The sequence below is a fragment of the Ranitomeya imitator genome, chromosome 7 (assembly GCF_032444005.1).
Source record: "Ranitomeya imitator isolate aRanImi1 chromosome 7, aRanImi1.pri, whole genome shotgun sequence".
In the NCBI taxonomy this organism is placed as follows: Eukaryota; Metazoa; Chordata; class Amphibia; order Anura; family Dendrobatidae; genus Ranitomeya; species Ranitomeya imitator.
In genome coordinates, this window is record NC_091288.1 from 108201571 (window position 1) to 108345749 (window position 144179).

The 144179-nt window shown below is 45.5% G+C and overlaps 1 protein-coding gene across 1 annotated transcript; it reads right to left on the reverse strand.

The window, feature by feature from the left end:
- Nucleotides 1-113233: 113233 nt before the first annotated feature.
- LOC138644857 (gamma-crystallin-3-like) lies at nt 113234-116224 on the reverse strand. Its single transcript, XM_069733742.1, has 3 exons — nt 116161-116224; nt 114907-115149; nt 113234-113561 (listed from the first exon to the last, which is right to left on the reverse strand). Exons 1-3 carry the CDS (start codon nt 116167-116169, stop codon nt 113286-113288), a joined length of 528 nt encoding a protein of 175 aa, XP_069589843.1. The 5' UTR covers nt 116170-116224; the 3' UTR covers nt 113234-113285.
- Between the last annotated feature and the right edge of the window lie 27955 nt (nt 116225-144179).

Here is a 144179-nt window from a genome sequence, read left to right on the forward strand (position 1 = left end):
AGTTGGAATATGAGGTTGAGAAAATTTTGGATTCTCGTTTTTCAAGGAGGAGGCTTCAGTATCTTGTCAAGTGGAAGGGTTATGGCCAGGAGTATAATTCTTGGGTTGTTGCCTCCGATGTCCATTCCACCGATTTGGTTCGTGCTTTTCACTTGGCTCGTCCTGATCGGCCTGGTGGCTCTGGTGAGGGTTCGGTGACCCCTCCTCAAGGGGGGGGTACTGTTGTGAATTCCGCTTATGGGCTCCCTCCGGTGGTTGTAAGTGGCACTTTTGTGAGTTCTGCTCTTGGGCTCCCTCCGGTGGTTTTAAGTGGAATGGATGCTCCTAGGATTTAGCTGTCAGCAGCTGCTTCCACTGATTGTCTATTCTGCTCGACTATTTAGCCTGGCTCTTTCCTTCAGCTTGTGCCACTTGTCAATGGTTCCTGGTTGGATTCACATCTCTTTGGATTTCCCTTTTATCTTGACCAGTTCAGCAAAGCTAAGTCCTTGCTTGCTCTTTTCTGTCCACAGGTTTTGGACTTATCCGTTCTGTGCTTTCTATGTTTGTCCAGCTTGTCAGTATGAATTAATTCAGTTAAGCTGGAAGCTCTGGGAAGCAGATTTAACCTCCATACCTTTAGTCAGGTGTGGAGATTTTTGTAAACTCTGTGTGGATTTTTTGTAGTGTTTTATACTGACCGCACAGTATTCCATCCTGTCCTATCTATCTAGCTAGACTGGCCTCCTGTGCTCATCCTGGTTTCATTCTGTGTATGTCTTTTCCCTCTCCACTCACAATCATTACTTGTGGGGGGCTATCTATCCTTTGGGGATTTTCTCTGAGGCAAGATAGTTTTCCTGTTTCTATCTTTAGGGGTAGTTAGTTCTCAGGCTGTGACGAGGTGCCTAGGGAGTGTTAGGAGCATCCCACGGCTACTTCTAGTGTTGTGTTGAGCTTAGGGACTGCGGTCAGTACAGGTACCACTTCCTTCAGAGCTCGTCCCATGTTGCTCCTAAACCACCAGATCATAACAGCTGATACCCCATATTTAGGTGCATGGCAGAGCTCGGAAGGCAAGGAGAGCAGTTTGACTTTTCAATGCAAAATTGACTGGAATTGAGATAGAATGCCATGTAGCGTTTGTAAAGCCCCTGATGTGCCTAAACATTGAAGCCACCCATAAGTGAAACCATTTTGGAAAGTAGACCCCCTAAGGACCCACAAAGTGCTTCACAGAACTTGATAATGTAGAGCCGTAAAAATAAAAAATCATCATATTTTTTCACAAAAATTATCTTTTCCGGTTTGATGGGAAGGTCTGCAGGCGTCACATTGGGTTTGCAGAGCCCCTGATGTATCTAAACAGTAGAAACCCCCAAGTGACCCCATATTGGAAACTGGACCCCCAAGGAACTTAGCTAGATGTGTTTTGAGAACTTTAAACCCCCAAGTGTTTCACTACAGTTTATAACGCAGAGCCGTGAAAATAAAAAATCTTTTTTTTCCACAAAAATTATTTTTGAGCCCCCAATTTTCTATTTTCCCAAGGGTAACAAGAGAAATTGGACCACAAAAGTTGTTGTCCAATTTGTCCTGAGTATGCTGATACCCCATACAGTTAGGTCCATATATATTTGGACAGAGACAACATTTTTCTAATTTTGGTTATAGACATTACAGCAATGAATTTTAAACAAAACAATTCAGATTCAGTTGAAGTTCAGACTTTCAGCTTTCATTTGAGGGTATCCACATTAAAATTGGATGAAGGGTTTAGGAGTTTCAGCTCCTTAACACGTGCCACCCTGTTTTTAAAGGGACCAAAAGTAATTGGACAATTGACTCCAAGGCTATTTCATGGAAAGGTGTGGCCAATCGCTTTCTTATGTCATTCTCAATTAAGCAGATAAAAGGCCTGGAGTTGATTTGAGGTGTGGTGCTTGCATTTGGAAGGTTTTGCTGTGAAGTAAACATGCAGTCAGAGGAGCTCTCCATGCAGGTGAAACAAGTCATCCTTAAGCTGCGAAAACAGAAAAAAACCATCTGAGAAATTGCTACAATATTAGGAGTGGCAAAATCTACAGTTTGGTACATCCTGAGAAAGAAAGAAAGCACTGGTGAACTCATCAATGCAAAAAGACCTGGGCGCCACGGAAGATAACAGTGGTGGATGATCGCAGAATAATCTCCATGGTGAAGAGAAACCCCTTCACAACAGCCAACCAAGTGAACAACACTCTCCAGGAGGTCGGCGTATCAATATCCAAATGTACCATAAAGAGAAGACTGCATGAAAGTAAATACAGAGGGTTCACTGCACGGTGCAAGCCACTCATAAGCATCAAGAATAAAAAGGCGAGACTGGACTTTACTAAAAAACATCTAAAAAAGCCAGCACAGTTCTGGAATAACATTCTTTGGACAGATGAAACCAAGATCAACCTCTACCAGAATGATGGAAAGAGAAAAGTATGGTGAAGGCGTGGTACAGCTCATGATCCAAAGCATGCCCCATCATCTGTAAAACACGGCGGAGGCAGTGTGATGGCTTGGACATCCATGGCTGCCAGTGGCACTGCGTCACTAGTGTTTATTGATGATGTGACACAGGACAGAAGCAGCCGAATGAATTCTGAGGTATTCAGAGACATACTGTATGCTCAGATCCAGCCAAATGCAGCCAAACTGATTGTCCATTTGTAGTATGAAACGACGACCAATGACCAAAAACTGAAAGCCAAAGCAACCCAGGAGTTTATTAAAGCAAAGAAGTGGAATATTCTTGAATGGCCAAGTCAGTCACATGATCTCAACCCAATTGAGCATGCATTTCACTTGTTAAAGACTAAACTTCAGACAGAAAGGCCCACAAACAAACAGCAACTGAAAACCACCGCAGTGAAGGCCTGGCAGAACATCAAAAAGGAGGAAACACAGCGTCTGGTGATGTCCATGAGTTCAAGACTTCAGGCAGTTATTGCCAACAAAGGGTTTTCAACCAAGTACTAAAAATGAACATTTTATTTAAAATTATTGAATATGTCCAATTACTTTTGGCCCCTTTAAAAACAGGTTGGCACATGATAAGGAGCTGAAACTTCTAAACCCTTCATCTAATTTTAATGTGGATACCCTCAAATGAAAGCTGAAAGTCTGAACTTCAACTGCATCTGAATTGTTTTGCTTAAAATTTATTGTGGTAAGGACTATAACCAAAATTAGAAAAATGATGTCTCTGTCCAAATATATATGGACCTAACTGTATGTGGGGGGAACCACTGTTTGGGTGCATGGCAGAGCTCGGAAGGGAAGGAGCGCCGTTTGGAATGCAGACTTAGATGGATTGATCTGCAGGCGTCACTCTGCATTTGCATAGCCCCTGATGTACCTAAACAGTAGAAACCCCCACAATTGACCACATATTGGAAACTAGACCCCCAAGGAACTTATCTATATGTGTTGTGAGAACTTTGAACCCCCAAGTGTTTCACTACAGTTTATAATGCAGAGCCATGAAAATAAAAAATATTTTTTTCCCACAGAAATGATTTTTTAGCCCCCAAATTTTTATTTTCTAAAGGGTAACAAGAGAAATTAATCCCCAAAAGTGGTTGTCCAATTTGTCCAGAGTAGGCTAATACCCCATATGTTGGGGTAAACCCCTGTTTGGGCGCACGGGTGAGCTCGGAAGCAGCACAGTTTTATTTTTTCAATGCAGAATTGGCTGGAATTGAGATCGGATGCCATGTCACGTTTGGAGAGCCCCTGATGTGCCTTAACAGTGGAAATCCCCCAATTCTAACTGAAACCCTAACCCAAGCACACCCCTAACCCTAATACCAACCCTAACCATAACCCTAACCATAACCCTAACCACACTCCTAACCTGAACACGCCGCTAAACCTAATCCCAACCACACCCGTAACCCCAAGACACCCCTAACACTAATCCCCACCCTAACCACACCCCTAACTCCAACACACACCTAACCCTAATTCCAACCATAACCCTATCCACACCCCTAACCCTGACACACCCCTAACACTAATCCCAACTGTAAATGTAATCCAAACCCTAACCCTATCTTTAGTTTAGCCCCAACCCTAACTGCAGCCCTAACCCTAACTTTAGCCCCAACCCTAACCCTAACCCTAATGGGGTGATGAAGGGGGATTTAATTTACTATTTACAGCTGGGTTTTTTAGCGGATTTTTATGATTGGCAGATGTCACACACTAAAAGACTCTTTTTATTGCAAAAAATAGTTTTTTTCATATCCAGATTTTGAAAGCTATAATTTTTCCATATTTTGGTCCACAGAGTCATATGAGGTCTTGTTTTTTGCGGGACGAGTTGACATTTTTATTTGGTACCATTTTCGGGAAAGTGACATTTTTTGATCGCTTTTTATTCTGATTTTTGGGAGGCAGAATCGCTTTATTCTGAAGGCTATAACGTTTTTATTTTTTCGTTGATGACGCTGTCTGGTGGCTCGTTTTTTGCATGACAAGATGACATTTTCAGCTGTACCATGTTTATTTACATCTGTCTTTTTGATCTTATGTTATTTCACTTTTTGTTCAGCGGTATGATAATAAATAGTGATGAGCAAATATTCTCGTTACTCGAGATTTCCCGAGCACGCTCGGGTGTCCTCCACGTATTTTTTAGTGCTCGGAGATTTAATTTTCATCGCCACAGCTGAATGATTTACATCTCTTAGCCAGCTTGATTACATGTGGGGATTCCCTAGAAACCAGGCAACCCCCACATGTACTTATGCTGGCTAACAGATGTAAATCGTTCAGCTGCGGCAATAAAAAATAAATCTCCAAGCACTAAAAATACTTGGACGACACCCGAATGTGCTCGGGAAATCTCAAGTAACGAGTATATTTGCTCATCACTAATGATAAAGTGTTGTTTTTTGCCTCGTTTTCTTTTTTTTTACGGTGTTCACTGAAGGGGTTAACTAGTGGGACAGTTTTATAGGTCAGGTTGTTACAGATGCGGTGATACTAAATATGTGTACTTTTATTGTTTTTTTCTTTTTACAAATATATATATACATATATGTATATATATATACAGTTAGGGCCAGAAATATTTGGACAGTGACACAAGTTTTGTTATTTTAGCTGTTTACAAAAACATGTTCAGAAATACAATTATATATATATAATATGGGCTGAAAGTGCACACTCCCAGCTGCAATATGATAGTTTCCACATCCAAATCGGAGAATGGGTTTAGGAATCATAGCTCTGTAATGCATAGCGTCCTCTTTTTCAAGGGACCAAAAGTAATTGGACAATGGACTCTAAGGGCTGCAATTAACTCTGAAGGCGTCTCCCTCGTTAACCTGTAATCAATGAAGTAGTTAAAAGGTCAGGGGTGGATTCCAGGTGTGTGGTTTTGCATTTGGAAGCTGTTGCTGTGAGCAGACAACATGCGGTCAAAGGAACTCTCAATTGAGGTGAAGCAGAACATCCTGAGGCTGAAAAAAAAGAAAAAATCCATCAGAGAGATAGCAGACATGCTTGGAGTAGCAAAATCAACAGTTGGGTACATTCTGAGAAAAAAGGAATTGACTGGTGAGCTTGGGAACTCAAAAAGGCCTGGGCGTCCACGGATGACAACAGTGGTGGATGATCGCCGCATACTTAATTTGGTGAAGAAGAACCCGTTCACAACATCAACTGAAGTCCAGAACACTCTCAGTGAAGTAGGTGTATCTGTCTCTAAGTCAACAGTAAAGAGAAGACTCCATGACAGTAAATACAAAGGGTTCACATCTAGATGCAAAACATTCATCAATACCAAAAATAGACAGGCCAGAGTTAAATTTGCAGAAAAACACCTCAAGAAGCCAGCTCAGTTTTGGAAAAGTATTCTATGGACAGATGAGACAAAGATCAACCTGTACCAGAATGATGGGAAGAAAAAAGTTTGGAGAAGAAAGGGAACGGCACATGATCCAAGGCACACCACATCCTCTGTAAAACATGGTGGAGGCAACGTGATGGCATGGGCATGCATGGCTTTCAATGGCACTGGGTCACTTGTGTTTATTGATGACATAAGAGCAGACAAGAGTAGCCGGATGAATTCTCAAGTGTACCGGGATATACTTTCATCCCAGATTCAGCCAAATGCTGCAAAGTTGATTGGACGGCGCTTCATAGTACAGATGGACAATGACCCCAAGCATACATCCAAAGCTACCCAGGAGTTCATGAGTGCCAAAAAGTGGAACATTCTGCAATGGCCAAGTTAATCTCCAGATCTAAACCCAATTGAGCATGCATTTCACTTGCTCAAATCCAGACTTAAGACGGAAATACCCACAAACAAGCAAGACCTGAAGGCTGCGGCTGTAAAGGCCTGGCAAAGCATTAAGAAGGAGGAAACCCAGCGTTTGGTGATGTCCATGGGTTCCAGACTTAAGGCACTGATTGCCTCCAAAGGATTTGCAACAAAATATTGAAAATAAAAATATTTTGTTTGGGTTATGTTTATTTGTCCAATTACTTTTGACCTCCTAAAATGTGGAGTGTTTGTAAAGAAATGTGTACAATTCCTACATTTTCTATCAGATATTTTTGTTCAACCCTTCAAATTAAACGTTACAATCTGCACTTGAATTCTGTTGTAGAGGTTTCATTTCAAATCCAATGTGGTGGCATGCAGAGCCCAACTCACGAAAATTGTGTCACTGTCCAAATATTTCTGGCCCTAACTGTATATATATTTATTTAGGATTTTTTTTTTTTTTTACACATGATAATATTTTTGTTTTTTACTTTGTCCCAGGGCGTGACATCATGTTATAGTGTCAGATCAGCACTGTCCGGCACCTCCCATCTTCTTATGATCACGGCCCTCTTGCTTGCTTCTTGTGGATGACGTGACACTGCATAATCCCCACAGGCAGCCAGCATTGTGCTCCTACACAGGAGTACTTCTCTGCCTTGTTGAAGGCAGAGCAAAGTACTGCAGTGCGCAGGTGCCGGGGCTCTTTGACCTTTTCTGGCACCTGCCTATTTCAGGACTTCGCATCATCCACAAAAAGCAAGCAGGAAGGCAACGATCAAAAGAAGATGGGATGTGCCGGACCAAGAACAGCGACACCCATTGGATCGGACCACCGCCCAGGTGAGTATAATAAAACTTAATTTTCAGTTTTTCCAAGTGGGTTTTGGGGCAGATATAAAGTGTTATAGAATGCTATATTTAAGCCTTGAAAGGTGATGGCAGTAACTTATATCTGCCAAAACTGCTGACAGGTTCCCTTTAACATCTGAGCCTTGCTGTGCACCCAAACAGTAGTTTTCTTCCACATTTGGGACATTTGGGGTATCAGCATACTCAGAAGAAATTGCACAACAAATTGTATGGTGCAATTTTTCCCGTTACCCATGTGAAAATGAAAAAGTCAGTCACAGTTCGGTAAATCATTGCATTTCCACTAATGCTTTTTTTGTTGATTTAGCTAGCATTGTGCTGCTGTATGATGAGCGGTGGAGGCAGGGGGGCGAGTTTGATGAGGGAAGTGTTGTGAATTCTGTTGTTAAGCTCCCTCCTGTGGTCACGAATGGTACTTCGGCTGGTTCTGTCCATGGGCTTCCTCTGGTGGTTGTGAGTGGGGCTGCGGCTTCTGAGGTTCCTTCCACAGGTGACGAGGTTAATTCGTTAGCTGGCTGCTCTATTTAACTCCACCTAGATCATTGCTCCATGCCAACTGTCAATGTTCCAGTATTGGTCTAGTTCGCTCCTGGATCGTTCTTGTGACCTGTCTTCCCAGCAGAAGCTAAGCTCCTGCTTGTTTTTCTCTGTTTGCTATTTTTTTCTGTCCAGCTTGCTATTTTGATTTTTGTCTTGCTTGCTGGAAGCTCTGGGACGCAGAGGGAGCGCCTCCGCACCGTGAGTCGGTGCGGAGGGTCTTTTTGCGCCCTCTGCATGGTCTTTTTGTAGTTTTTTGTGCTGACCGCAAAGTTACCTTTCCTATCCTCTGTCTGTTCAGTAAGTCGGGCCTCACTTTGCTAAATCTATTTCATCTCTGTGTTTGTAATTTTCATCTTAACTCACAGTCATTATATGTGGGGGGCTGCCTGTTCCTTTGGGGAATTTCTCTGAGGCAAGGTAGGCTTTATTTTTCTATCTTTAGGGCTAGCTTGTTCCTTAGGCTTTGACGAGTTGCATAGGGAGCGTTAGAAGCAATCCACGGCTATTTCTAGTGTGTGTGATAGGATTAGGGGTCAGCAGAGTTCCCACGTCTCAGAGCTTGTCCTGTATTATTAGTAACTATCAGGTCATTCCGTGTGCTCTTAACCACCAGGTCCATTATTGTCCTCACCACCAGGTCATAACAGTACAGGTGGCCAAAAGTATTAATGCATCTCAATAGAGGGATAAGAGAAGTTCTGAGACCTTTTTTTTTCTTCTTTGCAGTGTGTTTTGTCTCTCTTTTCCCCTTTACCTCTGGGTGGTTCAGGATACAGGTGTAGATATGGACATTCAAGGTCTGTCCTCTTGTATGGATAATCTCACTGCAAGGGTACAAAACATTCAATATTTTGTGGTTCAGAATCCGATGTTAGAGCCTAGGATTCCAATTCCTGATTTGTTTTTTGGGGATCGATCTAAGTTTCTGAATTTCAAAAATAATTGTAAATTGTTTCTTGCTTTGAAACCTCGCTCCTCAGGTGACCCTGTTCAACAAGTGAAAATCATTATTTCTTTGTTACGTGGCGACCCTCAAGACTGGGCATTTTCCCTTGCGCCAGGGGATCCGGCATTGCGTGATGTTGATGCGTTTTTTCTGGCGCTTGGATTGCTTTATGATGAACCAAATTCAGTGGATCAGGCAGAGAAAATCTTGCTGGCTCTGTGTCAGGCTCAGGATAAGGTAGAGATATATTGTCAGAAGTTTAGGAAGTGGTCTGTACTCACTCAGTGGAATGAATGTGCGCTGGCAGCAATTTTCAGAAAGGGTCTCTCTGAAGCCCTTAAGGATGTCATGGTGGGATTTTGCATGCCTGCTGGTCTGAATGAGTCTATGTCTTTGGCCATTCAGATCGATCGACGCTTGCGTGAGCGTAAAGTTGTGCACCATTTGGCGGTATTATCTGAGCATAGACCTGAGCCTATGCAATGTGATAGGACTTTGACCAGAGCTGAACGGCAAGAACACAGACGTCGGAATGGGCTGTGTTTTTACTGTGGTGATTCCACTAAGCGTTTCGCTAGGTCTGCCACCATTGGTACGGTACAGTCGAAATTTGTCCGTTACTCTGATTTGCTCTTTGTCATCATATTCTGTTATGGCATTTGTGGATTCAGGCGCTGCCCTGAATTTGATGGACTTGGAGTTTGCTAGGCGCTGTGTTTTTTTCTTGGAGCCCTTGCAGTATCCTATTCCATTGAGAGGAATTGATGCTACGCCTTTGGCCAAGAATAAGCCCCAGTACTGGACCCAATTGACCATGTGCATGGCTCCTGCACATCAGGAGGATATTCGCTTTTTGGTATTGCATAATCTGCATGATGTGGTCGTTTTGGCGTTGCCATGGCTACAGGTCCATAATCCTGTATTGGATTGGAAATCTATGTCTGTGTCCAGCTGGGGTTGTCAGGGGGTACATGGTGATGTTCCATTTTTGTCTATTTCGTCATCCACCCCTTCTGAAGTCCCGGAGTTTTTGTCGGATTACCGGGATGTATTTGATGAGCCCAAATCCAGTGCCCTACCTCCTCATAGGGATTGCGATTGTGCTATCAATTTGATTCCTGGTAGTAAGTTTCCTAAGGGCCGACTGTTCAATTTATCTGTGCCAGAACACGCCGCTATGCGGAGTTATATAAAGGAATCCTTGGAGAAGGGTCATATTCGCCCGTCGTCGTCACCATTGGGAGCAGGGATCTTTTTTGTGGCCAAGAAGGATGGTTCTTTGAGACCTTGTATTGATTACCGCCTTCTTAATAAGATCACAGTCAAATTTCAGTACCCTTTGCCGCTGCTGTCTGATTTATTTGCTCGGATTAAGGGGGCTAGTTGGTTCACCAAGATAGATCTTCATGGTGCGTATAATCTTGTGCGTATTAAACAGGGGGATGAATGGAAAACAGCATTTAATACGCCCGAGGGCCATTTTGAGTACCTGGTTATGCCATTCGGGCTTTCCAATGCTCCATCGGTATTTCAGTCCTTAATGCATGACATCTTCCGAGAGTACCTGGATAAATTCCTGATTGTATATTTGGATGATATTTTGGTCTTCTCGGATGATTGGAAGTCTCACGTGAAGCAGGTCAGAATGGTGTTCCAGGTCCTTCGTGCAAATTCTTTGTTTGTGAAGGGGTCAAAGTGTCTCTTTGGAGTTCAGAAGGTTTCATTTTTGGGTTTCATTTTTTCCCCTTCTACTATCGAGATGGACCCTGTTAAAGTCCAGGCCATTTATGATTGGACTCAGCCGACATCTCTGAAGAGTCTGCAAAAGTTCCTGGGCTTTGCTAATTTTTATCGTCGCTTCATCAGTAATTTTTCTAGTGTTGCTAAACCGTTGACTGATTTGACCAAGAAGGGTGCTGATGTGGTCAATTGGTCTTCTGCGGCTGTGGAAGCTTTTCAGGAGTTGAAGCGTCGTTTTTCTTCTGCCCCTGTGTTGTGCCAGCCAGATGTTTCGCTCCCGTTTCAGGTCGAGGTTGATGCCTCTGAGATTGGAGCAGGAGCTGTTTTGTTGCAAAGAAGTTCTGATGGCTCGGTGATGAAACCATGTGCCTTCTTTTCTAGAAAGTTTTCGCCTGCTGAGCGCAATTATGATGTTGGCAATCGAGAGTTGTTGGCCATGAAGTGGGCATTCGAGGAGTGGCGTCATTGGCTTGAAGGAGCCAAGCATCGCGTGGTGGTCTTGACGGATCACAAGAATTTGACTTATCTCGAGTCTGCCAAGCGGTTGAATTCTAGACAGGCTCATTGGTCGCTATTTTTCTCCCGTTTTGATTTTGTGGTTTTGTACCTTCCGGGCTCTAAGAATGTGAAGGCTGATGCCCTGTCAAGGAGTTTTGTTCCCGACTCTCCGGGTGTTCCTGAGCCGGCGGGTATTCTCAAAGAGGGGGTAATTTTGTCTGCCATCTCCCCTGATTTGTGACGGGTGCTGCAAAAATTTCAGGCTGATAGACCTGACCGTTGCCCAGCGGAGAAACTGTTTGTCCCTGATAAATGGACTAGTAGAGTTATCTCTGAGGTTCATTGTTTGGTGTTGGCTGGTCATCCTGGAATCTTTGGTACCAGAGATTTGGTGGCTAGATCCTTTTGGTGGCCGTCTTTGTCGCGGGATGTGCGTTCTTTTGTGCAGTCCTGTGGGACTTGTGCTCGGTCTAAGCCCTGCTGTTCTCGTGCCAGTGGGTTGCTTTTGCCCTTGCCGGTCCCGAAGAGGCCCTGGACGCATATTTCTATGGATTTTATTTCGGATCTCCCTGTCTCTCAAAAGATGTCGGTCATTTGGGTGGTTTGTGATCGCTTCTCTAAGATGGTCCATTTGGTACCCTTGTCTAAATTGCCTTCCTCCTCTGATTTGGTGCCGTTATTTTTCCAGCATGTGGTTCGTTTACATGGCATTCCGGAGAACATCGTTTCGGACAGAGGTTCCCAGTTTGTCTCGAGGTTTTGGCAATCCTTTTGTGCTAGGATGGGCATTGATTTGTCTTTTTCCTCGGCTTTCCATCCTCAGACAAATGGCCAAACCGAACGTACTAATCAGACTTTGGAAACATATCTGAAATGCTTTGTTTCTGCTGATCAGGATGATTGGGTGTCCTTTTTGCCTTTGGCTGAGTTCGCCCTTAATAAACGGGCCAGCTCGGCTACTTTGGTTTCGCCGTTTTTCTGCAATTCTGGTTTCCATCCTCGTTTCTCTTCAGGGCAGGTTGAGTCTTCGGACTGTCCTGGTGTAGATACTGTGGTGGATAGGTTGCAGCAGATTTGGACTCATGTGGTGGACAATTTGACATTGTCCCAGGAGAATGCTCAACGTTTCGCTAACCGCCGGTGCTGTGTGGGTCCCCGACTTCGTGTTGGGGATTTGGTTTGGTTGTCGTCTCGTTATGTTCCTATGAAGGTTTCCTCTCCTAAGTTTAAGCCTCGTTTCATTGGTCCGTATAAGATTTCTGAGGTTCTCAATCCTGTGTCATTTTATTTGACCCTTCCAGCTTCTTTGCCATCCATAATGTATTCCATAGGTCGTTGTTGCAGAGATACATGTCGCCTGTGGTTCCATCCGTTGATCCTCCTGCCCCGGTGTTGGTTGAGGGGGAGTTGGAGTATGTGGTGGAGAAGATTTTGGATTCTCGTACTTCGAGACGGAAACTCCAGTACCTGGTCAAGTGGAAGGGTTATGGTCAGGAAGATAATTCCTGGGTCTTTGCCTCTGATATTCATGCTGCCTATCTGGTTCGTGCCTTTCATTTGGCTCGTCCTGGTCGGCCTGGGGGCTCTGGTGAGGGTCCGGTGACCCCTCCTCAAGGGGGGGGGGGTACTGTTGTGAATTCTGTTGTTAAGCTCCCTCCTGTGGTCATGAATGGTACTTCGGCTGGTTCTGTCCATGGGCTTCCTCTGGTGGTTGTGAGTGGGGCTGCGGCTTCTGAGGTTCCTTCCACAGGTGACGAGGTTAATTCGTTAGCTGGCTGCTCTATTTAACTCCACCTAGATCATTGCTCCATGCCACCTGTCAATGTTCCAGTATTGGTCTAGTTCGCTCCTGGATCATTCTTGTGACCTGTCTTTCCAGCAGAAGCTAAGTTCCTGCTTGTTTTTCTCTGTTTGCTATTTTTTTCTGTCCAGCTTGCTATTTTGATTTTTGTCTTGCTTGCTGGAAGCTCTGGGACGCAGAGGGAGCGCCTCCACACTGTGAGTCGGTGCGGAGGGTCTTTTTGTGCCCTCTGCGTGGTCTTTTTGTAGTTTTTTGTGCTGACCGCAAAGTTACCTTTCCTATCCTCTGTCTATTCAATAAGTCGGGCCTCAGTTTGCTAAATCTATTTCATCTTTGTGTTTGTAATTTTCATCTTAACTCACAGTCATTATATGTGGGGGGCTGCCTGTTCCTTTGGGGAATTTCTCTGAGGCAAGGTAGGCTTTATTTTTCTATCTTTAGGGCTAGCTAGTTCCTTAGGCTTTGACGAGTTGCATAGGGAGCGTTAGGAGCAATCCACGGCTATTTCTAGTGTGTCTGATAGGATTAGGGATTGCGGTCAGCAGAGTTCCCACGTCTCAGAGCTTGTCCTGTATTATTAGTAACTATCAGGTCATTCCGTGTGCTCTTAACCACCAGGTCCATTATTGTCGTCACCACCAGGTCATAACAGGGAAGGTGATGTGTCTAGGTCAGATGAGCATGTGGAGAGGTTACAGCAGCAGCGTATGCCTTTTTTCTCTTTACCTTAACTTTTTTGTGTTGATTCCGGCAACCAGTAAGGGCACAGAAACCATCTACAACTTCATAATACAAGGTCTTCTGTGATTGGTTGTTGAAGTCACATGTCCCTGACCATAGCTTAAAAGTGAACTTCTTGTTTTGCTGGCACCATTTGCTCAGTGTCACAGTACAGGTACGTTGCTCCTGCGCTAGTGCTACTGCTGAAAAAGAACTTATCCTGTTGGAAATTGATCTTCCAGAATCAAAGTAGACTGAGCAAAAAATATGTGGCAGTCTTTGGAAGCCACATTAGCTACTACAAATCATTTGTGCTAACACTGTGTTTCAGTGGCAAATCAGAAGGCCATATTTCCACTTAAAAATTGCTAGGCCTAATATAGTGGTGCAGCCATGAGGCCCAAATAGCTAATCAAAAATGCTTGGGCTACAACTGTGTTTCAGTGAAAAATCAGAAGGTCAGATTTCCACTTAAAAATTGTTAGGTATAATGTAATGGTGCAGCTACTAGGCGCAATTAGCTACTCTAAATCGTTTGTGCGAAAACTGTGTTTCAGTGGCAAAATCAGAAGGCTTTATTGCCACTTAAAATTGTTAGGCATAACAGTGTTGTTCAGGCACACTATCTAAGAAAATAAACTGTAATTGTCCATTTAGTGACATGTGACTGACAGCTGTGGGCCTAAGGTTGTGAACATACGCTATCCATTCTGACAAGCAGTGGACTCCACGTCTTTTACTGGACACTCTCACCCTAAAGTACGGATCTCCCTCTATCCGACTAGATGGACACTTAACTTTGAGTATTCAGATTACGTGGTTACAGTATTTCTATCGACTACGTTAGTGCGTAACTGATAAAGGTCCCTGTCGACTGAAACAATTATTGGTACTACGAATAAATTAAGTGCATCATACACTTAAAGGGAACCTGTCACCTCAAATTGGTGGGATATGTAAATGTTTTTTTCCGGTCCGATGGGCGGCGTTTCGTCTTCATTTTTCCACCCCATCTGTCCCTGTTGTCCGCAATATGTTCTAGAATTAGGGTACTTTTCCTTCATAGTTTCCACGTGTGTAATGCAAGCTTCGCGCAGTATGCTTTGCCCAACTGCGGGCAATGCCGAAAAGCATTACTGCACATGCGCCCGCTGTTGTGAATTCTGTGGTCAAGCTCCCTCCTGTGGTCATGAGTGGTACTTCGGCTGGTTCTGTCTATGAGCTTCCTCTGGTGGATGTGAGTGGGGCTGCGGCTTCTGGGTTACCTTCCTCAGGTGACAAGGTTAAGTCGTTAGGTGCTGCTCTATTTAACTCCACCTAGTTCTTTGTTCCTTGCCTCCAGTCAATGTTCCAGTATTGGTCTTGCTCTCTCTCCTGGATCGTTCTTGTGGCCTGTCTGCCCTGCATAAGCTAAGTTCTGCTTGTGTTACTTTTGTTTGCTATTTTTTCTGTCCAGCTTGCTATATTGGTTTGTCTTGCTTGCTGGTAGCTCTGGGACGCAGAGGGAGCACCTCTGTACCGTTAGTCGGTGCGGAGGGTCTTTTTGCGCCCTCTGCGTGGTTGTTTGTAGGTTTTTGTGCTGACCACAAACCTATCTTTCCTATCCTCGGTCTATTCAGTAAGTCGGGCCTCACTTTGCTAAATTCTATTTCATCTCTGTGTTTGTATTTTCATCTTTACTCACAGTCATTATATGTGGGGGCTGCCTTTTCCTTTGGGGAATTTCTCTGAGGCAAGGTAGGCTTATTTTTCTATCTTCAGGGCTAGCTAGTTTCTCAGGCTGTGCCCGAGGCGCCTAGGTCTGGTCAGGAGCGCTCCACGGCTACCTCTAGTGTGGTGTGATAGGATTAGGGATTGCGGTCAGCAGAGTTCCCACGTCTCAGAGCTCGTCCTATGTTATTAGTAACTATCAGGTCACTTTGTTTGCTCTTAACCACCAGGTCCATTGTGGTTCTGAATCACCAGTTCATAACAGTACTGGAGGCCCAAAGTCCTAATGCTTCTCAATAGAGGGAAAAGAGAAGTTCTGAGACCATTTTTTTTTCTTTGCACTGTGTTTTGTGTTTCTTTTCCCCTTTACATCTGGGTGGTTCAGAACACAGGTGTAGACATGGACATTCAAGGTCTGTCCTCTTTGATGGATAATCTCACTATAAGTGTACAGAACATTCAAGATTTAGTGGTTCAGAATCCTATGTTAGAACCTAAAATTCCTATTCCTGAGTTATTTTCTGGAGATAGAGCTAAGTTTCTGAATTTTAAAAATAATTGTAAACTATTTCTGGCTTTGAAACCCCGCTCCTCTGGTGACCCAGTTCAACAAGTTAAGATCATTATTTCTTTATTACGTGGCGACCCTCAAGACTGGGCATTTTCCCTTGCGCCAGGAGATCCTGCATTATGTGATATTTATGCGTTTTTTCTGGCGCTCGGATTGCTTTATGATGAACCTAATTCAGTGGATCAGGCAGAGAAAAATTTGCTGGCTCTGTGTCAGGGTCAGGATGAGGTAGAGATATATTGTCAGAAGTTTAGGAAGTGGTCTGTGCTCACTCAATGGAATGAATGTGCGCTGGCAGCAATTTTCAGAAAGGGTCTCTCTGAAGCCCTTAAGGATGTCATAGTAGGATTTCCTATGCCTGCTGGTCTGAATGAATCTATGTCTTTGGCCATTCAGATCGATCGACGCTTACGTGAGCGTAAAACTGTGCACCATTTGGCGGTATTATCTGAGCATAAACCTGAGCCTATGCAATGTGATAGGACTTTGACCAGAGCTGAACGGCAAGAACACAGACATCGGAATGGGCTGTGTTTTTACTGTGGTGATTCCACTCATGCTATCTCTGATTGTCCTAAGCGCACCAGGCTTTTCGCTAGGTCTGCCACCATTGGTACGGTACAGTCGAAATTTCTTTTGTCCGTTACTTCGATCTGCTCTTTGTCATCCTATTCTGTCATGGCATTTGTGGATTCAGGCGCTGCCCTGAATTTGATGGACTTGGACTTTGCTAGGCGCTGTGGGTTTTTCTTGGAGCCCTTGCAGTAGCCTATTCCATTGAGAGGAATTGATGCTTCGCCTATGGCCAAGAATAAGCCTCAGTACTGGACCCAACTGACCATGTGCATGGCTCCTGCGCATCAGGAGGATATTCGCTTTTTGGTGTTGCATAATCTGCATAATGTGGTCGTGTTGGGGTTGCCATGGCTACAAGTCCATAACCCAGTATTGGATTGGAAATCTATGTCTGTGTCCAGCTGGGGTTGTCAGGGGGTACATGGTGATGTTCCAGTTCTGTCTATTTCATCATCCACCCCTTCTGAGGTCCCAGAGTTCTTGTCGGATTACCGGGATGTATTTGATGAGCCCAAGTCCAGTGCCCTACCTCCGCATAGGGATTGCGATTGTGCTATCGATTTGATTCCTGGTAGTAAGTTTCCTAAAGGTCGACTGTTTAATTTGTCTGTGCCTGAGCACGCCGCTATGCGGAGTTACGTAAAGGAATCCTTGGAGAAGGGTCATATTCGCCCGTCGTTGTCGCCATTGGGAGCAGGGTTCTTTTTTGTGGCCAAGAAGGATGGTTCGTTGAGACCTTGTATTGATTACCGCCTTCTAAATAAAATCACAGTCAAATTTCAGTACCCCTTGCCGATGCTGTCTGATTTGTTTGCTCGGATCAAGGGGGCTAGTTGGTTCACCAAGATAGATCTTCGTCGTGCCTATAATCTTGTGCGTATTAAACAGGGCGATGAATGGAAAACAGCATTTAATACGCCTGAGGGCCATTTTGAGTACCTGGTTATGCCATTCGGGCTTTCCAATGCTCCATCAGTATTTCAGTCCTTTATGCATGACATCTTCCGAGAGTACCTGGATAAATTCCTGATTGTATACTTGGATGATATTTTGGTCTTCTCGGATGATTGGGAGTCTCACGTGAAGCAGGTTAGAATGGTGTTCCAGGTCCTGCGTGCTAATTCTTTGTTTGTGAAGGGGTCAAATTGTCTCTTTGGTGTTCAGAAGGTTTCATTTTTGGGTTTCATTTTTTCCCCTTCTACTATCGAGATGGACCCTGTTAAAGTTCAGGCCATATATGAGTGGACTCAGCCTACATCTCTGAAGAGTCTGCAAAAGTTCCTGGGCTTTGCTAATTTTTATCGTCGCTTCATCAATAATTTTTCTAGTATTGCTAAACCGTTGACTGATTTAACCAAGAAGGGTGCTGATGTGGTCAATTGGTCTTCTGCTGCTGTAGAAGCTTTTCAGGAGTTGAAGCTTCGTTTTTCTTCTACCCCTGTGTTGTGCCAGCCAGATGTTTCGCTCCCGTTCCAGGTCGAGGTTGATGCTTCTGAGATTGGAGCAGGGGCTGTTTTGTCGCAAAGAAGTTCCGATGGCTCGGTGACGAAACCATGTGCCTTCTTTTCCAGGAAGTTTTCGCCTGCTGAACGTAATTATGATGTTGGCAATCGAGAGTTGTTGGCCATGAAGTGGGCATTCGAGGAGTGGCGTCATTGGCTTGAAGGAGCTAAGCATCGCGTGGTGGTCTTGACTGATCACAAGAACTTGACTTATCTCAAGTCTGCCAAACGGTTGAATCCTAGACAGGCTCGTTGATCGCTGTTTTTCTTCCGTTTTGACTTTGTGGTTTCGTACCTTCCGGGCTCTAAGAATGTGAAGGCGGATGTCCTGTCTAGGAGATTTGTGCCCGACTCTCCGGGTTTGCCTGAGCCGGCGGGTATTCTCAAAGAGGGGGTAATTTTGTCTGCCATTTCCCCTGATTTGCGGCGGGTGCTGCAAAAATTTCAGGCTAATAGACCTGACCGTTGCCCAGCGGAGAAACTGTTTGTCCCTGATAAATGGACGAGTAGAGTTATCTCTGAGGTTCATGGTTCGGTGTTGGCTGGTCATCCTGGAATCTTTGGTACCAGAGATTTGGTGGCTAGATCCTTTTGGTGGCCGTCTCTGTCGCGGGATGTGCGTTCGTTTGTGCTGTCCTGTGGGATATGTGCTCGGGCTAAGCCCTGCTGTTCTCGTGCCAGTGGGTTGCTTTTGCCCTTGCTGGTCCCGAAGAGGCACTGGACACATAGCTCTATGGATTTTATTTCGGATCTCCCCGTCTCTCAAAAGATGTCGGTCATTTGGGTGGTTTGTGATCGCTTCTCTAAGATGGTCCATTTGGTACCCTTGTCTAAATTGCCTTCCTCCTCTGATTTGGTGCCGTTATTTTTCCAGCATGTGGTTCGATTACATGGCATTCCGGAGAACATCGTTTTGGACAGAGGTTCCCAGTTTGTCTCCAGGTTTTGGCGATCCTTTTGTGCTAGGATGGGCATTGATTTGTCTTTTTCCTCGGCTTTCCATCCTCAGACAAATGGCCAAACTGAACGAACCAATCAGACCTTGGAAACATATCTGAGATGTTTTGTTTCTGCTGATCAGGATGATTGGGTGTCCTTTTTGCCTTTGGCTGAGTTCGCCCTTAATAATCGGGCCAGCTCGGCTACTTTGTTTTCACCGTTTTTCTGCAATTCTGGTTTCCATCCTCGTTTCTCTTCAGGGCAGGTTGAGTCTTCGGACTGTCCTGGTGTGGATACTGTGGTGGATAGGTTGCAGCAGATTTGGACTCATGTAGTGGACAATTTGGCATTGTCCCAGGAGAAGGCTCAGCGTTTCGCTAATCGCAGGCGCTGTGTGGGTCCCCGACTTCATGTTGGGGATTTGTTTTGTTTGTCGTCTCGTTATATTCCTATGAAAGTTTCCTCTCCTAAGTTTAAGCCTCGTTTCATTGGTCCGTATAGGATTTCTGAGGTTCTTAATCCTGTGTCTTTTTGTTTGACCCTTCCAGCTTCTTTTTCCATCCATAATGTATTCCATAAGTCATTGTTGCGGAGATACGTGGCACCTGTGGTTCCATCCGTTGATCCTCCTGCCCCGGTTTTGGTTGAGGGGGAGTTGGAGTATATAGTGGAGAAGATTTTGGATTCTCGTATTTCGAGACGGAAACTCCAGTACCTGGTTAAGTGGAAGGGTTATGGTCAGGAAGATAATTCCTGGGTCTTTGCCTCTGATGTTCATGCTGCCGATCTGGTTCGTGCCTTTCATTTGGCTCATCCTGGTCGGCCTGGGGGCTCTGGTGAGGGTTCGGTGACCCCTCCTCAAGGGGGGGTACTGTTGTGAATTCTGTGGTCAAGCTCCCTCCTGTGGTCATGAGTGGTACTTCAGCTGGTTCTGTCTATGAGCTTCCTCTGGTGGATGTGAGTGGGGCTGCGGCTTCTGGGTTTCCTTCCTCAGGTGACGAGGTTAAGTCGTTAGGTGCTGCTCTATTTAACTCCACCTAGTTCTTTGTTCCTTGCCTCCAGTCAATGTTCCAGTATTGGTCTTGCTCTCTCTCCTGGATCGTTCTTGTGGCCTGTCTGCCCTGCATAAGCTAAGTTCTGCTTGTGTTACTTTTGTTTGCTATTTTTTCTGTCCAGCTTGCTATATTGGTTTGTCTTGCTTGCTGGAAGCTCTGTAATGCAGAGGGAGCACCTCCGTACCGTTAGTCGGTGCGGAGGGTCTTTTTGCGCCCTCTGCGTGGTTGTTTGTAGGTTGACTGACCATGTGCATGGCTCCTGCGCATCAGGAGGATATTCGCTTTTTGGTGTTGCATAATCTGCATGATGTGGTCGTGTTGGGGTTGCCATGGCTACAAGTCCATAATCCAGTATTGGATTGGAAATCTATGTCTGTGTCCAGCTGGGGTTGTCAGGGGGTACATGGTGATGTTCCAGTTCTGTCTATTTCATCATCCACCCCTTCTGAGGTCCCAGAGTTCTTGTCGGATTACCGGGATGTATTTGATGAGCCCAAGTCCAATGCCCTACCTCCGCATAGGGATTGCGATTGTGCTATCGATTTGATTCCTGGTAGTAAGTTTCCTAAAGGTCGACTGTTTAATTTGTCTGTGCCTGAGCACGCCGCTATGCGGAGTTACGTAAAGGAATCCTTGGAGAAGGGTCATATTCGCCCGTCGTTGTCGCCATTGGGAGCAGGGTTCTTTTTTGTGGCCAAGAAGGATGGTTCGTTGAGACCTTGTATTGATTACCGCCTTCTAAATAAAATCACAGTCAAATTTCAGTACCCCTTGCCGCTGCTGTCTGATTTGTTTGCTCGGATCAAGGGGGCTAGTTGGTTCACCAAGATAGATCTTCGTCGTGCCTATAATCTTGTGCGTATTAAACAGGGCGATGAATGGAAAACAGCATTTAATACGCCTGAGGGCCATTTTGAGTACCTGGTTATGCCATTCGGGCTTTCCAATGCTCCATCAGTATTTCAGTCCTTTATGCATGACATCTTCCGAGAGTACCTGGATAAATTCCTGATTGTATACTTGGATGATATTTTGGTCTTCTCGGATGATTGGGAGTCTCACGTGAAGCAGGTTAGAATGGTGTTCCAGGTCCTGCGTGCTAATTCTTTGTTTGTGAAGGGGTCAAATTGTCTCTTTGGTGTTCAGAAGGTTTCATTTTTGGGTTTCATTTTTTCCCCTTCTACTATCGAGATGGACCCTGTTAAAGTTCAGGCCATATATGAGTGGACTCAGCCTACATCTCTGAAGAGTCTGCAAAAGTTCCTGGGCTTTGCTAATTTTTATCGTCGCTTCATCAATAATTTTTCTAGTATTGCTAAACCGTTGACTGATTTAACCAAGAAGGGTGCTGATGTGGTCAATTGGTCTTCTGCTGCTGTAGAAGCTTTTCAGGAGTTGAAGCTTCGTTTTTCTTCTGCCCCTGTGTTGTGCCAGCCAGATGTTTCGCTCCCGTTCCAGGTCGAGGTTGATGCTTCTGAGATTGGAGCAGGGGCTGTTTTGTCGCAAAGAAGTTCCGATGGCTCGGTGACGAAACCATGTGCCTTCTTTTCCAGGAAGTTTTCGCCTGCTGAGCGTAATTATGATGTTGGCAATCGAGAGTTGTTGGCCATGAAGTGGGCATTCGAGGAGTGGCGTCATTGGCTTGAAGGAGCTAAGCATCGCGTGGTGGTCTTGACTGATCACAAGAACTTGACTTATCTCAAGTCTGCCAAACGGTTGAATCCTAGACAGGCTCGTTGATCGCTGTTTTTCTCCTGTTTTGACTTTGTGGTTTCGTACCTTCCGGGCTCTAAGAATGTGAAGGCGGATGTCCTGTCTAGGAGATTTGTGCCCGACTCTCCGGGTTTGCCTGAGCTGGCGGGTATTCTCAAAGAGGGGGTAATTTTGTCTGCCATTTCCCCTGATTTGCGGCGGGTGCTGCAAAAATTTCAGGCTAATAGACCTGACCGTTGCCCAGCGGAGAAACTGTTTGTCCCTGATAAATGGACGAGTAGAGTTATCTCTGAGGTTCATGGTTCGGTGTTGGCTGGTCATCCTGGAATCTTTGGTACCAGAGATTTGGTGGCTAGATCCTTTTGGTGGCCGTCTCTGTCGCGGGATGTGCGTTCGTTTGTGCAGTCCTGTGGGATATGTGCTCGGGCTAAGCCCTGCTGTTCTCGTGCCAGTGGGTTGCTTTTGCCCTTGCTGGTCCCGAAGAGGCACTGGACACATAGCTCTATGGATTTTATTTCGGATCTCCCCGTCTCTCAAAAGATGTCGGTCATTTGGGTGGTTTGTGATCGCTTCTCTAAGATGGTCCATTTGGTACCCTTGTCTAAATTGCCTTCCTCCTCTGATTTGGTGCCGTTATTTTTCCAGCATGTGGTTCGATTACATGGCATTCCGGAGAACATCGTTTTGGACAGAGGTTCCCAGTTTGTCTCCAGGTTTTGGCGATCCTTTTGTGCTAGGATGGGCATTGATTTGTCTTTTTCCTCGGCTTTCCATCCTCAGACAAATGGCCAAACTGAACGAACCAATCAGACCTTGGAAACATATCTGAGATGTTTTGTTTCTGCTGATCAGGATGATTGGGTGTCCTTTTTGCCTTTGGCTGAGTTCGCCCTTAATAATCGGGCCAGCTCGGCTACTTTGTTTTCACCGTTTTTCTGCAATTTTGGTTTCCATCCTCGTTTCTCTTCAGGGCAGGTTGAGTCTTCGGACTGTCCTGGTGTGGATACTGTGGTGGATAGGTTGCAGCAGATTTGGACTCATGTAGTGGACAATTTGGCATTGTCCCAGGAGAAGGCTCAGCGTTTCGCTAACCGCAGGCGCTGTGTGGGTCCCCGACTTCATGTTGGGGATTTGGTTTGGTTGTCGTCTCGTTATATTCCTATGAAAGTTTCCTCTCCTAAGTTTAAGCCTCGTTTCATTGGTCCATATAGGATTTCTGAGGTTCTTAATCCTGTGTCTTTTTGTTTGACCCTTCCAGCTTCTTTTTCCATCCATAATGTATTCCATAGGTCATTGTTGCGGAGATACGTGGCACCTGTGGTTCCATCCGTTGATCCTCCTGCCCCGGTTTTGGTTGAGGGGGAGTTGGAGTATATAGTGGAGAAGATTTTGGATTCTCGTATTTCGAGACGGAAACTCCAGTACCTGGTTAAGTGGAAGGGTTATGGTCAGGAAGATAATTCCTGGGTCTTTGCCTCTGATGTTCATGCTGCCGATCTGGTTCGTGCCTTTCATTTGGCTCATCCTGGTCGGCCTGGGGGCTCTGGTGAGGGTTCGGTGACCCCTCCTCAAGGGGGGGTACTGTTGTGAATTCTGTGGTCAAGCTCCCTCCTGTGGTCATGAGTGGTACTTCAGCTGGTTCTGTCTATGAGCTTCCTCTGGTGGATGTGAGTGGGGCTGCGGCTTCTGGGTTTCCTTCCTCAGGTGACGAGGTTAAGTCGTTAGGTGCTGCTCTATTTAACTCCACCTAGTTCTTTGTTCCTTGCCTCCAGTCAATGTTCCAGTATTGGTCTTGCTCTCTCTCCTGGATCGTTCTTGTGGCCTGTCTGCCCTGCATAAGCTAAGTTCTGCTTGTGTTACTTTTGTTTGCTATTTTTTCTGTCCAGCTTGCTATATTGGTTTGTCTTGCTTGCTGGAAGCTCTGTAACGCAGAGGGAGCACCTCCGTACCGTTAGTCGGTGCGGAGGGTCTTTTTGCGCCCTCTGCGTGGTTGTTTGTAGGTTTTTGTGCTGACCGCAAAGCTATCTTTCCTATCCTCGGTCTATTCAGTAAGTCGGGCCTCACTTTGCTAAAATCTATTTCATCTCTGTGTTTGTATTTTCATCTTTACTCACAGTCATTATATGTGGGGGGCTGCCTTTTCCTTTGGGGAATTTCTCTGAGGCAAGGTAGGCTTATTTTTCTATCTTCAGGGCTAGCTAGTTTCTCAGGCTGTGCCCGAGGCACCTAGGTCTGGTCAGGAGCGCTCCACGGCTACCTCTAGTGTGGTGTGATAGGATTAGGGATTGCGGTCAGCAGAGTTCCCACGTCTCAGAGCTCGTCCTATGTTATTAGTAACTATCAGGTCACTTTGTGTGCTCTTAACCACCAGGTCCATTGTGGTTCTGAATCACCAGTTCATAACAGCCCGCGCACTATGTCCAAGAACACAGCAAAATACTTCTGGGATATAGTGCGTGGGCTCATGCGCAGTAATGCTTTTTGGCTTTAACCGCAGCTGGGCAAAGCATACTGCGCGTGCGCGAGCGAAGATTGCATTGCACACGCGCAAACTATGGAGGACAAGTACTCTAATTCTCGAACATATTGCGGACAACAGGGAAGGATGGGATGGAGAAATGAAGACTAGAGTTGAGCGACCTTGACCTTTTTAGAGTCGAGCCGGGTTTCGCGAAACCCGACTATCTCAAAAGTCGGGTCGAGTGAAATCGGCCGATTATGACGTAAAGTCGGGATCGACCGAAACACGAAACCCAATGCAAGTCAATGGGGCAGCATAGTCGGCAGTGAGTGGGGGCCAGGAAAACACCTAGAGTGCCCATTTTAATGTCAAAACCATCCATTCTTCTTAATGAAGCTTGTCAAGCGTAATTTACCTTATAATAATTGGAAGGCATTTGAAATTGGGGGTCATTTGGCTAAAGTTGTGGTGGGTAGGGCTGGTTCAAGTAATTAGTGGGCCCAGGAAATCTGGACCACGTCACGGCAGTGGAGCAGGGAGAGGTAAGTATTTCAACTTTGCAAGTGCTGTGAACCTGAGCAAGCAGGGGGGGCCCACTCGTTGGCATTGGCACTGGCACAGGGCCCCTCAAAGTACAGCGGTGTGTTTGCACGGTGGGGGCGCCTCCCACCGGCAGCAACACTTTTGCGTACCATGAGAGGCCCTGTGCCAGTGACGTCGCCAACTAGTATTCCTCCCCCCACCTGATGAAGGAACCTGCACTTTCATCTGCACCTTCCTGTTTGTCCCCGTGTAAGGTGGTATGGTATGCGGGAAGGGGGACCTGACTTTCAGCAGGGTCACAATCTTGCAGTGTAGCGTGCACGGGAAATGTTGCGTTATGGGTCAATGTACCAGCAGACTCATCTATCACTGGCTGGGCAATGGGCAGGATGAGGAGGAAACACAGATATAGGCCCAAAGAATAAAGTGGGCTAAATGCAGTTCAAAATTGGTAACACAGGACTAATCAGGGGGCATTGCAGTGGAGGACAACTGGAATGAGAGGCTGACACAGAGAGTAGGCCCAAATCAGTAAGTAGTCGAAATGCAGTTCAAAATTGGCAACAGTAGTAAACAGGCGGCACAGCTTTGTTCAGTGGAGGAGAACAGCAAGGAGTGGCAGACACCGATAGTAGGCCCCAACCCAACTAGTAGGCCAAATGCAGTCTAACATTAACAACTACTTAACGAGCGCCTGAAAACGGAATTTCAGGACAGGAAACCAGGAGAACAGCAAGGAGCGGCAGACACCGATAGTAGGTCCCAAACCAACTAGTACGCCAAATGCAGTTGTTCCGTTTAACCACAATTTAATGAGAGCCTGAAGATAGAAGTTCAGGAAAGGCAACCTGGAGAACACCTAATGCAGCGTAGTTTCCAACAACTACTAAACGAGAGCATGATGATCGAAGCATTGGCGAGGAAACCTGGGGAACACCTTGGAGTGGAACACACCATCTCTCTACACCCCATACCCAATTTGTAGGCCTAATGCAGCGTAGTTTCCAACAACTACTAAACGAGAGCCGGAAGATCGAAGCAATGGAGAGGAAACCTGGGGAACACCTTGGAGTGTAACACACCATCTCTCTACACCCCATACCCAATTTGTAGGCCTAATGCAGCGTAGTTTCCAACAACTACTAAACGAGAGCCGGAAGATCGAAGCAATGGAGAGGAAACCTGGGGAACACCTTGGAGTGTAACACACCATCTCTCTACACCCCATACCCAATTTGTAGGCCTAATGCAGCGTAGTTTCCAACAACTACTAAACGAGAGCATGATGATCGAAGCATTGGCGAGGAAACCTGGGGAACACCTTGGAGTGGAACACACCATCTCTCTACAGTGGAACACACCATCTCTCTACACCCCATACCCAATTTGTAGGCCTAATGCAGCGTAGTTTCCAACAACTACTAAACGAGAGCCGGAAGATCGAAGCAATGGAGAGGAAACCTGGGGAACACCTTGGAGTGGAACACACCATCTCTCTACACCCCATACCCAATTTGTAGGCCTAATGCAGCGTAGTTTCCAACAACTACTAAACGAGAGCCGGAAGATCGAAGCAATGGAGAGGAAACCTGGGGAACACCTTGGAGTGTAACACACCATCTCTCTACACCCCATACCCAATTTGTAGGCCTAATGCAGTGTAGTTTCCAACAACTACTAAACGAGAGCCGGAAGATCGAAGCAATGGAGAAGAAACCTGGGGAACACCTTGGAGTGTAACACACCATCTCTCTACACCCCATACCCAATTTGTAGGCCTAATGCAGCGTAGTTTCCAACAACTACTAAACGAGAGCATGATGATCGAAGCATTGGCGAGGAAACCTGGGGAACACCTTGGAGTGGAACACACCATCTCTCTACAGTGGAACACACCATCTCTCTACACCCCATACCCAATTTGTAGGCCTAATGCAGCGTAGTTTCCAACAACTACTAAACGAGAGCCGGAAGATCGAAGCTCAGGAAAGGCAACCTGGGGAACACCTTGGAGTGTAACACACCATCTCTCTACACCCCATACCCAATTTGTAGGCCTAATGCAGCGTAGTTTCCAACAACTACTAAACGAGAGCCGGAAGATCGAAGCTCAGGAAAGGCAACCTGGGGAACACCTTGGAGTGTAACAAACCCTCTCTCTACACCACGGAAGGGCTGATTCTTAGGAAGGAAGGCTGTCGGAAAGAAGCAGGGCGCGTCCGAGGGTGATTATATTCTTATTAGGTATATACTCACCCTCGGACGCGCCCTGCTTCTTTATTTGTAATGAATGTTTATTTGCAATGTGGTTTTGACTTACTCTATTTTTTTGGTAAATAATGATTTTATTATTTTCATTGTTTTGCATCTTCTTGGCAATAATATAAAGAAGACGCGACAGGACAACACTCGGTGGATGCCATATCTGTGTTTAACATTGAAAAAACGTTTCAGTTAACTACTTGCAGGAGAAAGTTATTGTAGCTGGTGGCCATTTTTAGTACTGTACCAGATTTTTGTTGTATGTGTTTGTTTTTAATGTTAAAATGTCTGCATTTGATATCTCTCCAGTATTTTCTTTTTTATAAGCAAAATACTTATTTTTATATTTTCTGATGTTGGTTCCAGGGGTACACGGGCAGCAGTGGTGTGGTCAGTGGAGGCCTAGTGGAAGGAGTGACCGCAGACAGGCATCGAAGGCCTAAAATAATAACACATGGCTGTAGGCAATTTTAAATTGGTTCCAGGGATACACGGGCAGCAGTGGTGTGGTCAGTGGAGGCCTAGTGGAAGGAGTGACCGCAGACAGGCATCAAAGGCCTAAAATAATAACACATGGCTGTAGGCAATTTTAAATTGGTTCCAGGGGTACACGGGCAGCAGTGGTGTGGTCAGTGGAGGCCTAGTGGAAGGAGTGACCGCAGACAGGCATCGAAGGCCTAAAATAATAACACGTGGCTGTAGGCAATTTTAAATTGGTTCCAGGGGTACACGGGCAGCAGTGGTGTGGTCAGTGGAGGCCTAGTGGAAGGAGTGACCACAGACAGGCATCGAAGGCCTAAAATAATAACACATGGCTGTAGGCAATTTTAAATTGGTTCCAGGGGTACACGGGCAGCAGTGGTGTGGTCAGTGGAGGCCTAGTGGAAGGAGTGACCGCAGACAGGCATCGAAGGCCTAAAATAATAACACATGGCTGTAGGCAATTTGAAATTGGTTCCAGGGGTACACGGGCAGCAGTGGTGTGGTCAGTGGAGGCCTAGTGGAAGGAGTGACCGCAGACAGGCATCGAAGGCCTAAAATAATAACACATGGCTGTAGGCAATTTTAAATTGGTTCCAGGGGTACACGGGCAGCAGTGGTGTGGTCAGTGGAGGCCTAGTGGAAGGAGTGACCACAGACAGGCATCGAAGGCCTAACATAACAAAAATGTCAATACAATGGTATTGTCAGTGGCAGGCATTGAAGGATGTCAGCGCATAGACTAAACATTGGTGGAGCTGTGAGATAATTTTGCAAGTGGTAGAGCACTGTTTGAGCTGGGGTGGGGGGAAACTGTCTTGTGGCCGGCGGTACAGGCCCAGGGCCCCTCATATTACAACGGTGTGTCTGACGTTGGGTGCGCACCACCACCGCCAGAGACACTTTATTGTACTAGGAGGGACCCAGTGGCAGTGCCGTCGACCAAAAGCGGGCTCACCCACCTCTTCAGACAAACTGCACTCTCACGGGTGCTGTCGCCAAGTGTCAATACCACGGCCCCGTGTGGGGAGTTTGGCCATTTAGTGAGGTGTAAACATGTCGTATGCTGGACAATCAGGTGCTGAAAATTACGAGATTGGAAAAGGCATTCAGAATAGTCCACAGGCAAGACCTTTTCATAGGAAAGCTAGGTGTCAGCCGGGCAAGGTGGGGCAAAAGATTTCGAAATCCAGTTGTGGTTCATTTTAATGAAGGTTAGATCATCTACATTTTGGGTAGCCAGACGAGTCCTTTTTTCTGTTAGTATTGAACCTGCAGCACTGAATACTCTTTCTGATAGGACACTAGCTGCCGGGCAAGCAAGCTCCTGCAATGCACATTCTGCCAATTCTGGCCAGGTGTCTAATTTTGATGCCCAGTAATCAAATGGGAATGACGGTTGAGGGAGAACATCGATAAGGGATCAAAAATAGTTTGTAACCATACTGGACAAATGTTGTCTCCTGTCACTTTGAATTGATGCTGCAGTACCTGTCCTGTCTGCGGTCATAGCAAAATCACTCCACAACCTGGTCAGAAAACCCCTCTGGCCAACGCCACTTCTGATTTCTGCCCCTCTAACTCCTCTGGTCTGCTGGCCCCTGCAGCTCGTGTGAGAACGATCACGGGCGCTGTGTGCAGGGAATGCCAGAAGCAAACGGTCAACAAGAGTTGATTGTTTGGTTGCTAATATTAGTTCCAAGTTCTCATGTGGCATTATATTTTGCAATTTGCCTTTATAGCGAGGATCAAGGAGGCAGGCCAACCAGTAATCGTCATCATTCATCATTTTAGTTATGCGTGTGTCCCTTTTGAGGATACGTAAGGCATAATCCGCCATGTGGGCCAAAGTTCCAGTTCTCAAATCTGCGGTTGTGCTTGGTTGAGGGGCAGTTTCAGGCAAATCCACGTCACTTGTGTCCCTCAAAAAACCAGAACCCGGCATTGCCGCGCCACCAATTTCCAGTGACCCCGGAAAAGCTTCCTCATTAAAAATATAATCATCCCCATCATCCTCCTCGTCCTCCTCCTCCTCTTCGCCCGCTACCTCGTCCTGTACACTGCCCTGGCCAGACAATGGCTGACTGTCATCAAGGCTTTCCTCTTCCTCAGCTGCAGACGCCTGATCCTTTATGTGCGTCAAACTTTGCATCAGCAGACGCATTAGGGGGATGCTCATGCTTATTATGGCATTGTCTGCACTAACCAGCCGTGTGCATTCCTCAAAACACTGAAGGACTTGGCACATGTCTTGAATCTTCGACCACTGCACACCTGACAACTCCATGTCTGCCATCCTACTGCCTGCCCGTGTATGTGTATCCTCCCACAAAAACATAACAGCCCGCCTCTGTTCGCACAGTCTCTGAAGCATGTGCAGTGTTGAGTTCCACCTTGTTGCAACGTCTATGATTAGGCGATGCTGGGGAAGGTTCAAAGAACGCTGATAGGTCTGCATACGGCTGGAGTGTACGGGCGAACGGCGGATATGTGAGCAAAGTCCACGCACTTTGAGGAGCAGGTCGGATAACCCCGGATAACTTTTCAGGAAGCAAAGCACCACCAGGTTTAAGGTGTGAGCCAGGCAAGGAATGTGTTTCAGTTGGGAAAGGGAGATGGCAGCCATGAAATTCCTTCCGTTATCACTCACTACCTTGCCTGCCTCAAGATCTACAGTGCCCAGCCACGACTGCGTTTCTTTCTGCAAGAACTCGGACAGAACTTCCGCGGTGTGTCTGTTGTCGCCCAAACACTTCATAGCCAATACAGCCTGCTGACGTTTGCCAGTAGCTGCCCCATAATGGGAGACCTGGTGTGCAACAGTGGCAGCTGCGGATGGAGTGGTTGTGCGACTGCGGTCTGTGGACGAGCTCTCGCTTCTGCAGGAGGACGAAGAGGAGGAGGAGGGGGTGCGAACGGCTACAGCCAATTGTTTCCTAGACCGTGGGCTAGGCAGAACTGTCCCAAACTTGCTGTCCCCTGTGGACCCTGCATCCACCACATTTACCCAGTGTGCCGTGATGGACACGTAACGTCCCTGGCCATGCCTACTGGTCCATGCATCTGTTGTCAGGTGCACCTTTGTGCTCACAGATTGCCTGAGTGCATGGACGATGCGCTCTTTAACATGCTGGTGGAGGGCTGGGATGGCTTTTCTGGAAAAAAAGTGTCGACTGGGTAGCTCGTAGCGTGGTACAGCGTAGTCCATCAGGGCTTTGAAAGCTTCGCTTTCAACTAACCGGTAGGGCATCATCTCTAACGAGATTAGTCTAGCTATGTGTGCGTTCAAACCCTGTGTACGCGGATGCGAGGCTAAGTACTTCCTTTTTCTAACCATAGTCTCATGTAGGGTGAGCTGGACTGGAGAGCTGGAGATCGTGGAACTAGCGGGGGTGCCGGTGGACATGGCAGACTGAGAGACGGTGGGAGATGGTATTGTTGCCACCGGTGACCTAGATGCAGTGTTTCCTACTACGAAACTGGTGATTCCCTGACCCTGACTGCTTTGGCCTGGCAAAGAAACCTGCACAGATACTGCAGGTGGTGCGGAAAATGGTGGCCCTACACTGCCAGAAGGGATGTTGCGTTGCTGACTAGCTTCATTGGCCGAGGGTGCTACAACCTTAAGGGACGTTTGGTAGTTAGTCCAGGCTTGCAAATGCATGGTGGTTAAATGTCTATGCATGCAACTTGTATTGAGACTTTTCAGATTCTGTCCTCTGCTTAAGGTAGTTGAACATTTTTGACAGATGACTTTGCGCTGATCAATTGGATGTTGTTTAAAAAAATGCCAGACTGCACTCTTTCTAGCATCGGATACCTTTTCAGGCATTGCAGACTGAGCTTTAACCGGATGGCCACGCTGTCCTCCAACAGGTTTTGGCTTTGCCACGCGTTTTGGGCAAGATACGGGCCCGGCAGATGGAACCTGTTGCGATCTTGATGCCTGCTGCGGCCCCTCCTCCTCCGCTTCAGAACTGCTGCCGCCTGCACCCTGTTCCCCCAATGGCTGCCAATCGGGGTCAAGAACTGGGTCATCTATTACGTCTTCTTGTAGCTCGTGTGCAACTTCGTCTGTGTCACCGTGTCGGTCGGTGGTATAGCGTTCGTGATGGGGCAACATAGTCTCATCAGGGTCTGATTCTTGATCAGCACCCTGCGAGGGCAATGTTGTGGTCTGAGTCAAAGGACCAGCATAGTAGTCTGGCTGTGGCTGTGCATCAGTGCACTCCATGTCAGATTCAACTTGTAATGGGCATGGATTGTTAACTGCTTCACTTTCTAAGCCAGGGACGGTATGTGTAAAGAGCTCCATGGAGTAACCCGTTGTGTCGCCTGCTGCATTCTTCTCTGTTGTTGTTTTTGCTGAAGAGGATAAGGAAGCGACTTGTCCCTGACCGTGAACATCCACTAACGACGCGCTGCTTTGACATTTACCAGTTTCACGAGAGGAGGCAAAAGAGCTAGAGGCTGAGTCAGCAAGATAAGCCAAAACTTGCTCTTGCTGCTCCGGCTTTAAAAGCGGTTTTCCTACTCCCAGAAAAGGGAGCGTTCGAGGCCTTGTGTAGCCAGACGACGAACCTGGCTCCACAGCTCCAGACTTAGGTGCAATATTTTTTTTCCCACGACCAGCTGATGCTCCACCACTACCACTACCCTCATTACCAGCTGACAATGAACGCCCCCGGCCACCATACTTCCTCATTGTTTTAAAAACGTAAACAAACTAACGGTATTTGTTGCTGTCACACAAATTACACGGTGAGCTATAACTTCAGTATGATTTAGCTACCCCTTTACAGGTGAGTGAGACCACAACGAAAATCAGGCACAATGTTACACACTCTGTTGTTGGTGGCAACAAATGAGAGAGATGCCACACACGCAGGACTGTCACTGAAGCACAAATGTAAATATTAATCTCCCACTGATTTGATTTTTTTTTTTTTTTCAGGGAGACTTTAGGAAAAAAAAAAAATAGAATAAAATGATTTTTTCAGGAAGAATTTAGAAACCAAAGAAAATAAAATGATTTTTTCAGGGAGAATTTAGAAAACAAATAAAACAAAAAAGGCTTTCTATGGCCCACTGAGTGAGAGATGACGCACACAGGAGTCAGGAGTGGCACACAAGCCCAGAGGCCAATATTTATCTCCCACTTTTTTTTTTTTGTTCCAGGGAAAATTTATAAACCCAATAAAAAAAATAATAAATAGGCTTTCTATGGCCCACTATCTGAGAGACAGAGAGAGATGGCACGCTTAGGACTGGCACACAAGCCCAAAGGCCAATATTAATCTCCCACTGATTGATTTATTGATTTTTTCAGGTAGAATTTAGAACCCAAATAAAGCAAAAAAAAAAAAAAAAAAAATGGGCTTTCTATGGCCCACTGAGTGAGTGATGATGCACACATGAGTCAGGAGTGGCACACAAGCCCTGAGGCCAATATTTTTCTCCCACTGATTGATGTAGTGATTTTTTCAGGTAGATTTTAGAACCAAAATCAAGCAAAAAAATAAATAGGCTTTCTATGGCCCACTGAGTGAGTGATGATGCACACATGAGTCAGGAGTGGCACACAAGCCCTGAGGCCAATATTTTTCTCCCACTGATTGATGTAGTGATTTTTTCAGGTAGATTTTATAACCCAAATCAAGCAAAAAAATAAATAGGCTTTCTATGGCCCACTGAGTGAGAGATGACACAGACAGGGATGGCACTCTAGCAGAAATGCCAATCTTAATCTCCCACAAAAAAAAAAAAAAAACAGGGAGTGTCCTTCAATTACTATCTCTCTGCAGTAATCTCAGCCAGGTATGGCAGGCAGCAATAAGGAGTGGACTGATGCACAAATTAAATACAAAGTGTGTACAAACCAAAAAGATAGCTGTGCAGAAAGGAAGGAACAAGAGGATTTGTGCTTTGAAAAAAGCAGTTGGTTTGCACAGCGGCGTACACACAGCAATGCAGCTATCAGGGAGCCTTCTAGGGCAGCCCAATAAGCTACAGCGCTGAGGGGGAAAAAAAAAAATGTAGCTTCCACTGTCCCTGCACACCGAAGGTGGTGTTGGGCAGTGGAAATCGCTACAGCACAAGCGGTTTGGTGGTTAATGGACCCTGCCTAACGCTATCCCTGCTTCTGACGAAGCGGCAGCAACCTCTCACTAAGCTCAGATCAGCAGCAGTAACATGGCGGTCGGCGGGAACGCCCCTTTATAGCCCCTGTGACGCCGCAGACAGCAAGCCAATCACTGCAATGCCCTTCTCTAAGATGGTGGGGACCAGGACCTATGTCATCACGCTGCCCACACTCTGCGTTTACCTTCATTGGCTGAGAAATGGCGCTTTTCGCGTAATTGAAACGCGACTTTGGCGCGAAAGTCGCGTACCGCATGGCCGACCCCGCACAGGGGTCGGATCGGGTTTCATGAAACCCGACTTTGCCAAAAGTCGGCGACTTTTGAAAATTAACGACCCATTTCGCTCAACCCTAATGAAGACGAAACGCCGCCCATCGAACAGAAAAAAGACATTTACATATCCCACCAATTTGAGGTGACAGGTTCCCTTTAAGTTGAGTGCCGGGTTCTTATGTATGTTATCTATATGTATGGTGTGGGAACCTACCTGTGCACCCCCTTCAGTAGTACTCACGTCTTGTCTTGTAAGGTTGTGAAGCAGCAGGATACAAGAGGGGAAGACTGCTCACAACATGAGTGGGAAAAAAAGTGAGACTTGGTGTTCAACGTGTACGTTAGTTAGGTGTTAATGTGAATGAAAGTTCAACTGAACAAACACCATCTTGTCCTATCTAAAGACCAGTGACAACATCTGTTACTGGACTGCCTACTCGACTCCTTTACTTTGACAGTCGCACAGCGGTACGTTTTGTAGATGAGGCTCAGAAAGAGCTACATCAAGTGGCCTCTCCTCCTCTTCCTCCACCTTAACATCACACACAGTACAATTCTCAGAGGTGGCATCCCAATTACTCTCGTTTTCCCCCGCATCAAATATTTCCAAATGCCCAATTGACTGTGGGTAGAGTTGAGCGACCTTGACCTTTTTAGAGTCGAGCCGGGTTTCGCGAAACCCGACTATCTCAAAAGTCGGGTCGAGTGAAATCGGCCGATTATGACGTAAAGTCAGGATCGACCGAAACACGAAACCCAATGCAAGTCAATGGGGCAGCATAGTCGGCAGTGAGTGGGGGCCAGGAAAACACCTAGAGTGCCCATTTTAATGTCAAAACCATCCATTCTTCTTAATGAAGCTTGTCAAGCGTAATTTACCTTATAATAATTGGAAGGCATTTGAAATTGGGGGTCATTTGGCTAAAGTTGTGGTGGGTAGGGCTGGTTCAAGTAATTAGTGGGCCCAGGAAATCTGGACCACGTCACGGCAGTGGAGCAGGGAGAGGTAAGTATTTCAACTTTGCAAGTGCTGTGAACCTGAGCAAGCAGGGGGGGCCCACTCGTTGGCATTGGCACTGGCACAGGGCCCCTCAAAGTACAGCGGTGTGTTTGCACGGCGGGGGCGCCTCCCACCGGCAGCAACACTTTTGCGTACCATGAGAGGCCCTGTGCCAGTGACGTCGCCAACTAGTAACCCAAGAGAAAAATGGACACAATGAGCTAAAATATAACAATTTTATTGAAAGAACCATATATATCAATTTAACAAATGTAGAGAATAAAAACCAAATGACAAGATGCAAAAATGAGATAAAAGAGGCGACACTAGTACCACACACGGCACAAATGATATATAAATAGAGCAAAAAGAATATTATTGCAAACAAATATCTTGATACAAAAACTACCAATACCAAACAGCCCTCAATAAAGACCATATACAATGCAAAATGCAGATAGTGAAGGTCAAGCTGTCAAATTAAGTATGCAAATATATGGCAGGAAAAGTAATCAGTGTATGATATACATGTTCACATAATGAGTACTAATACAGGACGATAAACACTATGAAATGCGGAGAGTAAATTAGAATAAAGTGCCTAGTGCAGATATATATATACTGAGAAGTAACCAATACCATCAGTGGAGAGCTCAGTATATATTGAAAGTGGCAAAGTGTACTATATGGCATAAGTAAGCCAAGACCGAAGGTATGGGTAAAGATAGGTCATCTAGGGAGAATCCCATATAATAGAATAGGACCTAAGGTCTGCCACCAGAATATATAAAAAATGAAAATGCATACATAGAGTACCGACCTGTAGCCGTGTGCGGGAGAGGGAGCCCCGACGCGCGTTTCGCATATATTGCTTCCTCGGGGGGCGCTAGTGTAGGAAGAAGTGGAGGTCTCTTTATAGCCCAAGCGGTAATGTCGGCGCGTGTCTCAGCACAGCACTCGCCGGAAGCGGCAGAGTCGGCGTCCAACGTCATGAAACCGCGCCCCGCACTGACGCGTCAGTGGGAGGGGCCGGAGACGTGACGCAAATAGGACGCGTATCCACGGCAACCAGGACAAGCCGGCCGGGACATGCGCACACCGCTGGGGGCAGAGATGAAGGAAGGAGGCGGCCGTACAAAGAGTGCCGGTCTGATGAGAACTGGGGACAACGGATGCACAAGCTGAAACAGTGCAAAAGGAAGGTGAAGAGAGGTATGCGAGATTGCGGTGCATATGTATAATGGGAGGATAAGTCCTAGAAGAGGGAAATGCACTGCTGATAAACAAGGGGCGCTGTAATGTGAGAGACATTATTAAATAGGGCTATTAGGAAGGGGACACTGTTGAATAGAAGGGGGAAGCTCCAAGTACCTAGAAACTATGTGATGTGCGTAATAAGGTGCAAATGTATACAGATACATGTAAGATATACTACATAATAAAATGCACAGGTAAAACGGATTACCCTGCAATGCAATGTGGATGAACAGTGAAAATGACAGTGAATCATGCCAAAAATATATTGGAAGGTGACAGTATATATACATGTGAATGTAGGAAACATATATATATGCAGTCCTATAAGAACCAAAGGGGAACAGCGACAAATAACCAAATACAGTAAGATAATAAAGGACGCAGGAACACGGTGAAAGACGGTGAACTTTATCCTCAGCTACATCATAAACAAGAAGAAGTGTCAGTAAACGTCTCCTGAGATCGAAGGGATGAAACAACACATAATGAAGACAATCTGTTAAAATAAGAGAAAAGACAATGAGTATCAAAGAAAAATTTAAAAACCACAAAACACTAGACTAAAAAAGGTTTTATATAGAAAGTACTAAACTAATCATAAACCTATAAAAAACCTTTTATAAAAATGGGACAAAACTAAGGACCTCATTAAGGCCCTTGGGACGAATGCAATCGATACTAACTATCCACTGTGCCTCTAGCTGGGCAAGACGTTTCTTCATATCTCCGCCGCGGCCATCAGCCAACACCCGATCAATGCCACGTATCATCAGTAACTGGCTGTTGCAGCCATGTTTTTCTTTAAAATGTCTGGGTATTGGCTTCAAGAATTCATCAGCCGATGAGTTCAATGCCGCTTTTATGTCCCGGATGTGTTCCCTGGTTCTAACTCGTAGCTGACGTGATGTAAGGCCCACGTAAATGAGTCCACAGGGACACGTGGCGTAATACACCACATGATCAGTGGAACAAGTGATGTACTGGGTTATCCGAAATTCCTTGGATCCATCGCTAGAGAGGCAGGAGAAACAACGTTCCAGATTCTTGCATGCAGTGCAGTCGCGGCAGGGGAAAAAACCCCATCTGAGACCCTTAGAGCCAAAGGCACATTTAGATTCCTGACCTTTGTAGTAACTGTGGGTTAACAAATCGCGGAGATTTTTATTCCTGCGATACGTTATGGAGGGTTGGTTGGTGAGACAATTGGTAAGTGTTGTGTCATATTTAATGATGGGCCAATATTTGCTCAAGATGTCCCTTACCATTGTGGATTTATTTGAATAGGTGGCTGTAAATCTCACCTGGTTGGATGTTTGAGATTCCCTTTTGGGCCGCAAGAGACTCGTCCTATCAATCCGGGAGGCTCTCCTCTTGCATCGTCTGACCACCCTCGATGAGTATCCTCGATCCAGGAACCGATTAGAGATATCTTCTGCTTGTTTTTGGTAAGCTGTCTCCTGAGAACAGATACGTTTTGCTCTAAGAAATTGTCCATAGGGGATACTGTTCTTAAGATGTCTTGGGTGGGCAGATGAGGAGTGTAGCAGACTGTTGACCGATGTCTCCTTCCGATGTAGGTCACTCTGTAGTAGGTCATCATCACACTTATGGATACGGCTGTAATGGCAGGTGAGTTTAATATTAGAATCGTTGGTATTTAATTCTTCAACAAACTTTAACAAATCTTTTTCGGTGCCCTGCCAAATTGCAAAGATATCGTCTATATATCTTGTCCACATGAGTATGTTAGACGATAGTGGAGTAGCATCCGTGATGAAAACTTTTCTCTCCCACAGCCCCAGGAACAGACACGCATAGGACGGCGCAAAGGCCGCCCCCATGGCTGTTCCCTGGAGCTGTAGGTAGAGTGCCTCCTTAAAAATAAAAAAATTGTGAGTCAGCGCAAAATCCAGTAGAGATAACAGAAATCTGTTAAGGTGGTCGTCGATGTCAGAATTGCTAAGAAAAAAGTTTACTGCCTCCATGCCATCTGCATGCCTAATGGAGGTGTAAAGAGACTCCACGTCTAATGTGACTAACCACATATCAGGTTCCATATTAATATTCAGTATCTTTGATAGAATGTCTCCTGTATCTCTAAGATAGGATGGTAGGGGATGGTAGGGTCTCAACAATCGGTTTAAGGTAAAAATCCAACATCTTACCAATATTCTCAGTAAGTCCCCCATTTCCGGAAACAATAGGTCGACCACTTGGGCACATCGGGTTCTTGTGGATTTTTGGCAGCAAGTACAGGCAGGGTGTGCGTGGTGCATCAGGGATCAAGCCATCCCTCAAATCCTTTGTAATTAAGCCATCGGTAAATGCTTCATCCAATATATCAAACAATTTGGCCTGAAAGACAGAGGTAGGATTGAAACTCAATCTTCTGTATGTATCCTCATCACGTAATTGTCGGAATGCCTCTTTTTTATACATCTCAGTGGGCCACAAAACAACATTCCCGCCTTTGTCGGCAGGCTTGATTAATACTTGTTTCAAGGAGCGTAATTCAGTTAGTGCCTGTCGTTGCCCCCGAGTCAGGTTGTCATGTTGTGACTCCACTGGAATTTTCCTGAGATCTTCAGTTACCACTTTAACAAATGTCTCAATCTCAGGGAAAAGATTCAAAGGGGGAAAGCGTTTTGGCTTAGGTAGTGTGAACTTACTTCTTGAGGCCACAGGTTGAGATTCCTCACATAATTCATTAAGGATTGCAATGGTTTCCCGCTCCTCAGTTGTCCATAATATGTTATCCGAATTCTTCTTTTGATGTAACTTGTGAAGTAAAAGTTTCCTAGCGAATAAATGAAGATCTTTCACGGCTGTGAAAAAATTAAAGGATGAGGTAGGCGAGAAAGACAAACCAAGGCTCAAAACTTCCAACTGTGCATCTGTGAGAGTGATAGAGGAAAGATTAACTACCTGCATTTTGGATGATCCAGCCACATTAGTATGGGGGCGTTTAGAGGAGTTATACTTCCGGTTGTAATTTGTGCCCTTACGTTTGTTCCTACCAGTAGATGAAAAACGTTGTACATCCAGGACATCAGTACCACCCTCGGCCGAGGACTGAGATGAAATGGATGAAGATCTAATTGAGGATCGAGGTTTGTGCCACTTATACACTGAGTTGGTCTCAAAGTCATGCACATCTCGCATGAATTTGTAGGACTTATCCTCCCATTATACATATGCACCGCAATCTCGCATACTTCTCTTCACCTTCCTTTTGCACTGTTTCAGCTTGTGCATCCGTTGTCCCCAGTTCTCATCAGACCGGCACTCTTTGTACGGCCGCCTCCTTCCTTCATCTCTGCCCCCAGCGGTGTGCGCATGTCCCGGCCGGCTTGTCCTGGTTGCCGTGGATACGCGTCCTATTTGCGTCACGTCTCCGGCCCCTCCCACTGACGTGTCAGTGCGGGGCGCGGTTTCATGACGTTGGACGCCGACTCTGCCGCTTCCGGCGAGTGCTGTGCTGAGACACGCGCCGACATTACCGCTTGGGCTATAAAGAGACCTCCACTTCTTCCTACACTAGCGCCCCCCGAGGAAGCAATATATGCGAAACGCGCGTCGGGGCTCCCTCTCCCGCACACGGCTACAGGTCGGTACTCTATGTATGCATTTTCATTTTTTATATATTCTGGTGGCAGACCTTAGGTCCTATTCTATTATATGGGATTCTCCCTAGATGACCTATCTTTACCCATACCTTCGGTCTTGGCTTACTTATGCCATATAGTACACTTTGCCACTTTCAATATATACTGAGCTCTCCACTGATGGTATTGGTTACTTCTCAGTATATATATATCTGCACTAGGCACTTTATTCTAATTTACTCTCCGCATTTCATAGTGTTTATCGTCCTGTATTAGTACTCATTATGTGAACATGTATATCATACACTGATTACTTTTCCTGCCATATATTTGCATACTTAATTTGACAGCTTGACCTTCACTATCTGCATTTTGCATTGTATATGGTCTTTATTGAGGGCTGTTTGGTATTGGTAGTTTTTGTATCAAGATATTTGTTTGCAATAATATTCTTTTTGCTCTATTTATATATCATTTGTGCCGTGTGTGGTACTAGTGTCGCCTCTTTTATCTCATTTTTGCATCTTGTCATTTGGTTTTTATTCTCTACATTTGTTAAATTGATATATATGGTTCTTTCAATAAAATTGTTATATTTTAGCTCATTGTGTCCATTTTTCTCTTGGGTTACTATATTAGTTATTATGGCGGAGCTTTTTACCTCTGGTGCCCTGTTTATAGGTTTACTGACGTCGCCAACTAGTATTCCTCCCCCCACCTGATGAAGGAACCTGCACTTTCATCTGCACCTTACTGTTTGTCCCCGTGTAAGGTGGTATGGTATGCGGGAAGGGGGACCTGACTTTCAGCATGGTCACAATCTTGCAGTGTAGCGTGCACGGGAAATGTTGCGTTATGGGTCAATGTACCAGCAGACTCATCTATCACTGGCTGGGCAATGGGCAGGATGAGGAGGAAACACAGATATAGGCCCAAAGAATAAAGTGGGCTAAATGCAGTTCAAAATTGGTAACACAGGACTAATCAGGGGGCATTGCAGTGGAGGACAACTGGAATGAGAGGCTGACACAGAGAGTAGGCCCAAATCAGTAAGTAGTCGAAATGCAGTTCAAAATTGGCAACAGTAGTAAACAGGCGGCACAGCTTTGTTCAGTGGAGGAGAACAGCAAGGAGTGGCAGACACCGATAGTAGGCCCCAACCCAACTAGTAGGCCAAATGCAGTCTAACATTAACAACTACTTAACAAGCGCCTGAAAACGGAATTTCAGGACAGGAAACCAGGAGAACAGCAAGGAGCGGCAGACACCGATAGTAGGCCCCAAACCAACTAGTACACCAAATGCAGTTGTTCCGTTTAACCACAATTTAATGAGAGCCTGAAGATAGAAGTTCAGGAAAGGCAACCTGGAGAACACCTTGGAGTGGAACACACCATCTCTCTACACCCCATACCCAATTTGTAGGCCTAATGCAGCGTAGTTTCCAACAACTACTAAACGAGAGCCGGAAGATCGAAGCAATGGAGAGGAAACCTGGAGAACACCTTGGAGTGTAACACACCATCTCTCTACACCCCATACCCAATTTGTAGGCCTAATGCAGCGTAGTTTCCAACAACTACTAAACGAGAGCATGATGATCGAAGCATTGGCGAGGAAACCTGGGGAACACCTTGGAGTGGAACACACCATCTCTCTACAGTGGAACACACCATCTCTCTACACCCCATACCCAATTTGTAGGCCTAATGCAGCGTAGTTTCCAACAACTACTAAACGAGAGCCGGAAGATCGAAGCAATGGAGAGGAAACCTGGGGAACACCTTGGAGTGTAACACACCATCTCTCTACACCCCATACCCAATTTGTAGGCCTAATGCAGCGTAGTTTCCAACAACTACTAAACGAGAGCCGGAAGATCGAAGCAATGGAGAGGAAACCTGGGGAACACCTTGGAGTGTAACACACCATCTCTCTACACCCCATACCCAATTTGTAGGCCTAATGCAGCGTAGTTTCCAACAACTACTAAACGAGAGCCGGAAGATTGAAGCTCAGGAAAGGCAACCTGGGGAACACCTTGGAGTGTAACAAACCCTCTCTCTACACCACGGAAGGGCTGATTCTTAGGAAGGAAGGCTGTCGGAAAGAAGCAGGGCGCGTCCGAGGGTGATTATATTCTTATTAGGTATATACTCACCCTCGGACGCGCCCTGCTTCTTTATTTGTAATGAATGTTTATTTGCAATGTGGTTTTGACTTACTCTATTTTTTTGGTAAATAATGATTTTATTATTTTCATTGTTTTGCATCTTCTTGGCAATAATATAAAGAAGACGCGACAGGACAACACTCGGTGGATGCCATATCTGTGTTTTAAATTGAAAAAACCTTTCAGTTAACTACTTGCAGGAGAAAGTTATTGTAGCTGGTGGCCATTTTTAGTACTGTACCAGATTTTTGTTGTATGTGTTTGTTTTTAATGTTAAAATGTCTGCATTTGATATCTCTCCAGTATTTTCTTTTTTATAAGCAAAATACTTATTTTTATATTTTCTGATGTTGGTTCCAGGGGTACACGGGCAGCAGTGGTGTGGTCAGTGGAGGCCTAGTGGAAGGAGTGACCGCAGACAGGCATCGAAGGCCTAAAATAATAACACATGGCTGTAGGCAATTTTAAATTGGTTCCAGGGGTACACGGGCAGCAGTGGTGTGGTCAGTGGAGGCCTAGTGGAAGGAGTGACCGCAGACAGGCATCGAAGGCCTAAAATAATAACACATGGCTGTAGGCAATTTTAAATTGGTTCCAGGGGTACACGGGCAGCAGTGGTGTGGTCAGTGGAGGCCTAGTGGAAGGAGTGACCGCAGACAGGCATCGAAGGCCTAAAATAATAACACATGGCTGTAGGCAATTTTAAATTGGTTCCAGGGGTACACGGGCAGCAGTGGTGTGGTCAGTGGAGGCCTAGTGGAAGGAGTGACCGCAGACAGGCATCGAAGGTCTAACATAACAAAAATGTCAATACAATGGTATTGTCAGTGGCAGGCATTGAAGGATGTCAGCGCATAGACTAAACATTGGTGGAGCTGTGAGATAATTTTGCAAGTGGTAGAGCACTGTTTGAGCTGGGGTGGGGGGAAACTGTCTTGTGGCCGGCGGTACAGGCCCATGGCCCCTTATATTACAACGGTGTGTCTGACGTTGGGTGCGCACCACCACCGCCAGAGACACTTTATTGTACTAGGAGGGACCCAGTGGCAGTGCCGTCGACCAAAAGCGGGCTCACCCACCTCTTCAGACAAACTGCACTCTCACGGGTGCTGTCGCCAAGTGTCGATACCACGGCCCCGTGTGGGGAGTTTGGCCATTTAGTGAGGTGTAAACATGTCGTATGCTGGACAATCAGGTGCAGAAAATTACGAGATTGGAATAGGCATTCAGAATAGTCCACAGGCAAGACCTTTTCATAGGAAAGCTAGGTGTCAGCCGTGCAAGGTGGGGCAAAAGATTTCGAAATCCAGTTGTGGTTCATTTTAATGAAGGTTAGATCATCTACATTTTGGGTAGCCAGACGAGTCCTTTTTTCTGTTAGTATTGAACCTGCAGCACTGAATACTCTTTCTGATAGGACACTAGCTGCCGGGCAAGCAAGCTCCTGCAATGCATATTCTGCCAATTCTGGCCAGGTGTCTAATTTTGATGCCCAGTAATCAAATGGGAATGACGGTTGAGGGAGAACATCGATAAGGGATGAAAAATAGTTTGTAACCATATTGGACAAATGTTGTCTCCTGTCACTTTGAATTGATGCTGCAGTACCTGTCCTGTCTGCGGTCATAGCAAAATCACTCCACAACCTGGTCAGAAAACCCCTCTGGCCAACGCCACTTCTGATTTCTGCCCCTCTAACTCCTCTGGTCTGCTGGCCCCTGCAGCTCGTGTGAGAACGATCACGGGCGCTGTGTGCAGGGAATGCCAGAAGCAAACGGTCAAGAGTTGATTGTTTGGTTGCTAATATTAGTTCCAAGTTCTCATGTGGCATTATATTTTGCAATTTGCCTTTATAGCGAGGATCAAGGAGGCAGGCCAACCAGTAATCGTCATCATTCATCATTTTAGTTATGCGTGTGTCCCTTTTGAGGATACGTAAGGCATAATCCGCCATGTGGGCCAAAGTTCCAGTTCTCAAATCTGCGGTTGTGCTTGGTTGAGGGGCAGTTTCAGGCAAATCCACGTCACTTGTGTCCCTCAAAAAACCAGAACCCGGCCTTGCCGCGCCACCAATTTCCAGTGGCCCCGGAAAAGCTTCCTCATTAAAAATATAATCATCCCCATCATCCTCCTCTTCGCCCGCTACCTCGTCCTGTACACTGCCCTGGCCAGACAATGGCTGACTGTCATCAAGGCTTTCCTCTTCCTCAGCTGCAGACGCCTGATCCTTTATGTGCGTCAAACTTTGCATCAGCAGACGCATTAGGGGGATGCTCATGCTTATTATGGCGTTGTCTGCACTAACCAGCCATGTGCATTCCTCAAAACACTGAAGGACTTGGCACATGTCTTGAATCTTCGACCACTGCACACCTGACAACTCCATGTCTGCCATCCTACTGCCTGCCCGTGTATGTGTATCCTCCCACAAAAACATAACAGCCCGCCTCTGTTCGCACAGTCTCTGAAGCATGTGCAGTGTTGAGTTCCACCTTGTTGCAACGTCTATGATTAGGCGATGCTGGGGAAGGTTCAAAGAATGCTGATAGGTCTGCATACGGCTGGAGTGTACGGGCGAACGGCGGATATGTGAGCAAAGTCCACGCACTTTGAGGAGCAGGTCGGATAACCCCGGATAACTTTTCAGGAAGCAAAGCACCACCAGGTTTAAGGTGTGAGCCAGGCAAGGAATGTGTTTCAGTTGGGAAAGGGAGATGGCAGCCATGAAATTCCTTCCGTTATCACTCACTACCTTGCCTGCCTCAAGATCTACAGTGCCCAGCCACGACTGCGTTTCTTTCTGCAAGAACTCGGACAGAACTTCCGCGGTGTGTCTGTTGTCGCCCAAACACTTCATAGCCAATACAGCCTGCTGACGTTTGCCAGTAGCTGCCCCATAATGGGAGACCTGGTGTGCAACAGTGGCAGCTGCGGATGGAGTGGTTGTGCGACTGCGGTCTGTGGACGAGCTCTCGCTTCTGCAGGAGGACGAAGAGGAGGAGGAGGGGGTGCGAACGGCTACAGCCAATTGTTTCCTAGACCGTGGGCTAGGCAGAACTGTCCCAAACTTGCTGTCCCCTGTGGACCCTGCATCCACCACATTTACCCAGTGTGCCGTGATGGACACGTAACGTCCCTGGCCATGCCTACTGGTCCATGCATCTGTTGTCAGGTGCACCTTTGTGCTCACAGATTGCCTGAGTGCATGGACGATGCGCTCTTTAACATGCTGGTGGAGGGCTGGGATGGCTTTTCTGGAAAAAAAGTGTCGACTGGGTAGCTCGTAGCGTGGTACAGCGTAGTCCATCAGGGCTTTGAAAGCTTCGCTTTCAACTAACCGGTAGGGCATCATCTCTAACGAGATTAGTCTAGCTATGTGTGCGTTCAAACCCTGTGTACGCGGATGCGAGGCTAAGTACTTCCTTTTTCTAACCATAGTCTCATGTAGGGTGAGCTGGACTGGAGAGCTGGAGATCGTGGAACTAGCGGGGGTGCCGGTGGACATGGCAGACTGAGAGACGGTGGTAGATGGTATTGTTGCCACCGGTGCCCTAGATGCAGTGTTTCCTACTACGAAACTGGTGATTCCCTGACCCTGACTGCTTTGGCCTGGCAAAGAAACCTGCACAGATACTGCAGGTGGTGCGGAAAATGGTGGCCCTACACTGCCGGAAGGGATGTTGCGTTGCTGACTAACTTCATTGGCCGAGGGTGCTACAACCTTAAGGGACGTTTGGTAGTTAGTCCAGGCTTGCAAATGCATGGTGGTTAAATGTCTATGCATGCAACTTGTATTGAGACTTTTCAGATTCTGTCCTCTGCTTAAGGTAGTTGAACATTTTTGACAGATGACTTTGCGCTGATCAATTGGATGTTGTTTAAAAAAATGCCAGACTGCACTCTTTCTAGCATCGGATACCTTTTCAGGCATTGCAGATTGAACTTTAACCGGATGGCCACGCTGTCCTCCAACAGGTTTTGGCTTTGCCACGCGTTTTGGGCAAGATACGGGCCCAGCAGATGGAACCTGTTGCGATGTTGATGCCTGCTGCGGCCCCTCCTCCTCCGCTTCAGAACTGCTGCCGCCTGCACCCTGTTCCCCCAATGGCTGCCAATCGGGGTCAAGAACTGGGTCATCTATTACCTCTTCTTGTAGCTCGTGTGCAACTTCGTCTGTGTCACCGTGTTGGTCGGTGGTATAGCGTTCGTGATGGGGCAACATAGTCTCATCAGGGTCTGATTCTTGATCAGCACCTTGCGAGGGCAATGTTGTGGTCTGAGTCAAAGGACCAGCATAGTAGTCTGGCTGTGGCTGTGCATCAGTGCACTCCATGTCAGATTCAACTTGTAATGGGCATGGACTGTTAACTGCTTCACTTTCTAAGCCAGGGACGGTATGTGTAAAGAGCTCCATGGAGTAACCCGTTGTGTCGCCTGCTGCATTCTTCTCTGTTGTTTTTGCTGAAGAGGACAAGGAAGCGACTTGTCCCTGACCGTGAACATCCACTAACGACGCGCTGCTTTGACATTTACCAGTTTCACGAGAGGAGGCAAAAGAGCTACAGCCTGAGTCAGCAAGATAAGCCAAAACTTGCTCTTGCTTCTCCGGCTTTAAAAGCGGTTTTCCTACTCCCAGAAAAGGGAGCGTTCGAGGCCTTGTGTAGCCAGACGACGAACCTGGCTCCACAGCTCCAGACTTAGGTGCAATATTTTTTTTCCCACGACCAGCTGATGCTCCACCACTACCACTACCCTCATTACCAGCTGACAATGAACGCCCCCGGCCACGACCTCTTCCACCATACTTCCTCATTGTTTTAAAAAACGTAAACAAACTAACGGTATTTGTTGCTGTTACACAAATTACACGGTGAGCTATAACTTCAGTATGATTTAGCTACCACAACGAAAATCAGGCACAATGTTACACACTCTGTTGTTGGTGGCAACAAATGAGAGAGATGCCACACACGCAGGACTGTCACTGAAGCACAAATGTAAATATTAATCTCCCACTGATTTGATTTTTTTTTTTTTTTCAGGGAGACTATAGGAAAAAAAAAAAAATAGAATAAAATGATTTTTTCAGGAAGAATTTAGAAACCAAAGAAAATAAAATGATTTTTTCAGGGAGAATTTAGAAAACAAATAAAACAAAAAAGGCTTTCTATGGCCCACTGAGTGAGAGATGACGCACACAGGAGTCAGGAGTGGCACACAAGCCCAGAGGCCAATATTTATCTCCCACTGATTGATGTAGTGATTTTTTCAGGTAGATTTTGGAACCCAAATCAAGCTAAAAAAAATAATAGGCTTTCTATGGCCCACAATTGGAGAGAGAGAGAGAGAGAGAGAGAGATGGCACACCCAGGAGTCAAGACTGGCACACAAGCAGAAAGGGCAATATTAATCTCCCACTGATTTGTTTTTTTTTTTTTTTTTCAGGGAGAATTTAGAAAACAAATAAAACAAAAAAGGCTTTCTATGGCCCACTGAGTGAGAGATGACGCACACAGGAGTCAGGAGTGGCACACAAGCCCAGAGGCCAATATTTATCTCCCACTTTTTTTTTTTTGTTCCAGGGAAAATTTATAAACCCAATAAAAAAAAAAATAATAAATAGGCTTTCTATGGCCCACTATCTGAGAGACAGAGAGAGATGGCACGCTTAGGACTGGCACACAAGCCCAAAGGCCAATATTAATCTCCCTTTTTTTTTAAGGGAGAATTTATAAAACCAAAAAAAAATAAATAAATAGGCTTTCTATGGCCCACTATTTGTGAGAGAGATGGCACGCTCAGGACTGGCACACAAGCCCAGAGGCCAATATTAATCTCCCACTTTTTTTTTTTTTCCAGGGAAAATTTATAAACCCATTAAAAAAAAATAAAAAATAAATAGGCTTTCTATGGCCCACTATCTGAGAGACAGAGAGAGATGGCACGCTTAGGACTGGCACACAAGCCCAAAGGCCAATATTAATCTCCCACTGATTGATTTATTGATTTTTTCAGGTAGAATTTAGAACCCAAATCAAGCAAAAAAAAAAAAAAAAAAAAAATGGGCTTTCTATGGCCCACTGAGTGAGTGATGATGCACACAGGAGTCAAGAGTGGCACACAAGCCCTGAGGCCAATATTTTTCTCCCACTGATTGATGTAGTGATTTTTTCAGGTAGATTTTATAACCCAAATCAAGCAAAAAAATAAATAGGCTTTCTATGGCCCACAGAGTGAGAGATGACACAGACAGGGATGGCACTCTAGCAGAAATGTCAATCTTAATCTCCCACAAAAAAAAAAAAAAAAAAAAAACAGGGAGTGTCCTTCAATTACTATCTCCCTGCAGTAATCTCAGCCAGGTATGGCAGGCAGCAATAAGGAGTGGACTGATGCACAAATTAAATAAAAAGTGTGTACAAACCAAAAAGATAGCTGTGCAGGAAGGAAGGAACAAGAGGATTTGTGCTTTGAAAAAAGCAGTTGGTTTGCACAGCGGCGTACACACAGCAATGCAGCCATCAGGGAGCCTTCTAGGGCAGCCCAATGAGCTACAGCGCTGAGGGGGGAAAAAAAAAAAATGTAGCTTCCACTGTCCCTGCACACCTAAGGTGGTGTTGGGCAGTGGAAATCGCTACAGCACAAGCGGTTTGGTGGTTAATGGACCCTGCCTAACGCTATCCCCGCTTCTGACGAAGCGGCAGCAACCTCTCCCTAAGCTCAGATCAGCAGCAGTAAGATGGCGGTCGGCGGGAACGCCCCTTTATAGCCCCTGTGACGCCGCAGACAGCAAGCCAATCACTGCAATGCCCTTCTCTAAGATGGTGGGGACCAGGACCTATGTCATCACGCTGCCCACACTCTGCGTTTACCTTCATTGGCTGAGAAATGGCGCTTTTCGCGTCATTGAAACGCGACTTTGGCGCGAAAGTCGCGTACCGCATGGCCGACCCCGCACAGGGGTCGGATCGGGTTTCATGAAACCCGACTTTGCCAAAAGTCGGCGACTTTTGAAAATGAACGACCCGTTTCGCTCAACCCTAACTGTGGGTAATCTCAGATGGGTCATTCTGAAGAGACTCAGATACCAGAGGTGCAAGCGGACTGTATTGTGGCATCATGGCTTAAAGAGGAGGCTGACTCATGGTGAAGAGTGTGAGAAAAGAGAGGATGACGATAAGATTGGAGATCCCACTTGATGTGAACCCAGAGGTACAATGCTGAGTAGCTCAGCATAGGAAATGGAGGAATGAGGAACATGAGGAGGTTACGTTGCGGCTTCTCACATAGACACAAAGTGATGCAACTGCGACAAGCATTGCATGCTCAGCCCCAGCTATGGCTGTGGCCAGCACCAGTCAAGAGTGTGCAGCTCGCAGTGGGGTTGCAAAGCCGGGGTATTTTTTGAGAATGCAAAGGATGATTCAACATCAACACATGTTATCTGTCAAATTCGTAAAAAAAATCTTTATTGGGACAAAAATTGCAATAATTTGACAACCACATGCATGAACCAACATGCCTTAGTGTGGGAATCTAACTAGGTTAAAATTCGGACTAGCAGGCCTCACCAACCACCCGCCGTCCCATCAACCCCATTTGCTCCTTCTTCCTTTTCCATCACTATTCAAAGTGTTCACACACAGGTCTCCAGCAGCAGAATCTACTAGAACTTGTGTGTTATTGTAACAAGTTCTACTGTGGGTCAATTATTTAATCAATTACCTGTGTTATTGTAACAATATATAGGTACTAAGGAATCTGATAGCGTGGGATAAAACCAGTCTGAGAGCAAAGCTGCAACAAATGATGTATTTAAACAAAACAGAAATGCTAACAAAACTAACAGATATTCCTGCAATTGTAACGAGGTGCTCAGCACAATATGGTAATCACAGCACAGTGAATAGCAGGATGCGTCTGCTAATATGAACCAGTCCAGCAAGGATATGACGAGGGAGCAAACAAAACACTTGACAAGAAAGTCCAGTAGGTTATTAGTGGAAATGTACACAGTAAACTTTAGAATCCAGCAGAAGTGAAGTAGAAATGCACACAGTACTTAAACGAGGAAGTCCAGCAAAACTTGATCACACGTGCGCACAGCACTTGTGGAAGTTCAATAATATGCAGGTGGTGCATTGAGCATGAAGTCCTGGTGAAAGAGGATGAAGGGAAAAAGAGGGAGAGCGCTATCTAAGCGTAGTAGATGAGTACAAAACTCTCTTGGTTAGAAAAGCAACACTAAAATCTTGCTCACCTGGTGTGGTTGTGCAAAGAGGCACAACACTGGGAAACGTTTAGCAAACAAAGGAAATCCTTCCACAGTTGTGCTGCCAGTCACAGCAGTTCCAGAGGTGAGATGCAGCTGAAAGGGGCGAGGCAGACCACAGAGTAGTGTGCAGCTGAAGCAGGAAGTTCCCCAGACCACAGGCAGAAGCTCATGAGCCAGCAGCACAAAATACTCAGGCACAGAACACCACATAACTCAGACTTAAATAATCAGGACAGACAGGAAATTCCATGACAAGGTGAGATCCAAGACTCCATCTTGGATCAGGGCGAACAGTAACAAAGGAAGTGTGAAATCCTTACATTACTCCCACCTCAGAAGCGGCCTCAGGACGATCCAGGACCAGGCTTGTCAGGATATTTCTGATGGAACAAAGCAATTTTTTGAGGAGCACAGATATTGCCCACTGGCTCCCAAGAGTTCTCCTCAGACGGATATCCTTGCCATTTGATGAGATACTGCAGTTGATTCCTGCGGATCCTAGAGTCCAGAATCTTCTCCATAATAAACTGTTCTTGTCCGTCTACTAACACAGGTTGAGGAGTAGGTGTAATATGACCCTGAAAAGTTTTTGGAGACTCTGGTTTTAACAGGGAGACATGAAACACAGGATGTACCTTCAAGGTCCTTGGCAATTTCAGACGACAGTCGATGGAGCTTATGATCCCAGAGATTTTGAAAGGACCTGTGAATTTTTGTCCCAGCTTCTGTGAAGGCACATTCAATTTTAAATTCTTAGTGGATAACCACACATAGTCTTCTACCTTAAACATAGGTGCAGGTCTCCGGAACCTATCGGCAGATTTCTTGTATCTTTCCTGTGTGGTAGATAGTGATTCTTTCAGAGTTTCCAGATCTTGTCTCATCCTTGCCAACCTCTCATCTACTGCGGGCACTGGAGCCTCAACCGGGGACTGGGGAGAATACTAGGATGAAATCCCAGATTGGCAAAGAAGGGTGTTACCTTAGTGGAAACATTCTGTGAGTTGTTATAAGAGAATTCTGCTAGAGGAAGCAACTCTAGCCAGTCATCCTGCGAGTGGTTGATATAACACCAAAGATACTGCTCCAGCGTCTGATTAGTGCGCTCCGTTTGCCCATTGGTCTGAGAATGATATGCTGAGGGCAGACAGACATTGATACCAAGTGCAGAACAAAATCCCTTCCAGAATCTGGAGGTAAACTGCACTCCCCGATCAGAAATAATCTCATCCGGAACTCCATGCAGACGGAAAACATTCTGAATGACCAGCTCAATTGTCTCCTTAGCCGAGGCAAGACCAGTGCAAGGGATGAAGTGAGCAGCTTTAGTAAGAGGATCCACCACCACGAAAATGGTGTTCTTTCCACCACAGGTGGGTAATTCCACTAAAAATCCATCGAAATAGACCCCCAAGGGCGAGAGGGGACTGATAGTGGTTGCAGCAAACCCATAGGTGTTACATGAGGGGTCTTAAAATGTGCACATACTTCACAAGATAGAACATAGCTCTTCACGTCCTTCAGACAGGTAGGCCACCAGAAGAAAAAACTTAGGAACTCTTGTGTCTTCTGTACCCCCCGATGACCAGCCAACTTAGAATCATGAACAAACTTGAGAACCTGCAGCCTTACAACCTCCAAAACATATAAACGTTGATCTCGAACCCACATACCGTTCCTAAGAACTAGATTCACATCATCAGTAGGGTTGGCACGGAATGGATCAGCGTCATAGGCCTCCTTAATAGTCTTCCATAAGTCCTTATTTTGGATGACACCGACAAAATTGGTATCAGACAAAATTGTCTTGGACGGGGTCCCAGGTACGGAATCTGTGGCATGGATTCGGGACAAAGCATCCACTTTCCCATTACGTGAACCTGGGCGGTATGAAATGACAAAATTAAATTGGTTCAAAAACAAAGTCCAACGAGCCTAACGAGGAGAAAGACATCTAGCAGACCTCAAAAATTCTAGGTTACGATGATCCGTGAGCACAATAACTTGTGCTGCCCCCTGCAGATGGTTTCTCCATTCTTTAAATGCAGCAATGATGGCTAGGAGCTCCTTATCTCCCACATCATAGTTCTTCTCTGCAGCAGAAAGTTTATGGGAGAAAAAAGCACATGGATGTAACAGACCTTTCTCCCCTGTTCTTTGCGAGAGTATGGCCCCCACTGCACAATCCGAAGCACCCACCTCCACTATGAAAGGATGTGCTGGGTTAGGATGAATCAACAGTGGTGCAGATGTAAAACGAGACTTAAGACAGTCAAAGACCTCCTGAGTCAGTGTAGACCACAAGAAAGTCTCTTTTTTCTTGGTTAGTTGTGTAATAGGTCGGACAATCTCAGAGAAATTACGGATAAATCGTCTATAAAAATTAGCAAACCCGATAAAGCGTTGTACCTCCTTGACATTCTTAGGTGCAGGCCAATCAAGAATAGTATGAATCTTACTTGCCTCCATGTTAAGCCCCTGTGGCGAGATGACATAGCCTAAAAATTTAATCTCAGTGCGGTGGAACTCACACTTCTCCGGCTTGATGTAGAGATGATTCTCTTTCAGGCATCTTAAAATAATAATCAGAGAAAATCAAAATATCTTCCAGATAGATTACGACAAATTGATCTAGCAAATCTCTAAAGATGTCATTAGCCAAGTGTTGAAAGGTGGCCGGAGCGTTGCAGAGACCAAAAGGCATCACAAGGTACTCAAAGTGCCCATAACAACATCTAAATGCTGTCTTCCATTCATCCCCAGAACGGATCCGAACTAAGTTATATGCTCCTCGGAGCAGGGCCGGCGTCAGCACCAGGCGTACCCGGGCAAGTATCGGGGCCCTGGTGAGACAGGGGGCCCATTCAGGGCCGGCGTTAGGGGCAGGCAGCTTCCAGTGCCTAGGGCCCTCGCTTCTCCAGGGGCCCTCAGCTAGCGGCACATCACGCAGCTGCTATGGGGCCCTTGTGAGGCAGGGGGTCCGCCTGTCGCAAGTACCTACTCCCCCACCACTGCGTTGAACTTTACCGGCGTCTGCCGGTAAAGTTCATAGCAAATTATGGAGGAGCGAGCATCATCTGACGCTCCCTCTCCCATCATTCCCCACTCTGGCTCTGACAGTGCCACTGCAAGTGCGCGATGACATAATCGCGTGCTCGCTGTGTGTCAGGCAGTGCAGCGGCAGCCGCCGATACTGGAGCAGGGAGGGAGCGGCGCGGGAACGTTGAGAGGTGAGGAGTGTTTTTTTTGTTACTAACAGTGAGTACTGGACTATGGGGCCATTCTTGAGGGGAGGGGGGCTGTACTGTATACTACATATCTGTGCTATATACTGCATGGGTGTGTTATATACTGCCTGGGCTGTGCTATATACTATATGGGCTGTTATATGCTTCGTGGGCTGTGCTATATACTACATGGCTGTTCTATATACTACGTGGGCTGTGTTATATAATATGTGGCTGTGCTATATACTATATGGGCTGTTATATGCTACGTGGGCTGTGCTATATACTACATGGCGGTGTTATATGCTACGTGGGCTGTTATATACTACATGGCTGTGTTATATGCTACGTGGCTGTGCTATATACTATGTGGGCTGTGTTATATACTACATGGCTGTGTTTATATGCGATCATGAATCGTGGTATGTGTTAAAGGGGGGGCCCACTGAGACTCTTTCGCCCGGGGCCCTCAAAAACCTGGAGCCGGCCCTGCTTCGGAGGTCCAACTTAGAAAATTTTTTGGCGTGTCGTACTCTTTCCAGCAACTCAGGAATTAATGGTAAAGGGTATCAGTTATGAATGGTTACCTTGCTGAGCTCCTGATAGTCAATGCATGGTCTCAGGGTTCCATCCTTTTTCTTTACGAAAAAGATGGGTGTTCCTGCCGGTGAAGAAGAGGGGCGGATGAAACCCTTAGCCAGATTTTCTTCAATGTATTCTTTCATAGCCTGCATTTCCGGAGCTGCTAATGGGTAAACATTTTTAAGCGAATAGCTGTCCCTGAAGAAGCTCATTAGGACAGTCATAGGATCTATGAGGAGGAAGCTGATCTGACAAACTTTTATCACAGATATCAGATAATTCATTGTAAATGGGTGACAAAATAGGTACTCCAGTGATGCATTCTGCATCCCGAGAATTTACCTGACCTGTTACTGGTGTATCTTTTGGTGAGAAGGTGAACTCCTTGTTTTCCCAATTGATGATTGGGTTCTGTGCCTGAAGCCAGGGAATTCCTAAAATCAAAGGAAAATGTGGCAAAGGAATTAGCATAAAAGAAAGCACCTCCCGATGATTAGGCTCTATGTAAATCTCCAGGGGTACCGTCTCCTGATCCACCGATCCAAAGGCTAAGGGGGAACCATCTACTGTTTCCATGGTTACTGGAGTGGCTCGCTGTTGACACTGTTGCCATGCTCCTTGGCAAATGTGATGTCCATAAAGTTACCCCCTGCTCCAGAATCCACCATAGCTGCACATGAGATCCAGTGGCCTGACAACAAGATCTTAATGGGAAGGGAACAATGTGTATCCTTATCCTTACGTGTCTTGGGAGCTGCAGTCATTGCTAGGGAATGAAACACAGCATTTACAGAAAAGCTGGACTCAGAAATGACAGATTCATCATCCCGATTCTCATGTTCCCCTACAGCAGCTAGTATCTTGCGAGGCCGCTTAGGGCAGTTTATAAGGAAATGGTCAGACTGACTGCAATAAAAACATAAACTCTCACGGCGCTGTAAAGCATTCACTTGCATAGGGACTGGTTCTGCTTCCCAAGAGGCTTTGCCTGCAAGTTCTTTTGAGGGAAGGGGAGAGTTAGAAACACGGTTAAAGGCTGCAACTTTCTCCTGTCTACGTTCAGTGACACGTATGTCAATGCGCACACAATGTTGTATGAACGCCTCTAACTCTTGAGGAGAATCTGCATGGGCTAATTCATCCTTAATTACACTAGAAAGTCCCTTCTTAAAAATGGGTAATTGAGCATAATAGTCCCAAACCGTATCCACTGCCAACCGCCTAAATTCAGTGGCGTATTCAACAACGGAATGCTTACCCTGACGTAAAGACAACAATGCAATCTCAGCTGTAGTGCAACGATTTGGAAGGATCATCAAACATCATAGACATTGCAGCAAGAAAATCATCCAGATTATTTAAGCAAGGGTCACGAGTCTCAATTAGTTGATTCGCCCATGCGAGAGCTCGGGAAGTAAGTAACATAATTATACAAAAAACCTTGGATCTGTGTGAAAGTGGGCAGCAAGTACATCAAAATACAAAATTTTCACCACTGGTCATTTATACTATAACTTGCCCATGTAAAAAGGTATATGTTGGGTGCACTAAAAGACTTTTATGGATCACAATTAGTGAACACATTCGAAATATTAAGAACAGGTTTTTGGGTCACCCCCTCTCAAAGCATTTTATTGAACATCATAATGGAAAGATACAACACATGGATAATGCGGGCATTGAGAAAATACATCTACATTGGAGAGGAGGAAATTTTAATAAAACCATGTCAAGAGCAGAAACGAGATGGATCTTTACATTGGACACTGATTCCCAGAGGACTGAATAGTGGGATTGAACTGTTTGGCTTTCAATGACTCATTATGTGGATGACGGATATAAGGACTACCACTAGGGGGTAGGGGCCATCCCTGAAGAAAGAGACAGACGTCTCTGAAACACGTCGGCTGTTTTGGTCCCTAGCGCCATCTGTACTTTGCCTCTAGTCACGTGCGCAGTCACGCTGCTCACTCCAGCACGCAGGTCCTACTCTAGCGCCGTCTTCACCATATGCACTAGGCAGGACGCCTGCCGGTCCGGACACTGCTACACATGGGGCTTAGAGGAGCGATATGCTGCCACCGGCCAGGGCAGCTATCGACTGCTAGTCGCATATTTGGACTTTACTCTTCAGCAAGATTTTTCTCAAGTGCACAGACCTCCAATCAGGGTAAGAACTTCACCAGTACACAGACGGTCCTGTAGTTTTTTCTGTGTTGCACGCATTGGTGGACTTATGCAAACTCCGAAGGGGCGATTTGAAGAATTACCTTAGTGGTTATTTAGTATTTAAGTTTTTTATTCACGGACTATTGCATATCTGGTCTTTTTCTATCAGGGTTTAATCAGCGCGAATACTGATATAGGTTTATATCCTTCTTGGTTAATAACATACAAAATGCATTGATTTATAAACCCACGAAATTTGTAGCGTTCACCATTAAATCTAAACGGAGGTAACTTGGGAGGACTAGTTGGCAGTAACTGCCCCTGAGGTGGAGGCACCCGTGCTGTTACTTGATTACCTAAATCCTGCAGCGCCTGCCCGAAATGGGCCTCCCAGTTAGCCACCTTGTTTTGCAGAGTTTCTACATCCCCTTGTAAAGAAGACATAAAAGAGCACAGTGAGGTCAAAAATACTCTGCTGTAAAAAAATAATAGTAATAAGCAAGTGCTAGTCAGAGGATGGGAAAAAAACCAGGGTATTTAATTGATACGTTTTTTTTTTTGCAAAAAAATGTATACTAAGCTGTTCCACCAAATCGCCAAGGTATACCCTTATTAGAGCAGGCCTAACTAATGAATATAATCCCTATTTGATGTATTTAAAACATGATCATCTGTATAGTACCTGTATAAGCAGGGTTCCTAGAAGGAATATCCATGTGGACATGCAGGACGGAACAGCTTTAATGCAAATGACCCACAAGGAGTGGTGGACTCCCCAGTCTTGTAGAAACAAGAGAACAATTAATTATAGAACCAGAAACACGTGGGCTATTTGCACACTGAACAAGTCTGTAGGAACGTGTTCACACATCACCAAGAAACTTGAAGACATAAAAGAGCACAGTGAGGTGAAAAATACTCTGCTGTAAAAAAATAATAGTAAGAAGCAAGTGCTAGTCAGAGGATGGAAAAAAAAACAGGGTATTTAGTTCATACGTTTTTTTTGCAAAAAAATGTATACTAAGCTGCTCCACCAATTGCCAAGGTATATTCTTATTAGAGCAGTCTTATCTAATGTATATAATCCCTATCTGATGTATTTAAAACCTGAACATCTGTATAGTACCTGTATAAGCAGGGTTCAGAGAAGGAATACCCATGTGGACATGCAGGATGGAACAGCTTTAATGCAAATGACCCACAAGGAGTGGTGGACTCCCCAGTCTTGTAGAAACAAGAGAACAATTATAGAACCAGAAACACATGGGCTACTTGCACACTGAACAAGTCTGTAGGAACATGTTCACACACCACCAAGAAACTTGAAGACATAAAAGTGCACAGTGAGGTCAAAAATACTCTGCTGTAAAAAAAATAATAGTAATAAGCAAGTGCTAGTCAGAGGATGGAAAAAAAAACAGGGTATTTAGTTGATACGTTTTTTTTTGCAAAATAATGTATACTAAGCTGCTCCACCAATCGCCAAGGTATACCCTTATTAGAGCAGTCCAATCTAATGTATATAATCCCTATCTGATGTATTTAAAACCTGATCATCTGTACAGTACCTGTATAAGCAGGGTTCAGAGAAGGAATATCCATGTGGATATGCAGTATGGAACAGCTTTAATGCAAATGACCCACAAGGAGTAGTGAACTCCCCAGTCTTGTAGAAACAAGAGAACAATTATAGAAACAGAAACACATGGGCTACTTGCACACTGAACAAGTCTGTAGGAACGTGTTCACACACCACCAAGAAACTTGAAAACATAAAAGAGCACAGTGAGGTCAAAAATACTCTGCTATAAAAAAATAATAGTAATAAGTAAGTGCTAGTCAGAGGATGGAAAAAAGGGAATTTAGTTGATAAGTTTTTTTTACAAAAAATGTATACTAAGCTGCTCCACCAATCGCCAAGGTATACCCTTATTAGAGCAGTCCTATCTAATGTATATAATCCCTATCTGATGTATCCCCTTGTAAAGAGTTGATCATAAAAAACAATTGATCCAACTTTGTCTCAGCCGACATTATCCCAGCAGATTCCTAAATGCCTAAGTATCCTGTAACAATATATAGGTATTAAGGAATCTGATAGCATGGGATAAAACCAGTCTGATAGCAAAGCTTCAGTAAAAGATGTATTTAAACAAAATGGAAATGCTAACAAAACTAAAGGTACCGTCACACTAAGCGATGCTGCAGCGATACCGACAACGATCCGGATCGCTGCAGCGTCGCTGTTTGGTCGCTGGAGAGCTGTCACACAGACAGCTCTCCAGCGACCAACGATCCCGAGGTCCCCGGTAACCAGGGTAAACATCGGGTAACTAAGCGCAGGGCCGCGCTTAGTAACCCGATGTTTACCCTGGTTACCATCGTTAAAGTAAAAAAAACAAACGCTACATACTTACCTACCGCTGTCTGTCCCCGGCGCTGTGCTTCTCTGCTCTGGCTGTGAGCACAGCGGCCGGAAAGCAGAGCGGTGACGTCACCACTCTGCTTTCCGGCTGCCCGCCGCTCACAGCCAGAGCAGAGAAGCCCAGCGCCGAGGAGAGACAGCGGTAGGTAAGTATGTAGCGTTTGTTTTTTTTACTTTAACGATGGTAACCAGGGTAAACATCGGGTTACTAAGCGCGGCCCTGCGCTTAGTAACCCGATGTTTACCCTGGTTACCAGCGAAGACATCGCTGAATCGGCATCACACACGCCGATTCAGCGATGTCAGCGGGACCTCAACGATCAAAAAATGGCCCAGGCCATTCCGACACGACCAGCGATCTCACAGCAGGGGCCTGATCGCTGCTACGTGTCACACATAGCGAGATCGCTACTGAGATCGCTGTTGCGTCACAAAACTTGTGACTCAGCAGCGATCTCGCTATGTGTGACGGGGCCTTAACACAGATAATCCTGCATTTGTAATGAGGTACTTAGCACAATATGGTAATCACAGCACAGTGAATAGCAGGATGTGACTGCTAATATGAACCAGTCCAGCAAGGATATGACGAGGGGGCAAACAAGACACTTGACAAGGAAGTCCAGTAGGTTATTAGTGGAAATGCACACAGTACTTAAACTTGGGAATCCAGCAGAAGTGAAGTAGAAATGCACACAGTACTTAAATGAGGAAGTCCAGCAAAACTTGATCACACGTGCGCACAGCACTTGTTTGTGGAAGTTCAATAATATGCACCTGGTGCATTGAACATGAAGTCCTAGTGAAAGAGGATGAAGGGAAAAAGAGGGAGAGCGCTATCTAAGCGTAGTAGATGAGTACAAAACTCTCTTGGTGAGAAAAACAACACTAGCATCTTGCTCACCTGTTGTGGTTGTGCAAAGAGGCACAACACTGGGAAAAGTTTAGCAAAGAAGGGAAATCCTTCCACAGGTGTGCTGCCAGTCACAGCAGTTCCAGAGGTGAGATGCAGCAGAAAGGGGCGAGGCAGACCACCGAGTAGTGTGCAGCTGAAGCAGGGAGTTTCCCAGTCCACAGGCAGAAGCTCAGGAGCCAGCAGCACAAAACACTCAGGCACAGAACACCACATGACTCGGACTTAAATAATCAGGACAGACAGGAAGTTCCATGACAGGGTGAGATCCAAGACTCCATCTTTGATCAGGGCGAACAGGAACAAAGGAAGTCCGGAATCCTTACAGTTATTATTCTTACATTTTTCTATCAATAGTAGCCTATAAAACTGATGTTTGTGCCTTCTGGGTGTGGTTGAAATAAAAGAGTGAGGTATCCCAGCTAAGAAGGCCTACACTGCTCCCTTAACCAACAGGTCCTCATTTAAACTTCAAATCTAAGCTGTAAATGCAGAGCTAGACCAAGATACTGTCATGATCCAGTTTGGAGTTTGTTTTCTGCTATGCTCTTTCTGGACTGGTTATGGGGGGCTAATCCCCTTGGCCTCGTTTTGGAGCTGGCTGGGTGTTTTAAGTCCTCTGCAGTCTGCTGGCCAGTGTCAGTGACAGTTCATGCTTCCAGGCTAGAGCAGCTGATGTGCATACCTTGGTGATCCTTCTGCCTCTGACTTCCCATATTTGTGTGAGACCCATTCCCTATTAGTGACATAGTGTTTGTCTGGTGGTTTCCTTACAGTGTATGACTTGGCCTGATCTCTGAACCCCGCCTCTTGCTTTCGGTCTCAGATACCTCATTCCCCGACCTGCTTTGATTTCTGACTTCATCATACGTTTCACATTTTGGATACCGTGCTCCCATTTGGCTCTGACTTCTGGCTTTTCTCTGACTTCATGCATTCTGTGAACGCTTGTACCTCTGCTCCTGACAATTTCTGACTCTGCTCGTCTGACAACTCTTTCGGTACCTGAGACACCTGTGTGGCTACCCAGTGTTGCTACGCTGTTAGTGTGCAACCTCTTTTCCCTCACCAGCATCCCCTGGTGGAGGTTGCGCTAAACAGCACTGCAGCCGCATCACAGATACCTCATACATGGCCCATGGCTGATTGCTCGTGTTGCATTTGCAAATTTCTACTGTGGTTGAATTGATGCCACTTTTCCTGGTTTTGCCTCCAAATTTTAGCTGTTTGGGAAGCATTTTGTCACCCTTATTTAAGTGTTTGGCTTTGACTCCCATTAAAAATAATGGGGTTCATGTACATTTGGTGAACTGTTCAGTGAATGGAGGTCCGTTCGAATCCAAACTGAACCTTGAAAGGTTTGCTCATATCTATTCAAGAATAGAGGGATCCTCAAACATTTTTGTTAAATTATTTAAAAAAAAATTAAAAAATTTTAAAAAATGGATTAGGGTCCCCCATTTTGACAACCAGCCAAGCTAAAGCAGACATCTAGGGACTGGTATTCTCATGCTGGGAAGGGGAAATGGATATTGTTCCCCCCAGCCTAAAAATAGCAGCCCGCATCTGCCCCAGAAAAAGCGCATCTACTAGATGCACCAATTCTGGCGTTGTGCCTTGCTCTTCCCACTTGCTCTGTATCAGTGGCAAGTAGGGTTCATATTTGTGGGATTAATGTCACCATTGTATTGTCCGGGCACAAAAAGTCCACGGTTTAGTTATGAAGAGGCGTCTATAAGACACTTATCCTTTACTAACCCAATAGTCAGATTGTAAATATTCACACAACCAGAATAAAGGCCTTTATTTGAAATAAAAAACACACCTTTACTTTGTTATTTAAAAATAACAAACACACTTAATACCCATTCCATTGAAGCCCTGGTCTCCCGTAAAAAAAAATAAAAATAAAAAACAACCATATCTATCACCTGTCCTACATCGTAATCCATGACTGGGATAAACAGTTTTCAACCTGGACAGTGCAAAAATGTGAACATCCAGGTTGAAAACCACGGGAGAATGAGCATCTGTATGTGCAGTGTCAGTGATTAGCTGTGATTTCATTGAGGTTACCGCAGATTACTGAGGTTGCATTCCCCACCACAACACTAAACTGCACTGAGATCACCGCTAGCACACTTAGAAAAAATCTCACAGTGCAGGGTTGAGTTCAGTGAGTTCACCACAGATCAGAGGCCTGGATTGGAAAGCAGCCTCAGTGATCTGTGATCACCTCGATGATGTCACCGATAGTCACAGAAGCTGTATTCACAGCAGCTAATTCTAACCTGGCTTTCAGCCTTGACAGTCACATCTTGGCACCATCCAGGTAGAAAACTATTTATCACAGACATGGATTACAGAGTGGGACAAAAAGTCAGACAGGTGAGGAATATTGTTGTTTTATATATTTGTTTTTTTTTAAAGAAGACCATGGCTTCAATGGAATGGACTATTCTTTTGTTAAAAATGCAACACTTGAAACCTTCTCTGAGACCCATTTTAATTCTCCTTTTTTCTGTAGTTAAAAACTCCATAGTGGCCTATTGGAAAAAAACATATTTCACCCAAATTACCATCAATTTTATGAATGCAAACATGCTATTGGAAACAGCATGTTGTGAGTTCTGTTTTTGGGCTCCCTCTGGTGGTTACTGATGGTACTGGGTGATTTGTGTTCTGCTGTCTCTGGTGTCCACCTGTTCTATTAGGATTTGGGAGTTTCCTATTTAACCGGGCTTTCTTGTAATTTCCCCGCCGGCTATCAAGGTTATCAGAGTGTTTTGTTACCTCAGCTTCTGGCTTCAGTAATCTTCAGGACAAGCTAAGTTTTTGATTTTCTTGTTCCACGTTTTGCTTTATTTTTGTCTTGTCCAGCTTGCATATAATTGTTTCTTTGCTGCTGGTTGCTCTAGTGGGCTGTAATTGCTCCTCATGTTCCATGAGTTGGAACATGAGTTCAAGTAATTGCAGGATGGTTTTTTGAAGGGTTTTTTGCTGACCGCGCAGTTTACTTTTGTATCCTCTGCTATCTAGTTTTAGCGGGCCTCATTTTGCTGAATCTGTTTTCATACTGTGTATGTGCCTTCCTCTCGTTTCACCGTCATTATATGTGGGGGGCTGCTATTTCTGTGGGGTATTTCTCTGGAGGCAAGAGAGGTCTGTGTTTCTTCTAATAGGGGAAGTTAGATCTTCGGCTGGTGCGAGACGTCTAGGATCAACGTAGGCACGTTCCCCGGCTATTGTTATTTGTGTGTTCAGGTTTAGGGTCGCGGTCAGCTCAGGTTCCATCACCCTAGAGCTCGTTGGTGCTTGTCCTTTTGTGATTCCCTGCCATTGGAATCATGATAGTATAGCCGGCCAAAATGTTTGGGCTGAAGTAGGAGGAAAAGTAGTCTGAGGAAGTTTTTTTTTTTTTTTTTTCTCTCTCCTCTGAGGTTGCTGCCTAGCCTTAATTGCAGCCTGGCTGATTTTTTTTTTTTTCTCCTCCTCTTAATCCTTGAATGGCTCTGACCTTAGCTGTTTATCATGGACGTCCAGAGTTTAGCTTCCAGCTTGAATAATCTTGCTGCTAAGGTTCAAAATATACAAGATTTTGTTGTACATGCTCCTATGTCTGAACCTAGAATTCCTATTCCAGAGATCTTTGCTGGAGATAGATCTAGTTTTCTGAATTTTAGGAACAATTGCAAGCTGTTCCTTTCTTTGAAATTTCGCTCTTCTGGAGACCCTGCTCAGCAGGTTAAGATTATTATATCTTTCCTGCGGGGTGACCCTCAAAATTGGGCATTTGCATTGGCACCAGGGGATCCTGCGTTGCTTAATGTGGATGCGTTTTTTCTGGCATTGGGTTTGCTCTATGAGGAACCTAACCAGGAGATTCAGGCTGAAAAAGCTTTATTAGCTCTCTCTCAGGGGCAAGATGAAGCAGAAATATATTGTCAAAAATTTCGGAAATGGTCAGTGCTTACTCAGTGGAATGAGTGCACCCTGGCTGCAAAGTTCAGAGATGGCCTTTCTGAGGCCATTAAAGATGTTATGGTGGGGTTCCCTGCGCGCGCCTACAGGTCTGAATGAGTCTATGACTATGGCTATTCAGATTGATCGGCGTTTACGGGAGCGCAAACCTGTGCACCATTTGGTGGTGTCTTCTGAACAGGCACTTGAGACAATGCAATGTGATAGAGTTCAGTCTAGAAGTGAACGGCAAAACTATAGGCGGAAAAATGGGTTGTGCTTTTATTGTGGTGATTCAGCTCATGTTATATCAGAATGCTCTAAACGCACAAAAAAGGTTGATAAGTCTGTTGCCATTAGTACGTTACAGTCTAAGTTCATTCTGTCTGTGACTCTGATTTGCTCATTATCATCCATTTCCGTCGATGCCTATGTAGATTCAGGCGCTGCCCTGAGTCTTATGGATTGGTCATTTGCCAAGCGATGTGGGTTTAGTCTTGAGCCTCTGGAAGTCCCTATTCCTTTGAAGGGAATTGACTCTACACCTTTAGCTATGAATAAACCTCAGTACTGGACACAAGTGACCATGCGTATGACTCCCGTTCATCAGGAGGTGATTCGCTTCCTGGTATTGTATAATTTACATGATGTTCTAGTACTTGGTCTGCCATGGTTACAAACTCATAATCCAGTCCTTGACTGGAAAACAATGTCTGTGTTAAGCTGGGGATGTCAGGGGGTTCATGATGATGCACCTCCGATTTCTATCGCTTCATCTACTCCTTCTGAGGTTCCTGTATTTTTGTCTGATTATCGGGATGTTTTTGAGGAGCCTAAGCTCAGTTCGCTTCCTCCTCACAGGGATTGCGATTGTGCTATAGATTTAATTCCTGGTAGTAAATTTCCTAAAGGTCGTTTGTTCAATCTGTCAGTGCCAGAGCATACTGCTATGCGGGATTATGTTAAGGAGTCCTTGGAAAAGGGACATATCCGTCCATCTTCGTCCCCTTTGGGAGCAGGTTTTTGTTTTGTGGCCAAAAAAGATGGGTCCTTGAGGCCTTGTATAGATTATCGTCTTTTGAATAAGATTACCGTAAAATATCAGTATCCTTTGCCTTTGTTGACTGATTTGTTTGCTCGCATTAAGGGGGCTAAATGGTTCACTAAGATTGATCTTCGGGGTGCGTATAATCTTATACGAATAAAGCAAGGTGATGAGTGGAAAACCGCATTTAATACGCCTGAGGGCCATTTTGAGTATTTGGTAATGCCTTTCGGACTTTCTAATGCTCCTTCAGTCTTCCAGTCCTTTATGCACGATATTTTCCGTAAATATCTGGATAAATTTATGATTGTGTATTTGGATGATATTTTGTTTTTTTCTGATGACTGGGAGTCTCATGTTCAGCAGGTCAGGAAGGTGTTTCAGGTCCTGCGGGCTAATTCCTTGTTTGTAAAGTGCTCAAAGTGTCTCTTTGGAGTCCAGAAGATTTCTTTCTTGGGGTATATTTTTTCCCCTTCTACTATTGAGATGGATCCCGTCAAGGTTCGGGCTATTTGTGACTGGACGCAGCCTGCATCTCTTAAGAGTCTGCAGAAGTTCTTGGGCTTTGCTAATTTCTATCGTCGTTTTATAACTAATTTTTCTAGTGTTGTTAAGCCTTTGACGGATTTGACTAAGAAGGGTGCTGATGTTGCTGATTGGTCTCCTGCGGCTGTGGAGGCCTTTCAGGAACTTAAATGCCAGTTTTCTTCTGCTCCTGTGTTGCGTCAGCCTGATGTTTCGCTTCCTTTCCAAGTTGAGGTTGATGCTTCCGAGATTGGAGCGGGGGCGGTTTTGTCACAGAGAAGCTCCGATTGCTCGGTGATGAAGCCATGTGCGTTCTTTTCTAGAAAATTTTCGCCCGCTGAGCGGAATTATGATGTGGGTAATCGGGAACTTTTTGCCATGAAGTGGGCATTTGAGGAGTGGCGTCATTGGCTGGAGGGTGCTAGACATCGTGTGGTGGTCTTGACTGATCACAAAAATCTGATTTACCTTGAGTCTGCCAGGCGTCTGAATCCTAGACAGGCTCCTTGCTCACTGTTTTTCTCTCGTTTCAATTTTGTGGTTTCATACCTGCCAGGTTCAAAGAATGTGAAGGCGGATGCTCTTTCTAGGAGTTTTGTGCCTGACTCCCCTGGAAATTCTGAGCCCACTGGTATCCTTAGGGATGGGGTGATTTTGTCGGCCGTCTTCCCAGACTTGCGACGTGCTTTGCAGGAGTTTCAGGCGGGTAAACCTGATCGTTGTCCGCCTGAGAGACTGTTTGTTCCGGATAGTTGGACCAGTAGAGTCATCTCCGAGGTCCATTCTTCTGCGTTGGCAGGTCATCCTGGAATATTTGGTACTAGAGACTTGGTGGCCAGGTCTTTTTGGTGGCCTTCCTTGTCGAGGGATGTGCGTTCTTTTGTGCAGTCTTGTGAGGTTTGTGCTCGGGCTAAGCCTTGCTGTTCTCGAGCCAGTGGATTGTTGTCACCTTTGCCTATCCCGAAGAGGCCTTGGACGCACATTTCCATGGACTTTATTTCGGATCTCCCTGTCTCTCAAAAAATGTCTGTCATCTGGGTTGTGTGTGACCGCTTTTCTAAAATGGTTCATCTTGTACCCTTGCCTAAGTTGCCTTCCTCCTCTGAGTTGGTCCCTCTGTTTTTCCAGAACGTGGTTCGTTTGCATGGGATTCCGGAGAACATCGTTTCTGACAGGGGATCCCAGTTTGTGTCTAGATTTTGGCGGACGTTCTGTGCTAAGATGGGCATTGATTTGTCCTTTTCATCTGCATTCCATCCTCAGACGAATGGCCAGACGGAGCGAACTAATCAGACCTTGGAAACTTATTTGAGGTGTTTTGTTTCTGCTGATCAGGATGACTGGGTTACCTTTTTGCCGCTGGCCGAGTTTGCCCTTAATAATCGGGCTAGTTCTGCTACCTTGGTTTCTCCTTTCTTTTGTAATTCGGGGTTTCATCCTCGTTTTTCCTCTGGTCAGGTGGAGCCTTCTGATTGTCCTGGAGTGGACATGGTGGTGGATGGGTTGCATCGGATTTGGAGTCATGTGGTGGACAATTTGAAGTTGTCCCAGGAGAAGGCTCAGCAGTTTGCTAATCGCCGTCGCCGCATGGGTCCTCGACTTCGTGTTGGGGACTTGGTGTGGTTGTCTTCTCGTTTTGTTCCTATGAAGGTCTCTTCTCCTAAGTTCAAGCCTCGGTTCATCGGTCCTTATAGGATCTTGGAAATTCTTAACCCTGTGTCGTTTCGTTTGGATCTCCCGGCATCGTTTGCTATTCATAATGTGTTCCATCGGTCGTTGTTGCGGAGGTATGAGGTACCTGTTGTTCCTTCGCTTGAGCCTCCTGCTCCGGTGCTGGTGGAGGGAGAATTGGAGTATGTTGTACAGAAGATCTTGGATTCTCGTTTTTCCAGACGGAAACTCCAATATTTGGTCAAGTGGAAGGGTTATGGTCAGGAGGATAATTCTTGGGTGGTTGCCTCTGATGTTCATGCTGATGATTTGGTCCGCGCTTTTCATAGAGCTCATCCTGGTCGCCCTGGTGGTTCTCGTGAGGGTTCGGTGACCCCTCCTCAAGGGGGGGGTACTGTTGTGAGTTCTGTTTTTGGGCTCCCTCTGGTGGTTACTGATGATACTGGGTGATTTGTGTTCTGCTGTCTCTGGTGTCCACCTGTTCTATTAGGATTTGGGAGTTTCCTATTTAACCGGGCTTTCTTGTCATTTCCCCGCCGGCTATCAAGGTTATCAGAGTGTTTTGTTACCTCAGCTTCTGGCTTCAGTAATCTTCAGGACAAGCTAAGTTTTTGATTTTCTTGTTCCACGTTTTGCTTTATTTTTGTCTTGTCCAGCTTGCATATAATTGTTTCTTTGCTGCTGGTTGTTCTAGTGGGCTGTAATTGCTCCTCATGTTCCATGAGTTGGAACATGAGTTCAAGTAATTGCAGGATGGTTTTTTGAAGGGTTTTTTGCTGACCGCGCAGTTTACTTTTGTATCCTCTGCTATCTAGTTTTAGCGGGCCTCATTTTGCTGAATCTGTTTTCATACTGTGTATGTGCCTTCCTCTCGTTTCACCGTCATTATATGTGGGGGGCTGCTATTTCTGTGGGGTATTTCTCTGGAGGCAAGAGAGGTCTGTGTTTCTTCTAATAGGGGAAGTTAGATCTTCGGCTGGTGCGAGACGTCTAGGATCAACGTAGGCACGTTCCCCGGCTATTGTTATTTGTGTGTTCAGGTTTAGGGTCGCGGTCAGCTCAGGTTCCATCACCCTAGAGCTCGTTGGTGCTTGTCCTTTTGTGATTCCCTGCCATTGGAATCATGACACAGCATGTATGAAAAGCATAGGAGAAAATGGGAAATTTGGACCTTTATAATGAATGTTTATTCAATGCTATTCTATTGTTTATCTGTTTTATTTGTATTCTTTGTGTCAAACTTTAGACTTGTTATATAATCTGAATTCTCCTTTCTTTCCTTTCCCTCCCTTGAATCTACCCTACCTTATTCCCCCCTTTAATAAACTCTCTTTATTTTTTCCTTATCTTCTTTCCGTTCTCTTTCCTTCCCAATGTATATGTTTAAATTTAACATATAAAACCATTGAAACATAAGCAATATGTAAGTTGTAATATTAAAGGGCAATTTCAAATCACAAAACCAGGGTTTGGGAATATATACAGTGGGGCAAAAAAGTATTTAGTCAGTCAGCAATAGTGCAAGTTCCACCACTTAAAAAGATGAGAGGCGTCTGTAATTTACATCATAGGTAGACCTCAACTATGGGAGACAAACTGAGAAAAAAAAATCCAGAAAATCACATTGTCTGTTTTTTTAACATTTTATTTGCATATTATGGTGGAAAATAAGTATTTGGTTAGAAACAAACAATCAAGATTTCTGGCTCTCACAGACCTGTAACTTCTTCTTTAAGAGTCTCCTCTTTCCTCCACTCATTACCTGTAGTAATGGCACCTGTTTAAACTTGTTATCAGTATAAAAAGACACCTGTGCACACCCTCAAACAGTCTGACTCCAAACTCCACTATGGTGAAGACCAAAGAGCTGTCAAAGGACACCAGAAACAAAATTGTAGCCCTGCACCAGGCTGGGAAGATTGAATCTGCAATAGCCAACCAGCTTGGAGTGAAGAAATCAACAGTGGGAGCAATAATTAGAAAATGGAAGACATACAAGACCACTGATAATCTCCCTCGATCTGGGGCTCCACGCAAAATCCCACCCCGTGGGGTCAGAATGATCACAAGAACGGTGAGCAAAAATCCCAGAACCACGCGGGGGGACCTAGTGAATGAACTGCAGAGAGCTGGGATCAATGTAACAAGGCCTACCATAAGTAACACACTACGCCACCATGGACTCAGATCCTGCAGTGCCAGACGTGTCCCACTGCTTAAGCCAGTACATGTCCGGGCCCATCTGAAGTTTGCTAGAGAGCATTTGGATGATCCAGAGGAGTTTGGGGAGAATGTCCTATGGTCTGATGAAACCAAACTGGAACTGTTTGGTAGAAACACAACTTGTTGTGTTTGGAGGAAAAAGAATACTGAGTTGCATCCATCAAACACCATACCTACTGTAAAGCATGGTGGTGGAAACATCATGCTTTGGGGCTGTTTCTCTGCAAAGGGGCCAGGACGACTGATCCGGGTACATGAAAGAATGAATGGGGCCATGTATCGTGAGATTTTGAGTGCAAACCTTCCATCAGCAAGGGCGTTGAAGATGAAACGTGGCTGGGTCATTCAACATGACAATGATCCAAAGCACACCGCCAGGGCAACGAAGGTGTGGCTTCGTAAGAAGCATTTCAAGGTCCTGGAGTGGCCTAGCCAGTCTCCAGATCTCAACCCTATAGAAGACCTTTGGAGGGAGTTGAAAGTCCGTGTTGCCAAGCGAAAAGCCAAAAACATCACTGCTCTAGAGGAGATCTGCATGGAGGAATGGGCCAACATACCAACAACAGTGTGTGGCAACCTTGTGAAGCCTTACAGAAAACGTTTGACCTCTGTCATTGCCAACAAAGGATATATTACAAAGTATTGAGATGAAATTTTGTTTCTGACCAAATACTTATTTTCCACCATAATATGCAAATAAAATGTTAAAAAAAACAGACAATGTGATTTTCTGGATTTTTTTTTCTCAGTTTGTCTCCCATAGTTGAGGTCTACCTATGATGTAAATTACAGACGCCTCTCATCTTTTTAAGTGGTGGAACTTGCACTATTGCTGACTGACTAAATACTTTTTTGCCCCACTGTAAGAATCTACTACATCTAGGGATCCTCCTCTAATAACTGTATATGGTTGAAAATGATGCACAACAGAGCACATGGTTACTGCATCTGCACCGTTATAGTCAATGGCCCCATCGGCACATATACCATGATCCCATTTTGTGGTGGATTTTGACGTAAGTCCCGCCAGGGTCACCAAATGTGGGAAAGAAGACAGTATGAAAGGGCCCTATGAGGCTACAGGAATTTGACTATCATTTAGGGCTGAAACATGTAACATATTCCACTAAAAGGTAACTCTTTCTCTGAATGTATTTACCTCTATTTCTATTTTAATCCCTTCACCCCTCAAACTTGCTCTCACCTTTATGACCAGGCCAAATTTTACAATTCTTACCAATGTCACTTTATGAGGTAATAACTCTGGAATGCTTCAACGGATCCCACTGATTCTGAGGTACTTTTTGTGACATATTTTAATTCATAATAGTGGTAAAATTTATTCGATATGACTTCCATTTATTTGTGAAAAAAATCAGAAATTTTGGTGAAAATGTTGAAAATTTTGCAATTTTCAAACTTTCAGTTTTTTGCCCTTACACCAGATAGTTATGTCATACGAAATAGTTAATAAAAACATTTACCACATTTCTACTTTACATTAGTACAATTTTTTTTTTTTTTTAACCAATCAGTATTTATTGAACATTTTTCACAATAAACAACATATCAGAATGAAAAGGGAAGGTGGGGGGGAGGGAAGGGGGGATCAGGGGAACAATCCAATGTATACCGTATTAAGGACCACAATGTAATCAATACAAAATACATAAATACAGTGTCACATAGAGGATAGAAGAAATAAACAGAAAACCAAAAAACAAGAGCAGAATTGTAGGAGCAAACAGTTTAAATAAGGGAAAGGGCAGACTGAGATACAAATGGCGAGGACGTCCAAGGGTCCCACCACGAGAGGACCTTAGCTCTTTTCGAAAGACCCCCTGCCATTATGACCTCATAACAAAAATGTAAATCAATCCTGGAGATCAGCTCTGCTCTGGAGGGGGAGACGGAGGTCTTCCAATGCTTCGCGATACATTGCCTAGCAGCCACTAGGATATTAGAAACTATGGGGCGCAGGGGGGCAGGGAGATCGATGAGGGAGATGCCCAGGACAGCGAGTTGGCCACTCAGAACAAGGGGCATACGGATCAGATCCTCAATCAAAGTCTCTACCTCACGCCAGAAGACCCGGACCTGCGGACACGACCACCAGACATGAGAGGAGGACCCAAGGGCGCCACATCCCTTCCAGCAGCGCGGAGAGGTAGCCGGGAAAACCCTCGCCAATCGGGCGGGGGTGAGGTACCAGTGGAGCTGAATTTTTTTCACCTGCTCCAAGTGGCCCAAACAAGACGAGAACCTAGAAGGGTGTACCATAGCAAATTGCCAATCCTCCAGGGAAGCCTCAAAGCCCAACGCTGACTCCCAGGAAGACATAAAAGGAAGTTTGTCAGTAGAACCAAATGAAATGAGGGCTTTATAAATTATGGAGATGCCATGTGGCACAATGGTGGATGGTCTGAAAAATCTATGGGCCGGGTCCTCTGTCAGAGGCGGGGGTGCACCGAATGACCGCCACGGTCTGAGGAAGCTGCGAATCTGCAGGTATTGAAAGAAGTCAGACCCAGTGAGGGAAAATCTCCCTGCAAGGTCCTCAAACGACAAGAGACCGTCCGAGCCGAAAAGGTCCGCCACCCGGTGCACCCCACGCCTCGTCCAGGAGGCAAGAGAAATGTGGGCAATGGCACACTCCACAGCCTGCAAAGAGACATAGTCAAACATGAATGTTAGGAGAGAAGTGCTAAGGAGCGCCCATAGTTTAGATGCGTTCCTAATAGAATGGAGACAGGGGCCCACAGGAGAAACTTGAAGTAGTTGGAGCTCCAAAAGCAATCTAAGCGAGTTTTGGGGAGCAAAATGGGATTCAATCAGAAACCAGGGCAAACATGAGTTCCCCTCCCACCATATTTTAAGGGGCTCAAGGATCGCCGCCCTGTAATACGCCTGGACCGCAGGAGCTCCCAACCCCCCCGCAGAGTACGGAAGGGACATAATCCGACGCCTGACCCTATGGGGCTTCTTATTCCAGATAAATCGGTCTATCAAAGATTGAAAAGCCGAAATAAACTTCGAGGAGATAAAAAGGGGAAGGCACCGAAAGAGGTACATTATTTTGGGGAGGAATAGCATTTTCGCCGTTTGTATGCGGGCCATCCACGAGAGAGACGCGCTTGATATTTGCTCCATGCCCCTCCTGACCTCCGAAAGAGTTTCTTCGCAATTTACTCGGACTATGTTATCTAGCCTAGTAATCTTGATGCCCAGATATGTAAAGCCCAAGGGAGCCCAAATAAAAGCATATTGAGATTGAATTTGAATCTGAAGGGGGGGGGGGAGGAAGAGGGGGAAAATTGTGGATTTGGTGAGATTAAGTTTATAATATGAAACCGCCGAAAACTCAGATAGGATTGTGGTGATTGCAGTCAATGAAGTTAAGGGAGAGGTGCAGGTCAGGACCACGTCGTCGGCATAAAGACCAATTTTATGTTCAGTTCCCCCCACCGCAATTCCCCTTATGTCCGCGCACTGCCTGACCATGGCGGCCAAGGGCTCCATGATCAGAGCAAAGATGATAGGGGAGAGGGGGCAGCCTTGACGAGTACCATTCCTAATAGGAAACGTTCGAGACCCGAATCCCGCCGATCGAACCGACGCGCATGGGTTGGAATACAATGCCATAACCGCTTTGCTAATCTGCCCGGTAAGCCCAAATTTCTCCAATGTGAGCTCGATATAGCCCCAGTGCACTCTGTCAAACGCCTTCTCGGCATCGAGCGACAGGAATACACTGGGGAGACTCCCCCTCTCCACCACATCCAAGAGATCTATCAGTCGTCTGGTACCATCCCTCGTCTGTCTGCCAGGAACAAACCCAACTTGGTCAGGGTGAATGAGATCAGGAAGGACTGAGAACAATCTATTGGCCCAGACTTTTGCGTAAATCTTAACGTCGCAGTTTAAGAGTGCTATCGGGCGGAAGTTCCCCGGAGATGTTGTGGGTTTCCCTTGTTTGGGGAGAGTCGCAATGGCTGCCTCCAACCCCTCAGCCCTAATACTACCAACCGCCAGCCAATTATTAAAAAGACGCAACAGAAAGGGGGCAAGGACAGGAAAAAACTGAGCATAGTAGGAGAAGGGAAAGCCATCAGGCCCCGGGGAAGAACCCTTATTGGCCTCTCTGATAATCTGCGAGAGTTCAGACTCGACAATGGGGGAATTTAGGAAGGAGAGCTGCTCCTGAGTGACCGAGGGGAGATTAGCCCTCTCCAAGAACGCCAAAATTGACCCCCGCGTAGGTTGAGGAATCCCCAGGTCAGACCCGAGGTCATAAAGCGAGGAGTAATAAGAAGCAAACTCCTCCGCAATCTGAATCGGGTTGCGAACCTGGGAGCCGTCAGACCGGAGCAAGAATGGGATCTTGGATTGGGCCTCTCTCTTCCTAACACGTCTAGCCAGAACAGCACCCGCTCGATCCCCCATTGTGTAGAATTTGGCTCTGGTTTTCCTCAGGGCCTTCTCAGCCTTATGGAGGAGGAGATTGCGAACATGTATGCGGGCTTTAGAAAGGTCAGAGAGAAGCGCTGGAGTAGGAGAAAGTTTATGAGCAGATTCCAGGCGAGATAATTCGTCTAAGGCTACCTGAAGTGCCGCATTGTATTTCCTCTTAGCCTTTGCCGCTAGCTTGATGAAGTGACCCCTAATCACCGCCTTGTGGGCGAACCAGAGGGTATCGTCACCAATGTCAGGAGTGTCATTGGAGGCAAAAAATTCTCCCAAGGCCTCCTCTATACATTGGGAATTGGATTGGTCAGCCAGGAGGTGGGCATTAAGGCGCCAACGCGCAGGGGGTCTGATGGCCAAGGGGTCCTTCAGGGTAAGGGACACCGGGGCATGATCCGACCAGGTGATACTGCCAATATCTGCTGCGATGCAGTGAGGGAGAGCCACGTCATTCACCAGCACAAAATCGATCCTGCTATAAGAACCGTGTCTGGGAGACAAAAATGTGTAGTCTCTCTCACCGCAGTGCAGGTACCGCCAGACATCATGCAAGTGGAAAGAGTTAGCTAGAGGCCCGACTTCACATCTAGACAGTGAGGAGGCAGAGCAGTCAAGGACTTTGGACATTGGGGCATTGAAGTCACCAGCTATCAGCTTGTGCCCATGTTGAATATCATTAAGAGTTTTGAATACACCCTCCAAAAACTTAAGTTGGCCTACATTAGGGGCATATATCGAGGCAATAGTATATGGGGCATTATTAATGAGACACAACACCACAATGAATCTACCCAATGGATCCGCTATAGATCGAACCAGTTGGAAGGAGTTGGACCTGCTGAAGAAAATGGCTACACCCGCCTTTTTTGACGGGCCATTGGCAAAAAACTGATGCGGGTACAGACCTGATTGCATTCTGGAGTTATCACATTCCAGCAAGTGCGTTTCCTGGGGACATAAAATATCATGACGGGATTTGCTCAGCTGATGCCAAACCACAGACCTCTTACCCGGCGAGTTGAGGCCATTAACGTTAATTGAATACAGTGAGATACTCATTGAAAAGGCATAAGAACAGTTTTACAGTCCTCAAACACTGATAACCTGAGCAAAGGCAAAGAAAACATGTGGTCAATATAGCAGGACATAAGAAAGGGCAAAACAGAAACAGGAGAGAAAGAACATAGGGAAACAAACAGGACATACAACAAAAAAAACAGCGGACCAAGGTCCATTCAGGAATATCCTGAGTCCAGAAGGTGAGAATCAAAAAAACAGTTCACCTATGGGGCAAACAAATGCTGCTGGAGCTCTCAAGCGAGAAACCAACGCAGCTTAAAAAAGGAAAAAAAAGAAAAACCAAGTAAATCCGTGCGGGAAAATAGCCAGGAACCAAAGATACAGTAGACTCAGGCCTCCTCCCAGTCCGGTGTGATACGGGCCCTGGGACCTCCGTCAGACCCATACTTAGGAATGTTCACGGCACTCGAGGAGTCCGGAGTCGGGAGTCCCCATTTAGCGAGAGCCGAAGCCGCGTGGGACGGAGTTAGGCAGGTAGTGATTGATCCATCTTTGCGAATGAGCAGCTTCGTCGGAAATCCCCAGCGATACAGGATGCCTTTCTCTCTGAGGATGGCAGTGTAGGGGGCGAAGGTCCTCCGCAGAGCCAAAGTGCCCGGAGAGAGATCCGGAAAGACTGAGATGTTTGCAAATCATTCAGGAAGCGCTGGGGTTCTCCTTAGAGCCTGTAGGAAGTCCTCCTTTATCTCAAAAAAATGTATGCGCGCCAGCACATCTCTGGGAATGGAGGGCCCCAGGCCAGAGGGTTTAGGGATCCTATGCACGCGGTCTATTATGAAGTCCTTTGGCGCGAACTGCGGTAAGGCTGCCGCCATAAAGTCCTGCAGGAATGACTTCAAATCCCCTGCCAGGACAGATTCCTCGATGCCTCTCAGTTTAACGTTATTTCTCCTGGACCTATCTTCCAGGTCCAGGGCTTTAGCGTGGGTTTTAGCAGCTAGGGTTTGCAGGGATTCATGTGCGTCCCAGAGCTCATTATGAGAGGAGACCAGTTCCGCCATCTTGCGCTCCAGGCGGTCCGTGCGGTTGCCCAGCTCTGCCACCTCTCCTCTTAGCTCAGCCAGCATAGAACGCAAGTCCTCTTGGATGGAGGATCTAAGGTCCCCAAGCAGTCCTTTAAGGAGAGATGCGGTCACCGGGCCATCAGCTGCGTCAGACGCCGAGCCGCCTGAATTTAACGCTGCTCCGCCAAAATGCGACGCTGCTGCGTCCGAATGTAGCGCTGTTCCATCTGGATGCGACGCCGCAGCGCCGGACCGCGACGCCTGAGCGTTGCGTTGTGAGGAGCGGGAAGCCCTGGGGGAGGACGGCGCCATCTTGGATTCCGGCGGTGGCTGCGGGGTGGCTGCAAAGAAGTCGGGAATTCTCCTAGGGGGATCGCGGTTGGACGCTCTGGATTTCCCCATGCACTCACCGACGCTCCGGGAGCCAGCACCGATGTCGTGAAGGCAGAAGAGGACACCTGAGAGGTAGAAGTGTGCCGCTTTGAGGTTCCTGGCTGAGGAGCTCCCACTCTGTGCGACCTACTCCATCAGCAGATAGGCCACGCCCCTCACATTAGTACAATTTTTGAAACATACTTTTTTTTTTAGGAAATTAGAAGGCTTTGACCAGCGGTTTCTCATTTTTCCAACAAAATGTAAGAAAACATCTTTTTTAGAGACCACATCACATTTGACATTACTTTGATGGGTCTGTATGACAGAAAATACCCAAAAGTTTTACCATTCTGAAAACTGCACCCCTTAAGGTGCTCAAAGCCACATTCAAGAATTTTATTAACCCTTCAGGTACTTCACAATAACTGAAGCAATTTGGAAGGAAAAAATGTACTTTTAACTTTTTTTCCACTTTAGACCCATTTTTTATTTTTACAATGATAACAGGAGTTAATTGACCCAAAACATTGTTGCCAATTTCGCTTGAGCACAATGATACATCACATGTGAGAAAATCTACTGTTTGGGAGCACGGCAGGGCTTGGAAGTGAAAGAGCACCATTTGACTTTTTGAATACAAAATTGGGTGGAATTGAGAGCAAATGCCATATCACAATTAGAGAGCCCATGATGTGGAAAACACAAGCAAGAAACCCTATTTTGAAACTAATCCTTTCAAGGAATTTGTCTAGATGTCTGGTGAGCATTTTTAACCCCCAGGTGCTTCACAGAAATTTATAATCTTGAGCTGTGAAAATAAAAAATATTTTTTTTCCATAAAAATGTTATTTTAGCGCTTCATTTTTATTTTAATACGTGTAACAGGAAAAAGCAGATTCCAAATTCTGTTTGGAAATTTCTACTGAGTACGTCGATACCCCATATGTGGAAGAAATCTACTGTTTCAGCTCACGGCAGGGTTCGGAAGGCGAGGAGCCTCATTTGACTTTTGGAATGCAAAATTGGTTGGATTAAAGAGCGGACACCATTTTGCGTTTTCAGAGGCCCTGATGTGCCTAAAAAGTGGAAACCTCACACAAGTGATTGCATTTTAGGAGCTAGATCCCCCAATAATTTATCTATATGTGCGTTGAGCACCTTGAACCACCAGGTGCTTCACAGACATTTACCGTATATACTCGAGTATAAGCCAAGATTTTCAGCCCATTTTTTTAGGCTGAAAGTGCCCCCTCTCGTCTAATACTCTAGTCATTGTCCCAGGGGGTCAGTGAGGGAGGGGAGTAGCAGCTGTCAAATCATACTCATCTGCTCCCGATGCATCTCTGCATGTCCCTGCTTCTCCAGCTCTTCCTGTGTTCAGCGGTCACGTGGTACCGCTCATTAAAGTAATGAATATGGACACCACTCCCATAGGGGAGGAGCGCATATTCATTACTTTAATGAATGGTATAAGTGACCGCTGAACACAAGAACAAGCTGCCGGTGTCAGAGACCATCGCATCGGAGAAGCTGCCAGGGCCCGCTGGGAGGGTGGGTAAAACGGAGAGGGTGAACATTGCAATATTCATCTGTCCCCATTCCACCACCACACACCGCTCCGTCTTCCACGTCCTCTGGCTATGATGTTCAGGTCAGAGGGTGCGATGACGTGTTTAGTGTGAGCGCGCCCTCTGCCTGAACAGTCACTGCAGAGAGATGGAAGACGGAGCGACGCGCAGTGGTGGAACGTAGACAGGTGAATTTCGCAAGTGCCGGTGTCCCCGCCTGCTCAAGAGGTGAGTATGTCTTTTTTTAATTGCAGCAGCAGCATATGGGGCAAATGTTTCTATGGAGCATCTTATGGAGCCATAATCAACCTTTATGCAGCATGATATGGGGCATATTTTTGTATGGTGCCTCTTGTGGGGCCCATCATGAACTTTATGCAGCATTATATGGGGCTCCTGATTCAATATGGATATTCAAAAACATTTAACATACTGATGTCTCAGTAAATTTTACATTTATTGATATCTATTTTTATTTTTGAAATTTACCAGTAGCTTCCCAGTTTTTTGTGGCAAAATTAGGGGTCTCGGCTTATACTTGGGTCGACTTATACTCGAGTACATACAGTAAACCTACAAGAGAAAAAAGTAAATGAAAACCCTGATATAACTAAGTAAAAAAAGCACAAATGCATTTAAATAACACAGAGTTTTTAGTAATACTGTTTTTTGATCAAAAAATAGCACAAAAGCCATCCCACCTCGTCACGGTAACTCTGATCGGGACAGTCCTAAACTATCTAATATTAAAACCTTACCATGTGTCAATGTTGACCTCAGTGTGAATAAGGGCAGATGAAAGGACTGCCCTTATTCACACTGAGGTCAACATTGACACATGGTAAGGTTTTAATATTAGATAGTTTAGGACTGTCCCGATCAGAGTTACCGTGACGAGGTGGGATGGCTTTTGTGCTATTTTTTGATCAAAAAACAGTATTACTAAAAACTCTGTGTTATTTAAATGCATTTGTGCTTTTTTTACTTAGTTATATCAGGGTTTTCATTTACTTTTTTCTCTTGTAGGTTTAATGTTTTGTGGCCATTTTGAACATGCGTTTTACCTCTGCATGTATACCAACTTAAGTTAAGCTCAATTTTGTGTTTTTTTTCTGTGTATTGTTGCATTCTGTGCAATCCGGGGTGTGGCCTCCCTGTTTCTGAGCTAGAAACTATATAAGGCTTCCCTAGTCTAGTGTTTCACTGTTTGGGCTCAGTCCTTTCATCTGCCCTTATTCACACTGAGGTCAACATTAACACATGGTAAGGTTTTAATATTAGATATTTCAACGTTTCGGCTATAGCATTAGCCTTTATCAAGAGATACCAAAAAGATGTGACTCGAGTGCTCAGGAATGTCCGGAGTGCTATAGGCTAATGCTATAGCCGAAACGTTGAAATATGATACCTACCTCATGTGGATCTTGATACCTACTTTATGTACCTTTTTGGTCCTTTTTGTGCGCATTTTGCTTGAATACGAAATGAAATAAATATACATTTCTAATAAATTTCACCGTGTTTGGAAAAACAGTGTGCCGGATTTTTTTCGAGACTATAACATATTTTTCCTGAGCACCTATATATAACAGTCTGAGCCACTCCTTATCTGCTCTGCGAGTGCTTCAGGTTGGCATACATGACTTGTGTAGTGAACGTCAGACTGGCATATGTGGGTTGTATAGTGTACGTAAGGTTGGCATACGTGAGTTGTGTAAGTTATATATGAATTTAGTAGTCCATGGATGTGTGGTACATTTTTAAACATTCTTTTATACACAAGCAAGGTTTGTCGGTGCAGGTGTCGCATTGATAAGTGGTGTCCTTGCATATCCCCCTTCTGTAATACACTTGGCACCTTTTTTGACTTTCCCTTAATTGTGGTTTGAAGGACCTCACTTTAAGTTCCAGAAGTAGTGGCACTGGCTTTCTGTTTTCCAAAGAGAAGGGACTTAACTACTACCTCCCGAAACTGAAGGTACATTCTTGTTTGATCCGCACATCTTGAGAGCACATAAGCGTTGTACACTGCCATCTGTACGATGTGCATGGCCAGCTTCTTGTATCATACCTTGGCTTTTCTCATGGCACTGAATGGCTGGAGGACTTGATTAGAGAGATCAACTCCCCCATGCTCTTGTTGTATCCCAGAACACAGTCTGGTTTGGTGAACTGTGTAGAAGTACCTTGTACAGTGATGGGGGTGCTGCCATCATCACGTATAGTGGTAAGAAAAAGACATCCATCTTATGTTTGTACTTGACCCCCAGCATGATGTCATTATATTGGCCTCTGCTTTCACCCATCTGCCCAAATAGCGTATTAGGCAGGCCTCTCAGATTTTTTCAAACAGTACTGCAGGCTACGGTATCTCACGCAGAAAGGGACTTGAAGAGTGCGATGCTGGTCTAAAAGTTTGTTAGAATCTGCTAAGTTTGTTACTATCCGCCATTTTCTTGTGGAGTTCTGGCTGCTGGTCTTTTTTCTCTGGTGCTGGGTTTGTCTTGGGTCAGGTGTTTGTTTCACTCTTTATTAACCAGCACCTGCCTCCCAGTCCTTGCTGGACAACAGTGTCAATCTGCTTGAGCTCTAGCTTGGTGCTTTGCTTTGTGTACTGTGTGTGTTATTTGTGCAGTGCTGGTACCTCTGGTTCTGCTAGGCTTAGTTTCTGTTTGCTTTTGGTTTCTGCAGCCTTCTCTTTGCTTTCTATTAGGAGGTCACCTGACTGCTCACGTGACCATGACATCATCGAAGGTCCTTCACTCACTGCATAGGAACGGAGGCAGACGCTCGCAGTGGTGACAGCCAGGGTTCGCCGGAGGGGTGAGTATATCCATATTTTTTATTTTTATTCTTTATTTTTTACATGAATATGGATCCCAGGGCCCGAAGGAGAGTTTCCTCTCCTCCAGACCCTGGGAACCATACGCACCGCACACACCGAAGATGAATGGGAACACTTCCGATTCCGATTTCCGATATTGCAAAAATATCGGAACTCGGTATCGGAATTCTGATAAAGCAAATATCGGCCGATACCCGATACTTGCAGTATCGGAATGCTTAACACTAGTTATCGCAAAGCCCCTTACTAATCTTACTAAGACGGGTTCCAATACTGTCCAATGGTCCCCTTAAGGCATTTGAGCATCTCAAGGAGAGGTTTAGCTCTGCTACTGTTTTGATCCAGACATATGAGACTAAGATCTTTCTGATAGAGGTGGACACCTCATCACTAGGCAGTAAGCAGAGTGGGGGCTGTTCTGTCCCACAAGTGGGAGGATGGGGTGCATCCCTGTGCTTTCTTTTCTAAAAAAATTTCAGAGGCAGAGCTCAACTACGATGTAGGGAACCAAGAATTGCTGGCTATTAAGCTTGCGTTTGAGCATTGGCAACATTTTTTGGAGGGCGCTAGATGTTAGGGCTAGCGGAACGCACCAAATAATAAGATAGGTAGAATAAGATGCGTTCGCAGCCCGGGGTCCACCGTGCAGAGATGGAACCTGCTGCCAAGTAATGACGGCCTATATGGCGGTACAATGTGAATACACACACGGGTTAACTTCACCCTGTGTGAAGGAAGCGAACCCTGTTAAGTCACAGGGCCGCGGTACCGCACACAAGAGCACAAGCAAGGAGTCTCCAAGCTCAGTCCTAAGACTTGGGATCTGAGTCTGTGTAGACTACTTGCGGTCGACACCGCAACTGGGGTGTCAGCGTAACCAAAATAATAACTAAAGAATGCACGAGAGTGCATGCGGTGCCGCACTGGTGGACGCCACTAACCACCCAGGCTTGGGTCAGGAAAGCGCTGTGAAAGCGCACGGTGCCGCACTGGCGGACACAGCAACTAGACGCTGTATTGGTATGTAACGTGCTGTTGGGTAAGTCGGGCGCTAGACAGCAATCATCCACCTTCCGCGAACAGTCATCTAATAGGGAGGGTTTTTTAAAGAACGACTTTCACTCACAACACACACACGTTTACAAATGTACACTAGCGCATGGCCGTGCGGTCATGTGAAGCTTATATAGCTGCAGCACGTTCATGACCTTCCAATAAAGGGCCAATGGGAAGCTGCCACAGAAGTTTAGCACCTTCAAGACCTTCCTGGAGGACCAATGGGAACCGCTGCAGCATCTGAGCATGTGGCCCTCGATCTCCAACGGGAGATCTCACCCTGGGCATGCTCAGAAGGGAAAAAGCAGGACTTAGTCCCAAAAGCGTCTGCTCGCGGTTTCAATGGCAGAAGCTGGAAAAGCAGCAGTAACCCTATGCACAGAGTGAGACTGAGCAAGACGCTGGGACCGACGTCTCTGCTGAGCAGACTCCACTGCGGCTGGAGAAGAATTGGAGACCGCAGCAGAGATGGTTTGAGATTCCCCCTGTGCAGAGGCCGGAACTTGACACCTAACATTACCCCCCCTCCTAGGGCCCCCCTACTTGGACCTCGCTACGCTCGAAGGCAGCAATGAGCTGTGGAACTCGAATGTGTTTAGCAGGCTCCAAGGACCTGTCCTCTGGGCCATAACCCTTCCAATCCACCAAATAGAATTTTTTGCCACGTACCACCTTGCACCCCAAAATAGCATTCACCTCGTAATCATCCATAGACGAACCCGATGTCCCGGCAGATGACTCGGAAAACCGGGACATGTATACGGGTTTCAAGAGGGACACATGAAAGGTGTCGGTGATACCCAGGCATGGAGGAAGGGCCAGATGGTAGACCACAGGGTTAACCTGTTCGAGGACCTTGAAGGGACCCAAGTAGCGAGGTGCAAACTTATTGAACTCAACACGCAGCCTGATGTTACGGGCGGAGAGCCACACTAAGTCGCCAGGAGCAAAGGTCGGAGCGGGGTGCCGATGAGTATCGGCGGAGGACCTCATTCTCACCTTGGAGGCCAGAAAGGCATCCTGAGTACGGTCCCAAATGTCCCCTGCCTCCACAGCCCAGTCTGCCACCCTGGAGTCAGCGGAAGACACGAGCATGGGCACAGGGTCACGCGGATGCTGGCCGTAATTTAGGAGGAATGGAGTCTGACCGGTGGAGTCGGCAACAGTGTTGTTAAGTGCAAACTCTGCCCACGGTAGCAAGGAAGCCCAGTCATCCTGCCTGGCAGAAACAAAATGTTGTAAATATGTGACCAGGGTCTGGTTGGCCATCTCCACCAACCCATTCGTCTCGGGATGATATGCCAAAGAGAGATTCAACTCAATACTGAGTAGACGACAAAGCTCTCTCCAGAATCAAGACGCAGACTGGGGACCCCGGTCACTAACAATTTTGTCTGGCATACCGTGTAGGCGAAAGATATGTTTGATGAACAACACAGACAGAGCCCGTGCAGAAGGTAGCCGTGGAAGAGGCACCAAGTGCACCATTTTGGAAAAATAGTCGGTGATCACCCAGATAATGGTGCAGTTACGAGACTTGGGTAAGCCCACCACAAAATCCATCCCAACCATCTCCCAGGGCCTGTCCGCCACCGGCATGGGGTAAAGCAACCCAGCTGGCCATTGCCGAAGAGACTTGTTCTTGGCGCAGGAGACACATGCCCGAACATAGTCTGTGATGTCACAAGCCATATGCGGCCACCAGTACATCCTCGCCAAAAGCTCATATATCCTCTTGGTCCCAAAGTGTCCACCCACCATGGACGAGTGAGCCCAAGAGAGAACCTCTGGTCGCAAATTAGATGGAACGAAAGTCTTGCCTGGGGTCACAGACTCTAGCGAAACCGGAGCCACCGTTCTCAGGCTCTCTGAAGGGACAATAAGCCGAGGCTCCTCCTCTGATGATGATACTACAGAGCGAGAAAGAGCGTCGGCACGAACGTTCTTCTCCCCGGAAAGAAAATGGAGGGTGAAATGGAACCGGGAGAAGAACACGGATCATCTAGCCTGACGAGAATTTAGCCGCTGGGCTGTCTGTAAATGCACCAAGTTCTTGTGGTCTGTGAACACCTGGAAGGGAAAGCGAGCTCCCTCCAGAAGATGTCTCCACTCGGAGAAAGCCAACTTCATAGCTAGCAACTCCCTGTCTCCGATGGAATAATTCCTCTCCGCTGGTGTAAAGGTCTTAGAGAAGAGAAGCAAGGATGCTTCCGACCTTGAGCATCCTTTTGGAAGAGGACTGCTCCAGCACCAACAGATGAGGCATCTACCTCCATCATACATGGCTTATCTACATTGGGGCGATGTTGGATGGGAGCGCTAGCTAAGTGTGACTTTAAGGAGTCAAAGGCCTTGAGACCTCCTCAGACGACAATTTGGCATTTGCCCACTTCTTGGTGAGGGCAACCAATGTAGCTACCAAAGTTGAGAAGTGCAGAATGAACTGGCGATAGTAATTAATGAACCCCATAAAGCGCTGCACCGCTTTGAGAGAATGGGGCTCCTGCCAGTCCATCACAGCCTGTAGCTTGGCAGGATCCATAGCCAATCCCTGGGCAGAGATGATATAGCCAAGAAAAGGCAAGGACTCCTGCTCAAAGACACACTTCTCCAACTTGGCATAGAGGTCGAAGACCTTGCAAACATCTCTCCGGTGGGAGTCGATATCTGGAGAGTAGATGAGAATATTATCCAGATAAACTATGACCGAGGTGGAAAGCATATCCCAGAAGATGTCGTTCACAAAGTCTTGGAAAATGGCTGGGGCATTACAGAGCCCGAAGGGCATCACCAGATATTCATAGTGCCCATCCCTGGTGTTAAAAGCCGTCTTCCATTCGTCCCACACATGGATGCGAATCAGTAAGCACCCCGCAGATCTAATTTAGTAAATACCCTTGCTCCCCATAGCCTATCAAAAAGCTCAGATATCAGGGGCAAAGGATACTTATTCTTAATGGTGATGGCGTTAACACCCCTGTAATCTATGCATGGATGAAGTTCCCCATTCTTCTTCTGCACGAAAAAGAACCCTGCCCCAGTAGGTGACACTGACTTCCTGATGAACCCTCTTGCCAGATTCTCTTGAATGTACTGAGACATTGCCTCCATCTCCGGGAGAGATAACGGATAGACTTGACCCCGGGGAGGCTCAGCACCAGGCAAGAGATCAATAGGACAGTCATAGGGGCAATGGGGCGGAAGGGTCTCCGCCGCCTTTTTGGAGAACATGTCTGCATACGACCAATATTGCTTGGGGAGATAGGATAGATCTGCGAGTACCTCTGTAGTAGCAACCTGAACGCACTCCCTCTGACACCTACCCCCACAAGATTCACCCCATCCCAGAATTCTGCCTGAGGACCACTCGATATGAGGAGAGTGGTACCGTAGCCAAGGTATCCCCAACAGGACCTCATCAATTCCCTCAGGAATGACGAGCAGAGATATAATCTCCTGATGGGATGGTGACATGAACCGAGTAAAAGGGATGGTCTGGTGTGTTATCTGTAAGGGCAGTGTCGACCCATTCACCACTCGTACCATTACTGGTTGAGCTAGCATAACCAGGGGTATTGCATGATGTTGGGCGAAGGCAGAAGACATAAAATTGCCCTCCGCCCCAGAATCCACGCAGAGCTCTACCGAGTGAGTGAATGAGCCTATTGTTATTGTCCCCTTAAAGGACAATTTGGAGGCAAACGTCGCCATGTCTTGTGTACCTCCACCTACTACAACTAGACGCTGACGTTTCCTCGACCGCTGGGGACATCTGGTGGCAAGATGTCCTGACTGCTGGCAAACATGACAAACCTGGAGTGCACGAGTGGTCCGGGACTTAGATCCTGCTCGTGACACTTCTATGGCCTTATGTCACTCAAGGGTCGGGACTGGAGATTCCAAAGATTTGGCGAAGGTGGGAGCCAGCCTAAATCTCTGCCTACACTGGGCTCGCTCTAACCTCCGCTCATGAAAATGGAGGTCAATACGAGTGGACACTGCTATTAACTCCTCCAGTGTAGCGGGAATCTCCCTAGTGGCCAGGGCGTCCTTCACGTGGTCAGCCAGCCCCCTCCAAAATATCGGAATTAGGGCTTTTTCCGACCACTCCAGCTCAGATGCTAGGGTGCGGAAGTGGACGGCAAAATGGCTGACCAAGGACGAGCCCTGAGTCAATGCCAACAGTTGGAGCGCCGTATCATGGGTGATACGAGGTCCTAAAAAGACCTGTTTCAGAGTGTTCACATAAAGCGAAGCACTCTGCACCACATGATCGCCACGCTCCCACAGCGGCCTAGCCCACTCTAACGCCCTGTCCAACAGAAGAGACACAATAAACCCCAACTTTGCCCACTCTGTAGGGAAACGAGAGGCCAGAAGCTCGAGATGTATAGAGCACTGACTCACGAAACGCCTACAAGACTTACTATCACCAGAAAATTTTTCTGGCAGCGGGAGGCGAGATAGAGTCGGTACAGGGGTGGCAGTGGACAAGGTTGCTGCAGCCACGCTAGCAGCTTGAACAGCAACTGCGGTTACATCCACAGCTGAGGTTGTGCGCTCGAGAGCCGCCAACCTTCCCTCCAGCTGCTGGATGTACTGCAAGGATTGCTGTTTGTCCTTCATTACTAGCCAGACCCTGGCACTAGTGTAATGTTAGGGCTAGCGGAACGCACCAAATAATAATATAGGTAGAATAAGGTGCGTTCGCAGCCCGGGGTCCACCGTGCAGAGATAGAACCTGCTGCCAAGTAATGACGGACTATATGGCGGTACAATGTGAATACACACACGGGTTAACTTCACCCTGTGTGAAGGAAGCGAACCCTGTTAAGTCACAGGGCCGCAGTACCGCACACAAGAGCACAAGCAAGGAGTCTCCAAGCTCAGTCCTAAGACTTGGGATCTGAGTTTGTGTAGACTACTTGCGGTCGACACCGCAACTGGGGTATCAGCGTAACCAAAATAATAACTAAAGAATGCACGAGAGTGCATGCGGTGCCGCACTGGTGGATGCCACTAACCACCCAGGCTTGGGTCAGGAAAGTGCTGTGAAAGCGCACGGCACCGCACTGGCGGACACAGCAACTAGACGCTGTATTGGTGTGTAACGTGCTGTTGGGTAAGTCGGTCGCTAGACAGCAATCATCCACCTTCCGCGAACAGTCATCCAATAGGGAGGGTTTTTTAAAGAACGACTTTCACTCACAACACACACACGTTTACAAATGTACACTAGCGCATGGCCATGCGGTCATGCGAAGCTTATATAGCTGCAGCACGTTCAGGACCTTCCAATAAAGGACCATTGGGAAGCTGCCACAGAAGTTTAGTACCTTCAAGACCTTCCTGGAGGACCAATGGGAACCGCTGCAGCATCTGAGAATGTGTCCCTGGATCTCCAGCGGGAGATCTCACCCTGGGCATGCTCAGAAGGGAAAAAGCAGGACTTAGTCCCAAAAGCGTCTGCTCACCGCTGCCCAGCACTGGCTTCAATGGCAGAAGCTGGAAAAGCAGCAGTAACCCTATGCACAGAGTGATACTGAGCAAGACGCTGGGACCGATGTCTCCACTGAGCAGACTCCACTGTGGCTGGAGAAGAATGGGAGACCGCAGCAGAGATGGTTCGAGATTCCCCCTGTGCAGAGGCGGGAACTCGACACCTAACACTAGACATCCTATACAAGTCTTTACTGATCACAAGAACCTGATCTACCTGGATGCTGCTAAACATTTGAATGCCCGTCAAGCTAAGCTGGCATTGTATTTTGCATTTCTCTGTGACATATATCACTGGGAGAAAAAATGTTAAAGCTGATGCTTTGTCTCGAAGTTTCTCCCCAGCGGTTAATACTAAAAAGGAAGAATCTATTCTGCAGAGAGGGGTGGTGGTGGCAGCATTAGGTTCTGAGCTTGAGAATAGCATTCTTAAAGCCCAGGATGCGGCACCAACTAACACTCCGCATGGGAAATTATTTGTTCCTAAAGCCCTGAAGAGAGCATTGTTTATGGAATTTCATGAGTCTTGTTTGGCGGGTCATCTAGGGATTGCCAAAACAAGAAGGTTGATCAGTCGGAGTTTCTGGTGGCTGGGTTGGATAAGAGAAATTGTCAAGTGGGTGCATCAGTGTACCGTGTGTGCTAGGTCTAAGGCTTCTCATGCTCCGGCGCCAGTGTTGCTTTGCCCATTAGAGGCTCCTAGTTCTCCATAGATGCATCTTGCAGTGGATTTTATCACTGACCTGCCGGTCTCTGAGGGTTTTTCTGTCATCTGGGTTGTTGTGGACCGGTTTAGTAAGATGTGTCATCTGGTCCTGTTCAATAAATTACCCTACGCTAAGGCAATTGCCAGGGCATTTGTGAAAGAGATTTTGAGACTCCATGGTGTTCCCACGGACATTGTCTCCGATAGTGGACCACAGTTTGTGGCTCGCTTTTGGCGGGCCTTTTGTGACAGACTTAAGGTTCATTTGTCATTTTCGTTGGGCTATCATCCGCAGTCTAATAGACAGACCGAGAGGAAGAACCTGGATGTTGAGCAGTTTTTGAGATGTTTTGTAGACAATCAGGAGATGTGGTCGGAATATCTACCATTAGCTGAGTTTGCTCTCAATATTCATACGTCATCTTTGGCTGGGTGTTCTCCTTTCTTTTGTTGTACTGGGAAGAATCCAGCTTTTGGTCCTTTTTCTAGGATTAGGGCCGCGGTGCCTGAGGAGGAGAGTTTTTTGGAAATTTGGAAAGGGTTTGGACAAATGTGCGCCATAATCTTAAACAGGCTAATAGGAGGTCTAAGAAATTTTTTGAAAAGAGAAACAGTGAGGCGAGGTTTGTTGTTGGGGACATGGTTTGGTTGTCCTCTAGGAATCTGTGTTTGAAGAACCCTTCTAAATACTTGGGGCTGAAGTTTGTAGGACCTTTCAAAGTGGTTCACATTGTCAACTCGGCAGCAGTGAGATTAGACATTCCTTTGTCCTGGAAAATTAATTCAGTTTTTCATGTATCTTTGCTGAAGAAGGTTGACATGCCAGATAAGGTGGCTATGCCGTCTGCTCCTCCAATTGATGAGGACTGCGAGTTTGAGATTTCAAGCATTCTTGATTGCAGGTGGCATAGAAGAGGGTTACAGTATCATGTGTCCTGAAAGGGTTTCGGTCCCGAGGACAATTCCTGGGTGAAAGCTGTGGACGTCTGAGGTTAATTAAGGCTTTTCACAGGAGATTTCCGAATAAGGCTCGGTCTTGAGGATCTGGGGGATCCTTGTTAAAGGCGAGGTACTGTTAGAATGTGTTTAGTTTGTTACTATCCGCCAATTTCTTGTGGAGTTCTGGCTGCTGGTCTTTTTCCTCTGGTGCTGGGTTTGTCTTTTGTCAGGTGTTTGTTTCACTCTTTATTAACCAGCACCTGCCTCCCAGTCCTTGCTGGACAACAGTGTTAATCTGCTTGAGCTCTAGCTTGGTGCTTTGCTTTGTGTTCTGTGTGTGTTATTTGTGCAGTGCTGGTACCTCTGATTCTGCTAGGCATAGTTTCTGTTTGCTTTTGGTTTCTGCAGCCTTCTCTTTGTTTTCTATTAGGAGGTGACCCATATTTGTACTCAGTCCTTAGTTCTTTTAGGGAACCCCCTCCCCGTATCTATAGTTCTTCGCTTGAGATTAACCTAGGATCGTCGGTGGGTCTATATGCAAGGAATGGGTCACCCAATCCATCGTAGGTCTTCAGCCTAGTCATAGTGCAGTGTCAGTTTTCCCCCTTCTACCTTACTCCTGTATTGCAGATCCGTAACAAAGTTATCTACTTAGAGACCTTTATCCAGCAGTAGGTGCACCAAATCCCACACAATTTTTCCATTCACTCAAAGGACAGGGGGACATTATGGGGGTTCAATCTGGCTGTCCTTCCCATTATAAACTCTAAAATTGTGGGTGTACCCTGATGTACTCTCAAGCTACATGACACTCTCTCTATATATAAATTCAGTAAAAATGCAGCAGTATTTGCCGATTGCTATAGCATATTTTTACTGTCCCTAATCTAGTCCTATATGGGGCAAGGAAAAAAGGCTACCTTAAAATTAGTGCACATTCATAAAATTCATGATACATAAAAGAATGATTTTATTGGACATCTAACACAAGACAAACTATATCTAAAAAACAATTAAAAATACATAAGGAAATGGTTCCCCAGACCATGGCGTCTGACAGTGCATAAATAATTATTATGCAAGAATATGTCAATATCATAACATGCAAAAATAATTGTGTGTCACAGTATAGTAAAAAATTATTATACTTTTGCAAACACCACCGATAGAAGCATATGTCCATTTAATAGATAACGATAATCAGTCTTGAGGCATAGATAATGTGAACCAGCCCATGTAGAGATTATATCTAGAGAAATAAAATACAGATAATGCTCCTGGTAAGGTAGATGTATCAAGAGGAGCAGCTATACAAGACTGCGCCTGGACATAATAAATATAATGTATGCTAGAACTAGTTGCAGGATAAATATAGAAGATATGAATGATCAACAGAGAAGATGCCAAAGGGGCATGAACCTGTAGATGTGCCCTGCGGGGCTTATAAAAATATACCTGCATTAGCGTGATGTACGTCGGTGAAGCAACGATTTGCCACAAGACTGTAGGACTGTGCTGAAGTGGGGATAGCAATGAAATAAGAGCCCCACAGAAGGTCTGGGGAGACACCCAGCGCCTCGCTGTCTTTACTTACCGTTCTGAATTGTGGTGCACCCGACTCTATATTGTTTTAATCTGGTCCTATAAACTAATCTACTTTTTTTTTACTCTTTTAGCACACCACAAAAAAAACAACAACCGGAGAATAATCAGTGATGTGCATCACCTAACAGAGCTTGATGGCTGTAGGATGCATGCATGGATGTGATTCTTTTTTCTGCTCTGACATTAACCTTAATTTAAACTAAATCCAGTAAAAAATAGAGTAGTGGCCACTTATTATTACAGTATATTTTTACTGTTCCTATCCTGAACTATTTTAAATTATTCTTTTCGAACAATGTTGCCAATCAGTGATGCGCGTATAATCAGTGGTTTGACGGCTGTAGGATGCACACACGGAAGTGATGCAAAAGGAAGAAGGATAGACAGGGACAAAAAAGTTCTGTAAAACAGCAAGCATGAACGTTGATCAGTGATTTGTGTCACTGATCAGTACTCAGTGGCCGCAGGATGCACAAACCAAAAAAAGGTGCCAAAATCAAGCGATCAAGTACTAATTATTGTTCGACCGCAAAAATGGCGGTGGGGAGGGGGTTAGGGAGAGGGAGAGAAGGGGAAAGGAGGAGAGAGGAAATTGGAATGGATTGCAAAAGATAAGGGATCAGGAATGGATCACTGAAGTATCAGGAATGCCTTCTTTCTTCAACAGCAGTAGCACCAGTCAAAAAGTCTGCTGTACCACAAGGGCCAGCACAGCACCGCAGAACAGCGGTATGACCTCCCTGCACACATTGAAAGCTAGAATGAGGAAGTGCAGGGTAGTAATACTGATGTCAGATCGCCTCTGTGCACTTTAATTGATGCGATCAACTTAGAGCACCAATCATAGGCAGGACATCAGTGTTTCAGGCAATTTAGTTGCCTGAAACACAAAAAAACACTGTGATTAGCTGTTCATAACTGAACAGTCAACCACAGCGATTGTAGCTGTTCCCCCCTGGGATGACAGTTCCCAGTGCCCTGATGTGAGAATCAGTAGGCACCTTAATGCGACCACAGCGACTGCGGCCGTGGTACCACATTTAAACTTATGATGTATTCATATGTCCAAGGTCTGTAAGTACCTACCAGCCGGGATGTACGGATACATCCAAAGAACGCAAAGCTCAAAGGAACGCAGTCATAAGTCCAAATATATAAAATATATAAACTTTATTAAATACTAAATAATCGGTGCACAGTAAAAAGTGGGAAAACCCACCCATGTCATCAACAGCACACACAAATGGACAGGCCCTAATGCACTCTACCCCATAACATAAATATCAAAACCATGTAAATACACAGCATGTATAGGAAACTCATAACCATATCTTGGCAATCAATAACAGTATCCAAGTACATACATACCGGCGGTAGAAGGTGGGTGTATATGTGCATCAAAGACCCGTCCCCCCCAACGCGCGTTTCGGCAAGGTGCCTTTCTCAAGGGGTGACTGGTGTGTAAATTAAATGGAATATATACTCACAAATCCGGAAGTATGACGGTACCTATGATTACCGGCAGCTGTCCCGCACGGCCGCATCACCTGGAAGCACAGGGGCCCCATGTGATCGCAGGGCAGCGGCACCGCGGTGACAGGAGCCGGAAGAAACATGTGCGCTGTGGGAGTGAAGACGCCAAGCCGCCATCTTAGTATAGATAGAAGGCGGACATGCGCAAATGGAACCCCAGAGAAAAGAAAAGAAAAACTGCCAGTCCCAACCGCGCATGCGCAAACAGCCCACCGCGGCCATATTGTTGGAGACTAATAGCCGCCACTACAAAAAACTTATGGCAGCCATCATAATGGGGGCAGAATCAGAATATCATATATAGATGGTGAGGATACAGAGGAAACATAAGGAGGCCACCCCACAAAATAGCGGACTAACCGCAGGGTATACTAGCAGTAGCGGAGACATATGTCCATATTGACAAAAACTATATTAATAAGACAAAACCATAAATAAAGGAAAAAATATAATAAAGATGTATACCAAATAATTAACAAAAATAAAAGTAAAAAGTAAAAAGAAATATGATACGCTGTAAAAGAAAAATGACTATATTAATAGAATGTCACTAATGGATAATACAGTTAGGGCCAGAAATATTTGGACAGTGACACAAGTTTTGTTATTTTAGCTGTTTACAAAAACATGTTCAGAAATACAATTATATATATAATATGGGCTGAAAGTGCACACTCCCAGCTGCAATATGATAGTTTCCACATCCAAATCGGAGAAAGGGTTTAGGAATCAGCTCTGTAATGCATAGCGTCCTCTTTTTCAAGGGACCAAAAGTAATTGGACAATGGACTCTAAGGGCTGCAATTAACTCTGAAGGTGTCTCCCTCGTTAACCTGTAATCAATGAAGTAGTTAAAAGGTCAGGGGTGGATTCCAGGTGTGTGGTTTTGCATTTGGAAGCTGTTGCTGTGAGCAGACAACATGCGGTCAAAGGAACTCTCAATTGAGGTGAAGCAGAACATCCTGAGGCTGAAAAAAAAGAAAAAATCCATCAGAAAGATAGCAGACATGCTTGGAGTAGCAAAATCAACAGTTGGGTACATTGTGAGAAAAAAGGAATTGACTGGTGAGCTTGGGAACTCAAAAAGGCCTGGGCGTCCACGGATGACAACAGTGGTGGATGATCGCCGCATACTTAATTTGGTGAAGAAGAACCCGTTCACAACATCAACTGAAGTCCAGAACACTCTCAGTGAAGTAGGTGTATCTGTCTCTAAGTCAACAGTAAAGAGAAGAATCCATGACAGTAAATACAAAGGGTTGACCTCTAGATGCAAACCATTCATCAATACCAAAAATAGACAGGCCAGAGTTAAATTTGCAGAAAAACACCTCAAGAAGCCAGCTCAGTTCTGGAAAAGTATTCTATGGACAGATGAGACAAAGATCAACCTGTACCAGAATGATGGGAAGAAAAAAGTTTGGAGAAGAAAGGGAACGGCACATGATCCAAGGCACACCACATCCTCTGTAAAACATGGTGGAGGCAACGTGATGGCATGGGCATGCATGGCTTTCAATGGCACTGGGTCACTTGTGTTTATTGATGACATAAGAGCAGACAAGAGTAGCCAGATGAATTCTGAAGTGTACCGGGATATACTTTCAGCCCAGATTCAGCCAAATGCTGCAAAGTTGATTGGACGGCGCTTCATAGTACAGATGGACAATGACCACAAGCATACAGCCAAAGCTACCCAGGAGTTCATGAGTGCCAAAAAGTGGAACATTCTGCAATGGCCAAGTCAATCTCCAGATCTAAACCCAATTGAGCATGCATTTCACTTGCTCAAATCCAGACTTAAGATGGAAAGACCCACAAACAAGCAAGACCTGAAGGCTGCGGCTGTAAAGGCCTGGCAAAGCATTAAGAAGGAGGAAACCCAGCGTTTGGTGATGTCCATGGGTTCCAGACTCAAGGCAGTGATTGCCTCCAAAGGATTTGCAACAAAATATTGAAAATAAAAATATTTTGTTTGGGTTATGTTTATTTGTCCAATTACTTTTGACCTCCTAAAATGTGGAGTGTTTGTAAAGAAATGTGTACAATTCCTACATTTTCTATCAGATATTTTTGTTCAACTCTTCAAATTAAACGTTACAATCTGCACTTGAATTCTGTTGTAGAGGTTTCATTTCAAATCCAATGTGGTGGCATACAGAGCCCAACTCGCGAAAATTGTGTCACTGTCCAAATATTTCTGGCCCTAACTGTATGTATAAATGTGTATACGTATGCTATATATGTATATCCCTCTCTCATACCTTCTCATTCCATATATAGGTGCAGGGAACACACATGTGTAAGCAACATACCAGTATAATATATGTAACATATCAATAATAATAATTTAGCATTTGCTACACATGTACACACCCAAATGTCCACCCCACACATAGCCACCATCCAATATGGTAGACAGTGCTGCAATATATAACATATAACAAGGGGCAGTTCTTCATCTCCTTATATGCCATAATAGAACGTCCATTATATCCTCTCCAGGGGCTCCAAATGAAAATCCACGTAGATGATCCGGCTTCACTTATTCAACCACAGAAGTCACCAAACGTGGTCCGTAACACTAAAAAAGAAAAAAATCAATTAAAATAAAATAAAAACACACACGTATGCGGATGATACGCACAGGGAGGAAACAGCAGGCGGAGGACTACAGAAAAGGGGCAAAGGACAAGTTCTCATTAAGTCCGTCAGGATGGACAGTTTGGAGACGCCATATCCATTGCGTCTCCAATTTCGCTAGTCTCTTAGACAACTGTCCACCCCTAATATTAATCTGCAAGGCTTCAATGCCTCTCACCCTCAATAGTGTCGCATTGCATTCATGGTGTTCCCAAAAATGTCTCGGTATAGTTTTCAATGTAGATCCATCCATGTGGCCAGAGGCCGCCTGTATCCTCAGTACATGCTCTCTAATGCGGATTTTAAGTTGGCGGGTGGTAAGGCCAACGTATATTAGCCCGCATGGGCACGTAGCATAATAGACCACATACCTTGTCGTACAGGTAATATGATGTCTAATTTGAAAGGATTTAGTGCCCTTGGAATTAAGAAAAGAGACACTCCTTTCAACATTGGGGCAGGCGACACAATGGCCACATGGACTACAACCAAGTTTGGGTGGAAAGTTATCCAAAAACGTCCTAGTTTGCTGACCACTATAGTGGCTCTGCACTAAATGGTCCCTGAGGTTCCTCGAAAGGTCGATCAAAAGGGCCTATCTAAGAGCGAAACATACTAAACGTGACAATTTAATTTATGGTTCATCAGACCGGGCAGTTACGGGTGACAGTGACAAGTTGAGATTTGTTACCACTTATAGTACCAAGTCTCACCAGGTACGCCAAATACTGCAAAAAGCCTGGCCAATACTAATGGTTGATTCTACCATTAAGAAGTTCCTCCCTGATCGGCCCTCTCTGACATTTCGGCGTGCGAGGAACCTCAGGGACCATTTAGTGCAGAGCCACTATAGTGGTCAGCAAACTAGGACGTTTTTGGATAACTTTCCACCCAAACTTGGTTGTAGTCCATGTGGCCATTGTGTCGCCTGCCCCAATGTTGAAAGGAGTGTCTCTTTTCTTAATTCCAAGGGCACTAAATCCTTTCAAATTAGACAGCATATTACCTGTACGACAAGGTATGTGGTCTATTATGCTACGTGCCCATGCGGGCTAATATACGTTGGCCTTACCACCCGCCAACTTAAAATCCGCATTAGAGAGCATGTACTGGGGATACAGGCGGCCTCTGGCCACATGGATGGATCTACATTGAAAACTATACCGAGACATTTTTGGGAACACCATGAATGCAATGCGACACTATTGAGGGTGAGAGGCATTGAAGCCTTGCAGATTAATATTAGGGGTGGACAGTTGTCTAAGACAGGGGTCCCCAACTCCAGTCCTCAAGGCCCACCAACAGGTCATGTTTTCAGGATTTCCTTTGCATTGCACAGGTGATGCAATTATTACCTGGGCAAGACTAAGGAAATCCTGAAAACATGACATGTTGGTGGGCCTTGAGGACTGGTGTTGGGGACCCCTGGTCTAAGAGACTAGCGAAATTGGAGACGCAATGGATATGGCGTCTCCAAACTGTCCATCCTGACGGACTTAATGAGAACTTGTCCTTTGCCCCTTTTCTGTAGTCCTCCGCCTGCTGTTTCCTCCCTGTGCGTATCATCCGCATACGTGTGTGTTTTTATTTTATTTTAATTGATTTTATTCTTTTTTAGTGTTACGGACCACGTTTGGTGACTTCTGTGGTTGAATAAGTGAAGCCGGATCATCTACGTGGATTTTCATTTGGAGCCCCTGGAGAGGATATAATGGACGTTCTATTATGGCATATAAGGAGATGAAGAACTGCCCCTTGTTATATGTTATATATTGCAGCACTGTCTACCATATTGGATGGTGGCTATGTGTGGGGTGGACATTTGGGTGTGTACATGTGTAGCAAATGCTAAATTATTATTATTGATATGTTACATATATTATACTGGTATGTTGCTTACACATGTATGTTCCCTGCACCCAGGGGCTGACTGGCAAATTTTAGCCTGGGGGGCAAGCACACAGCAGTGGCCCATGAGTAGCGGCTCATCCTTAAAGGGGTTGTCGGATCTTATGCTACATGTCTACAGACACTATGTGTGAATCCTCATATCATGCGCTATGAAGATTCTCTGGTGCCGGCAACAGGTGGTCTTGTGACTGCAAGCATGCGATATATATATTCCCAGCCACATTTCGACTAGACTGTTTTGGGCCTTGTTCAATACAGTTGCATTAGGCCATGCAAGTCTGGTCGGCATGTGACCGCATGTATGCAAATCACAAACTTACAGCCACACACCCGCCAAATAACCACAGCACTGCCAGCAATGTGAGAAGCACAAGTCTGCAGTCCAAAGAATGACAGAGTGAATGCACCAATGGCACACACACACACACGCACAGCCCCACTGTATAATGACAGACACATGCACAGCCCCACTGTATAATGACACACACACACAGCTACACTGTATAATGACACACACAGCCCCACTGTATAATGACACACACACACAGCCCCACTGTATAATGACAGACACATGCACAGCCCCACTGTATAATGACACACACACACAGCCACACTGTATAATGACACACACACACAGCCACACTGTATAATGACACACACACACAGCTACACTGTATAATGACACACAGCCCCACTGTATAATGACACACACACACAGCCCCACTGTATAATGACACACACACACAGCCACACTGTATAATGACACACACAGCCACACTGTATAATGACACACACACACAGCCACACTGTATAATGACACACACACACAGCTACACTGTATAATGACACACACAGCCACACTGTATAATGACACACACACACAGCTACACTGTATAATGACACACAGCCCCACTGTATAATGACACACACACACAGCTACACTGTATAATGACACACACATACAGCCACACTGTATAATGACACACACACACAGCTACACTGTATAATGACACACAGCCTCACTGTATAATGACACACACACACAGCCACACTGTATAATGACACACAGCCCCACTGTATAATGACACACAGCCCCACTGTATAATGACACACACACACAGCCACACTGTATAATGACACACAGCCCCACTGTATAATGACACACACACACAGCTACACTGTATAATGACACACACACACAGCCACACTGTATAATGACACACAGCCCCACTGTATAATGACACACACACACAGCTACACTGTATAATAACACACAGCCCCACTGTATAATGACACACACTGCCCCACTGTATAATGACACACACACACAGCCACACTGTATAATGACACACAGCCACACTGTATAATGACACACACACACAGCCACACTGTATAATGACACACAGCCCCACTGTATAATGACACACACACACAGCTACACTGTATAATGACACACACACACAGCCACACTGTATAATGACACACAGCCCCACTGTATAATGACACACACACACAGCTACACTGTATAATGACACACAGCCCCACTGTATAATGACACACACTGCCCCACAGTATAATGACACACACACACAGCCACACTGTATGACACACACAGCCCCACTGTATAATGACACCCACAGCCCCACTGTATAATGACACCCACACAGCCCCACTGTATGACACACACAGCCCCACTGTATAATGACACCCACACACGCACAGCCCCACTGTATAATGTCACACACACAGCCCCACTGTATGACAGGCACATGCACAGCCTCACTGTATAATGACACACACACGCACAGCCCCACTGTATAATGACACACACACGCACAGCCCCACTGTATAATGACACACACACGCACAGCCCCACTGTATAATGACACACACACACGCACAACCACACTGTATAATGGCATACACACACAGCCCCACTGTATAATGGCATACACACACGCACAGCCCCACTGTATAATGACACACACGCACAACCCCACTGCATAATGACACACACACGCACAGCCCCACTGTATAATGACACATGCACAGCCCCACTGTATGACAGGCACACGCACAGCCCCACTGTATAATGACAAACACACACCCACAGCCCCACTGTATAATGACACACACGCACAACCCCACTATATAATGACAGGCACACGCACAGCCCTACTGTATGACACGCACAGCCCCACTCTATAATGACACACACACGCACAGCCCCACTGTATAATGACACACACACGCACAGCCCCACTCTATAATGACACACACACGCACAGCCCCACTGTATAATGACACACACACGCACAGCCCCACTCTATAATGACACACACACGCACAGCCCCACTGTATAATGACACACACACAGCCCCACTATATAATGACATACACACACACATGTACAGCCCCACTGTATAATGACACACACACGCACAGCCCGACTGTATAATGACACACACACACACACACGCGCAACAGCACCACTCTATAATGACAGGCACACGCACGGCCCCACTGTATGACAGGCACACGCACAGCCCTACTGTATGACACGCACAGCCCCACTCTATAATGACACACACACGCACAGCCCCACTGTATAATGACACACACACGCACAGCCCCACTCTATAATGACACACACACGCACAGCCCCACTGTATAATGACACACACACGCACAGCCCCACTCTATAATGACACACACACGCACAGCCCCACTGTATAATGACACACACACAGCCCCACTATATAATGACATACACACACACACATGTACAGCCCCACTGTATAATGACACACACACGCACAGCCCGACTGTATAATGACACACACACACACACACGCGCAACAGCACCACTCTATAATGACAGGCACACGCACGGCCCCACTGTATGACAGGCACACGCACGGCCCCACTGTATAATGACAGGCAAACGCACGGCCCCACTGTATAATGACAGGCACACGCACGGCCCCACTGTATAATGACACACATGCACAGCCCCACTGTATAATGACAAACACACACAGCCCCACTGTATAATGACAGGCACACGCACGGCCCCACTGTATAATGACACACACACACACAGCCCCCCTCTGTATAATGACAGGCACACGCACAGTCCCACTATATAATGACAGGCACACGCACGGCCCCACTGTATAATGACACGCACACGCATGGCCCCACTGTATAATGACAGGCACATGCACGGCCCCACTGTATAATGACAGGCACACGCACAGTCCCACTATATAATGACAGGCACACGCACGGCCCCACTGTATAATGACACGCACACGCATGGCCCCACTGTATAATGACAGGCACACGCACGGCCCCACTGTATAATGACACACACACACACACAGCCCCCCTCTGTATAATGACAGGCACACGCACAGCCCCACTATATAATGACAGGCACACGCACGGCCCCACTGTATAATGACACGCACACGCATGGCCCCACTGTATAATGACAGGCACATGCACGGCCCCACTGTATAATGACACACACACACACACCCATTGTATAATGACAGGCACACGCACGGCCCCACTATATAATGACAGGCACACGCACGGCCCCACTGTATAATGACACGCACACGCACGGCCCCACTGTATAATGACACACATGCAGCTCACAGATGCACGCAGCACACACACGCACGCAGCTCACACACACTCACGCACGCAGCTCACACACACGCACGCAGCTCACACGCACACACGCACGCAGCTCACACACACACACACAGCTCACACACACACGCATGCACGCAGCTCACACACACACGCACGCACGCAGCTCACACACACACACGCATGCACGCAGCTCACACACACACGCACGCACGCACACAGCTCACACACACACACACACACACACACACTCTCCTCATACACACACACACTCTCTCCTCATACACACACAGACACTCTCCTCTGTGGTGCAGGGGCGGCTGATGTCCATGTGCAGCTCTTCAGTTTCTCCTGCTCACAGCTCTGCACTGTCCCGGCACCTCCCCCATCTCTCCCTCTCTGCCGGGATAGCAGATAAGAGCAGGAGAAGCTGGAGCTCCGTGCACACACAGGCCGGTATGCCGGTATTCTGACCTTTCATCTTGGCTGCTGGCTCTCTCCCTCAGAGTGGCAGTGGCGCATAGGAGCCTGCTCATCACATACCCCTGCAGCTTGCATGTTAGGGCTGCTGGCGGGATGACACCATCGCGCACTACAGGTGCGCTATGTATTAGTCACTGCCAGTCCTCCAGCGGCCCTGTGCAGCTGCTTAGACCCGGCCCGGGGGGCATATGCATTTCTGCCACCTGGGCCAGCCCGCGCCTGCCTGCACCTATATATGGAATGAGAAGGTATGAGAGAGGGATATACATATATAGCATACGTATACACGTTTATACATATTATCCATTAGTAACATTCTATTAATATAGTCATTTTTCTTTTACAGCGTATCATATTTCTTTTTACTTTTTACTTTTATTTTTGTTAATTATTTGGTATACATCTTTATTATATTTTTTCCTTTATTCATGGTTTTGTCTTATTAATATAGTTTTTGTCAATATGGACATATGTCTCCGCTACTGCTAGTATACCCTGCGGTTAGTCCGCTATTTTGTGGGGTGGCCTCCTTATGTTTCCTCTGTATCCTCACCATCTATATATGATATTCTGATTCTGCCCCCATTATGATGGCTGCCATAAGTTTTTTGTAGTGGCGGCTATTAGTCTCCAACAATATGGCCGCGGTGGGCTGTTTGCGCATGCGCGGTTGGGACTGGCAGTTTTTCTTTTCTTTTCTCTGGGGTTCCATTTGCGCATGTCCGCCTTCTATCTATACTAAGATGGCGGCTTGGCGTCTTCACTCCCACAGCGCACATGTTTCTTCCGGCTCCTGTCACCGCGGTGCCGCTGCCCTGCGATCACATGGGGCCCCTGTGCTTCCGGGTGATGCGGCCGTGCGGGACATCTGCCGGTAATCATAGGTACCGTCATACTTCCGGATTTGTGAGTATATATTCCATTTAATTTACACACCAGTCACCCCTTGAGAAAGGCACCTTGCCGAAACGCGCGTTGGGGGGGACGGGTCTTTGATGCACATATACACCCACCTTCTACCGCCGGTATGTATGTACTTGGATACTGTTATTGATTGCCAAGATATGGTTATGAGTTTCCTATACATGCTGTGTATTTACATGGTTTTGATATTTATGATATGGGGTAAAGTGCATTAGGGCCTGTCCATTTGTGTGTGCTGTTGATGACATGGGTGGGTTTTCCCACTTTTTACTGTGCACCGATTATTTAGTATTTAATAAAGTTTATATATTTTATATATTTGGACTTATGACTGCGTTCCTTTGAGTTTTGCATTCTTCATGTATATGCAGTTTGTCCAGGTGGTCCTAGTCAGTCATGTATTTTTGCTACTTTGATCTATGACATATTGCTAGTGATTGACATGTTTCCCACTAAGTATTTGGATACATCCAAAGTTGTGAAAGAGCTCAGTCAGTTTGGATCAGCAACGCTTTTATAGATTTTTCCTATTTTTTTGTTTGCTTTGCCATATTTTTTCCTAGAAAGGATACTATGCTTATTCATTTTTTACATAATTGCTCACTGATTTTCAGATGTTCTTACCTACGTAGCGGTCTAATTTATAATTTTGAACTAGAAAAAAAATAGATACATATATCTATAAAAATAGATACATACAGTGGGGCAAAAAAGTATTTAGTCAGTCAGCAATAGTGCAAGTTCCACCACTTAAAAAGATGAGAGGCGTCTGTAATTTACATCATAGGTAGACCTCAACTATGGGAGACAAACTGAGAAAAAAAAATCCAGAAAATCACATTGTCTGGTTTTTTATCATTTTTTTTGCATATTATGGTGGAAAATAAGTATTTGGTCAGAAACAAACAATCAAGATTTCTGGCTCTTACAGACCTGTAACTTCTTCTTTAAGAGTCTCCTCTTTCCTCCACTCATTACCTGTAGTAATGGCACCTGTTTAAACTTGTTATCAGTATAAAAAGAAACCTGTGCACACCCTCAAACAGTCTGACTCCAAACTCCACTATGGTGAAGACCAAAGAGCTGTCAAAGGACACGAGAAACAAAATTGTAGCCCTGCACCAGGCTGGGAAGACTGAATCTGCAATAGCCAACCAGCTTGGAGTGAAGAAATCAACAGTGGGAGCAATAATTAGAAAATGGAAGACATACAAGACCACTGATAATCTCCCTCGATCTGGGGCTCCACGCAAAATCCCACCCCATGGGGTCAGAAAGATCACAAGAATGGTGAGCAAAAATCCCAGAACCACGCGGGGGGACCTAGTGAATGAACTGCAGAGAGCTGGGACCAATGTAACAAGGCCTACCATAAGTAACACACTACGCCACCATGGACTCAGATCCTGCAGTGCCAGACGTGTCCCACTGCTTAAGCCAGTACATGTCCGGGCCCGTCTGAAGTTTGCTAGAGAGCATTTGGATGATCCAGAGGAGTTTTGGGAGAATGTCCTATGGTCTGATGAAACCAAACTGGAACTGTTTGGTAGAAACACAACTTGTCATGTTTGGAGGAAAAAGAATACTGAGTTGCATCCATCAAACACCATACCTACTGTAAAGCATGGTGGTGGAAACATCATGCTTTGGGGCTGTTTCTCTGCAAAGGGGCCAGGACGACTGATCCGGGTACATGAAAGAATGAATGGGGCCATGTATCGTGAGATTTTGAGTGCAAACCTCCTTCCATCAGCAAGGGCATTGAAGATGAAACATGGCTGGGTCTTTCAACATGACAATGATCCAAAGCACACCGCCAGGCAACGAAGGAGTGGCTTCGTAAGAAGCATTTCAAGGTCCTGGAGTGGCCTAGCCAGTCTCCAGATCTCAACCCTATAGAAAACCTTTGGAGGGAGTTGAAAGTCCGTGTTGCCAAGCGAAAAGCCAAAAACATCACTGCTCTAGAGGAGATCTGCATGGAGGAATGGGCCAACATACCAACAACAGTGTGTGGCATCCTTGTGAAGACTTACAGAAAACGTTTGACCTCTGTCATTGCCAACAAAGGATATATTACAAAGTATTGAGATGAAATTTTGTTTCTGATCAAATACTTATTTTCCACCATAATATGCAAATAAAATGTTAAAAAAAACAGACAATGTGATTTTCTGGATTTTTTTTTCTCAGTTTGTCTCCCATAGTTGAGGTCTACCTATGATTTAAATTACAGACGCCTCTCATCTTTTTAAGTGGTGGAACTTGCACTATTGCTGACTGACTAAATACTTTTTTGCCCCACTGTATATAAATACACATATATACACGTATATCTATAATATAACGCTGGGAGCATCACTCTGTCCGAAGCCTCTATAGACTGCGCAGGCGCAAGCGCCGGCGCAGTCTGGGCCTCACAGAGCGACGCTCCCGGGAGATCGCGGTGTGCGTTCACACTGAACGCACACCGCAATCTCCAACAGAAAAGCAGGGGCCGCCAGGAGGGTGAGTATCGCCTATATTCACCTGTCCCGCGTTCCATCGCTGAGCGCCGCCATCTTCCCGGTCTTCGGCTTGTGACCTTCAGTTCAGAGGGCGCGATGACGCGCTTAATGCGCGCCGGCGCCGCCCTCTGACTGAACAGTCACGGCCAGGAGACCGGGAAGATGGCGCCGCTCAGCGATGGAACGCCGGACAGGTGAGTATAGTAAGTGCTGGGGGGCCTGAGCTGACGGCGATACCGGCACCTGACCCCCACAGCGCGCCAGTGTCCCCGCCTGCTCAGGCCCCCGGATGGGGACGCAGGATGGAGGCGCAGGATGGAGGTGCAGGATGGAGGCGCAGGATGGAGGCGCAGGATGGGGACGCAGGATGGAGGCGCAGGATGCGGACGCAGGATGGGGACGCAGGATGGGGACGCAGGATGGAGACGCAGGATGCGGACGCAGGATGGAGGCGCAGCATGGGGACGCAGGATGGGGACGCAGGATGGAGGCGCAGGATGCGGACGCAGGATGGGGACGCAGGATGGAGGCGCAGGATGGGGACGCAGGATGGAGGCGCAGGATGCGGACGCAGGATGGAGGCGCAGGATGGGGACGCAGGATGGAGACGCAGGATGGGGACGCAGGATGTGGACGCAGCACATACCAGGATGGGGACGCAGGATGGAGATGCAGGATGCGGACGCAGCACATACCAGGATGGGGACGCAGGATGCGGACGCAGGATGGAGGCGCAGCATGGGGACGCAGGATGGGGACGCAGGATGGGGACACAGGATGTGGACGCAGCACATACCAGGATGGGGACGCAGGATGGAGACGCAGGATGGAGACGCAGCACATACCAGGATGGGGACGCAGGATGCGGACGCAGCACATACGAAGATGGGGGCGCAGGATGCGGACGCAGCACAAACCAGGATGGGGACGCAGGATGCCGACGCAGCACATACCAGGATGGGGACGCAGGATGCCGACGCAGCACATACCAGGATGGGGACGCAGGATGCGGACGCAGCACATACCAGGATGGGGACGCAGGATGCCGACGCAGCACATACCAGGATGGGGACGCAGGATGCGGACGCAGCACATACCAGGATGGGGACGCAGGATGGGGAAGCAGGATGCGGATGCACCACATACCAGGATGGGGACGCAGGATGCGGACGCAGCACATTCCAGGATGGGGACGCAGGATGGGTGCAGCACATGACAGGATGGGGACGCAGGATGGGTGCAGCACATACCAGGATGGGGACGCAGGATGGGTGCAGCACATGACAGGATGGGGACGCAGGATGGAGCAGCACATGACAGGATGGGGACGCAGGATGGGTGCAGCACATGACAGGATGGGGACGCAGGATGGGGACGCAGGATGGGTGCAGCACATACCAGGATGGGGATGCAGGATGGGTGCAGCACATGACAGGATGGGGATACAGGATGGGTGCAGCACATGACAGGATGGGGCTTAATGCGCGCCGGCGCCGCCCTCTGACTGAACAGTCACGGCCAGGAGACCGGGAAGATGGCGCCGCTCAGCGATGGAATGCCGGACAGGTGAGTATAGTAAGTGCTGGGGGGCCTGAGCTGACGGCGATACCGGCACCTGACCCCCACAGCGCGCCAGTGTCCCCGCCTGCTCAGGCCCCCGGATGGGGACGCAGGATGGAGGCGCAGGATGGAGGTGCAGGATGGAGGTGCAGGATGGAGGCGCAGGATGGAGGCGCAGGATGGGGACGCAGGATGGGGACGCAGGATGGAGGCGCAGGATGCGGACGCAGGATGGGGACGCAGGATGGGGACGCAGGATGGAGGCGCAGGATGGGGACGCAGGATGCGGACGCAGGATGGAGGCGCAGCATGGGGACGCAGGATGGGGACGCAGGATGGAGGCGCAGGATGGAAGCGCAGGATGCGGACGCAGGATGGGGACGCAGGATAGAGGCGCAGGATGGGGACGCAGGATGGAGGCGCAGGATGCGGACGCAGGATGGAGGCGCAGGATGGGGACGCAGGATGTGGACGCAGCACATACCAGGATGGGGACGCAGGATGGAGATGCAGGATGCGGACGCAGCACATACCAGGATGGGGACGCAGGATGCGGACGCAGGATGGAGGCGCAGCATGGGGACGCAGGATGGGGACACAGGATGTGGACGCAGCACATACCAGGATGGGGACGCAGGATGGAGACGCAGGATGGAGACGCAGCACATACCAGGATGGGGACGCAGGATGCGGACGCAGCACATACGAAGATGGGGACGCAGGATGCGGACGCAGCACAAACCAGGATGGGGACGCAGGATGCCGACGCAGCACATACCAGGATGGGGACGCAGGATGCCGACGCAGCACATACCAGGATGGGGACGCAGGATGCGGACGCAGCACATACCAGGATGGGGACGCAGGATGCCGACGCAGCACATACCAGGATGGGGACGCAGGATGCCGACGCAGCACATACCAGGATGGGGACGCAGGATGGGGAAGCAGGATGCGGATGCACCACATACCAGGATGGGGACGCAGGATGCGGACGCAGCACATACCAGGATGGGGACGCAGGATGGGTGCAGCACATGACAGGATGGGGACGCAGGATGGGTGCAGCACATACCAGGATGGGGACGCAGGATGGGTGCAGCACATGACAGGATGGGGACGCAGGATGGAGCAGCACATGACAGGATGGGGACGCAGGATGGGTGCAGCACATGACAGGATGGGGACGCAGGATGGGTGCAGCACATACCAGGATGGGGATGCAGGATGGGTGCAGCACATGACAGGATGGGGATACAGGATGGGTGCAGCACATGACAGGATGGGGACGCAGGATGGGTGCAGCACATACCAGGATGGGGACGCAGGATGGGTGCAGCACATGACAGGATGGGGATGTAGGATGGGTGCAGCACATGACAGGATGGGGACGCAGGATGGGTGCAGCACATACCAGGATGGGGACGCAGGATGGGTGCAGCACATGACAGGATGGGGACGCAGGATGGGTGCAGCACATGACAGGATGGGTACGCAGGATGGGTGCAGCACATACCAGGATGGAGACCATATACCAATATAAATGCTCGCCACCCGGGCGTAGAACGGGTTCAATAGCTAGTACACATATATACACAATAGCTACACATACAAAAATAGATACATATATGATTTCCAGCTGGAAAACTACAGCTTTGCCCATCCCAGAATAGAATCAAAGATGAATAATTGTAAAAAAAAAAACTGTGCAAAGAGATCTTCTTAGCAGTGGGTATAGATTATATTTTATTAATTTACCTGCAAGCCATAAGCAAATCTGAAAAGTACATTTACTGCAGGATCAGTAGACGTTTGGTTTTATATGTTGCATGATTTAATTGCACGATTTTAGAGGTAACCAGGATTATCAACTGTCTTTGTCCTAAAAGGTATATTTAGTTATTTCGCAATGGGCTCTAGAGTGCTTGTGACACTCTCTTATAAAGTAAATCTCATGTTGTTTAACAAATAAATGTGTTCTTAAAAATATTTTTGGGGTGAATGAGAACAAACTACACACGTGGTCAAAATTGTTGGTACCCTTCGTTTAATGACAGAAAAACCCACAATGGTCTCAGAAATAACTTGAATCTGACTAAAATAATAATAAATGAAAAATCTATGAAAATGAACAAATGAAAGTCAGACATTGCTTTTCAACCATGCTTCCACAGAATTAAAAAAAAAAATAACACTCATGAAATAGGCCTGGACTGAAATGATGGTACCCTTAACTTCATATTTTGTTGAACAGCTTTTTGAGGCATTCACTGCAATCAAACAATTCCTGTAACTGTCAATGAGACTTCTGCACCTTTCGACAGGTATTTTGGCCCACTCTTCAAGAGCAAGCTGCTCCAGTTGTCTCGTGTGTGAAGGTTGCCTTTTCCAGACGGCATGTTTCATCTCTTTCCTGATGCTCAATAGGATTTAGGTCAGGGCTCATAGAAGGCCACTTCAGAATAGTCCAATGTTTTCCTCTTAGCCATATTTGGATGCTTTTAGCTGTGTGTTTTGGGTGATTATCCTGTTACAAGACTGTGCCAGATGCAGCAAAGCAGCAGTCATTTTGTATTTCTTCCATTTTCTTACTATTGCACCAACAGTTGTCTCCTTCTCACCCAGCGTCTTACATATGGTTTTGTAGCCCAATCTACCTTTTTTGAAGGTCTATGATCTTGTCCCTGACATCCTTATAAAGCTCTTTGGTCTTCCCCATGTTGTAGAGGTTAGAGTCTGACTGATTAATTGAGTCTGTGGACAGGAGCCTTTCATAAAGATGACTATGTAAGACAGCAAACTTTAATGCAGGTAACAAGTTGATTAGGAGCGTCTAACTGGTCTGTAGAAGCAAGAACTCTAAATGGTTGGTAGGGGATCAAATATTTATTTCTTACTGCAAAATGCAAATAAATGTATTTAATTTATACAATGTGATTTTCTGGATTTTAATGTTAATATTCTATCTCTCAATGTTAAAATTAACCTACTCTTAACATTATAGACTGTTCATGTCTTTGTCAGTGGGCAAACTTACAAAATCAGCAAGGGATCAAATGCTTATTTCCCCCACTGTAAGCATTAAAAATTCTTTACAAAATCTGCAGACCTTTTGTACCACTTCTAGCTATTCTATGATGAAGTAGCTTTTCCTGCTAAGAGAGCAATCAAGAGAACGATGCGTAAAGTATGACATGAATGAATTTCTTGGATTTGTTAAGGTTCACTTTCTTGCTAATGTTATGTTCCGTTCTTCTTATGTATCGGATATTGCCTGTAAAACAAGCACTTTTGCAATTTAACGCTTGTCAAAATATGTAGGCATTCTTGCGATTTAATCGATTTTCTTTAATTTACAGCTCATTGCATAGGAGACACTGCTGTCTAGCTTAAAAGCTCTGCACTGAAGCTGGGCAGGATTAGGAGATAAAAGCATGCTCCATTGCCAATGGTCAGTCTCAAAACAATACACCCTCAATAGAGAAGAGCTTTTAACCCCTTAGTGACAGAGCCAATTTGGTACTTAATGACCAGGCCAATTTTTGCAATTCTGACCATTGTCACTTTATGAGGTTATAACTCTGGAACGCTTCAACGGATCCCACTGATTCTGAGATTGTTTTTTCATGACATATTGTACTTCAAGTTAGTGGTAACATTTCTTTGATATTACTTGCGATTATTTATGAAAAAAACGGAAATATGGCGAAAATTTTTAAAATTTTGCAATTTTCAAACTTTGTATTTTTATGCCCTTAAATCAGAGAGATATGTCACGAAAAATAGTTAATAAATAACATTTCCCACATGTCTACTTTACATCAGCACAATTTTGGAAACAAAATTTTTTTTTGTTAGGGAGTTATAAGGGTTAAAATTTGACCAGCAATTTCTCATTTTTACAACACCATTTTTTTTTAGGGACCACATCACATTTGAAGTCATTTGAGGGGTCTATATGATAGAAAATAATGAAGTTTGACACCATTCTAAAAACTACACCCCTCAAGGTTCTCAAAACCACATTCAAGAAGTTTATTAACCCTTTACGTGCTTCACAGGAACTGAAACAATGTGGAAGGAAAAAATGAACATTTAACTTTTTTTTGCAAACATCTTAATTCAGAACAATTTTTTTTATTTTCACAAGTGTAAAAACAGAAATGTAACCATAAATTTTGTTATGCAATTTCTCCTGAATATGCCAATACCCAATATGTGGGGGTAAACCACTTTTTGGGCGCACCGCAGAACTTAGAAGTGAAGGAGCGCCGTTTGACTTTTTCAATGCAGAATTGGCTGGAATTGAGATCGGACGCCATGTCCCGTTTAGAGAGCCCCTGATGTGCCTAAACAGTGGAAACTCCCCACAAGTGACACCATTTTGGAAACTAGACCCCTTAAGGAACTTATCTAGATATGTGGTGAGCACTTTGAACCCCCAAGTGCTTCACAGAAGTTTATAACGTAGAGCCGTGAAAATAAAAAATCGCTTTTGTTTACACAAAAATGATCTTTTCGCCCAAAAATTCTTATTTTCACAAGGGTAACAGGAGAAATTAGACGACAAAAGTTGTTTTGCGATTTCTCCTGAATACGTCGATACCCCATATGTGAGGGTAAACCACTGTTTGGGCGCACCGCAGAGCTTGGAAGTGAAGGAGCGCCGTTTTACTTTTTCAATGTAGAATTGGCTGGAATTGAGATTGGACGCCATGTCGCGTTTGGAGAGCCTCTGATGTGCCTAAACAGTGGAAACCCTCCACAAGTGACCCCATTTTGGAAACTAGACCCCTTAAGGAACATATCTAGATGTGTGGTGAGCACTTTGAACCCCCATGTGCTTCACAGAAGTTTATAATGTAGAGCCGTGAAAAAAAAAATCGCATTTTTTCTACAAAAATGATCTTTTTGCCCACAAATTTTTATTTTCACAAGGGTAACAGGAGAAATTAGACCAGAAAAGTTGTTGTGCAATTTCTCCTGAGTACGCTGATACCCAATATGTAGGGGTAAACCACTGTTAGGGCGCACCGCAGAGCTTGGAAGAGAAGGAGCGCCGTTTTACTTTTCAATGTAGAATTGGCTGGAATTGAGATTGGATGCCATGTCGCGTTTGGAGAGCCCCTGATGTGCCTAAACAGTGGAAACCCCCCACAAGTGACACCATTTTGGAAACTAGACCCCTTAAGGAACTTATCTAGATGTGTGGCGAGCACTTTGATCCCAAATGTGCTCCACAGAAGTTTATAACGTAGAGCCGTGAAAAAAAAAATTGCATTTTTTCTACAAAAATGATTTTTTTGCCCACAAATTTTTATTTTCACAAGGGTAACAGGAGAAATTAGACCACTAAAGTTGTTGTGCAATTTCTCCTGAGTACGTCGACACCCAATATGTGGGGGTAAACCACTGTTTGGGCGCAACGCAGAGCTTGGAAGAGAAAGAGTGCCGTTTTACTTTTTCAATGTAGAATTGGCTGGAATTGAGATCGGACGCCATGTCGCGTTTGGAGAGCCCCTGATGTGCCTAAACAGTAGAAATCCCCCACAAGTGACCCCATTTTGGAAACTAGACCCCCCATGGAACTTATGTAGATGTGTGGTGAGAATCTTGAATGCCCAAGTGCTTCACATAAGTTTATAATGCAGAGCCGTGAAAATATATATATTTTTTTTCCATAAAAAAGATTTTTTAGCCCCCAAGTTTTTATTTTCACAAGGGTAACAAGAGAAATTGGACCCCAGAAGTTGTTGTCCAATTTATCCCGAGTACGCTGATGCCCCATATGTGGGGGTAACCCACTGTTTGGGCGCACGGCAGAGCTCAGAAGGGAGGGAGCACCATTTGACTTTTTGAGTGCAAAATTGGCTGTCGTGTTTGGAGACCCCCTGATGTACCTAAACAGTGGAAACCCCCCAATTCTAGCTCCAACTCTAACCCAAACACACCCCCAACCCTAATCCCAACCTGATCCATAATCCTAATCACTAACCCTAACCATAATCACAACCCTTACCCCAAAACAACCCTAATGTCAACCCTAACCATAACCCTAATCAAAACCCTAAATCCAACACACCCCTAATCCTAATCTCAACCCTAACCTCAAACCTAACCCTAATCCCAATACACCCCTAATCACAACCCTAACCTTAACCCTAATCCCAAACCTAACCCTAATCCAAGCGTAACCCTAATGCCAACCCTAACCCTAATACCAACCCTAATCCAAACCCTAACCCTAATCCCAGCTCTAACCCTAACTTTAGCCCCAACCCTAGCCCTAACTTTAGCCCCAACCCTAACCCTAGCCCTAAGGCTACTTTCACACTTGCGTCGTTTGGCATTCCGTCGCAATCCGTCGTTTTGGACAAGAAACGGATCCTGCAAATGTGCCCGCAGGATGCGTTTTGTGCCCGTAGACTTGTATTGCCGACGGATCGTGACGGATGGCCACACGTCGCGTCCGTCGTGCACTGGATCATTTGTGTTTTGGCGGACCGTCGGCACAAAAAAACGTTCAATGAAACGTTTTTTTGTACGTCGCATCTGCCATTTCTGACGGCGCATGCGTGGCCGTAACTCCGCCCCCTCCTCCCCAGGACATAGATTGGGCAGCGGATGCGTTGAAAAACTACAGCTGCTGCCCACGTTGTGCACAATTTTCACAACGTGCGTCGGTATGTCGGGCCGACGCATTGCGACGGCCCTGTACCGACGTAAGTGTGAAAGAAGCCTAACCCTAAATTTAGCCCCAACCCTAACCCTAAATTTAGCCCCAACCCTAGCCCTAATCCTAGCCCTAACCCTAGCCCTAGCCCTAACCCTAGCCCTAACCCTAGCCCTAACCCTACCCCTAACCCTACCCCTAACCCTACCCCTACCCCTAACCCTAACCCTACCCCTAACCCTAACCCTACCCCTACCCCTATCCCTACCCCTAACCCTAACCCTACCCCTAACCCTACCCCTAACCCTACCCCTAACCTTACCCCTAACCCTACCCCTAACCCTAATTTTAGCCCCAACTGCTGTTCTCCTGCCGGCCGGCAGATGGAGACAGATGGCGGGCGCACTGCGCATGCGCCCGCCATTTTCTTCTGCCAGCGGCCAGGAGGAGCAGCAAGAGGATCCAGGGACACAGGTGAGTATTGTAGGGTCCCCGAATCCCCCTATTTCTCTGTCCTCTGATGTGCGATCACATCAGAGGACAGAGAATAACACTTTACTTTTTTTTTTTTTTTTTTGCGGTCGCCGGTAAACAGTTAATTACCGGCGATCGCAAAACAGGGGTCGGTAAAACCGACCCCGATCATGCTCTTTGGGGTCTCGGCTACCCCCGGCAGCCGAGACCCCAAAGATTCTCGCGGAGCCGGTCGGCGGGCGCACTGCGCATGCGCCCGCCATTTTGAAGATGGCGGCGCCCACCGGGAGACACGAGGAGCATCGGGGGAGATAGGTGAATATTGGGGGGCTAACTGGGACCCCTTTTCTCTGTCCTCCAATGTGCGATCACATCGGAGGACAGAGAAATTAAAAAGAGGTCGCGTTTTTTTTTTTTTTTTTTGCGATCGCCGGTAAACGGCTAATTACCGGCGATCGCAAATGCGGGGTGGGTTAAAAACCCCCCGAATCATGTTCTCTGGGGTCTCGGCTACCCCCGGCAGCCGAGACCCCAGAGAAAATCGGCCTCTGGGGGGCGCTATTCACTTTTTCCACAGCGCCGTTAATTAACGGCGCTGTGGTTTAAGTACCCTTAGCGGCCGCCGTTAAAAGGCGTATCGGCGGTCGCTAAGGGGTTAAGCACTGCACATATTCTGTTGTCTATAGTAGCAGTGGTCGGTCTCCAAGGCAACAAGCTGTGAAAGAAACAAAAGAAAAGTGTTAACATCTCAAGAGCTGAAAATTTTAATAAACAGTGAATTGCAAAATTGTTTGTACTTTCAAACATTATCCTATAAAATATCCCGTGAAAAAAGATGGAAAAAAAACTTTAATTTAATGCTAACATGCTAAGTATACATTTGAATAAATAGATTAATAGATGTCAAATGGACTTACAGGAAAGTGTAAATTAAATATGTCTATTGCTTCATAGCTATAGTGTCATGATCACAAAGAAAAACAAACAAACATAGACCATAATCTAAAAGAGTAAAAAAAAAATCATAAGAACGTTTTTGTTTCAATTTTTATTTATAGATAAAGAGCAAATGCAGAAACTGATTTTCAGAAGAAATCTTGAACACGCCTAAAGGATCCAACCCTGGAGTTAGTTGCTCCCCAGTCGCTGTATCTTCTGTACTCTGCGGGTCTCAGGTAATACTGACGTCCTCTGTAATTAGGCTCCTCATAAAAGATCCAGTGACCTTCCAGGACATTACAGGAGTATATATCAGGATATCGAAATTCTTCATGTACATGTGGGCAGTCTTCAGTAAACTCTAGCATTGCACCATGAAAGTCTTCTTTCTCATATATCCTAATTCTGAATGTTCCACGGTGCTTAAAGAATAAAAAGATTCATTTATTACTTATACTCTCAACTTTTATGTCCTCTTGACTGCAACCAATCTGGAACATATTGAAATATTCTGGACATATTTAATTCTCCCTTTGGGGTGAATTAATTACGACTGGCATTGTGCATGCCATTCTTAATGAAACGCTCCCTGGAGTACAATGCGCCAACTTTACTAAGAAGTGCACACCACTTAATAAATTTGGCACTTTCTCGCTCTGGCATGCGCCACCCCTCAACTCACCATAAATGCTACTCCAATGAAGGACGCATTCACTTATTATGAATTTAATGGACTCTGTCTTTCCCTGGCTTCTCGCAGATCCACCCATTTTGACAGATCTGGTTTAATCGAGCATGCTGCGCAAAAATTCTGCAATTTTTCAAGATGTTGGTCACAAACATTTTTTTCAGCAGTCCATATGCTTTTTTGATCAATATTCTAATCACAATAAATGGTCTTGCTGCACATAGTGACTTGGCATCATATAATGTAAGGTAAACTAATTGGTTGCCACCTGTTGCCTAGATACATGATGTCCAAGATTACATTTTAATCACTAGTTTTACATCTTTAACAACAGTCCATATTGAATGTATGAAATATGACAGAGCGAGGAATAACAAAATAATGGTGGCAATGAACATCCTGTTTTTATTTGAAATAAATATATTTATTTTAAGGCAACCTTATTCCTTCTACTAGAAATCACACCTACACCCACTAAGAAGGTTTCCAAAATATCTGTCAAAATACGTCAGCAAGCTTGACAATGACCCTCTCCTCTGTGAGTCCCAATAACATCCCACACTGTAGCACTGAGCCACCAAAAACAAAGGTTACAGTTAGAGGCAAACTTTGTTTAACCTCAGTATATAATTTGGGGTAGTCCCTCATAATATTTCTAACAAGGTGAATAAACACCTATTATTAAACATTATGCTTTTATTAATACTATTATAAGAAAAAGTAAATAAACATGGTAATTCCTATCCCACAAATACATTTACATATATCTATGTGGTGGTGACCAAATAATATCCAATAATACTATGTGATGTATTTATTGGATATTATACGGTTATGGATATTATATGTGTCAGCATTTGTTGGATAATAATTACCAAGTCTCTTTTTTTTAATAGTATTGAAAAAGGTTAAATTTGCAATAATAGGCATTTATTCACCTCGTTAGAAATTCACTGTATCTCTTACATGATTGACATACTGTAAGTCTAGTGCCCCATAATGCCCCTGTGATAAGCCATTGTAGAAACAGAGATACTAAACAGAACTATTTATGAGCAGATTTTCCCTTTGAAACTTACTTGTGGAATTATGCGACAAGACCTAATAGAGTCACTGTGGCTGGTCCAATGAGAGAAGTCGGGATACTCTCCTCTTTTCAGGAAGTATTGATTGCCCCTATAGTTGGGGTGCTCATATAACATCCAGTTTCCATTTTCCACACGGATGGAATTGCAGCGGCTGAAGTATGAGTTAAGTTCAGAACAGTCAGAGCTGCACTCATAAGAGCGGCCCTGGAAGTTCCTGTCCTCGTAGAAGATGATCTAGAATGGAAAGAACAACACAAAATTATTTTTACATTTCAATAAACAGTATAGTAATATGTAAAGTCAAATAGAGAATCTAGGAGAAAGGAAAGATCCATTTCTGTGTTTTGCAAAAAATATTTTATGAAAAAAGTGCACTTTTGAATTTAGTCTTAAACAATCAAAGTACACACTCACAAAGGCTGTAGAGCCGCACATTGAGGCCAGATGTGTCCTACTATGAAGTCATACAGCTTTTGTGCCCTGCATACTGTGATCTGCTGGAACAAACTACAATTTTGTGAGGCAGAAAAAACACTACCTGTCTTGGTACAGAAATGGAGAGCAATGTGGTTACAAAATGGACACATACACTTCCATGAATGGTCACACATTGGCGCCATTCTTGTACCTGACGACCTTACTATATGCAGTTCAGGGGAATAATGGTCACTGAATATGAAATGTATCAGCCAGCTTTCCATCGCTAAATTTATAAATGTAAAAATATATTCACCTACCATTTTCTCACCTCATATAAACCTTTTCTCTGGTTCTATGGGTAAGCTCCCCCACTACTCCATGAAATAACAGGCCAAAATATGTCTTGGTTTAAGAATGATCTTTTATGTGTATGCATCTATGTACTCTATGTAGAAATCAATATATTCACACCATGATTGTTTTCGGAGATTTTAGTTACAAATGCCTTAATGACATGTTTTGGGGACACATTTTGGTTCTTTAAATTTATTATGGGCAAAGTGCACTGAACATTAGTAAAGAATGTAAAATAGTATTGCACTAGTAATAAAAGATAAAGCAAATAAATAAATGCAAACTAGAGTGATGGAATTACAATGGTGATGCAAGAAGAAATAGTAATGGCTTAATTGTATTTCTGCAAGTATGTATGAATGCATGCATGTATGTATAGCTTAGTGACTGTGTGTATGTTCATTGAGTACAACTGTTACACAAATATTTGATATTTACAGACTAATTTTTCTGCATATCTACATAACTTACCTTTCCCATGATGGTTTATTGATGAGGTTTTAAACCAAAGTGCAACAAAATGGTAACACAATTCTCCTTTATATAGTGTGTCTTCATTTCTTTGTGAAGCTAAAGAATATGAATGTGAATAGCTGCTGCTTGATTCAAAGGAAACTGAACACTCTGCTAATGCAGGACTTAGCATTGTGCTGACAGCGTTTTGCCACAATAGAATGCACTGAGACTAACAGCAAAGTCAATTTAGCACAAAAGACTGAAAGAGAAAAAAGAGTGCCTACCTCAATAGAAAATGACTGAACAATTGAAAGGATAAAATGATTTAATTTCATTTCATTTTTTAATACAACAATCACTGTCCTTTAGGTAATACACGTACATGCTCAGTTAACTCACTAATGTGCCAATTATTATATAGAGTGAGCATTGGGTGCGCACATTTTAATTATTTTAATCCTTCTTCTTTGCAAGAAAAATCAGTGAGTGAATCCAAAAATGTAAATTTTGAAATTAACACTGAATCTGACAACTGTAAAAGTTGACGAATAGAGGAGGTATATACAATCAGGGCCAAAAGTGTTGGCGCCCTTGAAATTGTTTCAGAAAATTAAGTATGTTTCCCAGAAAATATATATACACTACCGTTCAAAAGTTTAGGGTCACCCAGACAATTTTGTGTTTTCCATGAAAGCTCATACTTTTATTAATCAAGTGAGTTGCCAAATCAATTGAAAATCTAGTCCAGACATTGACAAGGTTCAAAAAAAAGATTTTTATTTGAAATAATATATTTCCCCTTCAAACTTTGCTTTCGTCAAAGAATGCTCCCTTTGCATCAATTACAGCATTGCAGACCTTTGGCATTCTACCAGTTAATTTGCTGAGGTAATCTGGAGAAATTTCACCCCATGCTTCAAAGAAGCCTCTCCCATAAGTTGGTTTGGCTTGATGGGCACTTTTTGCGTACCATACGGTCAAGTTGCTCCCACAACAGGTCAATGGAGTTGAGATCTGATGACGGCGCTGGCCACTCCATTACAGGTAGAATACCAGCTGCCTACTTCTCCCCCAAAATAGTTCTTGCATATTTTGGAGGTGTGCTTTGGGTCATTGTCCTGTTGTAGGATGAAATTGGCTCCAATCAAGTGCTATCCACAGGGTATGGCATGGTGTTGCAAAATGGAGTGATAGCCTTCCTTATTCACTATCCCTTCTACCATGTACAAAACTCCCAATTTACCAGCACCAAAGCAACCCCAGACCATCACATTACCTCCACCATGCTTGACAGATGGCGTCAGGCACTTTTCCAGCATCTTTTCAGTCATTCTGTGTCTCACAAATGTTCTTCTGTGTGATCCAAACACCTCAAACTTGGATTCATCTGTCCAAAACACTTTTTTACAATCTTCCTCTGTCCAATGTTTGTGTTCTTTTGCCCATATTAATATTTTCCTTTTATTAGCCAGTCTCAGATATGGCATTTTCTTTGCTACTCTGCCCTGAAGGCCAGCATCCCAGAGTCGCCTCTTCACTGTAGACTTTTACACTGGTGTTTTGCATGTACTATTTAATGAAGCTGCCAGTAGAGGACCTGTGAGGCGTCGATTTCTCATACAGACTCTAATGTACTTGTCTTGTTGCTCAGTTGTGCAGTGGGGCCTCCCACTTCTCTTTTCACTCTGGTTAGAGCCTGTCCTCTGAAGGGAGTAGTACACACCGTTGTAGGAAATCTTCAGTTGCTTGGCAATTTAACGCATGGAAGGCAGGGGCGGACGGGGACGGGTGGCAGGAATGCATGTGCCCCCCGGGCCGGTGCCTGAGCAGCTGCACAGGGCCGCTGGAAGACCGGCAGCGATTTTACTGCATAGCGCACCGGCCCTTTAAATGGTCCTGCATGCGTGCGTTCAGTTGCCCGCACTGACAAGGGCTGTGGCGGCCGGCGTCAGTGCGGGTCGCGGCGGCGGCCGGCGTCAGTGCGGGTCGCGGCGGCGGTCGGCATCAGTGCGGGTCGCGGCGGCGGCGGTCGGCGTCAGTGCGGGTCGCGGGAGCAATGAGCAGTGCACGGCTGCGGTCCTTGTTCCTGACGCGGTCCTTGTTCCACTTCCTGCCACCTGCCTGCGTGTGCTGAGGAGTGTGCTCATCTGCTGCTGCTGCCCTTGCCAGAGCGGGCAAGCAGGAGACCCCACGTGCACACGGAGATATTTGAAAAGGCTGGCGCGCAGTTGGGCGCCTCCACTTGTGTCTGACGCTGGCCGGCCAGAACCAGCGTCAGAGAAAGACTGCTCTCCGAGTCCTCACCAATGCTGCCTGGGATCCTCTACCACCGATGCTGGGACCCGAGCCACCTCAGCCCTTTATCCTACCAACCCCCCCATCTCAGGGACCTGGGTAAGTCCCAAGATGATTTTTTTAAATGTGCATATACAGGTCCTTCTCAAAAAATTAGCATATAGTGTTAAATTTCATTATTTACCATAATGTAATGATTACAATTAAACTTTCATATATTATAGATTCATTATCCACCAACTGAAATTTGTCAGGTCTTTTATTGTTTTAATACTGATGATTTTGGCATACAACTCCTGATAACCCAAAAAACCTGTCTCAATAAATTAGCATATTTCACCCATCCAATCAAATAAAAGTGTTTTTTAATAACAAACAAAAAAACCATCAAATAATAATGTTCAGTTATGCACTCAATACTTGGTCGGGAATCCTTTGGCAGAAATGACTGCTTCAATGCGGCGTGGCATGGAGGCAATCAGCCTGTGACACTGCTGAGATGTTATGGAGGCCCAGGATGCTTCAATAGCGGCCTTAAGCTCATCCAGAGTGTTGGGTCTTGCGTCTCTCAACTTTCTCTTCACAATATCCCACAGATTCTCTATGGGGTTCAGGTCAGGAGAATTGGCAGGCCAATTGAGCACAGTAATACCATGGTCAGTAAACCATTTACCAGTGGTTTTGGCACTGTGAGCAGGTGCCAGGTCGTGCTGAAAAATGAAATCTTCATCTCCATAAAGCATTTCAGCCGATGGAAGCATGAAGTGCTCCAAAATCTCCTGATAGCTAGCTGCATTGACCCTGCCCTTGATGAAACACAGTGGACCAACACCAGCAGCTGACATGGCACCCCACACCATCACTGACTGTGGGTACTTGACACTGGACTTCAGGCATTTTGGCATTTCCTTCTCCCCAGTCTTCCTCCAGACTCTGGCACCTTGATTTCCGAATGACATGCAAAATTTGCTTTCATCAGAAAAAAGTACTTGGGACCACTTAGCAACAGTCCAGTGCTGCTTCTCTGTAGCCCAGGTCAGGCGCCTCTGCCGCTGTTTATGGTTCAAAAGTGGCTTTACCTGGGGAATGCGGTACCTGTAGCCCATTTCCTGCACACGCCTGTGCACGGTGGCTCTGGATGTTTCCACACCAGACTCAGTCCACTGCTTCCTCAGGTTCCCCAAGGTCTGGAATCGGTCCTTCTCCACAGGGTCCGGTCTCCTCTTCTCGTTGTACAGCGTTTTCTGCCACATTGTTTCCTTCCAACAGACTTACCATTGAGGTGCCTTGATACAGCACTCTGGGAACAGCCTATTTGTTGAGAAATTTCTTTCTGGGTCTTACCCTCTTGCTTGAGGGTGTCAATGATGGCGTTCTTGACATCTGTCAGGTCGCTAGTCTTACCCATGATGGGGGTTTTGAGTAATGAACCAGGCAGGGAGTTTATAAAAGCCTCAGGTATCTTTTGCATGTGTTTAGAGTTAATTAGTTGATTCAGAAGATTAGGGTAATAGGTCGTTTAGAGAACCTTTTCTTGATATGCTAATTTATTGAGACAGGTTTTTTGGGTTATCAGGAGTTGTATGCCAAAATCATCAGTATTAAAACAATAAAAGACCTGACAAATTTCAGTTGGTGGATAATGAATCTATAATATATGAAAGTTTAATTGTAATCATTACATTATGGTAAATAATGAAATTTAACACTATATGCTAATTTTTTGAGAAGGACCTGTACAGCAGTTGAACCTATATAATGTGTAAAGACTGCTATATATACATTATATAGGTGATGCTGCTGTATATAATCACTGTATCACCTATATAATGCATGTATAGCAGTCTATATGCATTATATAGTGAATACTGCTACTGATGTATATAGATTATATGGGTGACACTGCGGTGTGTGTATATATTTATATACACACACCCGTACATATATACACAGCAGTATCACCTATATAGCGTATATATACATCGGTAGCAGTATTCACTATGTAATGTATATAGACTGCTATACATACATTATAAAGGTGATACAGTGATTATATACAGCAGTATCACCTATATAATGTGCATATATAGCAGTCTATATACATTATATAGGGAATACCGGCATTGATGTGTATATTCGTTATATAGGCAATACTGGTGTGTGTGTGTGTGTGTGTGTATATATATGTGTGTGTGTATATATATATATATATATATATATATATATACACACAGCAGTATCACCTATATATAACATACATACACATCAGTAGTAGTATTGCCTAAAGAATGTATATAGACTGCTGTATATACAATATATGTGATACTGGCTGCTTCTGTATATAATGATAGTATCACCTATATAATGTATATACAGCAGTCTATATACATTCTGTAGGCAATACTGCTACTGATGTGTATATTCGTTATAGGTGACACTGCGGACGGTGTATGTATATATACATACACACACACATATACCCAGCAATATCACCTATATATAACGTATATACAGTAGCAGTATCTCCTATAGAATATGTATAGACTGCTGTATATACATTATGTAGGTGATACTATCATTATATACAGCAGTAGCAGTATACATAACGTGTATCCAACATTTGCAGTATCATCTGTATAATGTATAGACTACTTCATATTCAATATATAGGTGATACTGCTGTGTATAGTCGCAGTATCTATCTATCTATCTATCTATCTATCTATCTATCTAATTGTCACTTACGTCTGTTTGACTGTCACAGAAATCCCGACCGGCCACGACCAATCATCGACGGGCACAGTCGGGCCACAAATTGGCCCCCTCCCTACTCCCCTCCAGTCAGTGCCCCCATAGCGGTTTAGCAGTCCATTAAACGGACTGCGTTACACCGCAGCATAACACGGTGTAATGCAGTCTATTACCGCTGCTGTTAACCCTGTGTGACCAACTTTTTACTATTGATCCTGCCTATGCAGCATCAATAGTAAAAAGATCTAATGTTAAAAATAATTTAAAAAAAAAAAAATCGTGCTATTCTCACCTTCCGGTGCCTTTCCTGCTGCTCCTCGCGACGCTCCGGTACCAAGAATGCATTGCGGCAATGACCGGAGGTGATGTAGCGGTCTCGCGAGACCGCTACATCATCACGTGTTATTGCTGCAATGCATTCTTGGGACCGGAGCGTTGCGAGGAGCATCGGTAAAGGCCTGGGCTGGATCTGGGGGCCGCCGAAAGGTGAGTATATAACTATTTTTTATTTTAATTCTTTTTTTTCAACAGGAATATGGTGCCCACATTGCTATATACTACGTGGGCTGTGTTATATACTACGTCTCTGTGCTATATACTACTGGCTCTGCAATATACTGCATGGCTGTGCTATATACTACGTGGGCTGTGCTATATACTACGTGGGCTGTGCTATATACTACGTGGCTGTGCTATATACTATGTGGCTGTGCTATATACTACATGGCCTGTGTTATATACCACGTGGCTTGTGTTATATACCACGAGGGCTGTGCTATATACTACTATACATATTCTAGCATACCCGATGCGTTAGAATCGGGCCACCATCATGTGTGTGTGTGCGTGTGTGCGTATATATATATTTATATATATATATATATATATATATATAATAGAAAAAATGGAACAGCACAAATCCTATACTTATCTTCGGGTGCAAAAGCCCAAACAACCCGTCCACTGGTCGTTAGCAATCCATAAGCATTCAAAAAAGAGGGCAGCACTCCTTTTTCTGTGAGATAATGTGTAGGTGTTTATTCAAGCCCACATCCTCTTGCAACGTTTCGGCTCCACAAGTGAGCCTTTCTCAAGCAATGTGTAATGCTCAATACAACATATATATAGGGACACAACCCTGACATCCTCTAAATACAGCCAATCAGTGAACCTCATAAATAATTCAATTACATTATAACGTGAATTAGTGCCAGCTGTGTACAATAAAAACCGCATAAACCATCTGCTGCATACATTGACCATCCATACAATCGTTCAGCCTACCTCCGGAGTGACATATTGGTAATGGAGGACACCTCATGTAGTCGGCGTGCAAGACCGGCTACTGCGCATGTCAGATCACTTCCGTACGCATCACAATCACATGATCGGTTGAAGGCCAATAGGAACCGCTCATCCCCATAAGCGTCACACACAGGCGCAATAGCGTCCCAAAAGGAATCGCAACGAAGACTCCCTGGCATCGCACGCATGCGCTATAGCACAGGAACTCTCCATCTTGGGAGCGCCAAAAAAGAACTCCCCAGCGTCACCCTAATAGTATCTAAATGGAATGTACCTACAAGCGCCTTTCTAATAGTGGCACATCATGGTACTACACACATCATCTATTGTGGCATATTTTTCAGTGAGCTACTCAAATCGATCCATAGCAATGTCTCTACTGATATTAATATTTCTTTATACATAAAAAACACAAGGTATGACTCAGTTTAAATCACCTTAGGGGACATATAATAAAGCTCCCCTTATTTTAGCCATAACGACATATATAACATGTGCCTAATCCCGCTTTGATCCACCAGATAAAGCCTTAATTCAGACCTTCATCTGACAATCATACAGTGTCTAGAGGGTGCGCCTCACCCCTCCAGGTAGGGCGCCTCCACTCATGACCCCTGTACAGCAGTAGCACATTAGTCCTGGCAATGGTGTATTATTACTGAAGTCCACCCATAAATATATTGCAACTCGCCCTTCCTGACCACAATGAAAAGAAAATAACAAAGAATATAAAAAACACTAAAAAAAGGGGATATTTTTAGATTCTTTATTTATTGGCCTCCAACCCATACGAGTGATGCAAGTAACAAACCAAATATGTTTAAATACACCATATAATTGGCAATAGCCAAAACAACTTCAAAAGAATTTAATTGAAAAGGTTAATTTGTTCCTCCAACGCCATATGTCACTCCAGATACAATCCTCATTTATATTTGACAGCAGAAGTACCTGGACAAAAATACAGGATAAAATTAGGAACATACTAGTAACAAAAAGTACTCCCAAACATAGACATAACAAGTAAAAAAACAACAAGGTTATTAACCATAAGATTTCGATGAAAAAGCACTTTAGATTATTGCATGCAATTTAAAATCTGCATTAAGGCCCATGGGCCTAAGTGTATTCAGTTTATAGATCCACATACGTTCTCTTTTCCGGAGGGCCAGCTCCCTGTCACCCCTCCCTCCTATCCATAGGTATTCTATCTATTATTTTAAATTTTAGGTCCTTCTCCGAGTGATTATTTTCCACAAAATGTTTTGGGACTGGAAGATCCATCCTCCTTTTTCTAATGGAGTATCGGTGCTGGTTCATTCTTACTTTAAACTCGCACGTCGTCTCCCTGACGTACCACAAATTACATGGACACATCAGGAGATACACGACATAATCCGAATTACATGTCAAATAATGTTTAATATCATATACCTTCCCTGTTTTTGGGTGTTCAAACGTTGTTCCCTTGATCATATAGGTGCAATTCACACAGCTCAAACAAAGGAAGCAACCAGATTTACCTGAACCTGTTAGGAATAGTTGTCTACTTCTTTTTATTGGGCCCACATCAGACTTGACCAGATAATCCTTAATATTTTTATTCCTTCTATAAGAGTATAAAGGCGGTAATTGCAATTCACTTATCCCCGGCAAACATCTACCCAACATACCCCAATGTTTACTGATCACATTGGCCACCTCCCTACTCTCCTCGCTATATGTGGTAACAAACGGAACTCTTTTTAATTTTTTATCCCGTATATTCTTCGTCTCTTTACGTATAAGTTCCACCCTATTCTCCTGTAGTACCTTATTTTTAGTTAGTTCTAATTAGTTAGTTTTAGTTAATTCTAACTAACTAAAAATAAGGTACTACAGGAGAATAGGGTGGAACTTATACGTAAAGAGACGAAGAATATACGGGATAAAAAATTAAAAAGAGTTCCGTTTGTTACCACATATGGCGAGGAGAGTAGGGAGGTGGCCAATGTGATCAGTAAACATTGGGGTATGTTGGGTAGATGTTTGCCGGGAATAAGTGAATTGCAATTACCGCCTTTATACTCTTATAGAAGGAATAAAAATATTAAGGATTATCTGGTCAAGTCTGATGTGGGCCCAATAAAAAGAAGTAGACAACTATTCCTAACAGGTTCAGGTAATACTGGTTGCTTCCCTTGTTTGAGCTGTGTGAATTGCACCTATATGATCAAGGGAACAACGTTTGAACACCCAAAAACAGGGAAGGTATATGATATTAAACATTATTTGACATGTAATTCGGATTATGTCGTGTATCTCCTGATGTGTCCATGTAATTTGTGGTACGTCGGGGAGACGACGTGCGAGTTTAAAGTAAGAATGAACCAGCACCGATACTCCATTAGAAAAAGGAGGATGGATCTTCCAGTCCCAAAACATTTTGTGGAAAATAATCACTCGGAGAAGGACCTAAAATTTAAAATAATAGATAGAATACCTATGGATAGGAGGGGGGGGGTGACAGGGAGCTGGCCCTCCGGAAAAGAGAACGTATGTGGATCTATAAACTGAATACACTTAGGCCCATGGGCCTTAATGCAGATTTTAAATTGCATGCAATAATCTAAAGTGCTTTTTCATCGAAATCTTATGGTTAATAACTTTGTTGTTTTTTTACTTGTTATGTCTATGTTTGGGAGTACTTTTTGTTACTAGTATGTTCCTAATTTTATCCTGTATTTTTGTCCAGGTACTTCTGCTGTCAAATATAAATGAGGATTGTATCTGGAGTGACATATGGCGTTGGAGGAACAAATTAACCTTTTCAATTAAATTCTTTTGAAGTTGTTTTGGCTATTGCCAATTATATGGTGTATTTAAACATATTTGGTTTGTTATTTGCATCACTCGTATGGGTTGGAGGCCAATAAATAAAGAATCTAAAAATATCCCCTTTTTTTAGTGTTTTTTATATTCTTTATTATTTTCTTTTCATTGTGGTCAGGAAGGGCGAGTTGCAATATATTTATGGGTGGACTTCAGTAATAATACACCATTGCCAGGACTAATGTGCTACTGCTGTACAGGGATCATGAGTGGAGGCGCCCTACCTGGAGGGGTGAGGCGCACCCTCTAGACACTGTATGATTGTCAGATGAAGGTCTGAATTAAGGCTTTATCTGGTGGATCAAAGCGGGATTAGGCACATGTTATATATGTAGTTATGGCTAAAATAAGGGGAGCTTTATTATATGTCCCCTAAGGTGATTTAAACTGAGTCATACCTTGTGTTTTTTATGTATAAAGAAATATTAATATCAGTAGAGACATTGCTATGGATCGATTTGAGTAGCTCACTGAAAAATATGCCACAATAGATGATGTGTGTAGTACCATGATGTGCCACTATTAGAAAGGCGCTTGTAGGTACATTCCATTTAGATACTATTAGGGTGACGCTGGGGAGTTCTTTTTTGGCGCTCCCAAGATGGAGAGTTCCTGTGCTATAGCACATGCGTGCGATGCCAGGGAGTCTTCGTTGCGATTCCTTTTGGGACGCTATTGCGCCTGTGTGTGACGCTTATGGGGATGAGCGGTTCCTATTGGCCTTCAACCGATCATGTGATTGTGATGCGTACGGAAGTGATCTGACATGCGCAAGAGCCGGTCTTGCACGCCGACTACAGGAGGTGTCCTCCATTACCAATATGTCACTCCGGAGGTAGGTTGAACGATTGTATGGATGGTCAATGTATGCAGCAGATGGTTTATGCGGTTTTTATTGTACACAGCTGGCACTAATTCACGTTATAATGTAATTGAATTATTTATGAGGTTCACTGATTGGCTGTATTTAGAGGATGTCAGGGTTGTGTCCCTATATATATGTTGTATTGAGCATTACACATTGCTTGAGAAAAGCTCACTTGTGGAGCCGAAACGTTGCAAGAGGATGTGGGCTTGAATAAACACCTACACATTATCTCACAGAAAAAGGAGTGCTGCCCTCTTTTTTGAATGCTTATATATATATGTATATATATATATATATATATATATATATATATTTTTTTTTTTTTTTTAAATAGTCTAGAGATGTTTATATTGTATGGCGCTATGTATATAGTGTAGAATTCACACTATATACACTGCCACATCTCTACACTGTATAATATTTACACCGCTCTATATTCCTTAACACGGTATATAATATGCAGCTGTGTATATAAGCCGCGTTTTTCAGCATATTTTTTTGTGTGCTAAAAACGCCCCCCTCGGCTTATACACGAGTCATTGTCTCAGAAAGATGGAGGGGGAGCAGTGGGTCACAGAGGCAGGAGCCGGTGGCTGTGGCTAAAGCCTGTGCCGCTGCTAAAGAGAAATGAATATTCACTGCGCTGGCAATGAATATTCATTTCTTTTATAGCGTGCACAGCTGCCTGCTTCCAGCACACATCCTACTTACCTTCCTTGCGCGCCCTCGCTGCATCTCGTTCCTGCGCCAGCAGCTCTTCAGGCCGAGCGATCATGTGTCCTCTGCTCATTAAGGTAATGAGTATTCACCCCTCTCCACTCCCATAGGCGTGGAGTAAATATTCATTACCTTAATGAGCGGGGGACACGTGATCACCCGGCCACAGGAGCTGTTGGCACCGGAACGAGATGCTGCGAAGGCATGCAGTGAAGGTAAGTAGGATGTTTTTTTTTTTTTTTTTAATAGGAACCATGCATACAAGAACAGTGATAAGGAGCCATGCAAACAAGAACAGGGATAAGGAGCCATGCAGACAAGAACGGGGATAAGGAGCCATGCAGGCAAGGACGGGGATAAGGAGCCATGCAGGCAAGGACGGGGATAAGGAGCCATGCAGGCAAGGACGGGGATAAGGAGCCATGCAGGCAAGGATGGAGATAAGGAGCCATGCAGGCAAGGACGGGGATAAGGAGCCATGCAGGCAAGGACGGGGATTAGGAGCCATGCATACAATGATGGGGATAAGGAGCCATGCAGGCAAGGACGGGGATAAGGAGCCATGCAGGCAAGGACGGGGATTAGGAGCCATGCATACAAGGATGGGGATAAGGAGCCATGCAGACAAGGATGGGGATAAGGAGCCATGCAGACAAGGACGGGGATAAGGAGCCATGCAGACAAGGACAGGGATAAGAAGCCATGCAGACGAGGATGGGGATAAGGAGTCATGCAGACAAGGACTGGGATGAGGAGCCATACAGACAAGGACGGGGATAAGGAGCCATGCAGACAAGGACGGGGATAAGGAGCCATGCAGACAAGGACGGGGATAAGGAACCATGCAGACAAGGACGGGGATAAGGAGCCATGCAGACAAGGACGGGGATAAGGAACCATGCAGACAAGGATGGGGATAAGAAGCCATGCAGACAAGGATGGGGATAAGGAGCCATGCAGACAAAAATGGGGATAAGGAACCAAGCAGACAAGGACGGGGATAAGAAGCCATGCAGACAAGGACCGGGATGAGGAGCCATGCAGACAAGGACGGGGATAAGGAGCCATGCAGACAAGGATGGGGATAAGGAACCATGCAGAGAAGGATGGGGATAAGAAGCCATGCAGACAAGGATGGGGATAAGGAGCCATGCAGACAAAAATGGGGATAAGGAACCAAGCAGACAAGGACGGGGATAAGAAGCCATGCAGACAAGGACCGGGATGAGGAGCCATGCAGACAAGGACGGGGATAAGAAGCCATGCAGACAAGGACCGGATAAGGAGCCATGCAGACAAGGATGGGGATAAGGAGCAATGCATACAAAAATGGGGATAAGGAACCATGCATTCAAGGATGAGGATAAGGAGCCATGGATACAGGAACGAGGGAGCCTGATTAAGTAGCAGACTCTTTATTGGCCCATGTGGCAATGTTTAGGATCCATAACTGAACATTTCTCTGATATGGAAGTGAAATGTTGCCACATGGGCTAATAAAGAGTATAAAAAAAATTGGTTCCATTTTCTTCCACAAAAGTGGTACAATTTTCTTCCCACTTGCTGTCAGTGTGCAGTCTTTTTTTTCTCAGCAGATGTTGCAGTCCGATACACGGCGAGTCAGACCATTGAGGAGATGGAGAAATTAATTTCTCCTTCTCCTCCACATCAATGCTGCAAGAGCATTGGAGCACTGACACTTGGCTTACGCTCGCAGCAGAGCAAGAGCCGGGTATCGTTGGCATATCACATCCGATTCCATATTCTACTGTGATTCCACCCTAATGAGTACCTGTATTAAGCCCACATTCACACTATCAGTATTTGTTCAGTATTTGTTCAGTATTTTAATCAGTATTTGTAAGCCAAAGCCAGGAGTGGGACAATCCATAGGAAAAGTATAATAGAAACATACGGTATGCACCACTTCTGCATTTATCACCCACTCCTGGTTTTGGCTACAAATACTGAGGTGAAATACTGACCACATACTGCTAGTGTGAATGTGGCTTTTTCTGTATTGTACTGTATATCTGCACAGTACCGCTCCTCCTGTCCTGTATATATACACTGCACAGTACCACTCCTCCTGTTCTATTGTCCGAGAGGTGACTTTGGGAAGGTCAATACTGGTTTATTATTTTCAGGTTTTTTTTAATGGGAAAGTAAAAAAAAAAAAATATTGCAAAACCCATTTAAATGGATATGGGTTTGTGTGTCAGGCAGGGCTGCTTTTTTGTCCCAGTCCGGCCTTGTGTTTGTCTCATTATACAGTGGGACTGTGCGTGTGTGTGTCAAAATATATATATTATATATTCACATGCTTGCAGTAACAAGACCACCTGTTCCCGGCGCCGGCACCAGAGAATCATCACAGTGCTCACGATATGAGGATTTACACATAGTGTCTGTAGACATGTAGCTTAAGATCCGAAAACCCCTTTAAGGATGGGTCGCTACTCATGGGCCACTGCTGTGCGCTTGCCCCCCAGGCTAAAATTTGCCAGCCAGCCCCTGTGGAACAGCCTTCATTTCTAAGAACATGGAAGTTTTTTTTTCTAAACCAACAAATGTAATGCTCCAGATTCTCAACTAGCTCAAAGGAAGGTCAGGTTTATAGGTTCCCTAATCAGCCAAACTGTTTTCATCTATGCTAACATACTTGCACAAGGATTTTCAAGGGAAGTCTAACCATCCATTAGCCTTCTTACACAGTTAGCAAACATAAAGTACCATTGTTGGAAATGGGCCTCTATACACCTATGAAGATATTGCATTACAAACCAGACGTTTGCAGCTAAAATAGTCATTTACCACATTAACAATGTATAGAGTGTATTTCTGAATTATTTATTGTAAGCGTCATTGGAAAAAACTGTGCTTTTCTTTCAAAAATAAGGAAATTTATAAGTTACCCTAAACTTTTGAACGGTAGTGTATATATATATATATATATAGTTACATCTCACAAAATTAGAATATCATCAAAAAAGTTAATTTATTTCAGATCTTCAATACAAAAACTGAAACTTAAATACACACATGGTCAAAATTGTTGGTACCCCTCGCTTAAGAGCAGGAAAACCCACAATGGTCACAGAAATAACTTGAATCTGACAAAAGTAATAATAAATAAAAAGATTTATGAAAATGAATAAAAGAAAGTCAGACTTTTCTCTTCAACCATGCTTCCACAGAATTGAAAAAAAAAATAAACTCATGAAATAGGGCTGGACAGAAATGATGGTACCCTTAACTTAATATTTTGTTGCACAACCTTTTGAGGTATTCACTGCAATCAAATGATTCCTGGATCTATCAATGAGACTTCTGCACCACCCGACAGGTATTTTGGCCCACTCCTCAAGAGCAAACTGCTCTAGTTGTCTCGTGTTTGAAGGTTGCCTTTTCCAGACGGCATGTTTCAGCTCTTTCCAAAGATGCTCAATAGGACTTAGGTCACGGCTCATAGAAAGCCACTTCAGAATAGTCCAATGTTTTCCTCTTAGCCATTCTTAGGCTAGTTTCACATTTGCGTTTAAATCCGCAGCATTTAAAACGCATCCGCAAGTGGTGGAAAAAATGCATATAAACGCGTACAAACGCGGCATTTTTTAAACGCATGCATTGCCGCATACGGTTAAAAAAAACTCTGCGTTTGTACGCGTTTACATGCGTTTTTCCTGCGTTTGCGTTTTTGGTGCACATGATGAGAAATTTCACAAGAGAAAAAGCAAGATAACCAGGCACCGCCAATGGGACTACAGAGGGCGTGTATTATGGGATCTCTATATATAGACCCTAGGGCTACTTAAATTTTAACAGTTTGCTACTGTATCCTGTGGATCATGATGGATCTTCGCATGGAGAGCTTTTATTTCAACCTGGATTTCAGCATCAAGCTGTTTCTTGCCTGTGCTTTTGCTTGGGAGCAAGACAGAAATCGCGAAAGATGGAGAAGGAGACAACGTAGGCGTTTTTGGAGGCACCCCATTATCGAAGTACGTGAGAGCTGTGGAGCCTATCACACGCTCTATGCCGAGCTTAATGCCAACCCGGAGAAATTCCAGGAATACACACAAATGTCGCAAGACTCGTTCAGGGATTTGCTTTCTCGTGTCCAAGGAGCCATACGGCGGCAGGACACCCAGTTCCGTAGAGCGATTCCACCCGAGGAACGTCTGCTGGTTACATTAAGGTACGTTCAAAATCTAAACCAATGACAGTCCAAATTTAGTGTTTTCTGACATGTATTTTTGGGGTATTTTCCTTTCTTTTTTTAACGTAATCACACCATAAAAAGAATAGATTGTAATGTTTTTTTTGTGTTTGTTTTTCTTCCAGATTTCTGGCCACCGGAGAGAGTTTATCATCTCTCCACTTCCAATACCGGCTTGGAATATCCACCCTGTCCGGAATAGTTGTGGACACCTGCCGGGCTTTGTGGAATGTACTCCGGGATGAGTTTATACCCCTACCCACCTTGGACATGTGGCTTGAAATTGCGGAAAAATTCTGGAATGTGTGTGATTTCCCCAACAGTTTAGGAGCGGTGGATGGAAAGCACATTTGCATTATCAAACCAGCCATAACAGGATCGGAGTACTTCAATTTCAAAAAATATTTTTCTGTGGTGCTCATTGCAATAGCCGATGCGAACTGTCGCTTCATCGCCGTGGACATTGGAGCTTTTGGCCGTGGCAATGATTCCCAGACTTTCAAGAACTCGAATATGGGCCGCCGTGTGTATGGCAACAATTTCAATTTTCCACCGCCACAACCTCTCCCCAACACTCAAGGTCCACCGATGCCATTTGTTATGGTTGGGGATGAGGCCTTTCAGATGTGTGAAAACCTACTGAAGCCCTATTCCAGTCGGGACTTGAACCACACTAGAAGGATCTTTAACTACAGACTGACCAGGGCCCGAAGAACAGTAGAGTGTACCTTTGGCATTCTGGTCGCTAAATGGCACATTCTTGCATCAGCCATAAATCTAAAAGTAGAAACAATCGACGAGGTGGTCAAAGCCTGTTTGGTTCTGCACAATTATATAATGGTTAAGGAGCAACCCAACATTGAACTGGATGAACTAGTTGCACACGCACTGCCCGATTTCCAGCATCACCCCCTGCAGTCAACTGCAGCCGCTGGTCACATGCGGGACCAATTCGCTGCCTTTTTTGATTCAGATATTGGATGTGTGTCATGGCAGGACAATGTTGTGTAAATGTCCTGTTGTAATTACATCTGTACCAGTAATTTTCTACAATGATAATAATATATCTCATTAATAAACTTTAGTTTTGGTTGTGTTGACCGTCTCTCCTATCTTTTTCCTCTCCAAACCAAGGCTGTCCTAAAACTGGCAGTATTTGATCTGTATTTAATATCAGTTTTTGTCATTCAAAACCAGGAGTGGGTGATAAAGGCAGAGGTGCTAGTTATTATGTTAATATCATAATTTACCTCTAATTGTTCCACTCCTTGTTTTGGCTTACAAATACTGATATAAAACACTGGCCACATACTGATAGTAATGGCAGCCACGTTGCTTTATTGGTAAGCTTGTTGACGTCATTGCGTCATGATTCTCTTCTCCTGTATCCATTGTACACAAACTGAAGAGACAATCACTGTCACGCTATCTATACTTATCACGTCAGGTGTCAGTAATAATGAATTCATGATAAACATATACAGGCTCATGAATTCACTATTTCTGACACCTGTGCAGGTGAGCATAGATATGTAGCGTGTGACCACCATTGTCCCCTCAATTTGTGTGTAATAGATTATGTATAAAGAAGAGAAAATGGTGGTTATACATGGCAGTTCTCTACTCAACAGGTCAGGTGTCATAACTAATGATTTTTTTGACACATGACCTGTTCAGTAGAAGTCTGCACTGTATTTTCACCATTTTCTCTTCAGACTGCCACACTAGGCACAGACAAAAAGAGATTATGGAGATACATGTAATATTTTTTGGCCCACCTCATATCTGTATACTAAAGACACACAAAGCTGCAGTCTTTTTATTTTTAACTACTGGAGATATGATGTGGCCCAAAAAGTAAGTGTGTGGCGACGTTTCTTGGCGCACGGTGTGTGTTGCCGGCGGCAGAAGACACAATAAACCAAACATAATTGTTGCAAATCAAACTTTTTTTATTTTGTTTACAACTCAAAAAATTATTTTTTCTGTGCCGGCTTGGGGTAGAGTGATGTAAATGGGGGGTGTGAAGAACTGAGGCCTGGCTAACCGTGGACGACGCAGAGGTGGCAGGAGAAGGGGCAATGAAACTAGAAGGGTCTGGAAGTTCGGGGATGGGGCTTGACACATGAGAGGCTTGAGACGCACTGAAAGGGTGAGACAAACCTGACATTACAGACACATTGGTAGGTGAAGGGGGAGGAATGCTAAGAGTCCTCTGTTTTTTTTTTTTCTGTGTTTTTTTTTTGTTTGCCTGGTTGGGGGAGGTCTTGGTGGGCTCATATGGTGTGGCGTGGTGGCGGGTGACCTGTCAGGGTCCGGCTGCACTGTGTCAGAGTCCATAGTGCTCGTAGAGTGTGCAGCCATGGCAGAGTCCATGGTGCTCGTAGAGCGTGCAGCCATGCCAGAGTCCATAGCGCTTGTAGAGCGGAAGGCCATGCCAGGGTCCTGCTGCATTGTGGTGGTGGCAGTACGGAAGGCCATGCCAGGGTCCTGCTGCATCGTGGAGGTGGCGGTACGGATGGCCATGCCAGGGTCCTGCTGCATTGTGGTGGTGGCGGTATGGAAGGTCATGCCAGGGTCCTGCTGCATCGCGGTGGAGGCGGTACGGAAGGCCATGCCAGGGTCCTGCTGCATCGTGGTGTCAGTGGAGGAGGTCCAAGCAGGAGCAGCGGATGTCATGGTGGTGGCGGTGGGATGTCCAACTGCACTCGGCATGGTGGTGCTGTAGTGGTGTCCGGCTGTGGAAGGAATAGAGGTGGCCATGCAGTGGGATGCAGCAGAGGTCGGCATTGAGGACAATCATGACAGTGAAGGCACAGGTGGATATGCCCCCACTGTCTGCTGGAAATACCGACTCTGCTGCATAGCCTGCATGTAAGCAGCATTGCAGGCCTGCATGACACTCAGCTGGAGATCAGGAGTAAGGTGTTCCGACATGCCCTGCTCAATTTGATTAAAAAAATGATGTGCTGGCCTCTGGAGGTCGGCTTTCACTTGATCAAGGCTTTTGCTGACCTCCTAGATACGTGCATTTAAGAGGTTATGTGAAACACCCATTCGGTCACCCAAAGCCTTGATTGCGTCGTGTAAAACCGAGCTCAAGTGCAAAAATTTGGGCATGAGTGACCTGTCCAAAGCCCTCTGCCGCTGCCGGGATCAGCCCAAAAAAAAGGGGGCAGTGGAAGAGGACTGCGAAAGGAGAAGACCTGATGGACCAGCTCTCTGGTCTACAGTTAGTGTGGAAGGCCCACTTGCTGCTGCGCTGCTGGATGGCTGGGACGGGTCCGTGGCTGTCGGATGAAGGACCGCTCCAGAACCTGGGCCGACAGTCGTGCTGTATGTGCTGTGAAAAAAGGAAAAAGAAAATTATTATCAAAAATTTACCAGACGCAAAATCCTGTGGAATTTAAAAATACAGATTATGGCAATACAATACAACCTAATGCACGTGATAAATACTTACGCTCTCTGGGCAAAGACTGGTCTTAAAAATGACAGAATGCCATGGTATTTGTAGCACCTGATCCTTGCTCCTGAACCACTGGGAACACGGCTCTCTTGACGCAGGTCCTTGTTGAAGCGGTCCTTCATCGAACGCCAACGTGTTTTGACTTTGCCCACTGTTAAAAAAAAAAACATTATGGTCAGAAAATGGACTTTTTGCCATGCTCACACAACTCTGTGTGATGAGAGAAACTCCTGAGAGTTTCTTTCATCAAACACAGTCGAGTGAGCACGGCCAAGGTTTCTGCTGCTTCACACTGCAGTGCAGTACTTACCAAATGCAGTTCGGACCCGTGTCGGGGCGTTGTCCCAGCCATCCCACATCGCTTGGGCCACCTCATTCCATAACCGCCGGATCGTGATGTTGTTCGAGTGCAGTGGATCCCGGCTGTCCCACAACGGGACCCGCTCCTGGACAAGGGTGATAAGGAGGTCATTCTCTATCAGATCATCGTCCCGTTGTGAAACCTAAAAATTAAAGAAAGTCATTAAAGTTTGCTCAATTACATAAGGAAAAGAAAAAAGATGCTGATAAATGGCATAAATAGGAAAGTCAACATACAAAAGGATTCCAGAAGAAAAATGTAAAGAAATACGAGTGGAAAGAAAGGAAGATTCAAGAATATTACACTGAGGACAGTCAGCCTTGTATACGTACCCGCTGCCGTCTTTCCACCGGACCTTGACTCCGCTGCTCCTGCCCTGTCTCTGCCGCAGTAGAAGAGCTTTAAAAAAAGGAAAAATCAAATTGTCACATGTGTCGATGTGACAGTGAATACTTACCAATCTGACGTGGCAAATACTCACCTCACTGACATGCTCCACTTCCGACTGTCCTGCCCGAAACTCCTCACCAGATGAAGAATCCGAAGAAGACATTCTGATACATATAGAAAGAAAGAAATGGCAGAAATTAGGACATGTAGAGACAGAAAATAGAAAATAAAGGCATTGGCCATGATATACTCACATTGTTCAGGGTCTTGTTATCCTCCAAGATGTAGCCTGTCTGTGTCCTGTCTGCTTCAGAGTCTGGTGAGAAGTGACCTGCAACTGTCCACACCCTCCCTTTTATCACCTTGATGGTGGGGGTGGCTTATCAGTGTCTAGACATGGTTTTCTCAATTGAAACGCATGCGTTCAAAAACGCAACCAAACGCATGTGCTTAAAAACGCATGCATTTACATAGACAGCAATGCGTTTTTTTGTCGCAAACCTTGCGCAATCGAACGCATGCGTTTCCTGGCGGCAAATGGATGCCTCTAGAAATTACTACATGTTGCATTTCCGCGCCAAGCCGCAAACGACGAAACGACGCATACGTCATCAAATGCGGCAAAATGTGAACAAAAAAAACGCATGCGTTTTAATGTTAAATATAGGAATACACGATGCTTGCGTTTATATGCGGTACCAACGCTGCAGCAAAAAACACATATGTGAAACCAGCCTTAGGTGTTTTTAGCTGTGTGCCTTGGGTCACTACCATGTTGAAATGCATGTAGAGGAGCTGCAGAGACACCATCACGTGTTTCTCAACGCAGGCAGTGAATAGCCAAGCCTTTCCCCGGGAAGCAACAACCAAGGGAAGGGCAGCATCCAATAAAGGAAAACATCCAATAAAGGAAAACCACCTATGCCAAGCATGGTATCCATCCACAGACAGCTGTTTCGGGGTTTTTGCCCCTCATCAGTGCGGAGTAGGAAACTGGCTATCAGGAGCAGTGCCTAGTAGAAAGTCTATAAAAACATGGATGATTGACCTCGTGGAGACCAAAACATCCAACACCACGGAGACACCATCACGTGTTTCTCAACGCAGGCAGTGAATAGCCATGTGATGGTGTCTGTGGATGGATACCATGCTTGGCATAGGTGGTTTTCCTTTATTGGATGTTTTCCTTTATTGGATGCTGCCCTTCCCTTGGTTATTCCTGGGGAAAGGCCTGGCTATTTACTGCCTGCGTTGAGAAACACGTGATGGTGTCTCCGCAGCTCCTCTACATGCATTTGCATATTTGGGGGCAGTGTTCTGGATCACTGCATTGAGAAACACGTGATGGTGTCTCTGTGGTGTTGGATGATTCGGTCTCCACGAGGTCAATCATCCGTGCCTTTATAGACTTTCTACTAGGCACTGCTCCTGATAGCCAGTTTCCTACTCCACACTGATGAGGGGCAAAAACCCGGAAACAGCTGTCTGTGGATGGATACCATGCTTGGCATAGGTGGTTTTCCTTTATTGGATGTTTTCCTTTATAGGATGCTGCTCTTCCCTTGGTTGTTCCTTCCCGGGGAAAGGCCTGGCTATTCACTGCCTGCATTGAGAAACTCGTGATGGTGTCTGCGCAGCTCCTCTACATGCATTTGCATATTTGGGGGCAGTGTTCTGGATCACTGCGTTGAGAAACTAGTGATGGTGTCTCTGTGGTGTTGGATGTTTTGGTCTCCACGAGGTCAATCATCCGTGCCTTTATATTACCATGTTGAAAGACTCATGACCTGTGACTGAGACCAAGCTTTCTGACACTGGGCAGCACATTTCTCTCTAGAATCAGTTTATAGTCTTGAGATTTCATTGTACCTCACACAGATTCTAGACACCCTATGCCAGATGCAGCAAAATAGTCCCAGAACATAACAGAGCTCATCTTCCTCTTAACAATACCCCATAGATTCTTTATGGTGTTAAGGTCAGATGAGTTTGCTCGCCAATTAAGCACAGTGATACTGTTGTCATTAAACCAGGTTTTGTTACTTTTGGCAGTGTGAACAGGTGTCAAGTCCTGCTGGAGAATGAAATTTCCATCTCCAAAAAGCTTGTCGGCAGAGGGAAGCTGTTATGACCTGGTGGTTAGGAGCACCCGGAACGACCTGATGGTTAAACTCACACAGGACAAGCTCTGGGAAGTGGGAACTCTGCTGACCGCAACCCCTACTTCTATCACACAACTAGAAATAGCCGTGGAGCGTACCTAACACGACCTAGATGCCTCTTCACAGCCTAAGAGCTAACTAGCCCTAAAGATAGAAAATAGAGCCTACCTTGCCTCAGAGAAATTCCCCAAAGGAAAAGGCAGCCCCCCACATATATTGACTGTGAGTTAAGATGAAAGTCACAAACACAGAAATGAAACAGGTTTCAGCAAAGGGAGGCCAGACTTACTAAACAGACTGAGGATAGAAAAGGTATCATTGCGGTCAGCACATAAAACTACAAAAGACCACGCAGAGTGTGCAAAAAGACCTCCGCACCGACTCACGGTGCGGAGGTGCCACTCTGCATCCCAGAGCTTCCAGCTAGCAAGGCAAAATCATAATAGCCAACTGGACAAGGAAACAATGAACAAATAATTTACTAGCAGGAACTTAGCTTCTGCTCGAGTAGACAGGTCACCAGAAAGATCCAAGAGCGAACTGAACCAGTACAAGAACATTGACAGCTGGCATGGAGTAACGATCTGAGTGGAGTTAAATAGAGCAGCCAGCCAAAGACTAAACTACGTCACCTGTGGAAGGAACCTCAGAAGCAACAGCTCCACTCACAGCCACCAGAGGGAGTCCATGGACAGAACTCGCCGAAGTACCATTCATGACCACAGGGGGGAGTTCGATAACAGAATTCACAACAGTAACCCCCTTGAGGAGGGGTCACCGAACCCTCACCAGAGCCCCCAGGCCGATCAGGACGAGCCAAATGAAAGGCACGAACTAGATCGGCAGCATAAACATCAGAGGCAAAAACCCAGGAATTATCTTCCTGACCATAACCCTTCCACTTGACCAGGTACTGGAGTTTCCGTCTCGAAATACGAGAATCCAAAATCTTCTCCACCACATACTCCAACTCCCCCTCGACCAACACCGGGGCAGGAGGATCAACGGAGGGAACCATAGGCGCCAGGTATCTCCGCAATAACGACCTATGGAACACATTATGGATGGCAAAAGAAGCTGGAAGGGCCAAACGAAATGACACAGGATTGAGAACTTCAGAAATCTTATACGGACCAATGAAACAAGGCTTAAACTTAGGAGAGGAAACCTTCATAGGAACATGACGAGACGACAACAAACCAAATCCCCAACACGAAGTCGGAGACCAACACAGCGCTGGCGGTTAGCGAAACGTTGAGCCTTCTCCTGGGACAATGTCAAATTGTCCACCACATGAGTCCAAATCTGCTGCAACCTGTCCACCACAGTATCCACACCAGGACAGTCCGAAGGCTCAACCTGCCCTGAAGAGAAACGAGGATGGAAACCAGAATTACAGAAAAAAGGCGAAACCAAAGTAGCCGAGCTGGCCCGATTATTAAGGGCGAACTCAGCCAAAGGCAAGAAGGACACCCAATCATCCTGATCAGCAGAAACAAAGCATCTCAGATATGTTTCCAAAGTCTGATTAGTTCGTTCGGTTTGGCCATTAGTCTGAGGATGGAAAGCCGAAGAAAAAGACAAATCAATGCCCATCTTAGCACAAAAGGACCGCCAAAACCTCGAAACAAACTGGGAACCTCTGTCCGAGACGATGTTCTCCAGAATGCTGTGCAAACGAACCACATGCTGGAAAAACAATGGCACCAAATCAGAGGAGGAAGGCAGTTTAGACAAGGGTACCAAATGGACCATCTTAGAGAAGCGATCACAAACCACCCAAATGACCGACATCCTTTGAGAGACAGGGAGATCTGAAATAAAATCCATGGAAATATGCGTCCAGGACCTCTTCGGGACCGGCAAGGGCAAAAGCAACCACTGGCACGAAAACAGCAGGGCTTAGCCCGAGCACAAGTCCCACAGGACTGCACAAAAGAACGCACATCCCGTGACAAAGAAGGCCACCAAAAGGATCTAGCCAACAAATCTCTGGTACCATAGATTCCAGGATGACCAGCCAACACCGAACAATGAACCTCAGAGATAACTCTACTAGTCCATCTATCAGGGACAAACAGCTTCTCCGCTGGACAACGGTCAGGTCTATCAACCTGAAACTTCTGCAGCACCCGCCACAAATCAGGGGAGATGGCAGACAAAATCACCCCCTCTTTGAGAATACCCGCCGGCTCAGGAACACCCGGAGAGTCAGGCACAAAACTCCTTGCCAGGGCATCAGCCTTCACATTCTTAGAGCCCGGAAGGTACGAAACCACAAAATCAAAATGGGAGAAAAACAGCGACCATCGAGCCTGTCTAGGATTCAACCGTTTGGCAGACTCGATATAAGTCAAATTCTTGTGATCCGTCAAGACTAGGGTTGAGCGACCTTGACCTTTTTGGAGTCGAGCCGTGTTTCGCGAAACCCGACTATCTTAGAAGTCGAGTCGAGTGGAATCGGCCGATTATCGCGAAAAGTCGGGTATCGCCCGAAACACGAAACCCAATGCAAGTCAATGGGGGAGCATAGTCGGCAGTGAGTGGAGGCCAGGAAAACATCTACACTGCCCATTTTAATGGCAAAAACATCCATTCTTGTTACTGAAGCTTGTCAATCGTAATTTAGCTTATAATAATTGGAAGGCATTTGAAATTGGGGGTCATTTGGCTAAAGTTGTGGGGGGTAGGGCTGGTTCAAGTAATTAGTGGGCCCAGGAAATCTGGAACACGTCACGGCAGTGGAGCAGGGAGAGGTAAGTATTTCAACTTTGCAAGTGCTGTGATCCTGAGCAAGCAGGGGGGGCCCACTAGTTGGCATTGGCACTGGCACAGGGCCCCTCAAAGTACAGCGGTGTGTTTGCACGGCGGGGGCGCCTCCCACCGGCAGCAACACTTTTGCGTACTATGAGAGGCCCTGTGCCAGTGACGTCGCCAACTAGTATTCCTCCCCCCACCTGATGAAGGAACCTGCACTTTCATCTGCACCTTCCTCTTTGTCCCCGTGTAAGGTGGTATGGTATGCGGGAAGAGGAACCTGACTTTCAGCAGGGTCACAATCTTGCTGTGTAGCGTGCACGGGGAATTTTGCGTTATGGGTCAATGTACCAGCAGACTCATCTATCACTGGCTGGGCAATGGGCAGGATGAGGAGGAAACACAGATATAGGCCCAAAGAATAAAGTGGGCTAAATGCAGTTCAAAATTGGTAACACAGGACTAACCAGGGGGCATTGCAGTGGAGGACAACTGGAATGAGAGGCTGACACAGAGAGTAGGCCCAAATCAGTAAGTAGTCGAAATGCAGTTCAAAATTGGCAACCGTAGTAAACAGGCGGCACAGCTTTGTTCAGTGGAGGAGAACAGCAAGGAGTGGCAGACACCGATAGTAAGCCCCAACCCAACTAGTAGGCCAAATGCAGTCTAACATTAACAACTACTTATTGAGAGCCTGAAAATGGAATTTCAGGACAGGAAACCAGGAGAACAGCAAGGAGCGGCAGACACTGTTAGTAGGCCCCAAACCAACTAGTACGCCAAATGCAGTTGTTCCATTTAACCACTATTTAACAAGAGCCTGAAGATAGAAGCTCAGGAAAGGCAACCTGGAGAACACCTTGGAGTGGAACACACCGTCTCTACACCCCATACCCAATTTGTAGGCCTAATGCAGTGTAGTTTCAAACAACTACTAAACGAGAGCATGAAGATCGAAGCAATGGAGAGGAAACCTGGGGAACACCTTGGAGTGTAACACACCATCTCTCTACACCCCATACCCAATTTGTAGGCCTAATGCAGTGTAGTTTCCAACAACTACTAAACGAGAGCATTAAGATCGAAGCAATGGCGAGGTAACCTGGGGAACACCTTGGAGTGGAACACACCATCTCTCTACACCCCATACCCAATTTGTAGGCCTAATGCAGCGTAGTTTCCAACAACTACTAAACGAGAGCATGAAGATCGAAGCAATGGAGAGGAAACCTGGGGAACACCTTGGAGTGGAACACACCATCTCTCTACACCCCATACCCATTTTGTAGGCCTAATGCAGTGTAGTTCCCAACAACTACTAAACGAGAGCCTGAAGATAGAAGCTCAGGAAAGGAAACCTGGAGAACACATTGGAGTGTAACACACCATCTCTCTACCCCTCATACCCAATTTGTAGTCCTAATGCAGTGTAGTTTCCAACAACTACTAAACGAGAGCATTAAGATCGAAGCAATGGCGAGGTAACCTGGGGAACACCTCGGAGTGGAACACACCATCTCTCTACACCCCATACCCAATTTGTAGGCCTAATGCAGCGTAGTTTCCAACAACTACTAAACGAGAGCATGAAGATCGAAGCAATGGAGAGGAAACCTGGGGAACACCTTGGAGTGGAACACACCATCTCTCTACACCCCATACTCATTTTGTAGGCCTAATGCAGCGTAGTTTCCAACAACTACTAAACGAGAGCATTAAGATCGAAGCAATGGCGAGGTAACCTGGGGAACACCTTGGAGTGGAACACACCATCTCTCTATACCCCTTACCCATTTTGTAGGCCTAATGCAGTGTAGTTCCCAACAACTACTAAACGAGAGCCTGAAGATAGAAGCTCAGGAAAGGCAACCTGGAGAACACCTTGGAGTGTAACAGACCATCTCTCTACACCCCATACCCAATTTGTAGTCCTAATGCAGTGTAGTTTCCAACAACTACTAAACGAGAGCATGAAGATCGAAGCAATGGCGAGGAAACCTGGGGAACACCTTGGAGTGGAACACACCATCTCTCTACACCCCATACCCAATTTGTAGGCCTAATGCAGTGTCGTTTCCAACAACTACTAAACGAGAGCATGAAGATCGAAGCAATGGAGAGGAAACCTGGGGAACACCTTGGAGTGCAACACACCATCTCTCTACACCCCATACCCAATTTGTAGGCCTAATGCAGTGTAGTTTCCAACAACTACTAAACGAGAGCATGAAGATCGAAGCAATGGCGAGGAAACCTGGGGAACACCTTGGAGTGTAACACACCATTTCTGTACACCCCATACCCAATTTGTAGGCCTAATGCAGTGTAGTTTCCAACAACTACTAAACGAGAGTCGGAAGGCCGAAGCAATGTGGACGAAACCTGGGGAACACCTTGGAGTGTAATACACCATCTCTCTACACCCCATACCCAATTTGTAGGCCTAATGCAGCGTAGTTTCCAACAACTACTAAACGAGAGCATTAAGATCGAAGCAATGGCGAGGAAACCTGGGGAACACCTTGGAGTGGAACACACCATCTCTCTACACCCCATACCCAATTTGTAGGCCTAATGCAGCGTAGTTTCCAACAACTACTAAACGAAAGCATGAAGATCGAAGCAATGGAGAGGAAACCTGGGGAACACCTTGGAGTGGAACACACCATCTCTCTACACCCCATACCCAATTTGTAGGCCTAATGCAGTGTAGTTTTCTACAACTACTAAACGAGAGCATGAAGATCGAAGCAATGGAGAGGAAACCTGGGGAACACCTTGGAGTGTAACACACCATCTCTCTACACCCCATACCCAATTTGTAGGCCTAATACAGTGTAGTTTCCAACAACTACTATACGAGAGCATGAAGATCGAAGCAATGGTGAGGAAACCTGGGGAACACCTTGGAGTGGAACACACCATCTCTCTACACCCCATACCCAATTTGTAGGCCTAATGCAGCATAGTTTCCAACAACTACTAAACGAGAGCATTAAGATCGCAGCAATGTGGACGAAACCTGGGGAAAACCTTGGAGTGTAACACACCATCTCTCTACACCCCATACCCAATTTGTAGGCCTAATGCAGCGTAGTTTCCAACAACTACTAAACGAGAGCATGAAGATCGAAGCAATGGAGAGGAAACCTGGGGAACACCTTGGAGTGGAACACACCATCTCTCTACACCCCATACCCAATTTGTAGGCCTAATGCAGCGTAGTTTCCAACAACTACTAAACGAGAGCATGAAGATCGAAGCAATGGAGAGGAAACCTGGGGAACACCTTGGAGTGGAACACACCATCTCTCTACACCCCATACCCAATTTGTAGGCCTAACGCAGTGTAGTTTTCTACAACTACTAAACGAGAGTCGGAAGACCGAAGCAATGTGGACGAAACCTGGGGCACACCTTGGGGCGGCAGACACCGTTAGTAGGCCCTACCAAAGTTGTACCCCCAATGCAGTTTTAAAATTGCTAGAAGCTGAAAACAAGACTATTGACGCTCAGCTTTTTTCAAAGGAACACAGCTGAATTGAGTGGCGCAGACAGACACAGGTAGTAGGCCTTAAACCAAAAATGTGGCTCACTGCAGCTTAAAAAAGTTACAGGGGTACACAGGCAGCATTGCTCTAGGCAGTGGAGGACAATTTCAATAGTGGACCGCAGACAGACTTTGTACGCCTACTATTAAAAAAAGGATGCTCTATGCAATTAAAAATAGGTTCCAGGGGTCCACGGGCAGCAGTGGTCTGGTCAGTGGACGAGTATTGGAAGGAGGGACCGCAGACAGGCGTAGTAGGCCTAACATAACAAAAGTAGGCTGTAGACACTTTAAAATTGGTTCCAGGGGTAAACGGGCA

Excerpts from the sequence above, each read along its gene's own strand:
- LOC138644857 (XM_069733742.1), bottom strand. Across the intron at positions 113,562-114,906 it reads CTTGTCGCATAATTCCACAA|CACCGTGGAACATTCAGAAT; the intron begins GTAAGTTTCAAA and ends TTATTCTTTAAG.